The following is a 144,179-nucleotide window of genomic DNA, read 5'->3' as shown; positions in this document are numbered from 1 at the left end:
CCACCATTGACCAGATATTTACCCTGCGGCAAATCCTGGAGAAGACCCACCTACACCACCTACGTTAAAAAGTATTCCGAGTCATGTCTGAATTTGGTATCCACCCAAACCTCATTCGGCTTTGTAAAATGACCTTAACTGATACGAGATCCTCAGTTAAAATAGGAAAGAATCTCTCCGAAGAGTTTTGTACAAAAAGAGGTTTCAGGCAAGGAGACACCCTTTCGTGTGATCTCTTTAACATCCTGCTGGAAAAGGTTATACGAGAGGCAAACGTCAAAAGAAGTGGCACAATCTACACCAATAGCCACATTTTACTTGCTTTTGCTAATGATATAGACATCATGGGACGATCAGTAAAAGAAGTAACCGATACTTTGATGAAGTGGGTCTGTCGGCAAACGGCGAGAAGACCAAGTTGATGGTGTCGACGCGTCCATGCTCGGACCAACTGTTGAAGTTGGTTCCCATAATTTTGAGGTAGTAAAAGACTTCGTCTACCTCGGCACCGCCGTAAACACAACAAACGACATCAGTTGTGAAATAAAAAGAAGAATTGTATTGGCCAACAGATGCTATTTTGGATTAAGTAAGCACTTCAAAAACAAAGCCACAACTCGTCAAACAAAAATAACGCTTTACAAAACACTGATACTACCCGTGCTGATGTATGGTTCCGAAGCCTGAGTACTTGTGCAAGCAGATAAGGCAGTGCTTGGCGTGTTTGAGAGAAAAATTATTCGAAAGATCTACGGACCAATCTGAGTTGATGGTGAATATCGACGTCGCATGAACCACGAGCTGTATCTGCTATACAACGACATCAATATAGTTGAACGTATCGAGATGCAGCGATTGCGTTGGCTAGGCCATATAATAAGAATGAGCGATGATGAACCCGCTGAAAAGGCGTATAAATACGGGCCACTTGGTGGTGCACGCAGAATTGGTAAGCCAAGGAATATATGGCGCAAACAAGTGGATGAAGAGATGTAAAGGCGCGGTATTCCAGAAAGCGAAGCAATAAACAAAGAGAAATGAAGATATTTTTTTAGTTCGGCCTATGGGCCAGCTAAGTAAGTAAAGTAACTACATATTTTTTATAGGTGGAGAGAGGATTTTTGTCAAAGAGAGTAACGACAGGGCTCTCGCGGCTGCGGAATGCTGTTTTATAATAAAGAGCAGTATGTATGGTGTAATAGGAGACGCAGAAGCTTCGGTGGTGTGTATGCTGCCAAACACGTGCGTTTCGTGCTTTGTTGTTGCTAACCAACGTAGCAAGGAAAGAGGAAAAGAAAACAAGTAAGAACGGCGTTAGGTTCAGCCTGGCCGAACTTGTTATACCCTTAAGTTCCTTTCGTTTATGAAGAAGACTAATTACCAAATTTCAGCAAATTTCGTCGATCTATATCGACAAAATTCCGGGGAAAGTTTTGTACCCCCAGCGAAGACTAAATACCAAATTTTAGCAATTTCGGAGGAATATTGAGACCACAACCTTCAAAATACCGAAAATCGGGAGGTGCCGTTCCATGGGGGCTATATGAAGGCGTGGGCCTATACCGATAAAATTCTGGGGGAAAGTTTTATACCCCCAGCGAAGACTAAATACCAAATGTTAGCCATTTCAGAGGAATATTGAGGCCAAAACTTTCAAAATACCGAAAATCGGGAGGTACCGTTCTATGGGCGCTATATGAAGTCGTGGACCTATACCGACAAAATTCTGGGAGAAAGTTGTGTAGCCCCAGCGAAGACTAAATACCAAATTTTAGCCATTTCGGAGGAATATTGAGGCCACAACCTTAAAAATACCGAAAATCGGAAGGTACCGTTCTATGGGGTCTATATGAAGGCGTTGACCTATACCAACAAAATTCTGGGGGAAAGTTTTATACTCCTATACCGACAAAACTCTGGGGGAAAGTTGTATACCCCCAATGAAGACTAAGTACCAAATTTCAGTCATTTCGGTGTGATAATGAAGCTAAAATCTTAAAATAAAAAAATACCGAAAATCGGGTGGTACCGTTATATGGGGGCTATATCAAAACGTGGACCGATATAGCCCATTTGCAATACCAAACATCCTAGGAGTAATAGAAACTTCTATACCAAATTATAAAGCTCTATCTTAACAATTGCGAGCTGTCTCTTGATTTCAACAGACGGACGTACAGACGGACATGTTTATATCGACTTAGAATTTTACCCTTATCAAGAATATAAATACTTTATAGGGTCTCCGATGAATATTTCGATGTGTTACAAACGGAATGACAAATTTAATTATACCCTCCATATTATGGTGGAGGGTATAAAAATGGTATTAATTATGTTCTTTTTTCTTCAGTTTTCTAAATACAATCCTTGAGTAAAGACGGTAAAGTGAGTGAATACATAAGTGTTTTGTGTTTTCTTAATGAAATGGTGTTTTTTAGTAAATTAAATGTCCAATACATTTCATAATTGGAAATGTTATAACTGAAACAAACAGGTAAATGGAAATATCTCTAACTGATTTAAAACTCCGTCATGTTCCTTTTCCCGTATTTTTTTCAAATTTTTCTACGTTCTATTAATTTAACCCAACAGTGATGTCCACACTCAAATGAGTTCTGCTAACAGACTCCACGTTAATGGAATCTGCACAGAAAGACAATGAAAATAACTGTCATTGATTGAAAGATGAGTTCATGTTGAACATGGGAAAATTGTAACAATTTGAATGTTTGGGTGTTTGTGCGTTGAAAGACAACAAGCAAAGAAACATACATCTGATACAAAAAGATAATCTCCGTGTTTATAACCATTCAGGAAAATAAGCATTTATTGTGGCAACCTTTCATGTGGACTATATTTTTAACTGCACTGCAGCAGAATATCCTATCCCCTTGGCAACAATTGTAAATTAGCATTTAAATGTTGCCTTTGTGTTTTTGTTTCAATTTCGAAATTTTTATTTCTCCATTTAACAACCTCAGAGATCAGCATTGAAACAACTGCCGGTTTTTTTTCAGTCATGAATACCCTGATGAGTGGTGGATGCCTTTAAGAAGAATAATTTGCATTGCTGTTTTGCTGGTGTTTTCTTTTTGTTGTTGTTTTTGCTCATTAATTTCTATCATCTAAAGCGGGGTACACACGATCAGTTTTGACTGTCGATTTTTCGGAATTATCGATAATTGTCAAACAGTCCAACAACCACAAAATATTTTGTGGTTGCCTGATGACTGACAAAAGTGAACGGTCACACTGGCAAGCAACCGACTGTTTGAGCAAAACTGACAGTCAAAACTGATCGTGTGTACCCCGCTTAAACGAATATCAAGTGCAAAAAAGAGATACTAAAACCTGCATTCATCATAAAAATTGTTAGAAAATAAAATATTTTATTTCTTTATTCTTTGCTTTCAAAGTTAATATTCAGCTTGTAAATAACAGCTGAATACAGCACCGACGTGGGTATGTGGGGCATATTGGGGTATATAGTAAAAATTGCAATAAAGAAAATTCCATTCAGTCCGGGTGAATAGAGGTTTCTATGGAAACCATCAGTTCTGGTTGAGTGAATATAAATTTCCTTACGAAAAACCTTGTAGAAAACACTCTTCAGCCTATAGGAAATATATGAACTGCGATTATTTGTATAGTAACGAATGGGTTGTATTTATTATTATGTTTGTACGTTCGTTCTTCTGTTCAATCTTGCTCTGGGTCTATCTCCAGTTCCAGGAAAGTGTCTGCTTCGATGGGATGTAACCACAGATCCACTGTAGTTAGATGAGTAGGTTTGGCTCGTCGTGCGGACCCTTCTACATACTGGGCAGATGTCTTGCACGGCGCGGTCGATTTCCGCCCAATAAGAATTTAGGCGACTGCAATATCCCGAGCGTAATTGAGCCAAAACTACTCTAGTTTGTCGTGGAAGCTGACGCTCCTCAACTGCAATAGATGGGGGATGTATTTCGAGGACTTTATTCACAATATAATTGCTTAAGGCGTTGGCAACTGCATCCGTGTGAATACTATTTAAACCTGCTTGATATGCTTGTTAATCTAGGGGTTCTCTCCTGTATCGTTGGACCTCTCCCTGTAGAGCATGGATATCCTTCCTGATCTGCCTGAATGTGTCGGGCCTACCCACAAGATGGTGATTGGGATGGCTCACACGGTAACACCCAAGCAGGTATTGCAACGAAAGCATCTCATTGTGTTGCTTTACTGGAAGAATCTTTGCCTCCTCATGTAGATGGTCCACTGAAGATTTGAGGAGGTACCATGTTGCTGTTCTCAGGGCGGCATTCTGGCAAGTTTGAATCTTTTTCCAATTCGTATCACATAATCTCAGGGACCACACTGGCGCCGCATAGCTTACCATGGACCGACCTATCGCGTTATATGTGGTCAACAAGGTTTCTTTATCTGCACACCAAGTGCTGCCGGCTAGGGACTTGAGGACCTTGTTCCTACTCTTCAGTTTGTCGCAGATAGCTGTGGCTTGCGCGCACGCCGTGTAAGTAGTGTCGAATGTGACCCCTAAAATGTTGGGGCAGTTTGTGGTCGGAATTCTGCTACCGTCGACCACGACATTCAATTCTCTTCAAAACTGCGCTGTGTAGTGTGATGAACAGAGTGGCGGTTGATTTTGTGGCGGAAATCTGCATATTCCTCGAATGGAAAAAGGTGGTAAGGTCGGTTAAATAGTTGTTCAGTCTCTCACAGATGTCATCAGGAATACTTGAGGACCTTGTTCTTACTTTTCAGTTTGTCGCAGATAGCTGTGGCTTGCGCGCACGCCGTGTAAGTAGTGTCGAATGTGACCCCTAAAATTTTGGGGCAGTTTGTGGTCGGAATTCTGCTACCGTCGACCACGACATTCAATTCTCTTCCAAACTGCGCTGTCCATGTGGTGAACAGAGTGGCGGTTGATTTTGTGGCGGAAATCTGCATATTCCTCGAATGGAAAAAGGTGGTAAGATCGGTTAAATAGTTGTTCAGTCTCTCACAGATGTCATCAGGATAGGTACCCGACGCCAGGATCGAGCAATCATCCGCATACGTTACGATCTCGATGCCGTCTGGAGGGGGCGGAATACAGGAGAGGTAGAGGTTGAACAGTTCCGGAGATATCACACCACCTTGGGGAACTCCCTGTTTCACTCTACGCGGTTTGGTCTTCTTGTTCCTGAATTCCACGTACGACTGGCGTCCACACATATAATTGACTATCCAACGTTTCAAGCTAGGCCGGAGGGTTGTCTGCTCAATGTCCTCAAACAGCGTGGAGTGCCTGACTGTATCAAAGGTTTTTGATAAGTCAAGCGCCACCATCACTGTTCTATCGCACGGCCGTCTCAGGTTGAGTTCTTGACAAATATATGTGGTAATGGCGTGCAGCGCAGTTGTCGTGCTGTACTGCTTACGAAATCCATGCTGATGATCGGCAACTTCATAGCTAATTCTAATGCTTGGGAGGACTAAGGCCTCAAGGGTCTTTGCTACGGGCGACAAAAGCGAAATCGGCTTGTACGATTCCCTTTTGCTGGCATCCTTGCCGGGCTTTAGTAGTGGGACCACCCTGTTCATTTTCCATACTTCGGGAACAATGAGGGTGGATAGCGACAATTTGAGAACTTTAGTGAGATACTCCACTCCCGGCTCATCCAGCTGCTTCAGCATTGCCGTGGAGATTCCATCAGGGCCCAACGCTTTGGATGATTTAGGCTTCCTGATGGCATTGGCAACATCATCCATTGTAAACTGTGGTGGTTCCTCCTAGGCAGGAAGAGATCTGATGCGACGTAATACTCTTCTCTTCGCCCTGTCACTCTCGGGGTGCTCGACAAGCTGTCGATTGAATTCACTTGCGCACCTCTTCGGGTCAGTCAACGTAACGTCGCCAAACGTGACTGAGGTCCTATCTTCCCTTCTTTTAGGGTTCGAGAGTGACTTAACCGTTGCCCACAATTCACCTATACCGGCTCAAATGTTGCAACTCTTCAGATGATTTAACCACTTGTTCCACTTATGCTCGCCGACCAGCCTGTTAACTTCCAGTGTCAGCTCCCTGACTCTGGGGTCATTGGGGTTGGTTCAGCGAAGCTCATGACGCTCATTTGCTAATCCCGTCGCCTCTGGTGGGAAGTTTGTTCTTACTTCGTGTATTTGACCAGCAAGGATATGGCGAGCGGTTGCAGCAGTGATGATGTCTCGGAACGTCCTTTCTGCTACCCGAACATCAGAAAGATTGGGCAGTTCTCTGAAGCGGTCATTGGTGAACTCTCTGAAACCCGGCCAATCAGCTTTCTTATGATTGACGAATGTTCAGAGGTAATGAAATCGGGTGATCTGCTAATGGACAATTATGGGGAGATGGTCCGATCCAAGGGAAATGACGGGTTGCCAGGTAACGTCATTTGTCAGACCAGGTGACACGATGGTTATGTCTGACGAGCTGTGACACTCTCCTCTAATTCTGGTAGGGGCGTCCTCATTGACCGTGCAAAACGTAGAGCTGTCAATCTGCTCAGCCAGCGCTGTACCTTTCTGGTCGTTTCGAGGGTCGAATGCCACATCTCATGATGCGCATTAAAGTCCCCCAGGACCAGACGATTATGATCTTCCAAAGGCGGGCTAATGTTAGGCACGTAATCTGAGATACAGCTATTCCTCGGCGGGATGTATACGTTGAGCAACTCTATCTCGGCAGTTCCACACCTGACTGCTACCCCCATACATTCCATGTACGGGTCATTAGAGACAGGCTCAAGCGAGATAGGTCTGTATTGGACAGACTGGTGCAATAGGAAAGCTAATCCCCCACCTCCACTTCTGGTGTGATCTTTCCTTAGCACGTTGTAACCATCGCAACGTTTTAAGCTACAGTTGTTGTTGAGCTTGGTTTCTTGCACCGCAGCGACCTTGATATTCCTCCGACTCATGAAATCTAATATTTCCTCGATCTTACCTCGGAGTCCATTGCAATTAAATTGCAAAAAGGATGCATTTTCCGTGATTGGGTCAACAAAGGCTGGTGTTAAAGGCTGCATGTGCGGTTGTTGTCGAGGGGTCTCATAATCAGACGACGAGGGAGTTTCGTAATCCGATGACGACTCACTGGGGACTGTATTCACACAGCATTCAGCAACATGGTCCATGTCGTAGTCCCTGACATGGACAAGTCCAGAGCAACCCTTTAGATGCACCCACTCCTGACATCTATTGCATCTCACCGAAGGCTGGATGTGGGTGAAGATGCGGATGAGGTTTTCTCCGTCCAGGCACGGACCAAAAGGATTCGGAGCAGGCATTCCGGGATATGCTGCTACCAACACAGAAAAACGAAACAAATACAAACATATTAACACTGAGGTGGCAGCCGCTGGCCGGAACAATGATGTTTTGTAGTTCCGAGTCAATCCGGTAAAAAGAACCCGCTGCCGTGGGTTTGATTTGTATATGTATACATCTATAGCTTGCATTTATGTATGTATGCAAACATATGCGTTGTAGATTTGTTCATTCAGTCATTTATAAATAGCGAGAGAAACAGGTATACAGCGGGACAAAATCTGGCATCCACTCATTCATGCCATCGACGTTTTTTTGTTATTATTATTTTAAGTTTGCTTCAGTTTTATCGAGGAATTTGTTTACAGTTCTTTAGATGTAGTTGCGCTCGTTGCCTGGTGATGCTGCGTGGGCATTGAAACCAAATAATGCCACTAGAAGTGGCAACGGTTATGGATAGCGAAAACTGATTTCACTTTCAATTAAAGTGAAAAAAGAAATGCAATAAAACGCCACTAACCACCAGCATGGCAAACAAAAGCAAACGCTAACAAAGTTGCTACAATTTGGCCAATGCCTTAAGAAAGAAAAAAACCCGTTAACAAATGACGGATCATGGCAATTTTTAGTGGTTTCGTGGTATACTCCGGTAACCAATGATACCCCAAAAACATTCTCTATTCAACCAACCATCATTTATCATCCAATACTAAGGCCTTGCTAAGGCACACCAACGCTGTCATCAACCATCAAAACCAGCCACAACAGCATCCATCCATTCATGCAGCTACGATGATTTGTTAAGATTTTCGGCATATTCAAAGTTAGCTAGAATTGAAAACTGGAGAATAATAAACCAAAGAGGTAAGCGTGAATTTTGATAGGTTGATAGAAGAGAAGGAGGGATGTATGGTGGGACGTGAGAGCATAGCGTACATTTTGACTTTGAATATTTAAAAAAAGCTGTGATTTCAAAAAACGAATAGAAGTTGTTGCTTTTTTATTTTATCTTTGTTGAAATAAAATGCTTTTGATTGTTTCTGCAAAAGATTAAATTGGATCATACTCATGTTGATGTATGTAAATAAACAACACACACACATATATACATACATACAACTCTATGTACCAGCATATGCACGTATCGTTGATATTCTTGTAAAAGATATCCCCTTTTGTGTGTGGGTGTGCGATTTTCGGGGCTTTGAAGGTTAACAGTGTTTTAACGAAGCAAAAAAATTGAAAATAAAGGGGTTGAGGAAGAAAAAACCTAGGCGTAGGTATACACATTTGGATACCCCCACAACATGGCTTTAGAGAAGAAGAAGCCGCCACTTTTACACATGTTCTAGCTACACTCTTGAAGTATCGTCTTCAGTTAGCAGAAAGAGTAATTTTCACTTATTTGTATGTTATTCTCCTTTTGGTTGGTTCCTTCTTACAAATGGTCTATAGAAAAACCCTTTCTTTCAGAAAGTGTCTATAGAAAAACCCTTTCTTTCAGAAAGTGTCTATAGAAGCACCCTTCCTTTCAGAAAGTGTCTATAGAAGCACCCTTCTTTCAGAAAGTGTCTATAGAAGAACCCTTCCTTTCAGAAATGGTCTATAGTAGCACCCTTTCTTTCAGAAAGTGTCTATAGAAGCACCCTTTCTTTCAGAAAGTGTCTATAGAAGCACCCTTCCTTTCAGAAATGGTCTATAGAAGCACCCTTTCTTTCAGAAAGTGTCTATAGAAGCACCCTTTCTTTCAGAAAGTGGTCTATAGAAGCACCCTTTCTTTCAGAAAGTGTCTATAGAAGCACCCTTCCTTTCAGAAAGTGTCTATAGAAGCACCCTTCCTTTCAGAAAGTGTCTATAGAAGCACCCTTCCTTTCAGAAATGGTCTATAGAAGCACCCTTCCTTTCAGAAAGTGTCTATAGAAGCACCCTTCCTTTCAGAAAGTGTCTATAGAAGCACCCTTCCTTTCAGAAATGGTCTATAGAAGCACCCTTTCTTTCAGAAAGTGTCTATAGAAGCACCCTTTCTTCAGAAAGTGTCTATAGAAGCACCCTTTCTTTCAGAAAGTGTGTAGAGAAGCACCCTTTCTTTCAGAAAGTGTCTGTAGAAGCACCCTTTCTTTCAGAAAGTTTCTATAGAAGCACCCTTTCTTTCAGAAAGTGTCTATAGAAGCACCCTTTCTTTCAGAAAGTGTGTAGAGAAGCACCCTTTCTTTCAGAAAGTGTCTGTAGAAGCACCCTTTCTTTCAGAAAGTTTCTATAGAAGCACCCTTTCTTTCAGAAAGTGTCTATAGAAGCACCCTTTCTTTCAGAAAGTGTGTAGAGAAGCACCCTTTCTTTCAGAAAGTGTCTAGAGAAATACCCTTTCTTTCAGAAAGTGTCTATAGAAAAACCCTTTTTTTTTAGAAAGTGTCTATAGAAGCACCCTTTCTTTTAGAAAGTGTCTATAGAAAAACCCTTTCTTTTAGAAAGTGTCTATAGAAAAACCCTTTCTTTCAGAAAGTGTCTATAGAAAAACCCTTTCTTTCAGAAAGTGTCTATAGAAAAACCCTTTCTTTCAGAAAGTGTCTATAGAAAAACCCTTTCTTTCAGAAAGTGTCTATAGAAGCACCCTTCCTTTCAGAAAGTGTCTATAGAAGCACCCTTCCTTTCAGAAAGTGTCTATAGAAGCACCCTTCCTTTCAGAAATGGTCTATAGTAGCACCCTTTCTTTCAGAAAGTGTCTATAGAAGCACCCTTTCTTTCAGAAAGTGTCTATAGAAGCACCCTTCCTTTCAGAAATGGTCTATAGAAGCACCCTTTCTTTCAGAAAGTGTCTATAGAAGCACCCTTTCTTTCAGAAAGTGTCTATAGAAGCACCCTTCCTTTCAGAAAGTGTCTATAGAAGCACCCTTCCTTTCAGAAAGTGTCTATAGAAGCACCCTTCCTTTCAGAAATGGTCTATAGAAGCACCCTTTCTTTCAGAAAGTGTCTATAGAAGCACCCTTTCTTTCAGAAAGTGTCTATAGAAGCACCCTTCCTTTCAGAAAGTGTCTATAGAAGCACCCTTCCTTTCAGAAATGGTCTATAGTAGCACCCTTTCTTTCAGAAAGAATCTAAAGAAGCACACTTTCTTTCAGTAAGAGTCTAAAGAAGCACCCTTTCTTTCAGAAAGAGTCTAAAGAAGCAACCTTTCTTTCAGAAAGAGTCTAAAGAAGCACCCTATCTTTCAGAAAGAGTCTATAGAAGCACCCTTTCTTTCAGAAAGTGTCTATAGAAGCACCCTTTCTTTCAGAAAGAGTCTATAGAAGCACCCTTTCTTTCAGAAAGAGTCTATAGAAGCACCCTTTCTTTCAGAAAGTGTCTATAGAAGCACCCTTTCTTTCAGAAAGAATCTAAAGAAGCACACTTTCATTCAGTAAGAGTCTAAAGAAGCACCCTTTCTTTCAGAAAGAATCTAAAGAAGCACACTTTCTTTCAGTAAGAGTCTAAAGAAGCACCCTTTCTTTCAGAAAGAGTCTAAAGAAGCAACCTTTCTTTCAGAAAGAGTCTATAGAAGCACCCTTTCTTTCAGAAAGTGTCTATAGAAGCACCCTTTCTTTTAGAAAGTTTCTATATAAGCCCCCTTTCTTTCACAAAAGGTCTATAGAAGCACGCTTTCTTTCAGAAAATGTCTATAGAAGCACCCTTTCTTTCAGAAAGTGTCTTTAGAAGCACCCTTTCTTTCAGAAAGGGTCTATAGAAGCACCCTTTCTTTCAGAAAGGGTCCATTGAAGCCCTCTTTCATTCAGAAAAGGTCTACAGAAGCACCCTTTCTTTCAGAAAGTTTCTATAGAAGCACCCTTTCTTTCAGAAAGTGTCTATAGAAGCACCCTTTCTTTCAGAAAGTGTCTATAGAAGCACCATTTCTTTCAGAAAGTGTCTATAGAAGCACCCTTTCTTTCAGAAAGTGTCTATAGAAGCACCCTTTCTTTCAGAAAGTGTCTATAGAAGCACCCTTTCTTTCAGAAAGTGTCTATAGAAGCACCCTTTCTTTCAGAAAGTGTCTATAGAAGCACCCTTTCTTTCAGAAAGTGTCTATAGAAGCACCCTTTCTTTCAGAAAGTGTCTATAGAAGCACCCCTTCTTTCAGAAAGTGTCTATAGAAGCACCCCTTCTTTCAGAAAGTGTCTATAGAAGCACCCTTTCTTCCAGAAAGTGTCTATAGAAGCACCCTTTCTTCCAGAAAGTGTCTATAGAAGCACCCTTTCTTTCAGAAAGTGTCTATAGAAGCACCCTTTCTTTCAGAAAGTGTCTATAGAAGCACCCTTTCTTTCAGAAAGTGTCTATAGAAGCACCCCTTCTTTCAGAAAGTGTCTATAGAAGCACCCTTTCTTTCAGAAAGTGTCTATAGAAGCACCCCTTCTTTCAGAAAGTGTCTATAGAAGCACCCTTTCTTTCAGAAAGTGTCTATAGAAGCACCCTTTCTTTCAGAAAGTGTCTATAGAAGCACCCTTTCTTTCAGAAAGTGTCTATAGAAGCACCCTTTCTTTCAGAAAGTGTCTATAGAAGCACCCTTTCTTTCAGAAAGTGTCTATAGAAGCACCCTTTCTTTCAGAAAGTGTCTATAGAAGCACCCTTTCTTTCAGAAAGTGTCTATAGAAGCAGCCTTTCTTTCAGAAAGTGTCTATAGAAGCAGCCTTTCTTTCAGAAAGTGTCTATAGAAGCAGCCTTTCTTTCAGAAAGTGTCTATAGAAGCACCCTTTCTTTCAGAAAGTGTCTATAGAAGCACCCTTTCTTTCAGAAAGTGTCTATAGAAGCACCCTTTCTTTCAGAAAGTGTCTATAGAAGCACCCTTTCTTTCAGAAAGTGTCTATAGAAGCACCCTTTCTTTCAGAAAGTGTCTATAGAAGCACCCTTTCTTTCAGAAAGTGTCTATAGAAGCACCCTTTCTTTCAGAAAGTGTCTATAGAAGCACCCTTTCTTTAAGAAAGTGTCTATAGAAGCACCCTTTCTTTCAGAAAGTGTCTATAGAAGCACCCTTTCTTTCAGAAAGTGTCTATAGAAGCACCCTTTCTTTCAGAAAGTGTCTATAGAAGCACCCTTTCTTTCAGAAAGTGTCTATAGAAGCACCCTTTCTTTCAGAAAGTGTCTATAGAAGCACCCTTTCTTTCAGAAAGTGTCTATAGAAGCACCCTTTCTTTCAGAAAGTGTCTATAGAAGCACCCTTTCTTTCAGAAAGTGTCTATAGAAGCACCCTTTCTTTCAGAAAGTGTCTATAGAAGCACCCTTTCTTTCAGAAAGTGTCTATAGAAGCACCCTTTCTTTCAGAAAGTGTCTATAGAAGCACCCTTTCTTTCAGAAAGTGTCTATAGAAGCACCCTTTCTTTCAGAAAGTGTCTATAGAAGCACCCTTTCTTTCAGAAAGTGTCTATAGAAGCACCCTTTCTTTCAGAAAGTGTCTATAGAAGCACCCTTTCTTTCAGAAAGTGTCTATATAGGCACCCTTTCTTTCAGAAAGTGTCTATAGAAGCACCCTTTCTTTCAGAAAGTGTCTATAGAAGCACCCTTTCTTTCAGAAAGTGTCTATATAGGCACCCTTTCTTTCAGAAAGTGTCTATAGAAGCACCCTTTCTTTCAGAAAGTGTCTATAGAAGCACCCTTTCTTTCAGAAAGTGTCTATAGAAGCACCCTTTCTTTCAGAAAGTGTCTATAGAAGCACCCTTTCTTTCAGAAAGTGTCTATAGAAGCACCCTTTCTTTCAGAAAGTGTCTATAGAAGCACCCTTTCTTTCAGAAAGTGTCTATAGAAGCACCCTTTCTTTCAGAAAGTGTCTATAGAAGCACCCTTTCTTTCAGAAAGTGTCTATAGAAGCACCCTTTCTTTCAGAAAGTGTCTATAGAAGCACCCTTTCTTTCAGAAAGTGTCTATAGAAGCACCCTTTCTTTCAGAAAGTGTCTATAGAAGCACCCTTTCTTTCAGAAAGTGTCTATAGAAGCACCCTTTCTTTCAGAAAGTGTCTATAGAAGCACCCTTTCTTTCAGAAAGTGTCTATAGAAGCACCCTTTCTTTCAGAAAGTGTCTATAGAAGCACCCTTTCTTTCAGAAAGTGTCTATAGAAGCACCCTTTCTTTCAGAAAGTGTCTATAGAAGCACCCTTTCTTTCAGAAAGTGCCTATAGAAGCACCCTTTCTTTCAGAAAGTGTCTATAGAAGCACCCTTTCTTTCAGAAAGTGTCTATATAGGCACCCTTTCTTTCAGAAAGTGTCTATAGAAGCACCCTTTCTTTCAGAAAGTGTCTATAGAAGCACCCTTTCTTTCAGAAAGTGTCTATAGAAGCACCCTTTCTTTCAGAAAGTGTCTATAGAAGCACCCTTTCTTTCAGAAAGTGTCTATAGAAGCACCCTTTCTTTCAGAAAGTGTCTATAGAAGCACCCTTTCTTTCAGAAAGTGTCTATAGAAGCACCCTTTCTTTCAGAAAGTGTCTATAGAAGCACCCTTTCTTTCAGAAAGTGTCTATAGAAGCACCCCTTCTTTCAGAAAGTGTCTATAGAAGCACCCTTTCTTCCAGAAAGTGTCTATAGAAGCACCCTTTCTTCCAGAAAGTGTCTATAGAAGCACCCTTTCTTTCAGAAAGTGTCTATAGAAGCACCCTTTCTTTCAGAAAGCGTCTATAGAAGCACCCTTTGTTTCAGAAAATGTCTATAGAAGCACCCTTTCTTTCAGAAAGTGTCTATAGAAGCACCCTTTCTTTCAGAAAGTGTCTATAGAAGCACCCTTTCTTTCAGAAAATGTCTATAGAAGCACCCTTTCTTTCAGAAAGTGTCTATAGAAGCACCCTTTCTTTCAGAAAGTGTCTATAGAAGCACCCTTTCTTTCAGAAAGTGTCTATAGAAGCACCCTTTCTTTCAGAAAGTGTCTATAGAAGCACCCTTTCTTTCAGAAAGTGTCTATAGAAGCACCCTTTCTTTCAGAAAGTGTCTATAGAAGCACCCTTTCTTTCAGAAAGTGTCTATAGAAGCACCCTTTCTTTCAGAAAGTGTCTATAGAAGCACCCTTTCTTTCAGAAAGTGTCTATAGAAGCACCCTTTCTTTCAGAAAGTGTCTATAGAAGCACCCTTTCTTTCAGAAAGTGTCTATAGAAGCACCCTTTCTTTCAGAAAGTGTCTATAGAAGCACACTTTCTTCCAAAAAGTGTCTATAGAAGCACCCTTTCTTCCAAAAAGTGCCTATAGAAGCACCCTTTCTTTCAGAAAGTGTCTATAGAAGCACCCTTTCTTTCAGAAAGTGTCTATAGAAGCACCCTTTCTTTCAGAAAGTGTCTATAGAAGCACCCTTTCTTTCAGAAAGTGTCTATAGAAGCACCCTTTCTTTCAGAAAGTGTCTATAGAAGCACACTTTCTTTCAGAAAGTGTCTATAGAAGCACCCTTTCTTCCAAAAAGTGTCTATAGAAGCACCCTTTCTTCCAAAAAGTGTCTATAGAAGCACCCTTTCTTTCAGAAAGTGTCTATAGAAGCACCCTTTCTTTCAGAAAGTGTCTATAGAAGCACCCTTTCTTTCAGAAAGTGTCTATAGAAGCACCCTTTCTTTCAGAAAGTGTCTATAGAAGCACCCTTTCTTTCAGAAAGTGTCTATAGAAGCACCCTTTCTTTCAGAAAGTGTCTATAGAAGCACCCTTTCTTTCAGAAAGTGTCTATAGAAGCACCCTTTCTTTCAGAAAGTGTCTATAGAAGCACCCTTTCTTTCAGAAAGTGTCTATAGAAGCACCCTTTCTTTCAGAAAGTGTCTATAGAAGCACCCTTTCTTTCAGAAAGTGTCTATAGAAGCACCCTTTCTTTCAGAAAGTGTCTATAGAAGCACCCTTTCTTTCAGAAAGTGTCTATAGAAGCACCCTTTCTTTCAGAAAGTGTCTATAGAAGCACCCTTTCTTTCAGAAAGTGTCTATAGAAGCACCCTTTCTTTCAGAAAGTGTCTATAGAAGCACCCTTTCTTTCAGAAAGTGTCTATAGAAGCACCTTTCTTTCAGAAAGTGTCTATAGAAGCACCCTTTCTTTCAGAAAGTGTCTATAGAAGCACCCTTTCTTTCAGAAAGTGTCTATAGAAGCACCCTTTCTTTCAGAAAGTGTCTATAGAAGCACCCTTTCTTTCAGAAAGTGTCTATAGAAGCACCCTTTCTTTCAGAAAGTGTCTATAGAAGCACCCTTTCTTTCAGAAAGTGTCTATAGAAGCACCCTTTCTTTCAGAAAGTGTCTATAGAAGCACCCTTTCTTTCAGAAAGTGTCTATAGAAGCACCCTTTCTTTCAGAAAGTGTCTATAGAAGCACCCCTTTCTTTCAGAAAGTGTCTATAGAAGCACCCTTTCTTTCAGAAAGTGTCTATAGAAGCACCCTTTCTTTCAGAAAGTGTCTATAGAAGCACCCTTTCTTTCAGAAAGTGTCTATAGAAGCACCCTTTCTTTCAGAAAGTGTCTATAGAAGCACCCTTTCTTTCAGAAAGGTCTATAGAAGCACCCTTTCTTTCAGAAAGTGTCTATAGAAGCACCCTTTCTTTCAGAAAGTGTCTATAGAAGCACCCTTTCTTTCAGAAAGTGTCTATAGAAGCACCCTTTCTTTCAGAAAGTGTCTATAGAAGCACCCTTTCTTTCAGAAAGTGTCTATAGAAGCACCCTTTCTTTCAGAAAGTGTCTATAGAAGCACCTTTCTTTCAGAAAGTGTCTATAGAAGCACCCTTTCTTTCAGAAAGTATCTATAGAAGCACCCTTTCTTTCAGAAAGTGTCTATAGAAGCACCCTTTCTTTCAGAAAGTGTCTATAGAAGCACCCTTTCTTTCAGAAAGTGTCTATAGAAGCACCCTTTCTTTCAGAAAGTGTCTATAGAAGCACCCTTTCTTCAGAAAGTGTCTATAGAAGCACCCTTTCTTTCAGAAAGTGTCTATAGAAGCACCCTTTCTTTCAGAAAGTGTCTATAGAAGCACCCTTCTTTCAGAAAGTGTCTATAGAAGCACCCTTTCTTTCAGAAAGTGTCTATAGAAGCACCCTTTCTTTCAGAAAGTGTCTATAGAAGCACCCTTTCTTTCAGAAAGTGTCTATAGAAGCACCCTTTCTTTCAGAAAGTGTCTATAGAAGCACCCTTTCTTTCAGAAAGTGTCTATAGAAGCACCCTTTCTTTCAGAAAGTGTCTATAGAAGCACCCTTTCTTTCAGAAAGTGTCTATAGAAGCACCCTTTCTTTCAGAAAGTGTCTATAGAAGCACCCTTTCTTTCAGAAAGTGTCTATAGAAGCACCCTTTCTTTCAGAAAGTGTCTATAGAAGCACCCTTTCTTTCAGAAAGTGTCTATAGAAGCACCCTTTCTTTCAGAAAGTGTCTATAGAAGCACCCTTTCTTTCAGAAAGTGTCTATAGAAGCACCCTTTCTTTCAGAAAGTGTCTATAGAAGCACCCTTTCTTTCAGAAAGTGTCTATAGAAGCACCCTTTCTTTCAGAAAGTGTCTATAGAAGCACCCTTTCTTTCAGAAAGTGTCTATAGAAGCACCCTTTCTTTCAGAAAGTGTCTATAGAAGCACCCTTTCTTTCAGAAAGTGTCTATAGAAGCACCCTTTCTTTCAGAAAGTGTCTATAGAAGCACCCTTTCTTTCAGAAAGTGTCTATAGAAGCACCCTTTCTTTCAGAAAGTGTCTATAGAAGCACCCTTTCTTTCAGAAAGTGTCTATAGAAGCACCCTTTCTTTCAGAAAGTGTCTATAGAAGCACCCTTTCTTTCAGAAAGTGTCTATAGAAGCACCCTTTCTTTCAGAAAGTGTCTATAGAAGCACCCTTTCTTCAGAAAGTGTCTATAGAAGCACCCTTTCTTTCAGAAAGTGTCTATAGAAGCACCCTTTCTTTCAGAAAGTGTCTATAGAAGCACCCTTTCTTTCAGAAAGTGTCTATAGAAGCACCCTTTCTTTCAGAAAGTGTCTATAGAAGCACCCTTTCTTTCAGAAAGTGTCTATAGAAGCACCCTTTCTTTCAGAAAGTGTCTATAGAAGCACCCTTTCTTTCAGAAAGTGTCTATAGAAGCACCCTTTCTTTCAGAAAGTGTCTATAGAAGCACCCTTTCTTTCAGAAAGTGTCTATAGAAGCACCCTTTCTTTCAGAAAGTGTCTATAGAAGCACCCTTTCTTTCAGAAAGTGTCTATAGAAGCACCCTTTCTTTCAGAAAGTGTCTATAGAAGCACCCTTTCTTTCAGAAAGTGTCTATAGAAGCACCCTTTCTTTCAGAAAGTGTCTATAGAAGCACCCTTTTCTTTCAGAAAGTGTCTATAGAAGCACCCTTTCTTTCAGAAAGTGTCTATAGAAGCACCCTTTCTTTCAGAAAGTGTCTATAGAAGCACCCTTTCTTTCAGAAAGTGTCTATAGAAGCACCCTTTCTTTCAGAAAGTGTCTATAGAAGCACCCTTTCTTTCAGAAAGTGTCTATAGAAGCACCCTTTCTTTCAGAAAGTGTCTATAGAAGCACCCTTTCTTTCAGAAAGTGTCTATAGAAGCACCCTTTCTTTCAGAAAGTGTCTATAGAAGCACCCTTTCTTTCAGAAAGTGTCTATAGAAGCACCCTTTCTTTCAGAAAGTGTCTATAGAAGCACCCTTTCTTTCAGAAAGTGTCTATAGAAGCACCCTTTCTTTCAGAAAGTGTCTATAGAAGCACCCTTTCTTTCAGAAAGTGTCTATAGAAGCACCCTTTCTTTCAGAAAGTGTCTATAGAAGCACCCTTTCTTTCAGAAAGTGTCTATAGAAGCACCCTTTCTTTCAGAAAGTGTCTATAGAAGCACCCTTTCTTTCAGAAAGTGTCTATAGAAGCACCCTTTCTTTCAGAAAGTGTCTATAGAAGCACCCTTTCTTTCAGAAAGTGTCTATAGAAGCACCCTTTCTTTCAGAAAGTGTCTATAGAAGCACCCTTTCTTTCAGAAAGTGTCTATAGAAGCACCCTTTCTTTCAGAAAGTGTCTATAGAAGCACCCTTTCTTTCAGAAAGTGTCTATAGAAGCACCCTTTCTTTCAGAAAGTGTCTATAGAAGCACCCTTTCTTTCAGAAAGTGTCTATAGAAGCACCCTTTCTTTCAGAAAGTGTCTATAGAAGCACCCTTTCTTTCAGAAAGTGTCTATAGAAGCACCCTTTCTTTCAGAAAGTGTCTATAGAAGCACCCTTTCTTTCAGAAAGTGTCTATAGAAGCACCCTTTCTTTCAGAAAGTGTCTATAGAAGCACCCTTTCTTTCAGAAAGTGTCTATAGAAGCACCCTTTCTTTCAGAAAGTGTCTATAGAAGCACCCTTTCTTTCAGAAAGTGTCTATAGAAGCACCCTTTCTTTCAGAAAGTGTCTATAGAAGCACCCTTTCTTTCAGAAAGTGTCTATAGAAGCACCCTTTCTTTCAGAAAGTGTCTATAGAAGCACCCTTTCTTTCAGAAAGTGTCTATAGAAGCACCCTTTCTTTCAGAAAGTGTCTATAGAAGCACCCTTTCTTTCAAGTTCAGTTGTGACTATCAAAGCCAACAGAAGTGTTTCAAAATTCGCGCATCGCATCAATATTTTCCATTTTTGAAGTTAAATTTTTTTTGTTTTCATAATTTTTGACTGCAAAATCTAAAAAAACAAAAACAAAAATGGAGTTGTTACAAGTGCCTACGGTTGTTTGTAACAAATGTAACGCAGCAATATCGTCGACTTCTTGTGTATGGTGCCGCTGCTGCGACAAGAAATATCATTTTGCAGCTTGCAGTGGTCTCTCCGAACTCAGTTACAAGACTATGGGTGCAAGTAGAAAATTAGAGTGGAAGTGCGAAAACTGCAGAGCAAGGGCGAAATCTCCCAACAACACTACACACACGCTATCCAATACTAATGATATGCAAGACACAGCAAGTGAACAAGCACAACAAAACCAACGTGATGATGAAACTGCACAACAGCCTGACTGTCAACAACAATTTAAGAAGCAGAGAGAAGATGATGAAAACAACACCAACAGCAAACGTTTTAAAGATAGGCAGACAGCAAATATCACCAACAACAACTACACACCACTAACTGATTCTCAATATCACAACAACTACACCACTCAATACGTAGAGCTCAAATCAGACATGGCAGAGATTAAGGCTACCATGCAGCAAATGATGGTAAACATGAATGCATTTACTCTCGCAAACAACAACATGACAGAGAGTATCAACTCAAACCTCAGTAAGATAAATGAGACGCTGTCCAATATTTCGTCTCAGGTCATTGAACTTCAAAGAAAAGACCAAGAAAAAAGTATGCAGATCAGGGAGATGGAAAAGAGAATAAATATACTTGAGCAACAAAATATACGTAGAAATGTAGAAATAAACACCACTACCGCTGTCAACATGAATGCAGAGACTGTAATAACAAAAATTGCAGCTTCAGTGGGCGTCGAAGTTACCGGCGCTGATATGGAAAATGCATACCATGTGAAATCAAGGAATAAGATAATAGTGGAGTTCTCTACCCTGAGCAAAAAGAAGGAGATAATGGCTAAATTAAAGGGGCATAGGGTAGATGAAAACATTTTAAATGACAGTACCATACCCACAAATAAGTACATATACGTTAACGATGAACTAACATCGAATTATAGGAGACTATTATGGTTGGCCAAAACCAAGGCCAAGGAAAATGGCTGGAAATTTATATGGGTCAGGAATGGGCATATTTATGCTAGAAAAAACGAAACCTCCCAACAAATTATTATCAATAACGCTGCTGATATTGAGCTGATAACAAGATCACAATAAACAATATTATTTTATATTTGTGGTTCGAAGTCTAATACGAACATTTTCAATTACAAGTAACAAATCAACAAAGCCTATTTTTTCTTAACTTTTTTATGAAAAAGTTAAAAAGATAATTATCTACAATAGTCTCTAAACAACAATTATAAATATAAAAATGAATATTAAAAATATCATTTTGAACAATTTTGATGAAATTGATGAGCATGATATAAACCATCGAATCTCAATATTATGCATGAATATCAGGTCCATAAGAAAACATTTCACTGAATTTTTAACAAGAATAAAAAACTTAATTTATAAAATAAAAATTATAGTTCTCACTGAAACAAATATAGATGATAACGAAACAGAATTTTATCAAATAAATGGCTACAATTCCACTTTTTTAAACCGCGAAGGAAGAGGAGGAGGGATAGCAATATACATACATGAGAGTATATACTTTAAAACTGTAAGCTCAAGTACAAACTACTTTGAATCCATAAAAGTTGAACTACAAATTAATAAGGGTGAAGTTATCACATTAATGCCATGTTATAGACCACCCAATCTAAACATAAACAGCTTTATTAATGAACTTGATCAATCGCTGAATGCAATCAATAAGAAACACGGCATTATTCTTACCGGAGATATGAATCTCGACATAAGCATTGATAACACATCTGCTAAAAAATACTTGGATATGTGTGCGTCAAATGGATTAAATTGTCTTATTAATGGCGAAACTAGAGAGGATGAACGTAGTGGAAGTAGTACATGTATAGATCATATGTTCGTTAGGCATAATGTGAAATACATTTCTAAATCCGCTATAATCGCTACAACAATATCCGATCATTATACATTATTTGGTTGCATCGAAACAGATACCATGGCAAAGAGAACAGATAATGAAAATAAGATTAGATTCAACAATAATAAAGTAAATAGCTTTATAAAAAACATTGATTGGAGAAATTTTAACATATCTAATGGTGGTGCTGATGAGCTATTTAATAAGATTTACAAAACATTTTGCGATATTTATGAAAAATGCTCTGAGACAAGAAAAACAAAAACTAAAAGTAGAAATGGATTTCCATGGCTAACAAATGAATTGATAAACAGCTGCAACATAAGAGATATCCTGTATAAAAATTATCGCAAAAACAAAAATTCAGCTAACGAAAAAATATACAAAACATTTAACAATCAGCTAAACAAACGAATTATTTTTGCCAAAAACTGTTACTATTACCGAGAATTTGTGAATAATAGAAGTGATATGCGACAGACCTGGAAGACCATAAACCAAATCATCGGAAAAAAAACCCCCAACATCGACGAAACTATAAAAACAAACTTCGCTAACAAGAGCATAACAGATATCACTGAAAACTTTGCACAACAATTCCAAAGAAACGTTGAAACTATCGTACATACGTGTGAGAAAAAGACTCTACCAAGCATTCCAGCAAGCCTTCCAAACACAATGTTTCTTGAAGACACTAATATTGAGGAAGTGGAAAATATTATAAAAAACATAAACACGAGAAAGAGTGCTGGAAGTGATGGTATTAGAGCAATCGATCTTAAAAACAACGTTGAATATATTGCCCAAACTTTAACTGACCTTATAAATAGAAGCATGAAAGAGGGTATTATTCCTAATTTATTGAAAATGTCTATAATTCGCCCCATATACAAAAACGGCGTCAAGTCAGCATATGAAAATTATAGACCAATTTCCATATTGCCAATTATAGAAAAGGTGTTGGAAGAAGTTATTACGCGGAGATTAAACACTTTCATAACAAAATATAAAGTCATAAACAAAAACCAGTATGGCTTCCAAAAAGGTAAAAATATTAATCAACTCCTGGGACAGTTTGCAAACGTAATAAACCAAAATCTTAGCGAACAAAAGCATTGCATAGCTATGTTTATTGACTTCAGCAAAGCTTTTGATACGCTATCACATAAAAAATTATTGGATATACTCGAAAAAAATGGAATACGAGGACATAGCCTAAAATGGTTCGAAAACTACTTAAATTGCCGTAGTTTCAAAGTAAGGGTAGGTAACCATACAAGTAATGCCTACAGGTCTGAGTATGGAGTTCCACAGGGCTCAAAACTTGGACCCATACTGTTTATCATTTATGCCAACGACATGGTAAAATATCTGAAAGACAGCACAACATTTACATATGCCGACGATACAACGTTAATAGTGACTGATAAATCCATCCAATTGGCCGAATTAAGAATGCAAAGTGAGATAAATGTGGTGACTAAATGGTGTCATGATAATGGTTTGGTTATCAACGCCAACAAGACAAAATTAATGCACTTCAGACCTAAACATATTTCTCAAAAAAACCTATCCATAACTTTTCACAATTACAACTGTTTACACACAAATCCCAACTTCAACGAAGACATTGAAACGTGCACAACTAAGATAGAAGTGGTAAGCCAATATAAATATCTTGGAATCCTTCTTGATAGTCATTTCACATGGAAACCACACATTGAAAATGTTAGGAAGAAATTACGAAAGTCTTCATACGCAATCTACCATTTGAGTAATTGTGCCCCTTACCAGGTCGTAAGGCAAGCTTATTTCTCGCTTGTTGAATCGTACTTAAGACATGGTATAACCGCATGGGGTAATGCTTCAAATCGCAGAATATTGCAAACTGCACAAAACAGAGTGGTGAAAATCCTACACAAATTATTACGAAAACGAGACTTGTACCAACCCCAAATCGGAATTGACCAACCTGCAAATCAACTAACAATCACTCGAGATAATGACATACAATCGGCAATAACACAACAACACCAATCTGATAACGATAACGCACATTACAGGAACCTACACATTTTAAACATCACAAATCTTTACAAAACCACAATATTACACGAATTTTCTGACGATACTAATTTACTACAACACATTCACCACACCCAAAATACAAGAAGACGAGCTGAAGGAAGATACTATATCCCAAAATTTAGAAATGAATATGGCAGACGAACCCTAGCAGTGAGTCTGCCGACAACACTAAACGAGCTGCCACTAGAATTGCTTAATATAAGAAATAAAGTTAAAAGAAAGAAATTGTATAAAATCCACTTCATAAATTCGCAATAACTCTTGTTTTTTTAATTTTCCCTCAATTATAACATTACAACTGAACAATATTGTATAATAAAACGTATACACTTACATTGTAATAATCCTGCAGACAAGCGAAAAGCTTCGCGGGACATATGAATTTGTAACTTTTTATATGCACCAATAAAGAATTTGAATTATAAAAAAAAAAAAAAAAAAAAAAAAAAAAAAGAAAGTGTCTATAGAAGCACCCTTTCTTTCAGAAAGTGTCTATATAGGCACCCTTTCTTTCAGAAAGTGTCTATATAGGCACCCTTTCTTTCAGAAAGTGTCTATAGAAGCACCCTTTCTTTCAGAAAGTGTCTATAGAAGCACCCTTTCTTTCAGAAAGTGTCTATATAGGCACCCTTTCTTTCAGAAAGTGTCTATAGAAGCACCCTTTCTTTCAGAAAGTGTCTATAGAAGCACCCTTTCTTTCAGAAAGTGTCTATAGAAGCACCCTTTCTTTCAGAAAGTGTCTATAGAAGCACCCTTTCTTTCAGAAAGTGTCTATAGAAGCACCCTTTCTTTCAGAAAGTGTCTATAGAAGCACCCTTTCTTTCAGAAAGTGTCTATAGAAGCACCCTTTCTTTCAGAAAGTGTCTATAGAAGCACCCTTTCTTTCAGAAAGTGTCTATAGAAGCACCCTTTCTTTCAGAAAGTGTCTATAGAAGCACCCCTTCTTTCAGAAAGTCTCTATAGAAGCACCCTTTCTTTCAGAAAAGGTCTATCGATGCACCATTTCTTTCAGAAAAGGTCTATCGAAGCACCTTTTCTTTTAGAAAGTGTCTATAGAAGCACCCTTTCTTCCAGAAAAGGTCTATCGAAGCACCCTTTCTTTCAGAAAAGGTCTGTAGATGCGCCCTTTCTTTCAGAAAAGTTCTATAGAAGCACCCTTTCTTTAAGAATGGGTCTATAGAAGCACCCTTTCTTTAGAAGACCCATTCTTTCAGCAAGGGTTTAAAAAAGCACCCTTTCTTTCAGACCTTTCTTTATACCATATTAATTTGATCCTTTCCTTTAAAAAATAATTTCCATTGATTTTGTTTCCTTTTGCTTCGGAAACGGGAAAGAACAATAAAAATCTATTTTTCAAAGCCAATTTTTGGACTCCTCTTCAGCTTTTATCTTGATTCTGGTTCCCTATTCTTTGCACACAAAAGATTTGTAAACAACAGCAAAAAATGAAATGCTGCTGACAATAGTTGCATTCAACCATATGTCTTTGGCTTTGTGTGTGTGATGTATGATTGTGTGAGTTTGGCTTTCCTGTCACTTACTCTACTGAACATGTCATCTAAATGTTGGATGATTTTTGTATAGAATTGAACGGAAATAAAGATATATGAATTGCAAGTAAGGAAGTATATGTGTAACTACGTCTTTGAATGTCAGTTACTATGTGAAAACTGTTAACCAAGACATTTATTATTGTCAAGGCATTATGGTTTACACTTAGGAAATAAGTTCATGTGTAGAAAAGAAGAGATGAAAAGAAAAAGCTATAAGAGACCGCTAATAAAGTCATTTCTTCCCTTTTCGAATCATAGAGAGGAAAATAATTGACTTGTTTTCTTTATTTCCAATATACATAATAACTATTATTTTCCCTATTTCTTCCAGTGCCCTTAGACATTTACACTTTTTCGTTTGAAGCTTTGTGCCTGAAAATATGTTTAGCTCTCAAGTTTTACATAAATTTCTAAACGGAAATTACTTTACATCATTGCTGTTCTGAGGCTGCTGTTGCTAAGCCAACTACCTTGATGTATTTTTAATGATTTCTTAATTAAAGTTGTTTTATCCTTTGCTCCTCATCCTGTTCCGTCCCCCAAAACCCCATGAAAACATCTGACCATAGATGTTCAGTTTGATAGATGGATGTAAGGAAGTTGAGACGGATAAAACCATAAGGAAATTATAATAAAATAAAATTTCATATTTAATACACATTGCTCAAACTCTTTGGTGTCTCCTATACACTCTTCTCTCCCTCCACTCACTATAAGTGGGTCAATAAAAAATTAAATATGAGGGAATAGAAATGAAATTGTATGCAAATGATTGTTAATTTACATTTTTTAATGAAATTATTATTAAATTTTATTATTATTTTTAATAACCCGGGCAATAGCAGAGAACAAAGTAAAGTTGTCCAACACAGCTCTCAAACACACACATGTGTGCAATGAGTGTGTCAAACGCCACATAAAGAGCGGTATTAGGCTAAATATTCTAATGCAGTGTTCACCAGCGAGCCCGTACTGAGAGCAACTGAGCATACATTAGAACAGGAGGAGGCATTGTGACTCACAAGAGAGCCCATGTGCTCTAAGTGAGCGTAAATTTGTTATCGCTCACAGCCTGTGTAGATGCTAACACGTTGTGAACAACAACAAATTTACGCTCATTGAGAGCACAAGAGAGACCCAAAAATGTTCTCTGCCTCACTCTGCATTAGAATCTAATGTAATATTCTTCTCAAACAAACTCTATGATTAACCAACAAACCTCTCACACTCACTCCCAAACAAAACTCTCCCAACCAAAACCAACCACCCACTCACAGACTCTTTGTTTATCTCGGTAGGGTAATGAAATTTGCATAACTTTAACACACAACGACAACACATGTGTCAAAAAGCATAAACAATAACAACAGCAGGCCAACAACACTCAAAGACACTAAAAGTGTCTTTTCTCTCTTTATATGAAGGACTTGTTCCGATTATTTTCCTTTCATTTTATAAAATGAGAGACATGTCTACGTGTGAGAATGCTTAAATTAACTGTGGTGTTTTCAGATTTTGATGTGTTTAAAAATTGTTTTTAATTAAATTCAAGTTCATTTCAGCCTGGCTGAATAGAAAATTCCATAGGAAATTTCGTATTCAGCCTGGCTGAATAGAAAATTCCATAGGAAATTTCGTATTCAGCCTGGCTGAATAGAAAATTCCATAGGAAATTTCGTATTCAGCCTGGCTGAATAGAAAATTCCATAGGAAATTTCGTATTCAGCCTGGCTGAATAGAAAATTCCATAGGAAATTTCGTATTCAGCCTGGCTGAATAGACAATTCCATAGGAAATTTCGTATTCAGCCTGGCTGAATAGAAAATTCCATAGGAAATTTCGTATTCAGCCTGGCTGAATAGAAAATTCCATAGGAAATTTCGTATTCAGCCTGGCTGAATAGAAAATTCCATAGGAAATTTCGTATTCAGCCTGGCTGAATAGAAAATTCCATAGGAAATTTCGTATTCAGCCTGGCTGAATAGAAAATTCCAAAGGAAATTTCGTATTCAGCCTGGCTGAATAGAAAATTCCAATGGAAATTTCGTATTCAGCCTGGCTGAATAGAAAATTCCAAAGGAAATTTCGTATTCAGCCTGGCTGAATAGAAAATTCCAAAGGAAATTTCGTATTCAGTTTGGCTGAATAGAAAATTCCATAGGAAATTTCGTATTCAGCCTGGCTGAATAGAAAATTCCATAGGAAATTTCGTATTCAGCCTGGCTGAATAGAAAATTCCATAGGAAATTTCGTATTCAGCCTGGCTGAATAGAAAATTCCATAGGAAATTTCGTATTCAGCCTGGCTGAATAGAAAATTCCATAGGAAATTTCGTATTCAGCCTGGCTGAATAGAAAATTCCATAGGAAATTTCGTATTCAACCTGGCTAAATAGAAAATTCCATAGGAAATTTCGTATTCAGCCTGGCTGAATAGAAAATTCCATAGGAAATTTCGTATTCAGCCTGGCTGAATAGAAAATTCCATAGGAAATTTCGTATTCAGCCTGGCTGAATAGAAAATTCCATAGGAAATTTTCTCATTCAGCCTGGCTGAATAGAAAATTCCATAGGAAATTTTCTCATTCAGCCTGGCTGAATAGAAAATTCCATAGGAAATTTTCTCATTCAGCCTGGCTGAATAGAAAATTCCATAGGAAATTTTCTCATTCAGCCTGGCTGAATAGAAAATTCCATAGGAAATTTTCTCATTCAGCCTGGCTGAATAGAAAATTCCATAGGAAATTTTCTCATTCAGCCTGGCTGAATAGAAAATTCCATAGGAAATTTTCTCATTCAGCCTGGCTGAATAGAAAATTCCATAGGAAATTTTCTCATTCAGCCTGGCTGAATAGAAAATTCCATAGGAAATTTTCTCATTCAGCCTGGCTGAATAGAAAATTCCATAGGAAATTTTCTCATTCAGCCTGGCTGAATAGAAAATTCCATAGGAAATTTTCTCATTCAGCCTGGCTGAATAGAAAATTCCATAGGAAATTTTCTCATTCAGCCTGGCTGAATAGAAAATTCCATAGGAAATTTTCTCATTCAGCCTGGCTGAATAGAAAATTCCATAGGAAATTTTCTCATTCAGCCTGGCTGAATAGAAAATTCCATAGGAAATTTTCTCATTCAGCCTGGCTGAATAGAAAATTCCATAGGAAATTTTCTCATTCAGCCTGGCTGAATAGAAAATTCCATAGGAAATTTTCTCATTCAGCCTGGCTGAATAGAAAATTCCATAGGAAATTTTCTCATTCAGCGTGGCTGAATAGAAAATTCCATAGGAAATTTTCTCATTCAGCCTGGCTGAATAGAAGCTTCCATAGGAAATTTCGTATTCAGCCTTTTTATGGGAAATTTCCTATTCAGGCTGTTTGTTTTCTGTGTTTCTTTTTGGGAATCTTCATTCCACCCTATTATCAATGTTCTGCTGCCTGATTTTATTTGCCTTTGGTCCTTTTACGTTATTGGTGGAGAAATTATTCCCTCGGTTGGTTGCTTACTTGTTCGTGTTTTTAGTAAAATTGTGGTTTTATTAATGTTTTTTAGTGAAATTGCCCAGCAATGGTGTGCCCCGCCTGTCTTATCGTCATCATGAATATTAAAGCGTAGCACCCTCCACCCTACACATACTCCTAAGACGGATAAAAAACAGCCAACATCAAATCATCAAAAAGCTTTGTTTAAGAAGAAGTAATCCTTTTTTGTTTTGTTGTGCCAAGACTTATTAATCATCATCATCCGTGTTGTCGTCATTGTCCTCGTCATTGTGTGGTAGGCAATGCCTTGTTGGTGACGAGCTACTTGGCTGGTCTCGCTTAGCCATTATGTTGGGGAATTAGTAATGGTCCAGTGTATGTTGTTCTTCTATTAACTGAGTGGATGCGTGGGTGTGCGTGGCGTTTTGGAAGAATTAACATGAGAGAGTGAGTCTAATAATGAGTTCCTGAGTCTTGTCCATCCACTGTTTCTGTGTACATGAGCCTGATTGTTGTTCTGTTGTGCTTTATTTGGTTGTTTGTCGCTGTGTGCGTGTTGTCCATTGGTTTTTGTTTTTATTCTGAACTTGACTACATTGGGTATTTCCGAGTTTCAAGTATTTTGTAGACAATTCTTATAACAGGTCTAGGGCTAGGATCCGGGATTTTTTGCTTGTCATTTGTTGTCTTTTCCTCTCATTTTTTATTTTGATTTAAGTAATATTAAAGACCGGTTGTTTGATGTGTGTTTTCAACTTCCCTTCAAAATCTATTGGGATTTTTTTGTTTGTTTAGCTTGACTCGGCACTTTGAACTTAACCAAATCTCCCGGGGAAGCTGTTTTTTGTTTAAAACTATTTTCCAAACAAGTTTTCAGTTAGTTTTGAGTGCTGTTTCCTGTTTCAGCAGAATAAAAGTGATGGAGACCCTTAAAGGGAAGGGATATCCTTAAAGATTTTGATGGTGTGTCAAAAGGGGAGGAAGAAGGTCTAGGTGATGATTTTTAGTTTCAAATCATTAAATTGAATTAAAAAACAAAAATAAAACAAACGATTATGACCCAAGGGCAGTCCAGTTTATACAACATATGGCGAGCCCTTAATGGAGGCTAAAGGTCAGTTCATAGGATACATAGAAAGGAGGTCTGCCAAGGATAACTTTATTTTATTTATGCCATTCCATCCCCAAAAAAATACTTAAAACCTCTTCAATATTCATTCAGCAGCATCTTTAAAGTAATTCCCTTTAAGGTTTTAAATGAAACTTCTACTAAATACCTCATCCTCTGGTATATAAGTTCTTTGGAGGCTAAAACATTAAATTTCAACGAGATACAAAAAGTTTCCAAGCTCAAAAAATAGCTTAATATAATTTTCCTCTACAAAAAAGACCTTTTTAAATTTTTAATAATTTGAGCAGAAATTTCTAAACAATAGACCACGACATAACCTCGACCAGCAACAGGGGAAGATTCAGCATGTCCGGCCGTCATGACAAGGTTATGAAAACATTTTAAATATTCGAGTAGTTAAGAGAAAATGCCACAGGAAAACCAACAGCAACAATGGTGGGCAATACAATAGCCAACACACCTCCAACCCCAACGCTTACACACACAAACACCCACACCCCAAAAACAGCAACAATTTGTATTGAAAATCTAACCAATATTTTTCCACTCTACTTTTAATATCCATTAAATCGAATGGAATTCGGAAAGTAAGGAAAAAGTAGACAAAAAAACCGGACCATGACTCGACAAAAGTTAACCAACTTTTAGTTCAATTTCATTTTTGTTAGCATTGCTTGCTCCCACTAAACTTCCTACAGATAGTGAGCAGTGCTTTTTGCACAATCTTTAATTGTTTTCTATTTGGAGGAACTTGTAGATAAGGGTAACAAAATAGACACTAAGTAATGTAATGAGTTGGTAAAACAATAAGAAAACATAGGCGAATTGCAGGTAAAATTCCCTATTCAGGCAGACTGAATGGGACATTTTGTATGAAAACTTGTTAATGGCCAATTAAAAGTTCTATTCAATCTTCCATTTATTAAATCCGAGTCCGCGAGTGCAATTCAATCATTGCAGCGCGACGTAAATTCTTGTATTGCTGCGTTATCTCTGTACGATATCGACGTCAAAAGTTGGGATCCAATATTCGTTTTCCTTTGTTCAAATCGCCTTCCTGACTTAATTTTGACGCTGTGGGAACAAGGTCTGCCTGATAAGACCGTCATTCCCAAGTGGACTAACCTTGATTCTTTCTTTACGAATCGGCATCGTACGCTTGAATACGTTTCAGAGATGCGCAATCATCCGAGGTCAGATGGCCATAAACCTACTTCCAATTCTAAAAGATCGAAGTTCAGCTCCTTTCATACCAAAGTTACAGCTCCTAAATGTCCTTTATGTACGGATTCCGTTCATATAATTCGAAAATGTCCTAGATTCATTGCGATGGACGTTAAACAGCGTTTGGCTGAAATAACGAAGCAAGGCCTTTGTTTAAATTGCTTTTCAAAAACTCACCATATTAAAGCAACAATAATTGTTTCGAGTGTCAGAGGCGGCACAACACTATGCTTCATGATCGTTCATCAGTCAGTCATCTCTCCAATCCACCCGCGAACTCTGCGAATTTAAGTCCAGACTCCATTCCGTTTTCTACGAATCCTATACAGTCCACAAGTTCAGGGAGTGGAGCAATTCAAAGCTGTTTCGCTTCAAGTTCTCAGGGTGTTTTGTTGGGAACAGCGTTGGTGAATGTCTTGCGCTTAGAAGAATCGTATCACGCTCGTGTACTCCCAGATTCTGGTTCTCAAGATACATTCATATCTGAACGATTCTTCAACAAATTAAACATTCCTTATCAGCGTACAAATGTTCAGATTTCTGGCCTTAATAATTCTCCAGCTGCTTCCGTCCAAGAAGTATGTTCTGTTGTGTTGATCATTTGATGAGTTCAGCTTTCCGTGCAAGCCTTTGTTGTTCTGCATTTGTCTGGAAATCTGCCTTCTCATACATTACCGTCATCTTTATTCTCTCAACTCCCCCCGATTAAACTGGCTGATCAACACTTCAACAAATGTTCAAACATCGACATTCTGATAGGCGGTGACTTCTTGCCTAGCATTATGCGCGCTGGGGTAATGGGAGATATTTGCGGCACTTTAATGGGTCGAGAAACCATATTTGGATGGATCCTCACTGGCCCTATTCCTAATTCTTTTCCTTCATCTACTATAATTTCAAACTTTTGTTAAATTACTTTAGATAAAAAGATTTGTCCTTTCTATGGGGCAGAGAACCTTCCATGCAAAAAGTCTCCTTCAGCCTCTGATAAGTATTGTCAGGAGCTCTATGTTTCTAATACAGAGAGAATTGAAGGTGGTCGGCATGTTGTGGGCTTTCCTTGCAAACAAGGTTTCCCAGAGAAAATGGCCCTTGGACAATCCCGTTCAAGAGCTGTAACACAATTCCTTCGCAATGAAATTCGTCTACTCCGTAATCCAGATTTAGAAAAGGAGTATTATCAGGTATTCAATGAGTACGTTCAATTGAAACACATGGTTCCAGTTCCGTCTCCGTATCCACAAAATGATTCTCGCCATTCTTATTTACCGCATCACGCGGCCATTAAACCAAAACGTTCGACCACTAAGATTCGCGTGGTCTTTAATACTTCTTCGGATACGTCCAATGGTCAAAGTCTCAATGACGTTTTGCTCACAGGTTCAGTGTTACAATCTGATTTGACCACATTACTGCTCAAATGGCGTCTTTTCCGATATGTGTTCAACGAGGACATCGGGAAAATGTACCGCCAAATTCTTGTTCGTTCCGATCATACTCCATTTCAACTAATTCTATTCCGCAACCACCCAGGTGAGACCATTCATGATTTCAAGTTACAAACTGGCACCGTCGGTGTCATTTGTGCTCCGTACTTGGCTATTCGCATTCTTCTCCAACTTGCTGACGATGTTAAAGCTCGAATTCCGAGATGGCTCAAGTTTACCCCGTCGGCTGACATTCAGTTCCATGGCTTTTACGATGCATCCTACAAGGCATTCACAGCCACTTTTTACGTGCGAATAGCTAAAGGTACGTCCGTACTCTCTCACCTGGTGTATTCCATAGTAAGCGTTGCTGCAGTGGAAACACTGTCCATTCATAAAATCATTCGTTCATTAATTCCATCCAAATTTCTTTTCCGTTCATACGTTGTGTCATCTCCCGTCCAAGATACAACGAATTTACAACAACAAAATTCTATTTCAAGGGAATATTTTCTATATCATTGTGCTATTTCCGAAGTACAAATCCAACTGTTCTTTTCCGGCGATGACTTTATATATTGTAATATTTTTTCCAAAGTACAACTTCGAAATCTACTTCTATTTTCCTTTATCCAATACTTCGAAAGCACTATTGTTTCTTATTCTCCCCAAAAGCACAAACTCTCCTTTTCAGCAAGCTCAGTCTCCAGTCGCTACGGAACGGTTATGCAACTCCGAAGTTTCCATCCTCAAGGAAGATAACATCCTGGTACCGGTTCTAATATATGCTATGTACTTTTTAGTTTTCTACAAATCCTGTAAACAAGAGAGAGTGCAAGTGCTATTTTTTTATTATTTTTCTTTAGTTGCAGTTCCTGCAAGGGGCCCGGTAATGTTAACGTCAAAGTTAACTGTTCTGGTCACCCTATTCCAATGTCTAACTTTTATTTCATTCGTTCTAAATTTGCATCCCTCTCTTGGTACTAAATGCAAATGTTCTCTTTCCCTACTGGTATCTCTTTTTTTCTTGTAAATAAACTTCACTTGTCTTTTAACCTGCAATCATAATCGTTGTTCCTGGTAAGATTAGTTTCCAAAACCACCAAATTTCCTGAAATAAACTTCCACTATTTTTCAATTATTTCGCCTAAAAATCTTTGTTTTATTTCACTCTTTTCTTTTCATACCATCCTGAGGGGAAATTCTTTCTAATTCGAAGAAAGTTATTTCCATTTCACCGCAACATCTAACCATTCCAGCATTTCTAAGAAAATCCAGAGTTTGGCATTTTCAAATGCTAATCAGTCTGTCTGAATAGACCCTTCCTATAGGAAATTTCCTATTCAACCTGCCTGATTATGAATGAGAACAAGAAATTTCCTATGCAACGGTCTAATCAGCCAGACTGAATAGGAAATTTCCTATGGAAACTTCTATTCAGACAGGCTGATTAACAGGCATTAAGATAACACTACTCAGCCAGGCTAAACAGAAGGTATTAAGAATGTATCCCAGCCATAAAAGTCCTCCCAAAATAATGGTTTTTTTATTGTACTTTCTGGTAGTCGTAACTACTTACTAAACCCCCTACTAACCCATTATTTTAACAAGGGCATGTCGCACTGTATAACTAGTTATTCTATGACCAATATAACCACTAGAATAACTAGTTATTTTATGACCATTGGAAGTTGAAAAATAAGCTGTAAGGTGGAATTTGTTTTCAATTTCGATACACTTCATGTTTCTTATTTTATTTTTTTATTTCGTCCTCTGCTGGATTTGAACACACGAACTTCTGCCTTGTAGCCCAACACACTACCCACTCGGCCACGTACGAACATTAAGGGTTGTTTGAATGCGTACATGTTTTTACATGTGCACCACCAACTGTTCATTGTTTAAAAAAAAAAACAAAATTTACCCGGTCGATAGTGAGCGTTAAACACACAACCCTCAGATTTGTAGCCGGCAACACACGCTCTGTGTCACCGTACTCATAACTTAGTAAGGGTAATATAAGTAGTTATTTTTTATACATTACTTTGTAATGGGTGTAATGCTGGGATATAATTATATCGGTTTTCTCCCCATTCTCATTAACAATTCAAAAATTTAATTTTTCCATTACACCCTAATGTCTGGACCAGAACGAAATTATTTCATAGAAATATCGTCATCCGGTTAAAGTGGCAAAAAAACACTCAAATCTAAGAATAAACAAACAGTCATAGCAAACGATAAAGGTGCCTCAACTGATAGAAGGCTTTCACTTGCAGCTGGCTTTACAACACATTTACATTCATATCCATCCTGCCGCTCCCAAGTTCGTTCATAAACCCTAAATAAATAAACAATAAAAAGCTATAAACAATTTGATTTAAGCATAATTGATTGCCAATGCTTTATTCGACTTAACTTCAAGTGAAAGAGTGGCCTCGGCGCGGCATGGCATTCACTTTCCCTTTTCACGCTGCTCGGGTTTTCGGATTTTCATTTTCAGGAATTTATGTCAGGTCTCCGGTTCAATAATACTGTCGTCTACATCGTCTACGCTGCTGTTGTTGTTGCTGATGTTTTTATGTTTGTACAAAATGTTGTTGTTGTTTACAAGTTCAGCTCATATTTGTGAGAAATTTACTCATTGACGTCGTTGTAGACACTGGCGTCGACAACGACGAGATTGACTTCGTCAACCTCCTCATCATAACAATAACAATGACTAATAAAAATCATAACAACAATTACTCATCCACAAACGCAGGAAGCATCTCTGCATAGGAGATTTCTCTTTCGATTTGTTTTGATTTCATCACCTGCAAACAGGATGAACAGACGCTCACACACACACGCTCATTTTTTGTTTGAACGACAAGTGTTCCCAGTATTTCCTTCTCAATAGCGGCAACAGCAGCCGGAGGCAGCAACAGCATCCTTTGCAGTGCTCCATTGAAAATGTGTGTCAGTTAAGTCTGCAAAGGCGGGAGACAGAGAAACTGAGAGAAAAAAAATCTCTTGTTCCTTTAACTGCCAGAGAACGTTATGTTGGCAGTTTTGGCTGTATAAACAGAGACAGTGAGAAAGAAGCTTTACTAACAGTGTTGCTAATGTAACGGATACATAATCCACGTTGGTGGATAATTTATTTACATTGGTGGATAAACGTATCCACCTTGGAGATTAAAATATCCAAGTTGGTGGATAAAAGTATCCAGGTTGGAGGATAAAAATATTCAGGTTGGTGGATAAATTTATCCACGTTGGTGGATAGAATTATCCACGTTAGTAGACAGAATTATCCACGTAACTGGATAGAATTATCCACATTGTTGAATAAAAATTACCCATCTGGGTGGATAAAATTATACATGTTGGCGGATAAAATAATCCAAGTTGGTGAATTAAATTATCCACGTTGGTGGATAAAATTATCCAAGTTATTGGATAAATTTATCCAAGTTGGTGGATAAAATTATCCATGTTGGTGGATAAATAATTCAAGTTGGTGGATAAAATAACCCACGTTGGTGAATTAAATTATCCAAGTTAATGGATAATATTATGCACGATGGCGGATAATATGATCCACCTTGTTGGACAAAATTATCCACCTTGGAGGATAAATTCTAAGCATTGGTAAATAAAATTATCCACTTTGTTGGACAAAATTATCCACCTTGGAGGATAAAATTTAAGCATTAGTGGATAAAATTATCCACGTTGGTGGATAAAATTATCCAAGTTATTGGATAAATTTATCCAAGTTGGTGGATAAAATTATCCATGTTGGTGGATAAATAATTCAAGTTGGTGGATAAAATAACCCACGTTGGTGAATTAAATTATCCAAGTTAATGGATAATATTATGCACGATGGCGGATAATATGATCCACCTTGTTGGACAAAATTATCCACCTTGGAGGATAAATTCTGAGCATTGGTAAATAAAATTATCCTCGTTGGTGGATAAAATTATCCACGTTGGTGGATAAAATTATCCAAGTTATTGGATAAAATTATAGACTATAGCGGGTAATATAATCCACTTTGTTGGACAAAATTATCCACCATGGAGGATAAATTCTAAGCATTGGTGGATAAAATTATCCAAGTTATTGGATAAATTTATCCAAGTTGGTGGATAAAATTATCCATGTTGGTGGATAAATTATTCAGGTTGGTGGATAAAATAACCCACGTTGGTGAATAAATTATCCATGTTAATGGATAATATTATGCACGATGGCGGATAATATGATCCACCTTGTTGGACAAAATTATCCACCGTGGAGGATAAATTCTAAGCATTGGTGGATAAAATTATTCACGTTGGTGGATAAAATTATCCAAGTTATTGGATAAATTTATCCAAGTTGGTGGATAAAATTATCCAGGTTGATGGATAAAATTATCCACGTTGGGGATAAAATTATCCACGTTGGGGAACAAATTATCAATGTTGGTGGTTAAAATTATCAACGTTGGTGAATTAAATGATCCAAGTTAATGGATAAAATTATGCACGATGGCGGATAATAAGATCCACTTGGTTGGACAAAATTATCCACCTTGGAGGATAAATTCTAAGCATTGGTGGATAAAATTATCAAAGTTGGTGGATAAAATTATCCAAGTTGTTTAATAAAATTATCCACGTCGGTGAATAAAATTATCCACGTTGGTGGATAAAATTATCCATGTTGGTGGATAAATTATTCACGTTGGTGGATAAAATAATCCACGTTAATGGATAAAATTATCCACATTGGTGGATAAAGTTATGGATAAAAGTATGAAGGTTGGTGGATAAAAATATCCAAGTTGGTGGATAAAACTATCCACGTTGGTGGATAAAATTATCCATGTTGTTGGCTAAATTATTAACGTTGGTGGATAAAATAACCCACGTTGGTGAATTAAATTATCCAAGTTAATGGATAATATTACGCACGATGGCGGATAATATGATCCACCTTGTTGGACAAAATTATCCACCTTGGAGGATAAATTCTAAGCATTGGTGGATAAAATTATCCACGTTGGTGAATAAAATTATCCACGTTGGTGGATAAAATTACCTACGTTGGTGGATAAAATTATCCAAGTTATTGGATAACTTTATCCAAGTTGGTGGATAAAATTATCCGAGTTGCTGGATAAAATTATCCAAGTTGGTAGATAAAATAACCCACGTTGGTGAATTAAATTATCCACGTTAATGGATAATATTATGCACGATGGCGGATAACATGATCCACCTTGTTGGACAAAATTATCCACCTTGGAGGATAAAATCTAAGCATTAGTGGATAAAATTATCCACGTTGGTGGATAAAATTATCCACGTTGGTGGATAAAATTATCCAAGTTGCTGGATAAAATTATCCAAGTTGGTAGATAAAATTATCCACGTTGGTGGATAAAACTATCCACGTTGGTGGATAAAATTATCCATGTTGGTGGCTAAATTATTCACCTTGGTGGATAAATTTATCCACGTTGCTGGATAAATTTATCCACGTTGCTGGATAAAATTATCCACGTTGGTGGATAAAATTATCCACGTTGATGGATAAAATTATCCACGTTGCTGGATAAAATTATCCACGTTGGTGGATAAAACTATCCACGTTGGTGGATAAAATTATCCATGTTGGTGGCTAAATTATTAACGTTGGTGGATAAAATAACCCACGTTGGTGAATTAAATTATCCAAGTTAATGGATAATATTATGCACGATGGCGGATAATATGATCCACCTTGTTGGACAAAATTATCCACCTTGGAGGATAAATTCTACGCATTGGTGGATAAAATTATCCACGTTGGTGGATAAAATTATCCACGTTGGTGGATAAAATTATCCACGTGGCTGGATAAAATTATCCACGTTGGTGGATAAAACTATCCACGTTGGTGGATAAAATTATCCATGTTGTTGGCTAAATTATTAACGTTGGTGGAAAAAATAACCCACGTTGGTGAATTAAATTATCCAAGTTAATGGATAATATTACGCACGATGGCGGATAATATGATCCACCTTTTTGGACAAAATTATCCACCTTGGAGGATAAATTCTAAGCATTGGTGGATAAAATTATCCATGTTGGTGAATAAAATTATCCACGTTGGTGGATAAAATTATCTACGTTGGTGGATAAAATTATCCAAGTTATTGGATAAACGTAAGCAAAGAAAAAAGTTCAATGAGAAGTTTTTCCTTGGCAACCTCATACAACTCCGACGAAAGTGTCTGCGAAAACAATTCAAACCTCTTCCACTTGTATGTGTCGTCGAGTTTCGACGAACGCACACACCAAAATTTGGTTTTTCTGCTTTACAGCAAAAACAACACACGTCGTGCCAGTGTCTTCAATTTGAAGCATTGTGGCGTTTTTTTATTGGGATAGCGTTTGCAATTTTGTTTTTCAAAATAGTCTGGCTTAATCCCATTGTTGTTGTTTTAATATTTTAAAACAACTATTTTATTAGTGGAAAAGATTTGGCATTGCTCGCCAAGGGGTAAGGCAGGGAATACTATTTTTTGGATAACTTTATCCAAGTTGGTGGATAAAATTATCCAAGTTGCTGGATAAAATTATCCAAGTTGGTAGATAAAATAACCCACGTTGGTGAATTAAATTATCCAAGTTAATGGATAATATTATGCACGATGGCGGATAATATGATCCACCTTGTTGGACAAAATTATCCACCTTGGGGGATAAAATCTGAGCATTAGTGGTGGATAAAATTATCCACGTTGGTGGATAAAATTATCCAAGTTGCTGGATAAAATTATCCAAGTTGGTAGATAAAATTATCCACGTTGGTGGATAAAACTATCCACGTTGGTGGATAAAATTATCCATGTTGGTGGCTAAATTATTCACCTTGGTGGATAAATTTATCCACGTTGCTGGATAAATTTATCCACGTTGCTGGATAAAATTATCCACGTTGGTGGATAAAATTATCCACGTTGGTGGATAAAATTATCCACGTTGGTGGATAAAATTATCCACGTTGCTGGATAAAATTATCCACGTTGGTGGATAAAACTATCCACGTTGGTGGATAAAATTATCCATGTTGGTGGCTAAATTATTCACGTTGGTGGATGAAATAACCCACGTTGGTGAATTAAATTATCCAAGTTAATGGATAATATTATGCACGATGGCGGATAATATGATCCACCTTGTTGGACAAAATTATCCACCTTGGAGGATAAAATCTAAGCATTAGTGGATAAAATTATCCACGTTGGTGGATAAAATTATCCAAGTTGCTGGATAAAATTATCCAAGTTGGTGGATAAAATTATCCACGTTGGTGGATAAAACTATCCACGTTGGTGGATAAAATTATCCATGTTGGTGGCTAAATTATTCACGTTGGTGGATAAAATAACCCATGTTGGTGAATTAAATTATCCAAGTTAATGGATAATATTATGCACGATGGCGGATAATATGATCCACCTCGTTGGACAAAATTATCCACCTTGGTGGATAAATTTATCCACGTTGCTGGATAAATTTATCCACGTTGCTGGATAAAATTATCCACGTTGGTGGATAAAATTATCCAAGTTATTGGATAAATTTATCCAAGTTGGTGGATAAAATTATCCACGTTGGTGGATAAAATTATCCACGTTGGTGAACAAAATTATCCATGTTGGTGGATAAATTATTCACGTTGGTGGATAAAATAATCCACGTTGGTGAATTAAATTATCCAAGTTAATGGATAAAATTATGCACGATGGCGGATAATATGATCCACTTTATTGGACAAAATTATCCACATTGGAGGATAAATTCTAACCATTGGTGGATAAATTTATCCACGTTGGTGGATAAAATTTTTCAAGTTGGTGGATAATATTATCCACTTTGGTGAATAAAATTGTCCACGTTGTTGTATAAAATTATGCACGATGGTGGATACAATTATCCAAGTTGGTGAAAAAAATTATACACGTTGGTGAATAATATTTTCCATTTTAGTGGATAAACAATCCATGTTGGTAGATTAATTATCCTCGAATTATCGATGTTAGTGGATAAAATTATCCACGTTGATGGATAAAATTATCCACGATGTGTAGATCAAATTATCCACGCTGGTAGATTAAATTATTCGTGTTGGTGATTATCCAAGTTGGTGGATAAAATTAACCACGCTGGTGGACAAATTATCCAAGTTGGCGGATAATATTATCCACTTTGGTGGATAGAATGGTCCACGTTGGTGAATGAAATTATCCCAGTTGGTGGATAAAAATGGCCACGTTGGTGGATAAAATTATCCAAATTGTTGAATATAATTTTCCACGTTGGTGAATAAAATTATCCGCGTTGATGGACAAAAGTATCCTCATTGCAGAATAAAATTATCCATGTTGGTGAATAATATTATCCATGTTAGTGGATAAAATTATCCGATTTGGTGTATATATTATCCACGATTTCGGACAAAATTATCCACGATGGTGGATAAAATTATCCGCGATGGTGAATAAAATTATCCACGTTGATGGATAAATTTTCCAAGTTGGTAGAGAAATTATCCACGTAGGTAGATAAATTATCCACGATGGTGGATAAAATTAGGCACGTTGGTGAATAAAATTATTCACGTTTGATGGATTAAATTATTCACGTTGGTGGATAAAATTATTCACGTTGGTAAATAAAATTATCCAAGTTGGTGGATAAAATTATACACGTTGGTGGATAAAATGATCAACGTTGGTGGATAAAATTATCCACGTTGGTGGGTAATATTATCTACATTGTTGGATAAACTATCCAAGTTGGTGGATAAAATTGTTCACGTTGGAGGAGAAATTATCCACATTGTAGGAGAAATTATCAACGTTGGTGGATGAAATTATTCAGGTTGGTGGATACAATTATCCCGTTTGTGAAAAAATTATCCAAGATAAATTTATTCACGTTGGTGGATAAAAATATCCACGTTGGTGGATAATATTATTCCAAGTTAGTTGATAAAATTGTCCACTTTGATGAATAAATTATCCACGTTGGTAAATAATATTATCCACGATAGTGTTTAAAATTATTCATGTTGGTGGATAAAATTTCCCACGTTGGTGGATGAATTATCCTCGTTAGTGGAAAAAATTATCCACGCTAGTGGATAAAATTATCCGCATTGATCCGTAATTACATTGATAAATAATTATCAATGAGGTGGCGGAAAATTATCCACTTTGGTGGATAAAGTTGTGGTAGTTTGTGGATAAAAGTCAGTGAATAAAATTATGCACGTTGGTAAATAAATCATCCACTTTGTTGAATAAATTATTTACGTTGGTGGATAAAATTATCCGTGCTGTTGAACGAAATTATCCACGTTGGTGAATAAGATTATCCACATTGGTGGATAATTTTACCCATGTTGGCGAATAATATTATCCACGTTGATCGATAAAATTATCGACGTTGGTGGATAAAATTATCCCCATTGATGGATAAAATGATCAACTTTGGTGGACAAAATTATTCATTTTGGTGCATAAATTATGCAATTTGGTGGATAAAATTATCCATGTTGGTGGGGAAAATATCCACGTTGATGGATAGAACTATCCACATTGGTGGATAAAATTATCCACATTAGTGGATAAAATTATCCATATTAGTGGATAAAATTGTTCACCTTATTGTATAAAATTATCCACGTTGGTGGATAAAATTTCTTACGTTGTTGGATAAATTATCCACGAGGTGGCCAAAATTATCCACTTTGGTGGATAAAGTAATCCTAGTTTGCGGGTAAAATTATCCACGTTTGTGAAAAAATATCCACATGGTGGATAAAATTATCCATGCTGGTGGATAAAATTATACACTTTGGTGGATAAATTATCCACGTTGGTGGATAAAATTATCCATGCTGGTGAATAAAATTATACACTTTGGTGAATAAATTATCCACGTTGGTGGATAAAATTATCCGGGTTATTGAACAAAATTATCCACGTTGGTGGAAAAATTGCCCACGTTGATGGATAAATTATCCACATTGGTGGAAAATTTAACCACGTTGGTGAACAAAATTTTCCACGTTGGTGGATAAAATTATCCACTTTGGTGAAAAAATTATACAGGTTGAAGTATAAAATAATCCAGGCAGGTGAATAAACTTATCCACTTCGTGGTAAAAATTGTGCACGTTAGTGAATAAAATTATCCTCTTTGGTGGATAAATTATTCCACTTGGTGGAAAACTTAAGCATTGTGGAAAAGAAACTTGTCCACCAACGTTAATTGACATCATTTTTGTTTTATCTCACAAGACAACAACTTGTGGCTGAGCTTTAAAAGCATCCTTTTAGAATCCTCTCTCATCTCTCATGTTGCTCTCTCTCACATTGTCGGTGTGTTTCTTGAAAAAATCTCCTTGATATAAATACTCGTTTCTAACATCCCAAACAAATCAGTTGCTCTCGACTTTTAAACGTGTCAACATGTGGCGGCGCTTTTGACAGTACAAGTTAACGGGAATATAATCAAAGAAACACAACTTGTGAATTATACTGATATGTATCATTGTGTGTATGTGTGTGTGTTTATAAAGTATACTGGAGTGCATTCCTTTATTCTAAAAAAGATATATCCGTGTGTGCGTTTTTTTAATACTTTATTAATGTGAAACATACCTGGTTTACAATAACAAAAGATTACAAAGAAGAAGAAGAAATAGAAATATTAAAAAGAAGCAAAATAAAAAAATAAAAATAACAACAGCAATTGTAGGAAAAAAGTAAATCACAAGGCACAAGAAAGGATACAACTAACACAACTAGAGCAACAACAATGACAACGACAACGATGAACACAACAACGGCAGAGGAAAAGTAACGTAAAAAAACACCGTAACACCAACCATTTCAACCAGAATACATATAAAAACAACAACAACAGAAGAAGCAGTTATATCAACGTCTAAAATGTAAGATAAACGCTTTGAAATTGAATACCAATTTAGCTAAGTGTTCGTGTGTGTGTTTGGAAGTTTGAAATTGCTAGACAAGTCAAGTCTAACAAGCCATTGTTTTTGGTACTTGTCACTGACTGCCTGCTACTGGCGTGGGAGTGTGTAAATAACGTTTCATTTAATAAAAAACCAAGGCATACTTTTGGGAATACCAATAGGAGTAGTCGGAGCATTTCATTGACAAAAAAACGTTTGTCTAGGATTGTGTGTTTAATAGTCCCCAATGAATTGGAGTGTGTGCAACTGTGTTTGTGTGCGTGCCATTGTTTAACTCGTCGAGCAAGAGAAAATGTATGTAAAGTGAGTGATAGACGATTTTTTACGAGTTCCATTTTGTCGTCAGATAACAAAATCAAAACAATAAAATTGCTTTGACATGGAAATCAGTTTTAAAGGAAAGCAAAAAAACAACAACAAGTCTCAACCCAATAAAAATAAAGAGGAATGGTACTATGGCATCGCATGACGTAGATGATGGAAAACTAAGGATGTTATCCTTTATTTATGAGGAAATAAATTAACTTTTTCGGTGATAAATTTATGAGGAAACTTTACAAAACTATTTCTTACTAACTGTCACAAAACTTCGATCCAATTTAGCTACCTAACAAACAACCACCCCACCCATCCTATTAAAACAAAATATTCCAAAATAAATAACGAAACCATAAATTTGAAATGATAATGATGAGATGCTTTCGGTTTTGCTTCTTCTTCTTCTTGCCCAAGCATCTAAATGAGACAATTTCATGCCTGAATGACAATCATCTTGCTGCTTGTGTTTTGTGCCGTGGTGTGACTATTCGTTTTTGTTGGTTATTAAAGTAAGGCCATATTTTGCAAATTTTAGCACCGCCACCAACACCAGCGTGTCGTGTCGCATGGCTTTGTTTCGTGTTTCCCCTTAGGGGAATTTTTGTTTTTGGATGCTAAGGTCTTGTCATTTCTGTTCAGCTTTGTTTGGTGCTACGTTGTCATATTAGCAAAAGGTGGTTGGTGAGACTGTGTCATTGGTGTTGTTGTCGTTGCCAGTGGGAAGCATGTCAGGAAAATCTTTAATTACTTAAATCGCAAAAAAAGAAAATTCAATTAAATTCATTTATTGTGGCATACATAGGGAGAAGTTGTTGTTGATGGTAGTAGTGTAAAGGAATTTTTCTTAGGAAAGATTAAAATAGGTGGAAAAGACTGGGAATTTTTTGTTGACAAAGGATTTTATTATTAAAACCCTGGGATTTAAATTAAAAACAATTTTAATTTTCAATTAAGAAATTATAATTAAAATATTGATATCGAAATTGAAACACAGGATTTAGCAGCCCACTATAGAGCTTTCCCAACAATTAAACAAGTAAGAACGGCGTTAAGTTCAGTCGGGCCGAACTTGTTATACCCTCCACCACAAGTTGTATTGAAGTAAAATGGAATAATTAATTTCCTTTCGTGTATGAAGAAGACTTAATACTAAATTTCAGCAAATTCGGTAAAACAATGTGAGGCACCATTCTATGGGGGCTATTTCAAAACGTCGATCTACATCGACAAATTTCTGACGGATAGTTTTTAGGCTCAAAGAAGACTAAATACCAAATTTCCTATATTTCGGTAAGAGAATGTGGCTAAAACTTAAAAAATACCGAAAATCAAGAAGTACGCTACTATGGGGATATAGGAAGACGTGGACCTATGCTGATAATACTCTTCTGGAATATTTTATAACTCTTGGAAGACGAAATAACTAATTTCAGCCATTTCGGTTGGATATTGACGTCACAATCTTCAGTATTACGAAAATCGGGAGATACCGTTCTATGGGGGCTATATCGAAACGTGGACCTATACCGACGAATTTTAGTCAGAAATGGGGTAATATTAAAGCGTGGACCTGTACAGACATATTTCTGGCGAACAGTTTTATATCACATTGAAGACTAAATACCAAATTTCAGCCATTTTGGTGGAATATTGAAGACACAACCTTCAAAATACCAGAAATCCGGAGGAACCGTTCTATGGGGCCTATATGAAGGCGTGGACCTATACCGAGAAATTTAAAGTAGAAGTTTGAGTACCCACAACGAAGTCTAAATACCAAATTTCAGCCATTTTGGTGGAATATTGAGGCAACAACGTTCAAAATACCGAAAATCGGGAGCTAAAGTTCTATGGGGGCTATATGAAGGCATGGACCGATACCAACAAAATTCTGGGGGAATGTTTTATACCCCTAAGTAAGACTACGTACCAAATTTCAGCCATTTTGGTAGGATAATGAAGCTAAAACCTTCAAAATAGCGAAAATCGGGAGGTACCGTTCTGTGGGGGCTATATGAAGGTGTGGACCGATACCGACAAAATTCTGGGGGAAAGTTTTATACCCCTAAAGAAGACTACGTACCAAATTTCAGCCATTTTGGTAGGATAATGAAGCTTACTTACTTACTTAGCTGGCCCATTACAGAACATTTGTTCCATAGACCGAACTAAGAAAAGATCTCCAATTCTCTCTATTTGTTGCTTCGCACTCTTCGCGCCTTGTCATCTCATCATCCACTTGTTTGCGCCATCTATTCTTTGGCCTGCCAATTCTGCGTGCACCGCCAAGCGGTCCGTGTTTATACACCTTTTTAGCGGGGTCATCATCGCTCATTCTTATGATATGGCCTAGCCAACGCAATCGCTGCATCTCGATACGTTTAACAATATTGATGTCGTTGTACAGCAGATACAGCTCGTGGTTCATGCGACGTCGATATTCACCGTCAACGCAGATTGGTCCGTAGATCTTTCGAAGAATTTTTCTCTCAAACACACCAAGCACTGCCTTATCTGCTTGCGCAAGTACCCATGCTTCGGAACCATACATCAGCATCGCTAGTATCAGCGTTTTGTATAGTGTTATTTTTGTTTGACGTGATGTGGCTTTGTTTTTAAATTGCTTACTTAAACCATAGTAGCATCTGTTGGCAAATACAATTCTTCTTTTTATTTCACAACTGATGTTGTTTGTTGCGTTTATGGCAGTGCCGAGGTAGACGAAGTCTTTAACTACCTCAAAATTATAGGTACCAACTTCCACAGTCGGTCCGAGCTCTATGGACGTTTTGCGCGTCGACACCATCAATTCGGTCATTTCGCGGTTTACCGCCAGACCCACTTTCGCAGTTTCTGCTTCGACCTTCCTAAAGGTATCAGTTACTTCCTTTACTGATCGTCCCATGATGTCTATGTCATCAGCATAAGCAAGTAACATGTGGCTATTGGTGTAAATTGTGTCATTTCTTTTGACATTTGCATCTCGTATTACCTTTTCCAGCAAAATGTTGAAAAGATCACACGAAAGGCTGTCTCCTTGTCTGATACCTCTTTTGGTACAAAATTCTTCGGAGAGGTTCTTTCCAATTTTAACTGAGGACCTAGTATCAGTTAAAGTCATCTTACACAGCCGGATAAGCTTTGCGGGGATACCAAATTCAGACATTGCGTGGAATACCTTTGATCGGAGGGGACTGTCGAATGCTGCTTTATACTCGACAAAAAGGTGAAATGTGTCGATCTGCATCTCTTGGGTCTTCTCTAGGATTTGCCACAGGGTAAATATCTGGTCAATGGTTGACTTGCCATGTCTAAAGCCACATTGGTATGGTCCAATTATTTCGTTGACCATAGGCTTTAGTCGTTCGCACAATATCCCTGACAAGATCTTGTAGGCAATAGGGAGTAGACTTATGCCCATATAGTTAGAGCATACAGTCTTATCTCCCTTCTTGTGGACGGGGCACAGGATACTCAATCGTCCAATCGTCGGGTACTCGTTCTTCCTGCCAGATGGTGCTAACTAGCTGATGAATACACCTTATCAGCGCGTTGCCTCCGGTTTTAAACAGCTCGGCTGGTAAGCCATCGGCTCCTGCTGCTTTATCATTCTTCAGCCGGTTGATTGCTGTTTTTACCTCATCTTGGCCGGGTGGTGTGCATTCAATACCATCTTCTGGGATTGGATCTGTGGTATCTTCGTCGACTTCGCTACTATTGGATACCAACAGTTTGGAAAAATTTTCTTTCCATATCCTTAGCACATTATCTGTATCAGTTACCAAATTACCTTGCTGGTCTCTACAGGAGGATGTGCCTGTACCAAAGCCATTAGTTTGATGCTTGACTCTTTGGTAGAATTTCCGGACTTCATTCTGGCTCCTGTACATCTCGATTTTTTCACACTACCGCTTTTCCATTTCTCTCTTTTTCTTGCGGAAAAGACGTTTCTCTTCTCTCCTTTTCTCCCGATATCTCTCTCGTGCGCTACGCGTTGCTACTGATTGTAAAGTAGCTCTATATGCCGCATTTTTCTCATCGGTAGCAGCACGACATTCCTGGTCATACCATGAATTCGTTTGTGGAGTTCTCTGGAATCCAAGTATGGATTTTGCGGCTGTTTGCATGGAGTGGGCAATATGTTGCCATTGTGTTGTTATGTTATCGGGACAAGGAGTGCTCGCATTAAGCAATTGTGCTAGTTGAGTGGAATATGCTGTGGCTATCTGTTGTGTTTGCAGCCTATCGATGTCCAACTTCCGCGTTGTGTCTGTTCGTGCTTTATTTGCAACGTTTAAACGGGTACGTACCTTTGCTGCAACAAGGTAGTGGTCCGAATCAATGTTTGCGCCTCGGAACGATCGTACATCCAACACGCTCGATGAAGGTCTTCCATCTATCACAACATGATCAATTTGATTACTTTTGATTACTTTGATCTGGAGACAGCCAGGTGCCCTTATGAATATCGAGATGATTAAATCTGGTACTGCTAACTACCATGTTTTTTGCAGCTGCAAATCTATCAGCCTCCTACCATTGTCAGATGTTTCACTGTGGAGACTGAATTTCCCGACTGTTGGTCCAAAGATATTCTCCTTTCGAATTTTGGCATTAAAATCGCCTAGAATGATTTTAATGTCATGGGCAGGGCAACTGTCATATGTTTCTTCTAAGCGCTCGTAAAATATATCTTTGGCCTGTTCGTCCTTTTCTTCAGTGGGAGCATGAGCGCAAATAAAGCTGATGTTGAAGAATTTAGCTTTCATTCGAATTGCAGCGAGTCTTTCATTCACTGGAGTGAAGCTGATTTTATGATCATCTTAAATTTAAGTTAACGGGAACGCTATAAATCTGTTCGGAAATTCCAAACTTTAACAAAAGAAGACTTGTAATAATGAGGGTTTGAAGGTTTGGATATGGGCCATATCGGTCAACCCAACAATTTTAAAATTTAAATTTTGGCAAAAGTCCGATTTAGGAACATGTCCCGGATAGTTTTGAAAAATTTTCCGGAGCAAGTCCATTCTTTCTGAAGATACGGCCGACCAAGCACCACCAACTGATTCATAAGGCCGAATCGCCTTTAAATACCAGACCTGCTAAGAAGGAAAACCCATTTAAGAAGCCTTCTCTCTGTAGATGACAACCATAGGAGGTATTTCATTTGTCGAAGCCCCATTTAGGATGTATTTTGTCTTTAGAAGATAGTTGACCCCTCTAAAAAGTTCCCTCTATTTTATCTTTCCTCTGGAAAGAGTCTTACGAAACACCCTTTCCTATGGCAAGGGTTCTTAAGAAGCTGGTACTTAATTGCTGGTTACTGATGAGTACGATAACTGTCGACAGAAGTCGCTGACATTGGTCTACACTTTGCAAATCGTAAGATTTCTCTCAAGCCTACATGGCGTTTTAAGAAGCTTCATATCGGAAAAAATCTTCAGCTACCTCACTTACAACAAGTAAAAAAGTGTCAGTCGGCTTTGCCGACATATATATTCCCTCAGCCAATGCGAAGTGAAACTTTCACCTACGGACAGATCGAATGTATTTAAAGTCTCTTCAGAATTTTGTGACCCTTTTTGGACATTTGAACTGGCCGACAAACATGAGGATTAGGAATTAACTGCACTTAGACACAAATGTTGAACTTTTGTGGGGGAGATACCCTTAGGGAGGACCTATATGGGCCATTTTAGAAGATAAACTAAATTTTCACAAAATATTAAGAGATCCAAAGTTTGGACCAAATTGGTTGCCCAATTCAAGTGATATCGTCATAGCATTTTAGTGAAATTTTTTAAATATTGGGGAAAAGTACCGGAAGTTGTGGACCGGTATTGCCCCATGAAACTAAGTTTGGATATAATATGACGAAGACCAAATGTTGGACTAAATCGATTGAACAGTTCGAGAGTTATCGTGCTCTCCGACCGCCACATATGGTGACATAGGGGTTTTTTTACACTTTTCGGGCTGTTTTCCCAAGAAATTTCCGAACTTTTGTGGTGGATATACCGGAAGGAGTGGCCCGATATGGCTTATCTTCGAATTGAAACTATGTTCGAGAGTTATCTTGCGCTCCAACCACTACACACGGCGTCATAGAGGCTTTTTGCGTCTTTCATGCAATTTTCTCAGGAAGTATGGACTTGCCCCTGATGAAACTTGTAGCATCGTAGGAAGGGCAGTGAATACAAGTTGTTCCAAAAAAATCAAAGCGATTCGAGAGCAGGTCCTAATCTAAACTTATCCGAAATTTTGTGTGGGAGGTACCAGAAGGAGTGGACCAAACTGCGCACAAGTTTTCCTAACATTTCCGAACTTTTGTGGGGGAGGTACCGGAAAGAGTGGACCGATATAATCCAACTTCGAACTTAAACTAAGTTTGGACAAAATATTACGAAAGCCAAACTTTGGACCGAATCGGTTAATCCGTTCGAGAGTTATCGCGCGCACCAGCCAGACAGACGGACGGACATGGCTAAATCAACTTTAAATTGTCTGAAACACATTTCGTCCCAACATACTTGGGGTCTAAAACCATTATTTCGATGAGGCACATTTTGTCCGTATGAAAGTGTATATCACGAATGTTGTCAATTATTTCATATTCCATTTCAGAAAAAAAGGATATTTTTTTTTCGCGCTACATCAACGATTTTTGATATGTAGGTTAAGAAAAAAAATACCAGTACGAATCTGGTCGCGAGCCAATTTTTGTTTGTTGCGGACAAAATTTATGGCGCTTTTATTTCGCTTTTTAAGAAAGAAAATATTATAAAAACGCTAATTATTTTAATGAGCACAATTGTTACAAAAAAGTTCTCTCGAAGTGATTTCAGCGAGTAGATTGCATAATACCTGCAAAATGTTACACAGAATTCGCGGAATGTACATAAAATTGATAAATTATTGAATTTAAGTCAACTTTTTTCAAAATTAAGGCCAATTTAGTGGTCATAAAATTACATAAAAATTTGTTGTGGATCTAAACTTCACGGCGAATCAAATGAGACTACAATCGTACAGATTGGTGTTATAGTTTTGATGTTACAGCCAAAATAAGCACATATTTTGTTCAAAAAAGAATTTTTTATTTGACAAAATATTTTTTCACATGCATTATGTAGTAGAAAATATTGTAAAAATCTATAGGAATATTTCCTTCGTTTTGCTAAAATCTCCAAATAAAATAGACGGATTTTGCTTTATTGACATTCATATCAAAAGTTTCCCATTAGGGAAGGTAATTGGGTTGAGGAGGATATATCTGAAAGCTTCTGAAATGGAAACAGAGGTCAAATAACCCATTTTAATTTATATGCATTTTAAAATACGTGTAAATCGCGTAATTATTAAAATCATTTTGTCCGCATGTGATTTTCATGTACAGCAAGACCATATCTTTTAATTTATATATATTTTTCGAAATTTACATTGGAGGCTAAGATGTAGCATCGGCTGCATCCTAACATTAAAAACCCTATAAAATATTTCTAATTTGCGCAAAGTGCATACAATTTTTGTCCGCATCCGATTTCAGTGTTCACCATGAAAATCTATATCGATATATATCTATTTCAAGGCGATCAATCAAGAACCGTGGATGTAGCATCACACACTATTTTTTGAGATAAAATGAATGTAGCTCCCTTATAAGTGAAGTTTTCAAATCTCTGTTTCCGCTAAAACGAAGATACTGTACTAGTTGTTTCATTGCAGTTGAAATGAATCGCAGAAAACCGATAAAATACGCGATATTTCCAAAAACAATTTTAGACGATTTTTCTTCTTTGGAATTTCTTGTAACTCGCGTTTTAGTAGATGGATTTTCACGGGAAATGATTTATTGGATCAGGAACGTAAAAAACTAAAATGTGCAATCAAGTACGAAGAAATCGAATAACAATTGTTAAAATTAGGCCCGAAAAATATGATTTTTAGAAAAATGTTCGCACAAAACTTTCGCATTTGGATGCAGATTTCTATGAAGCTGTGCAGACTACATTCACAATACTCCTATGAAATAACTCAGAATCGCAAGTACTACAATCCTATATATGGTTTTTATAAAAACCTGTTTGCGGAATGAAATTAGAAGAAAATTTCAAAAAAACACTGTGAATCTGGCTTCAAAATGTCAGCATCATTTAATGGTAGAAGCAGACGAAATTTTGAAAAGTAATACATTAGTGAGATGATCCTTATTTAGTTTGCTTCTTCTTTTACTTTGACAGGAAACTCGAGAGAAGTGTGGTTTACTCACAAATAGAGAGATAACAAAAAAAGACATGGTGGCTTCAACCCATTTTCACCAATTTTTTAACATAAATATAGCCACAGCTTCCTCGTAAATTATCTTTTAAGGCCAATATTTTTTGCCACGTCCAAAAACATTTCATTTTATCCAAAAGTATTTAATTTGTATATTATACAATCACGAGTCGCGTGTTTTAAAAGGGTAAACCTTGGCTTCAGCTACGTTAAATTTTCAAAAATATTGGTGATATACCCTCGTTAGCATAAATGCTGAAGGTATAAAAATTCAAAATTTTTGCTTAGGTCCCGTTTCAAGACTGTTCGAGGATTTTTTTTTTTAATTTGTACCGAAAGTCCTGCCTGTGGTCCTGTTAAAAACTATATAAAGGTTTTCATTGGTAAGTCAATGTTTCCTGACCTAACGACAAAAAAGATCTAATAAATCCGACTGCAACTAAATAAAATTAGATCCAGTTCCAAAAAGTTTTCTTTTGTCTATGGAAGGCTTAACGCGTTATTTTTTGTTTTTAGAAGACCTAAAGAGATCTTCAGTTGTGTAGGAAAGGCCTTAAGAGGTATTTTCTCTCTATAAAAAATATCTAGAGGTTTTTCTTGTCCATAAAGATCTCAAGTGGTGTTATTTGGAATATAGAAGACCTCTAGCGGTCTTATATTGTCTACAGAAAACCTCAGGCGGTTTCCTATTGTCTATAGAGGACTTCTAGAGATTTTCTCTTGTCTAGAGAAGACCTCTCTATAGAAGACATCAACGGGTCTTATTTTGTCTTTAGACGACCTCAACAGTTTTCTCTTGTCTATAGAAGACCTCAGTAGTGCGATTCTCCAACTCATTTTTTGAGTTACCGAAAAAACCGACAAAATTAAAATGCTAAAAAATTTGCTAATTATTTTTCGGTAAGTTAGCGATCAAGAAAAAGTAGCCGTAAAGTTCTACCTTTAGCAAGAGTGCTATCAACTTTTATTTGAATTTTTCATTCATAATTTTAGGTTTTAATTTTACAGATTTTTATATCCTCAGCATTTATGCTAACGAGGGTATATACACTTTCATACGGACAAACTGTGCCTCAGCGAAATAATGGCTTTAGACCCCAAGTATGTTTGGACGAAATCCGTTTCAGACAATTTGGAGTTAATTTAGCAATTACCGTCCGTCTATCTATCTGTCTGGCTGGCTGGTGCGCACGATAACTCTCGAACGGATCAACCGATTCGGTCCAAAATTTGTCTTTCGTAATATTTTGTTCCACCGCTTCCGGTATATCCCACACAAAAGTTCGAAAATTTTCGGAAAATTTGTGCGCACGATAACTTTTGAAGGGATTAACCGATTTGGCCCATACTTTGCACATCGTGAAACTTTTATCAGACTTAGATGAGGTCCCAATATGGACTCATTCGGTCATCTTCTTCGGATACCTCCCACACAAAATTTCAAAAATGTTCAGTTTAGGACCTGCTCCCGAATCGCTTTGATTTTTGTTGTAACAACTTGTTTTCACTGTCCCCTATACGACGGTACAAGTTTAATCAGAGGCAAGTTCAACGTTCCAAAATTTGGACTTCGTAATATTTTTCCAAACTAAGTTTAAGTTCAAAAATAAGCTATATCGGTCCACTCCTTCAGGTACCTATCCAAGAAGCGTTAAAACATGTTCGAAAAAAATTGTTCACACGATAACTCCTGAAGAGAGTGACCGATTTGGTCCATACTTTACACATCCTAATATATCTACCAGATATAGATCAGATTCGAATATGGACCATATTTGTCCACTCCTTCCAATACACACCACACAAAATTTCGGATAAGTTCACTTTAAGTCCTGCTCTTAAATCACTTTGATTTTTATTGAAGCAACTTGCATTCGCTGCCTCAATTACGACGGTAAAAAATTTTCAGTGGCAAGTCCATACTTCTTGAGAAAACAGCCCGAAAGGTGAAAAAACCCCCTTACGGCACCATACGAAGTGGCTGGAGAGCATGATAAGTCTCGAACTGATCAACCGATTTGGTCTAAAATTTGGCCTTCTTCATTTTTTGTCCAAACATAGTTTCAGTTCGAATTAGCCCAACTTAGGATCTTTTAATATTTTATGCAAATTTAGTTTAATTTCTAAGATGGCCCATATCGGTCCTCTCCTTAGGGTACCTTCTGCAAAAAGGTTCAACATTTGTGCCAAAGTGCAGTTTAGGATCTATTCGAAGATCCTTCGGAAATGTATACCAATACCGTTCGTTGTGGTCCTGTTTAAAGCGATATTATGTTTTTCGTGGACAAGTCCATGCTTTCTGGTATACTGGTCCAAAAGATATACGAAGACGCACTGAAATGACTAGTGGGAGCGATATCTATCGAAATTATATGACTACTAAAATAAGATTCACTTCCATAATAGACTATGTTCGGCAAATTCAAATGTCACGCATGCTGAGGGTATATCTCTGTCGGCACAGCCGACTGATACTTTTTTACTTGTTAGCTAATTTTTTTTGGGCGAATGAGGTATAATTTGACATTTAGAGTTCCTAGAGGCCAATAAACTTCTCCACCAAAAATTGTGGACATAGGTCCATGTTTTAGTGTAGCTCCCATATAACGGCCTAATAAGCGTGAATACATTGAGTTGTCGACTTCTATATCGGTTGACTCCGTTCCGTAATGACCCGAGACCCAAAACCAAATAGGGATTGGTTTTAACGTCTTCAAGGCATTCTTGCTCTCCAAAACCAAGGACATGATGGTAAACTGGCAGCTTGACTATCCACGTAGATAATCACCGTACCAACAGATTTTTTGATTGCAAAGGTCTCGGCTTGGAAGACTCTAAAAATTTCATTTAGAGCTGTAAGTTAAGGGTATCGCTATAGACGCCTGCTGTTCCCATTTCCATCTTGGAGCCACCGGTATATAAGTCAATGTGGAGTAGAGATGAGGAGTTGTGGGTCCAGGTCTCCCTGTGGGTAATATGTACATTAATTTGGTCGAAGTGCAGTTTTAGTGATATATAATCACTGATTACCTCACATGCCAGTGGTCGTTCCGATCATCGTAAAATTGAAGCGTTCTCATATTCGGAGTTATGCCATGAACTTATCTCCTTAAGCCGGAGTGCACTCTTGGCTCCCTGTTCCTGCACTACAACACTCCGTGGATGAAGATCAATTTTACTTCGAGGGCCGCCTGTAGAGTGCTGCAGCTCTTTGGACGTATTCAAAGCATTCCATCATACCAAAGAACCATAAGCAACAATTGGGTGTATTATGGTCGTGAAAAAACCAATGGATGACTTGTGGTCTCAGTCCCCAGCTCTTGCCAATGGAATTATTGCATGAATATAGGGCTATTAGACCTGTCTTGGCACGCTTTTTAACATTCCTTCTCCACGTTAATTGGTTATTCAGAATAATGCCGAGGCATTTGGCTCTAGGGTGACCCCATAAAACATTGGTGTGGTGAATGGTTCGACTTTCATCTTGTTCGTAAATAGAACCAGCTTTGTCGTTGATGGGTCTACTTCAAGACCAACTAGTGCTCCTTGCATGAGCTCCGATAGTGTTTATTATGACTTTCTGCACAAGCGACCGTTTTTATTCGTAGTTTATATTTATAAAATTCCTTAAGTTTTCTAGAAGAAACAGCGGTGGCAATATAACGCCACCTTGTGGTGCATCCTGGTTAAATACTTCCCAATGGTACTCTCACCGATGTCTCTGTTGATTCTCCTGTTGCTGAGAATTCCGTCAATTCAATTGATCTGTGCAGCGGAAACACCTAAGTTAGAGAGTCAATTACAGATGGATTCAAGCTTAATGTTATTAAAGGCACATTCTATGTTAAGAAAGGCTGCTAGCGTGTAGTTTGTGCCTTCCATATTCCTCTCGAAAAAAAAAACATACGACATCATTAAATGCAATTTCCACCGATTTGCCTTAGATGTAGGCATGCAGGGCAGGACTTATAACAGTACTTGAAAAACTCGTCCTGATTCCAAGGTCCAGCAGCCGTACTAAAGTTTTCAAAAGAAACGAAGATAGGTCTGAATGACTGTGAGGTGTTGGACTATGTTCATCCTGCATCCTTTTAACTATGCACTTGTAGACGTCGTCATTTTTAAGGAAGAAAGAATCTGTGGCAGTATTCGTTGCGTTTAGAAGAAGGCAAAATTTTACCTTTTAACAACAAATGAGAAAACTTAAAAATCTAATTGAAAAAATCTTAAAAAACCGTCTAGCGAAAAAGCTAGAAAGCCTCGTTAACACAACATATCAATGAGAACTTCTAGCATAGCTCAACGAAGTTATGACGGGTTTTTATACCCTCCACCATAGTATGGAGGGTATATTAAGTTTGTCATTCCGTTTGTAACACATCGAACTAATCATTTGCGACCCTATAAAGTATATATATTCTTGATCAGGATAAAATTCTAAGACGATCTAGCCATGTCCGTCTGTCCGTCCATCTGTCCGTCTGTTGTAATCACTCTAGCGTCCGCAATAATTGAGATAGAGTGCTGAAATTTTGCACCCGAGGCTCTTTTTTCCATAGGCAGGTCAAGTTCGAAGATGGGCTATATCGGTCCACTCTTTGGTATAGCCCCCATATAACGGTACCTCCGGATTTGAGGTATTTTGACGTTATTCGCCACATTTGCAGACCGAATTAGCTAAAATTTGGCACTTAGGGTTCCTAGTGATCAACAAACTTATATTCCAAAAGATATGGACATAGGTCCATGTTTTGGTCTAGTCCCCATATAACGGTACCTCCCGATTTTCGGTATTTTGAGAATGTTAGCCACAATTTTTAACCGAATTAGATGTAATTTGCCATATGAGGTTCTCAATGGTCATGAAACATCTCCACTAAACATCGTCAACATAGGTCCATGTTTTGGTATAGCCCCCATATAACCGTACCTCCCGATTTTCGGTATTTTGAGCATTTTCGTTACAATTTTTAACCGAACTAGCTGTAATTTGACATTTGAGGTTCTCAGTGGTCATGAAACATCTCCACCACACATAGTCAACATAGGTCCATGTTTTGGTATAGCCCCTATATAGCGGTACCTCCCGATTTTCGGTATTTTGAGAATTTTAGCTAAAGTTTTTAACCGAAATAGCTGTAATTTGACATTTGAAGTTCTCAGTGGTCATAAAGCATCTCCAACGAAACATCGTCAACATAGTTGCATGTTTTGGTATAGCCCCCATATAACGGTATTTCCCGATTTTCGGTATTTTGAGAATTTTAGCTGCAATTTTTAACCGAACTAGCTGTAATGATCGGTAATTTGAGAATTTTGTCTATTCAAAAACAATCGTCAATATACAAAGGTCCATGTTTTGGTATATCCCCCATAAAACTGTACCTCCCGATTTTCGGGAATTTTCAGTGGTCACGAAATTTCTTCACTAAAATTCGTCAACATGGGTCCATTTTTGAGGGTCTACATTGTTTTGATGAAACTACCCTCAATTTGACTCTTGAAGTTCCCTGCAGCTATAAAACATTTCCGCCAAAAAATTTAAAGATCGGTTGACTCTTTGATATAGCCCCGTAGGTGGTACCTTTCACCTAGCTGAACACATTTTTTTATATAAGATTAGATAACACTGTGCAATAAAATGGAGGTGAAAGTCTGGGGCACGGAAAATTCCTCTTGGGGAAGAAAGGCCTTAGTGAGTATATTATGAACCCCGAAGGACAGATGCGCCGTGAGTCGAACTTCCGCGTTATGGCGTGATGAAATTTTTGTTAGAGACCCTGTGGGCCATCAGGAATTAGCGTTATATCTTTGTTCACTGTTGCTTAAGTGCTCTACAAAAACAACAAACAAAGATATAATGCTAATTCATGATGGCTTACAGAGTCTCTTGCAAAAATTTCATCACGCCAGAATGCGGAAGTTCGACTCACGGCGCATCTGTCCTTCGGGGTTTTTAATATACACACACCAAGGGCTTTCATCTCCAAAGGAATTATCTCTGCCCCAACATTTGTGTTCACAGTGTAATTTAAGCAATAGTGGGAGGCAGTAAGAGTCTATCCATTGTCGAAAAGTTGTTCCACCTAAAAATGTGAAAGGACCCTAATTATTTTTTTATTATTTATTTTAATTTAGACTATTTTATGGTGGAGGGTATAGAAGTTCGGCCCGGCCGAACTTAATTTTTTACTTGTTAAGATTTTTTCAACTGCAGTTTTGAGATTTCTCATTTGTTATTTCGAAAAATTGGAAAACTGTTGAATTTGCTGATTTCTAACTAATGGCAAAAAGCCTTCTTTAAAAGTCAACCATTACTATTGAAAGCCCACAGGCTCACTCTTTCTTTCAAATTGATATCTAGACTAATTCTATGGGGAAAAACTTTCTTTGATCCCCAAGTTCACAGCTTCTTTAATAACAAAGTTATTTATGTCATTAACAAATCACAAATAGTCATGTCAAATTTTATTACATTAGGGTAATATTGCGCTCAGGGAGCTTCTTTTTCCCCTCGATAACAAAACCCACAAAAAATATGTATGGTGTCTTTACTTCATTGACAATGACTTCATTAATTCAATTAAATGTGTAGGTATTTGTTAATCCAACGCATTCTCTCCCATATTTGGTATCTTCTGCTTCAGGACAGACTGTTGTGGTCATATATTAATACGAAAACCAAACATAAAAATACATACATATATTCAAATCACAACATTACTTCATTGATTACTCCTGAGACCATTCAGAATATATGTACATATGTACATCTCCAAGCAAACGATAAAGTTATGATACCAACAAAAAATAATTTCGTAAACGAAGAGTGAGCGTGAGTGGAAGATAGGAAAAAAGTATTAACTTTTGGATGTCTAGAACTCGCTTGGGTGTTAAGTTTTTGTGTTACTGTGGCATAAACGTTATTAATTCATCAAAAAAGAAAAAAACCGGGAAAACTTATATTATATATATTCACCTACCCCTTAAACTTCCCTTTTATGTTGTACAGGAAAGTCGTGGCATAGAAAAACTGTTGAAAAACAAACTTTTTTGGTTGTTGTCTGCAAAAGTTGGGGGGAAAAAGTTTTGTAATTGAATCACAAAACTCCATTTTCCAAACAGACCGCAAAATACAAACAAAAAAACCCGAACCCGAAAAAACCAACAAAAACAGACAACAGATATTCCCGCTTAAATGAAATATTTTAAAGAGAATTGTTGGGAAGGTGTTGATGAAAAAATTATGCCAACGGATTTGATGAGTGAAACCTTTAAGGTGTAATAGGTTTCTAAAATGTTAAAAAAGCATTAGCATTAAATCTCTAATATTTCATTAGGGCTTCATTCATACTGGCACAGGTAGCGTATGATTCATAAACAAAAAATCTTTTGTATGCGCCCCATGCACAGTGGATCCACTTGTATGGAGAAAGTGGCCAAAAATATTTAAGGTGTAAAAATCAAGCCAAAGCGCCGGTTACAGCTTTATGCTGCTGCGAGGAGTGTTTTAAGAAACCACAAGCGTAACATTCTCCCCCCTTTCTCCTCTGGAGGGCGTATACGGTAAGAATGGTTTTATGATGTTAATACAAAATGACATGAACAAAGGTTCCGATTATCTTAACAAAACAATCTCCAAAACAACACAATTTAGCGGATTGAAAAGTCAACATTTTTGTCCGAAAATTGGTAAAATTTTTAATATTGATGTTATAGCGTTCTTCCTGGAAGGCATGTACCGCCAACGTAAGAAAAATTTGGAAGAAGATTTCTTCATCTTGCCACTGATGCCAATTATGTTAATGTACGTGGTCAAATGAAACAAAAACTAATATATTTTTAAAAAGGTCCATGTCATAGCTGTCAGAGTTGCCAGATGTTGTACCAAAATTTTGACATTAATTTTTTATTTCTGGCCAATGGGTTGATCCACTGTGCCATGGTGATTTAGAATTGTTTTTTAAAGGCCAAAATTGTGAAACTTTTGAAAAAAATAGATAGATATATTTTAATTGAGTATCCGAATCTTTCTTCTAAACGTCCCATAAGTTCAAATCCCCCACAAAAGTTCCATTCCACATGTTGTGCCTAGGTGCAATTGAATAAGGGTATAAGGGTTCGAGTATAGCTTTAAAATTTTCAACGAAGTTTGACCTTACAACGATATATTTTTTTCGTCAGCAAATCCATACATCTATCCGAAAGCTTTCTTCCTACGAAGACCAACTAAACTGACTGGTGGGCATGATAGCTATCGAAGGGAGTTTCCAACGTTGGTCCAATTTATACACATCGAAATATTTCTCTCAAACTTAAATCAAGTGCGCAGATGTTTCGGACAATTTCTTCTCCCCCATAAAATTTTGAACATTTTTGATTAAGTGCTATTTAGAGCTGGTAGAATATCTTTGTGATATTTTTAACCGAAGGCGGTCCTTGCGGTAAAGCATGCTATGTCATGACAACAGTATAATTTTCATTCTAGCAGAAGCCATTACTTCTCGAGATCTGAGCCTGAAGGGCCCAATATTTACGGCCACTCGTTCATATTCCCCACAGTCCTTGTCGTCTCTACTACAACCCTATAATTTTGTTCTCCATGATGAAATGTGCCTTATCGAAATAATGGTTTTAGACCCCAAGTATGTTTGTACGATATCCGTTTCAGACAATTTTGAGTCGATCTAGCAATGTCCGTCCGTCTGTCTGTCTGTCCGTCTGTCTGGCTGGCTGGTGCGCACGATAACTCTAGAACGGATCAATCGATTCGGTTCAAATTTTGGGTATCGAAATATTTTGTCCAGATTTGATTTAAGTTCGAAGATGGGCCATATCGGTCCACTCCTTCAGGTACCTCCCCCACAAAAGTTCAAAAATGTTCGGAAAAATTGTCCGCACGATAACTCTTGAAGGGAGTAACCGAATTAGTCCATACTTTGCACATCGTGACATTTCTACCAGACATAGATGAGGTTCCAATATGGACCCTATTGGTTCACTCTTTCGGGTACCTCCCACACAAAATTTTGCTTAAGTGCAGTTTAAGGCATGCCCTCGAATCGCTTTGATTTTTGTTGCAGCCACTTGTATTCACTACCACCATTACGACGATATAATTTTTTTCAGGAGCAAGTCCATATATCCTCAGAAATCAGCACGAAAACTGCAAACAACCCATATAATACCATGTGTCGTAGTTGGAGTGCACGATAACTCTCGAACGGATCAACATATTTGGTTAAAATTTTGGGTCTTTCAATATTTTGTCCAAACTTAGTTTAAATTCGAAGATAGACCATATCGGTCCACTCCATCCGGTACCTCCCCCACAAAGGTTCAAAATTTTTCGCCAAGATTGTGGGCATGATAACTCTAGGAGGGAATAACCGAATTGAGCCAAACTTTGCTATTGGTAATATTACTTTCAGGCATAGATCGAGTTCTAATATGGACTATATCGGTCCACTCATTTGAGTACCTCCCACACAAAATTTGGAAAAAGTATAGTTTAACAACTCCTCTCTGATCTTATTAATTTGTGACGCAGCAGGTTACACTTGCGGCCCCTGTTACGACGTTGTAATTTTTTTCGTGGGAAAGTCCATACTTCCTGAGATAATGACCCAAAAAAGTCCAGAAGATCCTACCGGCACCACCTAAACTGGCTAATGTGTAAAATAACCCTTTAAGAGATAAATCGATTTAGCTCAAACTTTGTAAATTGAAAAGTAAAATTGTAATATATTTAAATTCAGAAAATTAAGTACAACATATTTAATTATATAGTCTGTAAGGAAAATATCCATAGACTAATAAAGAAAAAAAATATTTCCTACAGATTTGTATTAGGTCCGAATATGTACTACATCGGATCACTCCTATGGGTACACCCTACCCAAAGTTTGGATCATTCTGAATTTTGTTGCAACATGTAGTTTTTTGCGGCCCTTTCCATCCTGGAAAATTTTCCCAACAGCTAAAAAACCTACAGAAGTATTGTGTTAACTTTTTTTCTTCGGGTACGTGGCTGAGAGTATGTCTCTGTCGGCTCAGCTGACTGATACTTTCTTACTTGTTTTCTTAAGAAAATAGTGCAAATAGATATATGGTTTATTCTGAAACTGTTAGTGATATTTTGTGTAGAATTTTTCTTCTTTTGGTACTTTTCACCTAGAACCAAATTATATATTACTTTCATGTATCAACTCGAAAAAAGAAGGAAAAAATTTACATAAAAAAATTGGGAAATATTTTCATGTTTTTCAGCAAAACTGTTACTGATATTTTCATGATATATAATGTAAATAGAAATTTAATTTCTTTGGTGACCCATAGTGAAATTTTTTGTCTCTGACATCATCTCTCTAAAATTATGTTTTGTGGGACAATTTTGAATAGACTCAGATGAAGTCCGACTTTAACCCTAAAACGTGTTTTTCATTTTTAGAGATTCCTGTAAAATTTTATGACGAACAATCTTGTAGAGTATTTGGATTTGATACAATCACATTTTTAAGGAGTTTTTGAAAAAAGGACAAAAAAGACCCCTTTGATGAACGGCATGAGGATTAAAATTTTTAACAAAAATATTGCCCACATACTCCTCTGTAAAGTTTCCAAAGACACTATATACCTGAAATGCAAGGATTCAAAGATATCTTAACTCGAAAAAACTTGAAATGGGTGGAACTTGCCCCGCCTACTTTAGTTACTTTCCGATGTAAACATTAAAAACGTCGATACACGTGTCTCATATTTTTAGCTCTACTTTCATAATATACCCAGTTTTCTTTGTCATTTTTTTTTTTGTCGCACAGTGTTGTACAAGATCCCTTTTAATATAAGATCCCACAATATAAGATCGCTTTAACAAGTAAAATAGTATCAGTCGGCTTTGCCGACAGAGATATACCCTCAGCCTGTGCATATTGAAACACTTCTTTCACAAAAAACTTATGTATTTAGGGGGTTTCAAAATTTTGGTCGTATGAACCGACAAAATTTTTTTTTTCGGAAAACGTAATTAAAGGAATGGGCCGACATAGACCATGGGGGTGCCATAGGGGTTTTTTACGACCTTCGGGCTGTTTTCTCAAGAAGTATGGACTTGCCCCTGAAACAACGTATACCATCGTAACTGAGGCAGCGAATGTAAGTTGTTTCAACAAAAATCAAAGTGATTCAATAGCAGGTCTTAAAGTGAACTTATCCAAAATTTTGTGTGGGAGGTACGGGATGGAGTGGACAAATATAGTCCATATTCGAACATTATGTATATCTGGTAGATATTATGAGAACGTGTAAAGTGTGGACCAAATCGGTCACTCCCATCAAGAGTTATCGTGCGCACAATTTTTCCGAATATTTTTGAGCTTTTGTGGGGTAGGTACCAGAAGGGGTGGACCGATATGGCTTATCTACGAACTTAAAGTAAGGTTGGAAACAATATTACGAAGTCCAAATTTTGGCCGGAATCAGCATTTCCGTTCGAGAATTGTCTTGCTCTTCCATCCATAAACATGGTGTCATAGGGTTTGTTTTTCAACTTTCAGACTATTTTTTCAGGAAGTATTGACTTGCCCTTGAGGAAACTTGTACCTTCGTATAGGGGGCAGTGAATACAAGATGTTACAACAAAAACCAAGGCGATTCGAGAGCAGGTCCCAAACTGAACTTTTCCGAAATTCTGTGTGGGAGGTACTCGAAGGAGTTTACCCATTGAGTCCATATTGGAACCTCATATAAGTCTGGTAGAAATTTCATAATGTGCAAAGTATGGACCAAATCGGTTACTTCCTTCAAGAGTTATAGTGCGCACAAGTTTTGCGACAATTTTTGAACATTTGTGGGGGAGGTACCGGAAGGAGAGGACCGATATAATCCATCTTTGTACTTGAACTAAGTTTGGACAAAATATTACGAAAGCCAAATTTTGGACCGAATCGGCAGATCCGTTCGAGAGTTATCTTGCGCTCCAACCACCACACACGGTGTCATAGGGTTTTTTGTAACTTTCAGGCTATTTTCTCAGGAAGTATGGACTTGCCCTTAATGAAACTTACAGCCTCGTATAGAGGACAGCGAATACAACCTGCGTAAACAAAAATCAAAGCGATTCGAGACCAGGTCCTAAACTGAACTTTTCCGAAATTTTGAGTGGGAGGTACCCGAAGGAGTGGACCGATTGAGTCCATATTGGAACCTCATCTATGTTTGGTAGAAATTAAAGTATGGACCAAATCGGTTATTCCCTACAAGAGTTATAGTGCGCACAAGTTTTGCGACAATTTTTGAACATTTGTGGGGGAGGTACATGAAGGAGTGGACCTATATGGCCCATCTTCGAACTTAAATCGAATCTGGACAAAATATTTCGATACCCAAAATTTGAACCGATTCGATTGATCTGTTCGAGAGTTATCGTGCGCACCAGCCAGCCAGACAGACCGACAGACAGACAGACGGACGGACATTGCTAGATCTACTCAAAATTGTCTGAAACGGATATCGTACAAACATACTTGGGGTCTAAAACCATTATTTCGATGAGGCACATTTTTGGTCGTATCAAAGTGTAAATACCCTCTTTAGCCTAAAGGCTGAGGGTATAAAAAGGTCTTCTGAAAAAAGACAACCCTTAAGTATGTCTTCTGATAACAAAAGTTTATTTAAGAAGGTCTTCTGATTATATAAGACCCCTTCGATGGTGTTCTGACATTAGATGTTCCCTTTAATAGATCTTCTAATAAGAGAAGATTTACTTTGGAGGCCTTCTGATAACAGAAGACCTTTATAGGAGGTCTATCGATAACAGAAGACCTTTGTAGACTCCCTTAGGATGTCTGCGACAACATAAAATCCCTTTGGGAGGTCTTCTGACAATTGAATATCTCTTTAGGAGGTCTTTGGACAGGAGAATGTCCCTTAAGGAAGTCTTCTAACTTTAGAAGACGTCTTTAGTGGGCCTTCTGATAATAGAAGATCCGTATAGGAGGTTTTCTTATAATAGCAGACTCTTTTAGGAGGTCTGGTGGAATTAGAAGATTTCTGTAGGAAGTCTTCCGACAATAGAAGATCTCCTTTAGAGGTAGAAGTTTGAGGTCTTCTGACATTAGAAGACCCCTTATAGAGGTTGTCTGACAAAAAATGGCCCATTTAAAAGGACAATATAGGCTCTAGAGCTGGCAAACCATCGATATTCCCAACGTTAGATATCTTCGATATAATGTTTTAAAATATCGATTTCTATCGATATTATCGTTGGAAATGAAATGAAAATGGCGGAAATGTCAATGATTTTCTTGAAATTTTACACAAGTAGTTCACAGAAATGTAAAGGAGAATAAACAATTGCTTTTATTTTAGCGTGATGGGATTGATAAAACCAGCGTGATGGGATTGATAAAACCTGCGTGAAATTTACTTTACCGAAAAATGTGTACGTGTGACTACGGACTTACTATCTCACACACTCATAACCGAAAAGCAGCGAAATTTCTATTTATTTCAATGAATTTCAGGTTAGGGATTTTTATTCCGATAATATCGATAGGCAATATCTATCAATATTGAATTTTTAAATAATAATCGATATTATCGATAGTGACATCGATTTTTTGCCAGCTGTATTAGGCTCCCTTTAAGAGGTCTTCAGACAATAAAGGAGCCATTTAAAAGGTCTTCTGACAATAGAGGACCCCTTTAAGAGGTCTTCTGACAATAGAGGACCAATTCTAATCATAGAAGGCCATTTTAACATGTCTTCTAATCATAGAAGAACCCTCTAAGAGGTCTTCTGTCAATAGAAGACAATTTTAAGAGACCTTCTGACAATTGAAGATGCCTTTACTAGGTTTCCCAATAATAGAAAATTCCCCTAAGAGGCCTTCTTCATTCAGAAGGTCTTCTGACAGTAGAAAACCCCTTTTAAGAAGTATTATGGCAATATAAGACTCTTTAGAAATCTTCTGATAATAAAAGATCCCTTTACGAAATCTTCTGTCATTACAAGATCCTTATAGGAAGCCTTCTGGCAATTGAGGACCCCTTTACTAGGATTTCTGACAATGAAAGATCCTTAAGGAGGTATAATGATAGCAGAAACCCCCTTTTGCACATCTTCTGATAATAAAATAAAACTGTAGGAGGTCTTCTGACGTAAGAAAACCTGATAATAGAAGATCCCTTTATGAAGCCTTCTGCCAACTGAATACCCCTTTAGAATGTCAGTCGACAATATAAGTTCTCTTTAGGAGGTCCTCTGTCATTAGAAAACCATTTTAGGAGGTCTTCTAACAATATAAGACGCCTTTAAGTGAAGTCCTCTAGCAACAGAATACTGATAAAAAAAGTCTTCCGACAATAGAAAACCCGTAGGAGGTCTTCTGACATTAGAAGACCCTTCCAGGAGATGTTCTGACAACAGAAGGCTCCCTTAAGAGGTCTTCTAACAATAAAGTACCCCTTTTCAGAAGTCGTCTAACATTAGAAGACATCTTTAAGAAGCCTGTTGACAATAGAGGAGCCCATTGAAAGATCGGACAATACCGGAACCTTTTTAAATATCTTCTTACAATAGAAGACCCTTTAAGAGGCGTTCTGATAATAGATGACCCAATCAAGAGGTCTTCTGGCAAATGAAACCCTCTTATAAAGGTCTTCCGACATTAAAAGACCTATTAAGAAGTATTCTGAAAATGGAAGGCCCCTTACTGATGTATTCTGACAAAGAAAAGTCTTTATGGCGGCCTCCGAACAATAGCGGAAGACATACAGGAGGTCTTCTGGAAATGTAATATCCGTTTAGAAGAATACTTTAAAAGATCTTCTAACAATAAAACGCACTATTAAGGATTAAGGATTTTTGACAACAGAATATCCCTTTAAGAGGTCTTTTGACAATAGAGGGGCTCTTTTAGAGGTCTTCTAACAATAGAAGACACATTAAACAGAAGAGTCCTTTAACAGACCTTTAGAGTGATCCTCTAAAAATAAAGGACATCTTTAAGAGGTCTTTCGTTGCTAGAAGATCCATTTAAGAGGTCTTCTGAAAACATAAGATCGCTTTAGGTGGTCTTCTGGCAATAGAAGACATCTTAAAATTGTGTTCTGACATGAAGCCCCTTTAAAGAGGACTTCCAACCATAGAGAATGACATAGAAGACTTCATTTGGGTGACTTCTAAAAATAGCAGAAGCCACATAGGAGGTCTTTAGGCAATTAAAGAACTTTGATTTAAAGGTTTTTTTAGACCCAGAAATCGTGATTCTTTAATTTTCTTCTGTATGAGCTCAGAATTTCCTCTTCTATAAAATACCAGATGATGTTCCTCAGTAGAAGATAAAAATGTCTCATTATATAGAAGTCCATTAGATTTTCCTGAACAGAAAAAGAAGATGAAAAGGTCTTCTTCTATCGAAGACCAAAAGGTGTATTTCCATGGCCTCACAAGGAGGGGGGAGTCTTCTGACGATAAAAGTCCACCTTAGAAGGTCTTCTGGCAATAGAAGACCCCTCTAGTAAGTCTTCTAATAATAGAAGGCCAATTTACGTGGTCTTCTGACAACAGAGGACTTCTCCAGTAGGTCTTCTGACAATAGAAGTCGCCTTTAGAAAGTCTTCTGACAATAAAAGATCCCCTTAGGATGTTTTGTGGTAATCGAAAACCAAATGGTCCCCTTCTATAAAAGACAAAAATGTGTTTTTCCATAGAATACACCTATAGAAGCCTCCCAAGGGGATCCTATGCCAATTAAAGCCCCCTTTAGAAGTCGTCTGAATGGTTGGAAATTTATTTTTTGGTCGGCGTTATCGGCAACTAAAAAAATATTTTTAGTTTTTTTTTTCTTACAAAAAATATTTGTAGAATGTTAAGGAATCAGATTTGTTTTGTGGCCCACCGGGCGTATGGTTCTGAATACTACGTATAAGTTTATTTTGCCGGGCTTAAATTATGGCAAAACATTTTAGATTAACTGGTTGCCTGGTCATAGCTTAAATTATACCAAAACATTTTAGATTCGCTATATTCGCTGTCACTCAGATGAATAAATTCCTTATAGAATTCATATTTTCTTCTCTTTTGATTTGTCCCATTCCGTGAAAATAATGGAAATAATTTTTCCATCCCCAATATTTATTTGGAAACATCTTGACACTTATCAAAGTCTAATAAAAAATTTTTAAACAGCTTTTAATAAACGTTGTTATAAAAACATTTATGCAAATTACCAAAAAAAGAATTTCAACCCCAAATCCTTCGCTTTTTAAATTTTTAATTTGAAAGAAAGAAAAAACTCCACCCCCATCCAAACATCGAAACGAAAAAAAAAACCAGAAGGCATTGCACAAAAAAGGAACACAAATTAATTGAAATTCAATTAAATTCGGCATTTGTTGGAGTAGCACAGAACAGTTTTCTGTTGACATAACCGCACTTCAAACACACTGGAACTACCTATCCATACTTCAGCATTCTCTCCCTTCCTTCCTTCCTCATCTCTCCCTCTGCCACAGCAAGACAAAAGGTATTGCCATGAATTCTTTCTCAATTGCTGCTCTCACTTTGGACAAAATAAAATGATTTGGGTCAGTGAACCATAACAAAATTGTAACTACTACTCTACCTCTCCCGTTCTTGCTCTCTCTTGGTATCTGTGTCACTATTTTCCAGCTGTGAAAAGCTGCGTTTCTGTGTTTGCCTGCCTCACCACTACCTCACCTCACCGCACTCACTTCTACTTCCGCTTTAATAGAGCAATCCATTTATGTTTGTCAGCAAATTTTTGCTTTGTTTGAATTACCCGCCCAATGTGGCATCACTTAATTTAGGGTGAATCCTATTTTTTCGGTTCGTGTTGTTGCTCTTAGAGGTCGTTTTCCATTTTGGTGTTGTTCTTATTTTGCTGAAAAAAATGAAATGATTTTCTTTACAAACATTTGTGGAAATTGTGGTGCTCCTTCCTTAAATGTAAAGTTGAAAGAGTAATAATAATAATTTTACAAAAATATTTTCGGCTGTTTTGTGGTTTTCACTCATTTTGGGCAGAACCAAGCCGAGAGTCCATTTCCATTTAAAAGCACACTAAAAGCCACATTTAAATCAAAAGTTTTGTGCTGAGAATGGTAAATGGAAATGGGTAGTGGCGTAGAAGTAAGTTTTCTTTTTCCTTTAAATTAAAAGGAAAAAACCGAAAGGATATTTATATTTCAACTTATGTAGAAGGTGAGCAGGCTTTCTTAAATCGATGGTATTTGTTTTAAACAACGTCTAAAAGAGAATGTCAGTAGGTTTTGCAAAATATGAAACTTATATTCTTATAAAATAGACTAGAAGATCAATATAGCTTCTACATATCAGGGATCGGGGACGTTTTGTCTAAAAAAGGTTTCCTTCTATAGACGATTTTTAGGCTTTTTTCTTTAGAAAACCAGTGCGTCTTCAGCAGGTATTTTTTCACTGAAGACCTGTCAGTATTATTCTGTAGAAGACCATTGGAAAACTATATGGTTTACTGAATCCCAGTATGATGGGAATCAAAAATGTATGTGAAGACTTTATTTTTTACAGAAAAGTTTTCTAATCGTATAATCTTAGTGCATCAGATTTGCTTTGCAACCCACCTGGCGTATGGTGCTGAATACTATGTATACGTCTATGTGGCCTGCACAAATGTTTCATTCTAAAGAGTTCCTCTAAAGAAACCTACCACCTATAAAAAATAAAATAGAATTCCTCAACAGAAGAAGACCTTCTTCAATAAAATTTCACAAGTTCTCCTTTTATAAATACTGGAAGGTCTTCTCGTATAAAAGACCGACAAATCTTCCCTTAAATAATATTGGAAGATATTTTCCTAAAGATTACAGCAGAGGTCTTCTAGTACATAAGTCCTCAGAAGGTTATCTGATAATAGATGAAGCTCTTAGGTAGTCTTCTTACAATAGAACACCTATTTGAGGATGCCAACTTTCTATAGAAGACCCACTTAAGAGGTTTTCTGAAAATAGAAGATCCCTTAAGGAGCTCTTCGGACAATAGAAGATCTCTTTCGCAGGTCTTATGACAATAGAAGATCCCTTTAGGAGGTCTAATGACAATAAAATATCCATTAAGGATGTCTAATGACAATAGAGGATCCCTTTAAAAGGTCTTATGACAAGAGATGGTCTCTTTAGGAAGTCTTATGAAAAGAGGTGGTCTCTTTATGAGGCCTTTTGACAATAGAATATCCCTTTTGGAGGTCTTTTGACAATAGAAGATCCCCTTTAGACGTCTTTTGACAAAAAAGATCCCTTTACAAGATCACATTAGGATGTTCTGACAGAAGAATATGTCTTCATGAGGCCTCATGACAACAGAAAATCTCTTTCGGAGGACTTATGGCAATAGCACATCCCTTTAGGAGGCCTTATGACGAGAAAAGTCCCTCGGATAATTGTAGTCACCTGTAGTAGGTCTTCCTACAAAAGAAGGCCCCTTTATGAGGACTTCTGGCAATAGAAGACACTTTTAAGACGTCTTCTGATAATAGAAACCCCTTATAGGGGGTCTTCTGACAATAGAAGATCTCTTTAGGAGACCTTATGACAATAGAAGATCTTTTCAGATGTATTCTGACAGAAGAAAACCCTTATATTGGGTCTTCTGAGAATAAAAGACTTCTTCGAGAGGTCTTCTCACAATAGAAGATCCCTATAGGAGACCTTATGACAACAGAAGAACCCTTTAGGAGGTCTTATGACAATAGAAGATTCCTTTAGGGGGTGTTATGAGAATAAAAGACTTCTTCGAGAGGTCTTCTCACAATAGAAAATCCCTTTCGGAGCTATTCTGACCAGAGAAGACATAGAAGATCCCTTTAAGATGGCTTCTGACAATAGAAACCCATTTTAGGATCTCTTCTGACAATAGAAGACTTCTTCAAGAGGTCTTCTGACAATAGAAGATCCTCTGACAACAGAAGACCTTTTCGGACAATAGAAGACCCCTTTAGGAGTTCTTTTGACCAAAGCGGACCCTGTTATTGGGTCTTCTGACGACAGGGAACGACATTACGAGGTCTTCTGACAAAATAAGACTTCTTCAGGAGACCTTCTAACAGAAGTAAGCCCTCTTAAGAGGTATTCGGGCAATATAAAACCCTTTAAGGTGGTCTTCTGGAAATAGGAAATCTTCTGACAATAGAAGACCCCTTCTAGGACGTCTTCTGATAGTACAAGACCTCTTTAGGAGGTCTCATGGCAATAGAAGACATATTTAGGATTTTTTACGAAGATTTCTTTAGGAAGTATTCTGACAAGATGACAATACGTCTTCAGGAGGACTTCTAATAATAAAATACCCTTTTAGGAGGTATTCTGACAATAGAAGGGCATCTTCATGAGGTGTTCTGACAATAGAAGACCATTTAGGAGGTCTTCTGACAATAGAAGACCTCTCTAGGAGGTCTTCTGGCAATAGGAAATTCCTTTCGGAGGTATTCTAACTATAGAAGATCCCTTTCGGAGGTCTTCGGATAATAGAAAACTCCTTTAGAAGATCTTCTGACAATATAAGACCCCTTTAGGTAGCCTTTTAAAAATGGAAGATCTCTTTAGATAGTCATCCAACAATGGAAGAGGTATTCTGACAAGATGACAATACGTCTTCAAGAGGACTTCTGATAATAAAATACCCTTTTAGGAGGTATTCTGACAATAGAAGGGCATCTTCATGAGGTGTTCTGACAATAGAAGACCATTTAGGAGGTCTTCTGACAATAGAAGACCTCTCTAGGAGGTCTTCTGGCAATAGGAAATTCCTTTCGGAGGTATTCTAACTATAGAAGATCCCTTTCGGAGGTCTTCGGATAATAGAAAAATCCTTTAGAAGATCTTCTGACAATATAAGACCCCTTTTGGTAGCCTTTTAAAAATGGAAGATCTCTTTAGATAGTCATCTAACAATGGAAGAATCCTTTAGGGAGTCTTCTGATCATAGACATAGAAGATCCCTTTAAGATGACTTCTGACAATAGAAACCCATTTTAGGATCTCTTCTGACAATAGAAGACTTCTTCAAGAGGACTTCTGACAATAGAAGATCCCTTTAGGAGGTCCTCTGACAACAGAAGACCTTTTCGGACAATAAAAGACACCTTTAGGAGTTCTTTGACAATAGACGTCTTCTGACAAAATAAGACTTCTTCAGGAGACTTTCTAACAGAAGTAGACCCTCTTAAGAGGTCTTCGGACAATAGAAAACCCTTTAAGGTGGTCTTCTGGAAATAGGAAATCTTCTGACAATAGAAGACCCCTTCTAGGAGGTCTTCTGATAGTACAAGACCTCTTTAGGAGGTCTCCTGGCAATAGAAGACATATTTAGGATTTTTTACGAAGATTTCTTTAGGAGGTGTTCTGACAAGATGACAATACGTCTTCAGGGTACCTATTCAGTATCTTTTTATTTTACAACAATTGTTTATTTTATAACAATTTCATCTGTTTGTTTTGTAGTTGTTACAAAAACAAAAGAAATTTCAACAACTCTTCAATCGATAAAAGTTGCAGAATAGGTCAACAGGAGGACTTCTGATAATAAAATACCCTTTTAGGAGGTATTCTGACAATAGAAGGGCATCTTCATGAGGTGTTCTGACAATAGAAGACCATTTAGGAGGTCTTCTGACAATAGAAGACCTCTCTAGAAGGTCTTCTGGCAATAGGAAATTCCTTTCGGAGGTATTCTAACTATAGAAGATCCCTTTCGAGGTCTTCGGATAATAGAAAAATCCTTTAGAAGATCTTCTGACAATATAAGACCCCTTTAGGTAGCCTTTTAAAAATGGAAGATCTCTTTAGATAGTCATCTAACAATGGAAGAGGTATTCTGACAAGATGACAATACGTCTTCAAGAGGACTTCTGATAATAAAATACCCTTTTGGGAGATATTCTGACAATAGAAGGCATCTTCATGAGGTGTTCTGTTATTAGAAGACCATTTAGGAGGTCTTCTGACAATAGAAGACCTCTCTAGGAGGTCTTCTGGCAATAGGAAATTCCTTTCGGAGGTATTCTAACAATAGAAGATCCCTTTCGGAGGTCTTCGGATAATAGAAAACTCCTTTAGAAGATCTTCTGACAATATAAGACCCCTTTAGGTAGCCTTTTAAAAATGGAAGATCTCTTTAGATAGTCATCTAACAATGGAAGAGGTATTCTGACAAGATGACAATACGTCTTCAGGAGGACTTCTGATAATAAAATACCCTTTTGGGAGAAATTATTACAATAGAAGGCATCTTCATGAGGTGTTCTGTTAATAGAAGACCATTTAGGAGGTCTTCTGACAATAGAAGACCTATCTTCTGGCAATATGAAATTCCTTTCAGAGGTATTCTAACTATAGAAGATCCCTTTCGGAGGTCTCCGGATAATAGAAAACTCCTTTAGAAGATCTTCTGACAATATAAGACCCCTTTAGGTAGCCTCTTAAAAATGGAAGATCTCTTTAGATAGTCATCCAACAATGGAAGAACCCTTTAGGGAGTCTTCTGATCATAGAAGGCTCCTTTAGGAAGTGTTCTGACAATATAAAACCCTTTCAGGAGATTTACTGACAATACAATACGATTTAGGAAGTCTTTTGACAATAGAAGAGACCTTTAGAAAGTGTTCTGACCATAGAAAACCTCTTTAAAAGGCCTTTAGGAGAAGTTCTGACAACAGAAGACATATTTGGGGTGCTTTGTGACAACAGAAGACCTTGGAAGGTCTTCTGACAATACGAGACCACTTTAGTAGATTATGTGACAATAAAAACCGCTTGGGGTAGGCGGACGTCTCCGCTTGGAGTAAGCGGACGTCCTCTAATAAAAAAGACCACCTTAGAAGGTCATCTGTCAACAGAAAACCCATTTAGGTGGCCTTCTAAAATTCAATACCCTTTTAGGAGGTCTTCTGACAATTGAAGGCCCATATAGGAGGTCTTTAAAGAATACAAGACCCATTTATGAGGTATTCGGACAATAGAAGACTCCTTAAGGAACTCTCCTGCTAATAGAAGATCCATTTAGTTGGTTTTCTGAAAATAGAAGACACCTTTAGTAGGCCTTCTGATATTACAAGACCGATTTAGAAGGGTTTTCTGACAATAGAAGGCTCCGTTAGGAAGTCTTCTGGCAACAGAAGTTTTTGACTGCAGAGGACTTCTTTAAGAGCTGTTCTGAAAATATAAAACCACTTTAGGCGGTATTTTCAATATAGCACAATAGGAGATTCCTTTAGGAGCTCTTCCGACAATGGAAGAGCCATTTAGGGGGTCCAATGACAGTAAGAGCCCCCTTTAGGAAATTTTCTGCCAATAGAATACCCCTTTAGGAAGGTATTCTGACAATAAAAGCCCCCGGAAGTCTTCTGACAATGGAATATCCGTTTAGGGGACCCCCCGTAGGAGGTCCTCTGACAAACTTTGGAGGTCTTATGACATTGGAAGAACATAGGGGAGTTATCTCCTTTGACAGACTCTTTTAGAAGTCTTATGACTATAGAAGATTATTTATGAGATTTTCTGACAATAGAAAACCCCTTTAGAACTTTCTAACAATGGAAAATCCGCTTAGGATGTCTTCGAAAAGTCAAAAGACACCTCATTGGGGAAATTCTAACAATGTGGAACCCTTTTGGACGTTTTCTGGCAATGGACCTTGACATTCTAATAGGTTTCTATGCACAAAACACATTTATGATGCCTTCTGGAAGTGCGTGTAATCTCCCATCATTGCTGGAAAATCATTCAAACAAAATAGCATTGAGAATATTTTGGTGTGTAACATATCAATTTAAACCTTTTGATGTTAACAAATTTTCCAATTTTTTCCTCGTGACAGACCAAATCTCCATGGAATTTCAATTTGGAACAATGGAATGTTAAGCTATCAATAATCTCCTGTCCCCACAAAATACATTGAACAATGGCAGCAGCAGTGGCAACAACAACAATAACCACAATACACCTAGCTAGTTAACATGCTAATAGAACACATGTTTTTCAGTCACTCTTCTTTTTAATGACGATACCGATAAGAATGGTGATGATGACGATATGTTTCTATTTTATTTTTCTATTTCAGAGAATCATTCCCCTTGGCATTTTAAAACAACAATGGCAGTTACAAATTGAAAACAAACGTGACGGGTAAAACGCAATTTATAAAAAAACAAGTAAGAACAGACTATAGTCGGACGGGGCCGACCATGTGATACCCTATACCACTAAACGCGTCTTCTTGGGATAAAGTTATAAGATGTGCATTAGAAATTTTACCAATTTTCACACAAAAGTTTTGATCAATTTAACCCGCTAAATATTATCCGATCATACCGTTGACTTGCACGCTACTTCTTCATCTCAAACCAAAACTACGTTTAAAATTTCGCGCCGATCGGACTATTATTGCGACCTACAGAGCGGCTACAAAATCGAGCAAAAATTTTGTTTTTGGTCCATTTCATCCCTTTAACATTTCACGATCATCGCCAAAAACTAATCAGTTCTATTCTGGTCCAAACCCGACCTCCATACTAAATTTCGTGACAATCGGTCCATAATTGCGGCCTCTAGCTTGATTACAATTTTTAATGGACGGACAGACGGACGGACGGACGGACGGACACACATCGCTAAATCGCTTTATCTCGTCGAGATATGAAGTTTGGTATACCACATGAGGGGTCTACGACGAATATTTCGCGGCGTTACATGAATTTTTGGGAAAACAAACTTATTATACCCTTTTCCACATTGTGGTATAGGGTATAAAAATATAAAAAATTTTACAAACATAAAACGTGAAAACTAACAAGCAAACAGTTATTAAACAATAAACGAAAGAGAAAGTGAAAAAGGTGAAAGAGTGAAAAATGCAAAATAAAAGATAAGCCGTGAATTAAAAAAATATTTCCACACCATAAAGGTGTTGTAGCCACCGCCAAACAACAACAACAAACTACTAAGCCAAGTGCTACTCTAACTGGCTGAAGTTTTTGGTAAAACAACAAAAACATAAAAGCGTGAAAAAGTTCTTAAAAGTATTTAAAACGCATTAACGAGTTGCAAAACTTTTGTTGTTGTTTAAATACTCTCGCTCTTACATAAAAGGATTAAATTAACATTACCATTAAATGTATTGTTATTGTGTGCATGGTGTTGCCAATGTTGTTGGTGTTCGTGTTGCCTTTTGATGACAGTCGCTTACCATCGCCATCAAAAATAATCTCTCACAAACAAAACAAAAGAATTTCAGAATTTCAACACAAAAAGCCAAGAGGATTAATTTTAATTAAATAATAACAAAAGTCGTTACAATAACCATTTAAGTCAACAAAAGACCCGGCCGTGGAGTGTAGTAAAGGAGCGGGACACGAAGTAAAAGCGGGGCATTGCGTAACAACGTCTTTAAGCAACGACCCACAACGAGACTTGTAGCCACATCATCATCATCATCGATATCATCTAGACATCGACATCATTAAAAATATGGATGTGGTGGCAAAACCAAATCAAATGGACTCAAATAAAACTATAGCAAATGTTGGCAGTACTGGTGGCGGAGGTGGAGGTATGTATGAAAAAATAGCACACTTCACAATTATATTTATAAAATGTGTTAGGGAAATTTTTGTACGTATTGGGAACACAGATATTCTAACAATAGAAGGAGGTATTATGACGACAGAAGACACCTTAGAAAATATTCATTCAAAAAAGAGTCCGTTTAGTAAAACTTCTACCAAAAAATACCTTTCACGAGGTTGTATAGCATTAATAACCCCATTTATAGGATCGTTTTTCAATAGAAGATAACTTTGAGAGGACTTCCTTTAATAGAAGACCACTTTTTAATATACTATTTTAAAATAATGACCCTACTAACAATATAAGACCTCTGAGAAACCCCATTTACATGACCTTCTGTCAATAGCAGGCCTATATTTGATAGAAAAGGCTTTTCTAGCAATTCATAGCCCCTCCGGGGGATCTTCTAGCAAAAAGACCCAATGAGGAAAACTTTTATTAATAGAAAACGGCTTTAGAAGGTTTTTAGAATAGAAATAAGAGGTCTTCTCAAAATAGAAAACACCTTTAGAAGAAGAACAAGAAGTATAGAAGACCCATTTAGGAGATCTTCGGACAATATAACTCCACTTTAAGAGACTGCTTTAAATAGAAGATCTGTTAAGGATGACTTGTTGCAATTGAAGACCCCTTAGTGAGGTTTTCTGACAGGAGAAGACCCCTTTAGAAGGTTAGATTTAAAATACCTTCTGACAATATAAGATTGTTTTATGAGGCCTTCTAACTGTAGAACCCCCCTCCCCCCACTCCCTTCACGAACTCTTCTAACAATATAAGACACATTTAAGGCACAATTGTTTAATAGAAAACCCCTTTAGCAGTTCTTCTTATAATAAAAAACCCCATATCAATAGAACACCCCGCTAGGTGGCAATCTTATCCATCAATATCAAGAGAAGAATCCTTCACGATGTCTGCTTTCGTGAGTATATCCCTTTAGAAGAATGAATTGTTCCACAAACATCCCAAAAGGGACAAGGGAGACTTCTCTCATATCAGTGAGTGCACCCCGATTCATATTAACTCAATGATATGGGACCTACTGTTTATCGCCGAGTCCGAACGGCGTGACCTAAGACTCCACTTGTAGAGAAGTTTTACATGGATGAAATACTCAAGAAATGCCGCCAACATTACTGAGGGGTAATTTTTCCACCGTTGAAAAGTTTTGCAAGTCGGGTGAGCATACCATTGCACCACAGTGACACCCTTTATGAGAACTTTTAACAAAAAAAAAGATTCTTGTAGGGATCCATCTTCTGGTAATTAAATACACAATTAGGAGGTATTCTTATTCCTATAGAAAAGTTCACCGGAGATGACTTTTCGTATGAAAAAGTTCACAGGAGATAACTTGTCCTATATAAAAGTTTACCGGAGATGACTTTTCCTATACAAAAGTTCACCGGAGATGACTTTTCCTATACAAAAGTTTACCGGAGATTACTTTTCCTATACAAAAGTTCACCGGAGATGACTTTTCCTATAAAAAAGTTTACCGGAGATGACTTTTCGTATGAAAAAGTTCTCAGGAGATGACTTTTCCTATACAAAAGTTCACCGGAGATGACTTCTTGTATGAAAAAGTTCACCGGAGATAACTTTTCCTATACAAAAGTTCATCGGAGATGACTTTTCCTATACAAAAGTTCACCGGAGGTGACTTTTCCTATACAAAAGTTCACCGGAGATGACTTTTCCTATACAAAAGTTCACCGGAGATGAATTTTCCTTTACAAAAGTTTACCGGAGATGACTTTTCCTATACAAAAGTTCACCGGATATGACTTTTTCTATACAACAATTTCACCGGAGATGACTTTTCCTATACAAAAGTTCACCGGAGATGACTTTTCCTATACAAAAGTTCACCGGACATGACTTTTCCTATACAAAAGTTTACCGGAGATGACTTTTCGTATGAAAAACTTCACCGTAGATAACTTTTCCTATACAAAAGTTCACCGGAGATGACTTTTCCTATACAAAAGTTCATCGGAGATGACTTTTCCTATACAAAAGTTCACCGGAGATAACTTTTCCTATACAAAAATTCACCGGAGATGACTTTTCCTATACAAAAGTTCACCGGAGATGACTTTTCCTATACAAAAGTTCACCGGAGATGACTTTTCCTATGCAAAATTTCACCGGAGATGACTTTTCCTTTTACAAAAGTTCACCGGAGATGACTTTTCCTATACAAAAGTTTACCGGAGATGACTTTTCCTATACAAAAGTTCACCGGAGATTACTTTTCCTATACAAAATTTCACCGGGGATGACTTTTCCTATACAAAAGTTCTCCGGAGATGACTGTTTCTCTACAAAGACTCCTTTTAGGATAACTTCTATCAATAGGAGGCATCTTTAGCTGTTCTTCTCCCCTATAAAAGGTCATGTTTCGATAGAGATTTTTTAGCAGTTCTTCTGACAATTTACGACCACTTAAAAGGTCCCCTTGCAATAGAAATCTCCTTTAGAAGAACTGTTATCAAGAGAAGACCCTTTAAGAAGTCATATTTCAATATAAGTCAGTTCTCGGAGGTCATATTTAAATAAGAGGCCCCTTTGGACACCTAACAATACACCTTAAAATACAAATCCCCTTTATGAGTTCATATTTCAAAAGATACCTCTTTATCAGTTTTCCGACAACAGGAAAACTTATATCAAGAGAAGATTCTTTATGAGGTCTTCTTTCAATAGAATACCCCTTTAGGAGAACTTCTATCAATAAAGATGTCAATAGAAGCCCCTCTAGGTCGTATTCTGACAGCAGAAGACCCTTTAGAAGATCTACTGACAATGGAAGACCCTTCAGAAGGTTTATAGCAATAGATACCCTCTTCAGAAGGTCTTCTGGCAATGGATACATGGACACTAAGAACAAAAGAAACCACTCCCCACCACCAACTCGGGTTAGTAACCCTCCCCTAGAAAAAAACATCCTACTATGAAAAAACCAAAGAAAAGAAAAACAAACCCCTCTAAAGTTGACCAACCCCGCAAACGTTTTAAGGACCATGATCTGCGAATCTGCACCTGGAATGTTCGCACTCTTTATAGAGAAGGTGCAGTTTACGCATTGGCAGATGTACTTGAAAAGTACAAGGCCGACATTACTGCCATACAGGAAATGCGATGCAACGGGAAAGGCGTCACAACAACACCTAAAGGCGACGCACTGTATTATAGCTGCCATGACAAAAGCATGAGCTTTATTTGCGCTCATGCTCCCACTGAAGACAAGGACGATAAGACCAAAGATATGTATATTTTACGAGCGCTTAGAAGAAACTTATGACCGTTGCCCTGCCCATCACATTAAAATTATACTAGGCGATTTTAATGACACAATTGGAAAGGAGAATATCTTTGGCCCAACAGTCGGGAAATTCAGTCTCCACAGTGAAACATCTGACAATGGTAGTTAGCAGTACCAGATTTAAGCATCTCGATATTCATAATGCACCTGGCTGTCGCCAGATCAAAGAACAAAAAATCAAATTGATCATGTTGTGGTAGATGGAAGACATGAATCAAGTGTGTTGGATGTACGATCGTTCCGAGGTGCAAACATAGACTCGGACCACTACCTTGTTGCAGCAAAGGTACGTACCAGATTAAACGTAGCAAACAAAGCGTGAACAGACACAACACGGAAGTTGGACATCGGTAAGCTACAATCACAACAGATAGCCACAGCATATTCCCCTCAACTGGCCCAACTGCTTAATCAAAGCACTCCTCGTCCCGATAACATATCAGGACAATGGCAAAACATTGCCCACTCCATGCAAACAGCCGCAAAATCAGTACTTGGATACCAAAGACCTCCACCAAGGAATCCATGGTATGACCAGTAGTGTCGTGCTGCTACCGAAGAGAAAATATGGCATACAGGGCTAATTTACTATCAGTACCAACGCGTATCGCACGAGAGAGGTATCGGGAGAAAAGGAGAGAGAGGAGAAACGTCTTTTCCGTAGGAAAAAGAGAGAGATGGAAAAGCGGGAGTGTGAACACATCGAGATGTACAGGAGACAGAATGAAGTCCGAAAATTCTACCAAAGAGTAAAACATCAAACTGATGGCTTTGGAACTGGCACATCTTCCTGTAGAGACCAGCAAGGTAATCTGGTAACTGATACAGATAGTGTGCTAAGGAAGGAGCATTTTTCCAAACTGTTGGTATCCAATACTAGCGAAGTCGACGAAGATACCACAGATCCAATCCCAAAAGATGGTATTGAATGCATACCACCCGGTCAAGATGAGGTAATGACAGCAATAAACCGGCTGAAGAATAATAAGGCAGCAGAAGTTGATTGCCTACCAGCCGAACTGTTTAAAACCGGAGGCGACACGCTGATAAGTTGTATGCATCACCTAGTTAGCTCCATCTGGCAGGAAGAACAGGTACCCGACGATTGGAATCTGAGCATCCTGTGTCCCGTATATAAGAAAGGCGATAAGACTTTATGCTCCAACTATAGGCGCATAAGTTTTCTCCCTATCGCCTACAAGATAGTGTCAGGGATATTGTGCGAACGACTAAAGCCCATGGTCGTCAAACAAAAATAACGCTTTACAAAACACTGATACTACCCGTGCTGATGTATGGTCCCGAAGCCTGAGTACTTGCGCAAGCAGATAAGGCAGTTCTTGGCGTGTTTGAGAGAAAAAATTTTCGAAAGATCTACGGACCAATCTGCGTTGACGGTGAATATCGACGTCGTATGAACCACGAGCTATATCTGCTATACAACGACATCAATATAGTTAAACGTATCGAGATGCAGCGATTGCGTTGGCTAGGCCATATAATAAGAATGAGCGATGTTGAAACCGCTAAAAAGGCGTATAAATTCGGGCCACAGATGGCGCAAACAAGTGGATGAAGAGATGACAAGGAGCGGTATTCCAAAAAGCGAAGCACTAAACAGAGAGAATTGGAGATAGTTCGGTCTATGGAACAAATGTTTTGCAATGGGCCAGCTAAGTTAGTAAGTAAGTAGGAGACCAATGAGTCTTCATTTAAAATTACAATGTTTCTCTTATCCACCCGTTCCCTAGAAGCAGGTCTTTTGGTATTCAAGGAAGATCCGCATTTATTTTTTCGTCTATAAAAAGTGCAGTTTATTTTCTATTAGATGGCCTGTTATTATCATACCTCAACTCCTTTTAGCTACTCCTTAAATTTATTTACAAATTCCAGGATTATTGTCCTTTTTGGGACAATCCTCTTTTCATGTTTTCCTTGGGTTTATTTTGCTCCAAAAAATGTATTTATTTTAATGGGAACCCAATTGCGTGTACATTTAATATTAAACGCATAAATATGTTATTAAAAAAGCATTTAACTTTATAAATAAATTGAAAGAAACAATAAATGTAAGTCGAACAAGGAGGTGGAGAAGCGATGGAGGAAATAAACGTTTTCCAAATCCACCTATAAAACATGTACTCAACATTCATTATCCCAAGTTTTTACATCGAAAGAAAAGCGTTCAATGGCATTAAATATTAAACAGCATGTGAGTTACATACACATAAGCCCAAACATATATCCTGTCACAGACTTGAGTTTCTAAACCTAATCCTGCTAGCATGTAAAGAACAGATACACTCGCACTCACTGCTCTCCCACCACCACCATTTCTTCTTAATATTTAAATATTTGTATGTACTTTTGTTGTTGTTGTTAGCTCTTTTAAACGACTTATTTAGAGATTTCCACATCATAGATGGCTGATCTTTTTGACTTATAGAAAACAAAGGCAGCAGCAACAACAACAACGATGAGCATAACAACCATTTTGTTCACAAAATGAAACACAACAGCAATACCTACTTAAAAAGAAAATACAAATACTTAAAGATAAGCTTAACATGTTCTCTTCCGTTAACAAAAGAAACACTATACAAATACATATGCATGTATATAAGCGCATATTTAAACGCACACACACACCGAAGCACATAAACATATTTGGAAGGAAGGCCCATCCATGTACACTAGCAAAGGAAAGATACAAAACAATTGTAAATAGACTACTTACCCAGTCATAGATTCCAAAGGCATGGGGTTTGTGGAAACAAAGGATGGGAAGGAGGAGTGGCGAAATGTGAGGTGGCAATGTAGGCTAAAAATTTGAAGAAATAAGCAGAAGCGTAAAAGGGAACACTAGGACGGAAAGATTTTTAAAGGACTAGTGGATCTTCTCATAGAAAATAAAATGAACAATAATTTCTCTTATTAATGGTCAATACACATTTTCCTCGCAAATTAAGAGGTAAAAAACAACAAATGCATTTGAAAGAAGAAAAGTTCGATGACAGAGAAGCCGCTCCACCGCCGATATGTCTGAAGAGCCTCTGCCAAAGGCGAAACATGCATGTCACATAGAGGTGGCTGTGTGGGCTCGAATCGTCGGCTTTGCTTTTTTACTTGCATCATTGGTCATTAAGCTCAATTTCAACTAGAAGTTTATTAAAAATTAATATTAGAAATTATCTTCGCCCTAAAAAAGCAAAATTTTCAAACAAGAGGATGTTTCACTTTAGGAAACCAAGAGGACTTCTAATACAAGGTCTTCTATCAAACCCGATGCAACCATTGAGAGGGTTTCTACCTGTCGTAGCCTACTTATTTACTTACTTAGCTGGCCCATTACAGAACATTTGTTCTATAGGCCGAACTAAGAAAAGATCTCCAATTCTCTCTATTTGTTGCTTCGCTTTCTGGATTACCGCGCCTTTTCATCTCATCATCCACTTGTTTGCGCCATATATTCCTTGGCCTGCCAATTCTGCGTGCACCGCCAAGCGGTCCGTGTTTATACACCTTTTTAGCGGGGTCATCATCGCTCATTCTTATGATATGGCCTATCCAACGCAATCGCTGCATCTCGATACGTTTAACAATATTGATGTCGTTGTACAGCAGATACAGCTCGTGGTTCATGCGACGTCGATATTCACCGTCAACGCAGAATTTTTCTCGACAGCCCGCTGCGTTCAAAGGTATTCCAAGCCATGTCTAAATTTTGTATCCCCGCAAAGCTCATCCGTCTTTGCAAAATTACTTTAACTGACACGAGGTCGATATAGACACCTCGGCACCTCCTTAAACACAACAAACGACATCAGTTGTGAAATAACAAGTGGGAAAAGCGTTAAGTTCGGTCGGGCCGAACTTAACGGTATTTTGCTTTATAATCGACAAAAAGTTGGTAGGTGTCGATCTGCATCTCTTGGGTCTTCTCAAGGATTTGCCGCAGGGTAAATATCTGGTCAGTGGTGGACTTGCCAGGTCTAAAGCCGCATTGGTATGGTCCAATTATCTCGTTGACCATAGGCTTTAGTCGTTCGCACAATATCCCTGACACTATCTTGTAGGCAATAGAGAGTAGATTATGCCCCTATAGTTAGAGCATACAGTCTTATCTCCCTTCTTGTGGACGGGGCACAGGATACTCAGGTTCCAATCGTCGGGTACTCGTTCTCCCTGCCAGATGGTGTTAACTAGCTAATGAATACACCTTATCAGCGTGTCGCCTCCGGTTTTGAACAGCTCGGCTGGTAAGCCATCGGCTCCTGCTGCCTTATTATTCTTCAGCCGATTTATTGCTGTCTTTACCTCATCTTGGCTGGGCGGTATACATTCAATACCATCTTCTGGGATTGGGACTGGTGTATCTTCGTCGTTTTCGCTGCTAATGGATACCAACAGTTTTGAAAAATGTTCTTTCTATATCCTGAGTAGACTATCTGTATCAGTTACCAAATTACCTTGCTGGTCTCTACAGGAGGATGTGCCTGTACCAAAGCCATCAGTTTGATGCTTGACTCTTTGGTAGAATTTTCGGACTTCATTCTGGCTCCTGTACATCTCGATTTTTTCACACTCCCGCTTTTCCATCTCTCTCTTTTTCCTGCGGAAAAGACATTTCTCCTCTCTCCTTTTCTCCCTGTATCTCTCTCGTGCGCTACGCGTTGCTACGGATTGTAAAGTAGCCCTATATGCCGCATTTTTCTCTTCGGTGGCAGCACGACACTCCTGATCATACCATGGATTCCTTGGTGGAGGCCTCTGGTATCCATGTATGGATTTTGCGGCTGTTTGCATGGAGTGGGCAATGCTTTGCCATTGCGCTGATATGTTATCGGGATGAGGAGTGCTTTGATTAAGCAATTGGGCCAGTTGAGTGGAATATGCTGTAGCTATCTGTTGTGATTGCAGCTTACCGATGTCCAACTTCCGTGTTGTATCCGTTCGCAATTTATTTGCTACGTTTAATCTGGTACGTACCTTTGCTGCAACAAGGTAGTGGTGCGAGTCTATGTTTGCACTTCGGAACGATCGTACTTTAAACACGCTCGATGCATGTCTTCCATTTATCACAACGTGATCAATTTGATTTCTTGTTCTTTGATCTGGCAACAGCCAGGTGCCCTTATGAATATCGAGATGCTTAAATCTGGTACTGCTAACTACCATGTTTTTCGCAGCTGCAAAGTCTATCAGCCTCATACCATTGTCAGATGTTTCACTGTGGAGACTGAATTTCCCAACTGTTGGGCCAAGGATATTCTCTTTTCCAATTTTGGCATTAAAATCGCCTCGTATAATTTTAATGACATGGGCAGGGCAACGGTCACAAAATTCTTCTAGGCGCTCGTAAAATATATCTTTGGTCAGTTCGTCCTTGTCTTCAGTGGGAGCATGAGCGCAAATAAAGCTGATGTTGAAGAATTTAGCTTTTATTCGAATTGCATCAAGTCTTTCATTCACTGGAGTGAAGCTGGATACCAGATGTTTTAGTCTACGACTAACTACAAATCCGCAACCAAACTCATGCTTTACGTCATGGCAGCTATAATACAGTGCGTCACCTTTAGGTGTTGTTGTGACGCCTTTCCCAATCCATCGTATTTCCTGTTTGGCAGTAATGTCGGCCTTGTACTTTTCAAGTACATCTGCCAATGCGTAAACGGCACCTTCTCTATAAAGAGTGCGAACATTCCAGGTGCAGATTCGCAGATCATGGTCCTGGTCAACTGTAGAGGGATTTGTTTTTCTTTTCTTTCGTTTTTTCATAGTAGGCTGCTTTTTTCTAGGGGGGGTGACTAACCCGACGCCCAAACCCAAGTTTTTAACGTTCTTATGGGAGAACGCGCGGCACATGTTAGCTCACTACCTTTAACGGGTGTTAAAGGCAGTTCCCCAGGTGACACCACGGGAAGGTCAGTGTCCACTTGAGATGAAAGAGGGACCAAGATAAATCCTGGGCTTTGCCATGTAAAACCGGTCAGGACCGTTGCTTGGTATCTTCCATCCCCTACGTCACCCACCTGTCGTAGCCTACTGAAAAGATTTTCTTCCCCACTTAGGAGGTCTTTAGCATAGAATAAAATAGAAAATCTATAAGACTTCTCGGAGACAAGAGTTCTTCTCCTAGGAAATTCAGACGATTTCTCTTAGAATGCCAACAGGTCTTCTTTTGAGAAACCAAGGAAATTTCTTATAGACCACTTAACATAAAATCGTTATCCAGAACAATTCACATCATAAACCACAGTTTCATACTGTAAATAACCTCTTTAGAAGACCTGCTATCTCGCTTGAGCCTGTCTCTAATGACCCGTACATGGAATGTATGGGGGTAGCAGTCAGCTGTTGAACTGCCGAGATAGAGTTGCTGAACGTATACATCCCGCCGAGAAATAGCTGTATCTCAGATTACGAGCCAGACATTAGCCCGCTTTTGGAAGGTTATAATCGTCTGGTCCTGGGGGACTTCAATGCGCATCATGAGATGTGGCATTCGGCCCTCGGAAACGACCAGAGGGGTACAGCGCTGGCTGAGCAGATTGATAGCTCTACGTTTTGCGCGGTCAATGAGGGCGCCCCTACCAGAATTAGAGGAGATTGTCACAGTTCGCCAGACATAACCATCGTGTCACCTGGTCTGACAAATGACGTCACCTGGCAACCCGTCATTTCCCTTGGATCAGACCATCTCTCCATAATTGTCTCCATTAGCAGACCAACCGAATTCGTCAATCATAGGAAAGCTAATTGGGCGAGTTTCGGAGAGTTCACCAATCATCGCTTCAGAGAACTGCCCAATCCTTCTGATGTTCGGGTAGCGGGAAGGACGTTCCGAAAAATCATCACTGCTTCAGCCGCTCGACATATCCCTGCTGGTCGAATACTCTAAGTAAGACTAAACTTCCCAGCATAGGCGACGGGATCAACAAATGAGCGTGATGAGCTTCGTCGAGCCAACCCCAATGACCCCAGAGTAAGGGAGCTGACACTGGAAGTTAACAGGCTGGTCGGCGAACATATGCGGAACAAGTGGTTAAATCATCTGAAGAGTTGCAACGTTGGAGCCGGTATAAGTTAATTGTGGGCAACGGTTAAGTCACTCTCGCACACTGGAAGGATGGAAAATAGGGCTTCAGTCACATTTGGCGATGTTACGTTGACTGACCCAAAGAGTTGAGCAAATTATTTCAATCGACAGTTTGTCGAGCACCCCTAGAGTGACAGGGCGAAGAGGAGAGTATTACGTCTCATCAGATATCTTCCCGCCGAGAATGAACCACCACAGTTAACAATGGATGATGTTGCAAATGCCATCAGGAACGCTAAATCATCCAAAGCGTTGGGCCCTGATGGAATCTCCATGGTAATGCTGAAGCAGCTGGATGAGCTGGGAGTGAAGTATCTCACTAAAGTTCTCAACCTGTCGCTAGCCACCCTTACTGTTCCCGAAGTCTGGAAAATGGGCAGGATGGTCCCGCTACGGAAGCCAGGCAAGGATGCCAGCAAAAGTGAATCGTACAGGCCGATTTCGCTTTTGTCGTCCGTAGCAAAGACCCTTGAAGCCTTAGTCCTCTCCAGTATTAGGAATAGCTGTCAAGTTGCTGATCATCACCATGGATTCCGTAAGCAGCACAGCACGACAAAAGCGCTGCACGCCATCTCCTCATATATTTGCCAAGGACTCAACCAGAGACAGCCATGTGATAGAACAGTGATGGTGGCGCTTGATTTGTCAAAAGCCTTTGATACAGTCATGCACTCCACGCTGTTTGAGGCCAAGCTTGAAACGTTCGATAGTCAACTATATGTGTGGACGCCAGTTGTACGTGGAATTTAGGAACAAGAAGTCCAAACCCCGTAGAGTGAAACAGGGAGTTCCCCAAGGTGGAGTGATATCTGCGGAACAGTTTAACCTCAACCTCTCCTGTATTCCGCCCCCTCCAGACGACATCGAGATCGTAAGGTATGCAGCACTTAGGGTGCAGATAAAGAAACCTTGTTGACCACATATAACGCGATAGGTCGGTTTGTGGTAAGCTATGCAGCGCCAGTTTGGTCCCCGAGATTATGTGATACGAATTGGGAAAAGATTCAAACCTGCCAGAATGCCGCCCTGAAAACAGCAACAGGGTGCCTTCTCAAGTCTTCAGTGGACCATCTACATGAGGAGGTAAAGATTCTTCCAGTAAAGCAACACAATGAGATGCTTTCGTTGCAGTACTTGCTTGGGTGTTACCGTGAGCGCCTAGATCAACAGGCATATCAAGCAGGTTGAAATAGTATTCACACGGAACTCTGTTCCGTTAAAATGCTTCCCTGAATTAATCTCCGTTTTTTGGAATCTTTTCCCAATGTGCATCGAAGGCAGACTTCTTTTATTCTTTTCCAGCACCTAATAGAAAATAGATCTCCATAGCTATTCAGTTCATAAACCACGGCATCTTTCTGTAAATAACCCATTTAGGAGACCTTCTATCAATAAAATTGGCTTTAGGAGGTCTTCTGTCACAAAAGAAAACACTCTTGAGTGGTTTTCTTCGTAAAATCTTCACAAAATGGAGTTTTGCTTCAAATTCCACCATACGAAGCCTTTTATCGATGAAAAGCCCACTAAGAACATAATTTATGAGATAGCAATAATAGACTGCTTAAAAGGTTTCTGTTGATAGATAACCGCCTTAGGACATCATCCATCGATAGCAGCCTTTTTATCAACAGGTAAGGATGTATCAATAAAATACATCTTTATGAAATCTTTTAGCCCAAGAAGGCTCTTTAAGGCAGACTTCTAACAATAAAATTCTCCTTCAGAAAGTATCTTATCAATAGAAGACTTTAAGAAATATCCTTTTAGCAGGGTTTCTTTCCATAAGATGCCTTCTTGTAATAGACACCCCTTTAGAGGTTCATTTCTAATGGAAGACACCCTAAGGTGGCCTTCTGTCAATGGATGAGACCTTTAGGAAATCATCCATACCCAGAAGACCCCAATGTATTTTTTTCTGTGAATAGATACCTCATTGGAAGTTGTTCTATCAATAAAATGCATCATTAGGATGCATTCTACCAAGAAAAGACCCATCAGGATATATTTTTTCCATATAAAACTCGTTTAGAAGGTCTTCTATAAATTTATAGCCCATAAGGGAGTTCTTCTAAAGATCCCAGTAGGATGTATTTTGTTCATAGAAGACTCCTTTAGGAGGTCTTCTATCAATAGAAGTCCCGTTTAGGAGGATTTATATCAATAGAAGACCCGTTTAAGGAGTCTTCTATCAGTAGAAGGATCAGTTGAAGATCCTGGCGGAAGTATTTTGTTCATAGAAAACACCTTTAGGAGTCTTCTTTCAATAGAAGACCTGTTTAGGCGGATTTATATTAATAGAATATCCGTTTAAGGAGTCTTCTGTCTGTAGAAGGATCATTTATGAGTTCTTCTATCAGTTGTAGATCCCTGTCGGACGTTTATTGTTCACTCCTTCAAACTCCTTTGGGAGATCTATCAATAGAAGACTTCTTTAGGAGGTATTTTATCAATAGATGTCTTATTTGGGAGATCATCTATCAATTGAAGACCCGTTGAGGAGGTCTTCAAGTATCTGAAGATCCCTGCATTAGGTATTTTGTTCATAGAATACTCCTTTAGGAGGTCTTCTCCCCACTTTATGGGGCTCTTTTATCAAAAGAAGATCCATTTAAGCAGCCTACTATCAGTTGAAGATCCATCATGAGTTATTTTGTTCACAGACGTTTTCTTTAGGAGATCTTCCAGCAATAGAAGTCTCATTTGGCAGGCATTCTATCAATAGAAGACTTATTGAGGTGGTCATACATTTGAACCTTTAGGAGATCTTCTATTGATAGAAGACCCATTTAGGGGGTATTCTATCAATAGAATATCCATTCAGAGGGTCTACTATCAGTTGAAGATTCTGCAAAAGAACCCTTAAGGAGGTCTTCTATCAATAGAATAACCATTTAGGAGGTCTTCTATTAATTGAAGATCCCTGCAGAAGGTATTTTATTCACAGAATGCGCCCTTATGAGGTCTTCTATCAATAAAAGTCCAATGTCCCATGGCATTCATTTCATAGAAGACTCCTTTAGGAGTTCTTCTGTTGATAGAAGTCCCATTTATGGGGGTATTCTATTAATCGAATATCAATTTAGGGGGTCTACTATCAGTTGGAGATCCTGCAGGAGGTATGTTCTTCACAGAAGTCTCATTTGGGAGATCTTTTATCAATACAAGACCCATTAAAGAGGTCTTCTACCAGTGGAATACCCATTGAGCATGTCTTCTATTAGTTGAGGATCCCTCCAGTATGAGGTATTTTGTTCACAGAAGACTACCATAGGATGTCTTCTATCAATAGAAGTGTCATTTATGAGGCATTTTTTCCACAGAAGACTACATTAGGAGTTCTTCTGTTGATAGAAGTCCCATTTTGGGGATCTTCTAAACGGAGATTCATTTAGGGCGTCTAATATCAATTGAAGATCCTGCAGGAGGTATTTTCTTCACAGAAGTCTTATTTTGGAGGTCTATAGAAGACCCATTGAGGAGGTCTTCTATCAATAGAATATCCATTGAGGAAATCTTCTATTAGTTGAAGATCCATGCAGGCGGTATTTGAGGCATTCTATCCAAAGAAGACTCCTTTAGGAGGTATTATATCAATAGAAGTCCCATATAAGGGGGTTTCTATTAGTTTAAGATCCTTGCAGGAAGTATTTTTTTTAAAGAATACTCCTTAAGGAGGTCTTCTATCAATAGAAGTTCCATATCGGGGGGCATTCTTCAGGAGGGTTTTTCCCATTTAAGACCGCTTTAGGGAATTCGTCTATCAATAGAAGACCCATTTACGAGGTATTTTTCAATATAAGACTCCTTTAGCAGTTCTTCTATCAGTAGAAATTCCAGGTCTTCTATCAATAGAAGACCCAGAGATGAGGTCTTCTGTCACTTAACAATACATGCAGGAGGTGTGTTTCCAAAGAAGGCTCCTTCTTCTATCAATAGAAGACCCACTAAAGAGGTCTTCTACCAGTGGAATACCCATTGAGCAAGTCTTCTATTAGTTGAAGATCCCTCTAGGATGAGGTATTTTGTTCATAGAAGACTCCCTTAGGATCAATAGAAGTCTCATTTATGAGGCAGTCTTTCCACAGAAGACTACTTTAGGAGTTCTTCTGTTGATAGAAGTCCAATTTTGGGGGTCTTCTAAAAGCAGATTCATTTAGAGCGTCTAATATCAGTTGATGATCCTGCAGGACGTATTTTCTTCACAGAAGTCTTTTTTTGGAGGTCAATAGAAGACCCATTGAGGAGGTCTTCTACCAATAGAATATCCATTGAGGCGGTATTTGAGGCATTCTATCCATAGAAGACTCCTTTAGGAGGTATTATTTCAATCGTCCATATAAGGGGTTTTCTATTAGTTGAACATCTCGGCAGGAAGTATTTTGTTCAAAGAATACTCCTTAGAAGTTCCTTATAGGGGGCCTTCTATTAATAGAAGACCACTTCAGGAGTTGTTTTTTCCGACTTAAGACCGCTTTAGGTAGCTCTTCTATCAATAGAAAACCCATTTACGAGGTATTCTTTTGATATAAGACTCCTTTAGCAGTTCTTCTATCAGTAGAAATTCTATTTTAAAGGTCTTCTATCAATAGAAGACCCAGGGATGAGGTCTTCTATCACTTGACAATACATGCAGGAGGTGTGTTTCCAAAGGAGGCTCCTTCTTCTATCAATAGAAGGCCCTTTTACATAAAAGCTATATTTTCCATATAGGTCCCCTTCTAAGAGTAGAAGATCAATATGATTATCCAACGTTTCAACGTTTCAAACATGGCTGGAGGGAAGTGTTCTCCATATCATCGACCACCTTGGCAGGGTTGACGGTATCGAAAGCCTTCGAGAGGTGAAAAGCCAATATTAATGTTGCATCCTGCTGGCATCCTTGCCTGGCTTCAGTAGCGGGACAACCCAGCCAACTTTCCTTCTGGGAAAGGAGACTCTTTACAATAAGATACGCTCTTGGGCGGTATTTTCTAAATAGAAGGTCATTTAGAAAATCACCTTAAAAAATCCATTTAGAAAGTCTTCTATAAAGAGCCCTTAATGAAGGAGGGTTTGTATCAATAAGTGGTTCAGTAGTTATTAAGGAACTATATGTCTTTGGGATGCTTTCTAGCATAAGAAGACACTTTAAGGAGGCCTTTTCTAATTAGAATCACCCTTAGGATATTTTCTGTCAGTAGGAGTCTTTTCTGTCGCCTGTAAGTTTCGCCATTGCTGGCATCATTGCCTGGCTTCAGTAGCGGGACAATCCAGCCAAATTTCCCTCTGGGACAATATTGGTGGCTAACGATAAATTGAGGACACATGTCGAATACTTTGGTCATTTGTTCCGCTCGTGCTAACTAACCTATTGAATTCAAGATTAAGTTCGATAACTCTTTGGCATTCATGGTTTGTCGATGAAGTTCATCCCTCTCACTTGCTAGACCCGCCGCCTCTGAACCGGTGGTCTTCTACAAAAAGAAGACAACTTCAGAATTTAAATTTATCATAGAAGACTGCTTGAGGATGTCTTTTATCAATAGATAACCCTTTTAGGATTTGTCTATCAGTTTCCTGAAGGGGTAGTTTTTCCAATGAAGACTCTTTTAGGAGGTCATCTTACACTAATACTCGTCTTAAGGAGGTCGCTTATCAATAGAAAAGCTTTTCAAGGGATATTTTTTCATACAAGACCTCATTAGAGGAAGGAGAAGCATAAAATTCTCCTATAGGAGGATGAGATCCATTTCGGAAGTATTCTAACAATGGAAGGTAGGTAGAAGACTTCTTTAGGAAGAAGACCTCTTCAGGAGGTATTTTCCATGGAAGACTTTTTTAAGAAGGAGGAGTCCGATTTAGGTAGTCTTCTATCGATATAAATTCCTTCAATAAGCATTGTTAATGAAATAATCCTTTGGAGGAGCAGGAGACCCATACAGGAAAACTTCTATCAACAAAGGACCCCGTCAGGAAATACATATTTTTTCATAGGAGTCTCCAATTTAAGATGATTTTCTTTAGATGAAGTAGACTCTTTTTTAAGGAAGAAGACCTCTTCAGGAGGTATTTTCCAAGGAAGACTTTTTAAGAAGGAGGAGTCCCATTTAGGTAGTCTTCTATCGATATTAATTCCTTCAATAAACATTGTTAATGAAATAATCCTTTGGAGGAGTAGGAGACCCATATAGTAAAACTTCTATCAGCAAAGGACCCTGTCAGGAAAAATATACTTTTTCATAGGAGTCTCCAATTTAAGAAGATTTTCTTTAGATGGAGTAGACTCTTTTTGAAGGACATCTATCAATAGAAATTATTTTATGTAGAAGACCCTATCAGGCGCCGTTCTATAACATCCATTTAAGAGGCATCTGTCAATAGAATACCGTCTTAAGAAGTCTTCTATCAATACAATACCTCCATTGAAGGCCTTTTATCAATATACCCACCTTCTGGCAGAGTATTCTATTTTAAGCAGATCTACTAAGTAGAAGAACCCATTAGAAGACCGTCTATCAGCAGAAAATTCCTTTCGAAGGCTTTCTATCAATAATATTGTTCTAAACAAATCCTGTCGACCGATAGGTCTTCAATAAGACGACTTATAATTTCAGTTATAACCCTTTATGGTGCAATAACACATTTCCCCTAGTGTGCCTCTTATTTGCTCAAAAATCCTTTTGCACAGTTTTTGTGATTTTCAGCAGCTGATGTTAGCCGAGAGAAGAAGGAGAATAATAATGCAAAGCTTAAATACAAACACAAAAAACAGATTCATATTTTTCATGTGGTCGGCAACGGGAGGGGAAGGATGAGAAGGAATAGGGATAATGTTGTACAAGAGAGAATGGAAGGACAGATGGATGGCTTTGTGAGTGTGTACAGAGGACATAAGCAGGATTATTAGGCATTAACTTAACTACATTTGAAGTATTTGTTTAAACTCGTTAAGTTGTTAGCAGTCAAGCAAACAGCCAGGCATCCAGCCACCCCACCAACCACCCACTCAACCCAGCCACCAACCAACCCAATAGTCACTTATTGAGCACACAAAATACGGCAGCAACACAAAAAAGGCTAACATTTAAAATAAATGGCTATAAAATGAAAATGAAAAACAACAACAACAACAACAACGAAAACAAGAACAAGAACAAGAATGACAACTATTTATAAGTACCTCAATAACAATGACAATAATGATAATAATAATGAGCCATGGAGAAAGGAGGAATGGGGGAGGGAAAGGAATTTTAACTAAGATTTATGATGGCTGTGTTTTTTATGGTTGTTGTTCTTAAGCTTCACTTGGCCAAAATAGAAAACAATAAGGGCTGAATGATTGCAGGGTACTTAGCAGAGGAATTGAGAAAAACAAGCGAAACAATGAAATTAATTTTTGAACAAAAAAACAAAGCGTTCTAACTTAGGATAATTAGGTGTAAGGGAATTTGTGGCAATTTAGGAATGATTGATGGAAGGGAGGAGGGGATGATAAAGCTTTCGCTTGAGGGTGGCGTGTGTATTGGAAAATTAATTGAATTTTTTGGAAGCAAAAAGTTAAGGAATGGCATTTTAAGGAGACAACCCCAAGAAAGGTCTATGAAGTCCCTTTATATATAGAAGTTATTCCTTCATATAGAGACTAGGAGATTTCCTTTAATAGATGATCCTCCCAGAATGCCATCTATCAATAAAACCCCTACTTAGGAGGCCTACTATCAATGCAAGATCCCACAAAAAGAGGTCTTCTAATCATAAAATATCTTTTTAGGAGACCCATACTGGATGGAAGGGTGGATGAGATGATAAAGCTTTCGCTTGAGTGGAGTGTGCATTGGAAAATTAATTGAATTTTTTGGAAGCAAAAAGTTAAGGAATGGCATTTTAAGGAGACAACCCCAAGAAAGGTCTAAGAAGCCCCTTTATATATGGAGGTTATTCCCTCATATAGAGACTAGGAGATCTTCCTTCAATAGATGATCCTCCCAGGATGCCCTCTATCAATAAAAGACCTATTTAGGAGGCCTACTATCAATACAAGACCACCTAAAGAGGTCTTCTAAGCATAAAATATCTTTTTAGGAGGCTCTTTCCAATAAAATACCTCCTTGGGTGGTCTTTCATTGTAAAGAGTCTCCTAAAAAGATATTTTGTGATTAGAAGACCTCTTTGTTCATAGAAGCTAAAGGAGTATTATATCGTTTAGGAGGACTTATATCAATAGAAGTCTCATTTGGGAGATCATCTATCAAAAGAAGAAGGTCTTCAATTAGCTGAAGATCCCTGCAGCATGTATTTTGTTCATAGAATACTGCTTTAGGAGGTCCTAATTTATGGGGGTCTTTTATCGATAGAAAATATATTTAAGCCGCCTAATATCAGTTGAAGATCCAGCAGGAGGTATTTTGTTCACACAAGTTTTCTTTAGGAGGTCTATGAATAAAAGATTTCTTTGGGAGATATGCTATCAATAGAAGTCTTTTCTAATTAGGTCATTTAGAAAACCATCTTAGAAAATCCATTTAGGAAGCGTTCTATAAAGAGCCCTCAATGAAGGAGGGTTTGTATCAATAAGTAGTTCAGTAGTTATTAAGGAACTATGTGTCTTTGGGACACTTTAATGAGGCCTTTTCTAATTAGAATCACCCTTAGGATATTTTCTGTCATAAGATGACGTCACTAGGAGTCTGTTCTGTCAATAGAATACCGGCTTAGGAAGCCTTCTATCAATAGAAGATATCCTAAAAAGATCTTGCCTCAGTATAATACATATTTTGTAGGTCTTTCACAATTGAAGACCCGTTAGGAAGGCTTTATCAATTGAAGACGACTTATGAGGTCTTTCTTAAATATATGACCCTGTAGGAGGTCTCTTATTAAATAAAGAAACATTTAGGAAGCATTCCATCAATGGAAGACCCCTTAAGGAGGATTTTTATCAAAAAAAGTTAATCTGTCTAGAGAATACCGCTCAAAATTAAGAAAAACCTTTAAGAATGCCGTTTGTCAATGGTAGACTTGCGCCTATGGGCATGGATGAATCCTGAATGAATCAGGTATCAATATGAACCAACGCGGAAAACTGAGCGACTATATATCACCAGTCCTGAGATTTGACGATACAGATGTCGTTATACCTAGTAGAGACGACTGGAACCGCAGTAACCCCCCTCTGGACGGTCTGACTTTTTATACAGACGGTTCCAAGATGGAGGAAGGTACGGGGGCTGGCGTCTACTGTGAAAGGCTATCTCTTGAGTACGTTTACAGGCTAGATAGCAACTATAGTCTCTTCCAGGCTGAAATCTTCGCGATTTGGAAGGCAGCGGAATTGATAAAAAGTTTGGATGTAGAAATCTTTGAACGCTAACTAACGGCTATCGGCTACGCTGGGTACCAGGACACCGCGACTATATGGGTAATGAAAGAGCAGACGAATTAGCTAGATGAGGATCGCAGTCTACAGATCTAGCAATCGCTGACTCCATCAAACCACCCATTTGTCACTTTTTCCAAAGAATTTAAACGTTCTCTGACGAAAGACCCAGTGAATTATGGCATAACGAACCTAGGTGCATTGTGTCAAGATCCATTTGGCCGTCTCTGTCAGTCAAAAGAACGAAATCTCTGTTGAACCTGAGTAAAGCTGAAGTTAGAGAAATGACGAGAGTCATCACTGGACACTGCTACATCAGGTCCTTTACCATAAAATGGGATGAGGATGTTACTGACTATTGCAGACTCTGTGAGGATTAGGAGGAGGTGGAGACGATCGAGTTCCTCCTCTGTCGATGTCCTGCCCTGGCTCGTAGGCGGCATAGATTAGTGGGTGTTCACTTTCCACCGTGTCTAACCTTCTATTCAACTGTGGAACCTGCTGTAATCTGCAACATCATCAGAAATCTGAAATGGTTGGGACAGCGCAACCTGAACACGTGAACCGTATTTCAAATATTCTACCAACCATCACCATCACCACCCAAACTTTTTCTTCATTAAAACTAGTTTTTCCCTTCTACAATTTTCTACTTAATTACTTCTTCTTCTTACTTATTTCATATTTTCATAGTTTCTTCCCGGATGATCACAATGGACCGAAAGGTCTCCGAGTGACGCAGTCCCAAATTAGTGGCTGCACATCCCCAAACCCAACCTAACCAATGATACACTTAAGGAGGTCTTTTCTAAATAGAAACCCCTTTAGGAGTCCTTTTCTTAATAGAAGATCCTCTTGGGAGGTATTATATCAATAGGAAAAGAGACATATTTTTTCAAAAAAGGACACCGCTCAAAATTAAACAAAACTTTAAGAATGCCGTTTGCCAATGGTAGGCTTAAGGAGGTTTTTTTCTAAATAGAACTCCCTTTAGGAGGCCTTCTCTTAACAGAAGACCCTCTCGGGAGGTATTATATCAATAAGAGAGGAGACCTCATGATATATATTTTTTCCAAAAAGGACCCCCTAAGAACCCTCCAAGGAATTCCATAAAATGAAGAGCCCTTAAAAAGGTCTTCTACCAATAAGAAGGTAATCTGTCAAATTAAAAACCTCTAAGCAGGTGGTCTCTGAATATAGTACCGATTAAGAAGGTCTTTAACAATAAACAAGTCATGTGTGAGACATTTTATCCATAGAAGACCCTTTAGAAAGATCTTTCTATACAGAAGGCCTTCTTTCTGTAGAAGACCACTTTAGAAAGCCTTTCCCAATAAGCCACACTTATAACAGGTCTTTTCTAAATAAAAGCCCCTGTTATAAGGTCTTCTCTCAATAGAATGATAGGCTTAAGATTTTTTTCTGCCAACAGAAATACTCCTTGGGAGACATTTTATCAATAGAAGACCCCATAATTAGGAGGTCTCGTATGCATATACGATCCCTATAAGAGGTATTCTATAAATAAGAAGTAGTTCTGTCAAGAGAAAACCATATAAGGAGGTCTTCCTTCTATAGAACACATCTTTGGGAGGTCTTTTATAATAAAAGTCACCTTTAGGAAGGCTTTTGTTAATAGAAGACACCTCTTGGCGGTCTTTTCTAAAGAAAAATACCGTTAGGAGACGTTTTCTCAATTGAATATCGGCTTAAGAGGCATTCTGTCAATAAAAGAAATCACAGGAAGGCCCCTTATAGAGGTTTATTATCAATAAAAGAGAAGACTTCCGCGTTGTGGAAAAATTCTGAAGAATTCTTTAAGAAATCCACGTTATGAAGTCTTCATGAATCCCTGAAGAATTCTTTAAGAAATCCACGTTATAAAGTCTTCATGAATCCCTGAAGAATTCTTTAAGAAATCCACGTTATGAAGTCTTCATGAATCCCTGAAGAATTCTTTAAGAAATCCACGTTATGAAGTCTTCATGAATCCCTGAAGAATTCTTTAAGAAATCCACGTTATGAAGTCTTCATGAATCCCTGAAGAATTCTTTAAGAAATCCACGTTATGAAGTCTTCATTAATCCCTGAAGAATTCTTTAAGAAATCCACGTTATGAAGTCTTCATGAATCACTGAAGTATTCTTTAAGAAATCCACGTTATAAAGTCTTGATGAATCCCTGAAGAATTCTTTAAGAAATCCACGTTATGAAGTCTTGATGAATCCCTGAAGAATTCTTTAAGAAATCCACGTTATAAAGTCTTGATGAATCCCTGAAGAATTCTTTAAGAAATCCACGTTATAAAGTCTTCATGAATCCCTGAAGAATTCTTTAAGAAATCCACGTTATAAAGTCTTGATGAATCCCTGAAGAATTCTTTAAGAAATCCACGTTATGAAGTCTTGATGAATCCCTGAAGAATTCTTTAAGAAATCCACGTTATGAAGTCTTGATGAATCCCTGAAGAATTCTTTAAGAAATCCACGTTATGAAGTCTTGATGAATCCCTGAAGAATTCTTTAAGAGATCCACGTTATGAAGTCTTGATGAATCAATCCCTGAAGAATTCTTTAAGAATTGTTGTGTTTTTTTCGACCTTTTTGATATCAATAAAATAATAAATGTTGTTTGAGCTTGAGGTCTTAATGTTGTTTATTTATTCATAATTTCCAATATTTCGCAATTTTCTTGAATTGCATCCTCATCATCCTCAACATGATCTACAACCAAATTAAGAAAAAAGGAAAAAAAGACAACATTCGTCACAGCATAAACAAACACAAAAACTTAAAGGTAAAAATTACGAAACTAAAATGTTCCCTAACATTTCTAATTCGATGCAGAAATAATGGTATAATTCCAAATTTCATAAAGAATACATTTAAAAATATTTATACAATTTTCCGAACACCGCATATACATCACATTCAAAATATTTTGAAAGGGTACATTGAAACTTTCCAAAACAAACTTCTTAACCTAACAAAAACATCACGAAATAAACAACAACAATGCAGAAATACAAAAAATAGAAAAAGTACTGGATGAACACCTAACTCCGACGGAAAAAGAAAATATCGTTTCTAATGAGAACAACATAACAACAACTATACAGAACAAAACTACAAACACACAAAAGCAGAAATTTGACAAACTAAAACTAAAACAAATGGAAGAACTACGAATAAAACACAACGAGAAATGGTTCGTCAACAAAACCAATAAGCAAATTCCACAAGAAATAAAGTGGCTTCTCTCGTTAGGAGATAAATTTGGGATACCAACAAAAAAGGAAGATTTCCCGTTATTTAAGTTTATCGCCGACGGAGATGATATTATTCAAACCAACAACGACAAGGAAACACAAGAAGTAATGAGAACGAAATTTACAACAATGATCGACACACACTTGAACAAATTGAGAGAGAATGGGAGAGATAAATTTATTAACAGCACAGTGGAACGCACACGGACTTTTTTAAAAAAGAATAAAGATATATATATTCTGAATGCAGATAAGGGTAATGTTACAGTGGCAATAAATAAAGATGATTACAAATTAAGAATGATGGACATTTTATCGGACATGATGACATACCAACGGTTAAATAAAGATCCAACGAACAACCTGATGAAAAAGAACAATGAACTAGTAGACGAATTATTTAAGAACAACATAATTTCGGCAATAGAAAGGAAATATTTAAAAACTGACGTGGCAACAGCACCTAGACTATATGGACTTCCGAAAATTCATAAAGAAAATTATCCCCTCCGTCCGATGTGTTCCTCTGTGAATTCTCCATCAACACAACTATGCAAGTACGTCGTAAATATATTGAAGCAACTGACAAAAAACTCAAAATACAACGTAAAGGACTCAATGGCGTTTAGAGATAAACTTTCAAACATACCAATCGAGAGTAACGAGAAGATGATATCATTTGACGTCGTAAACTTATTTCCCAGTATACCAGTTGACTTAGGAATACAAATAATTGAAGAAAGATGGGAGGAGATAAAAGAATACACAAATATGACGAAGAGCATATTTTTCCGTATTCTTACCTTTTGCATAAAAGAAAACCGATATTTTAAATATGACGATAAGATTTACAAGCAGAAAAAAGGACTACCAATGGGTTCACCAGCTTCTCCCATAGTAGTTGATATAGTTATGGAGAAACTACTTGACACCTCTTTGGAAAGACTAAACACAAAACCAACAATAATAACTAAATATGTTGACGACCTTTTTGTGATCCTTAGAAACGTTACAATAACTAATACTTTGAATATATTAAACAACTTCCACAGCAGTATAAAGTTCACTTTAGAAGAAGAAAATGATGGCCACATTCCGTACTTGGACACTATGATATACCGGAATAATGGAAAATTAGAAATTGACTGGTACCAAAAACCTTCAGCATCAGGACGAATTATTAACTACTATTCGAAACATCCGAAGCAAATTATCATAAATACGGCAAGAAACCTAGTGAATAGGATTCTTAACACAAGCGATCAACAATTTCATGGAAAAAACAAAATTAAAATCAGAGACATCTTAATAAATAACAATTTTCCAATTGGAATAATTAATAACTTATTAAAACAATATGACCAGCCGAGAAATAAGAAAAACAAAGAAGAACGAACATACAAATCTATGATATACTTACCTCAAATATCAGAAAGATTTCAAAATTCAGACTTATATAATAAAAATATATATAATATAGCCCAAAAAACAGGCAATACCCTAAAACGACTTTTTACAAATACAAAGAACAAGATTGACGACATGGATAAACACAATTTAATATACAAGATTGAATGTAATGGAAATGAGAAAGAAACATGTGGGCAAATGTACGTTGGTACCACAAAAAACAAATTAAAAAAGCGAATTTCAGGGCATAAATCTGACATCAAAATGCGTAATCAAAATGCAGTACAAAAAACGGCATTAGCAGAACACTGCAAAAGAAACAACCACCAACCTAACTTTGAACAAGTAAAAATACTCCAAACTGAAAACACCTACAACAGGAGAATGACTTTAGAAATGCTGCACATAAATAATCTTCCAACAACAAAGAGAATAAACTTTAAGAGCGACACAGACAATGCTGCATACTGCTATAGACATTTAACACATAAGAGAACGTGCAAGAAGTAAATTAAATCAGTGCAATATTTACAAGCGACGATGATGGTGAAGCCTATCATAGTTTTAATTTAACTTGACACTTTATTTGATTTTACTTGTAAGCTAATTTGTGTTTATTTTGTGTTTGTTTAATAATATAATAATTTATATTAAAATGCTGTGATATTAATAAGTACACACTTTGTATTGTAGATTTTCCCTGAGGATGCAATTCAAGAAAATTGCGAAATATTGGAAATCATGAATAAATAAACAACATTAAGACCTCAAGCTCAAACAACATTTATTATTTTATTCTTTAAGAAATCCACGTTGTGAGGACACGAATAAGCCTGGAAAAAATTCTTTAAGAAATCGACGTTGTAAGGCCTTAATAAATTCCTCAAGATTTTTTTTAAGAAATCCAAGTTGTCGGGCCTTCATGAAACCCTGAAGAATTCTTTAAGAAATCCACGTTGTCGGGCCTTCATGAAGCCCTGAACATTCTTTAAGAAATCCACGTTTTATGGCCTTCATGAAACCCAAAAAAGATAATTCTTTAAGAAATCCACGTTTTATGGCCTTCATGAAACCCGAAAAAGATAATTCTTTAAAAAATCCACATTGTAAGACCTTCATGAATTCCATGTTGTAAAGCCATGCGAAAGGCCTGAAGTATTCTTTAAGAAATCCATGTTGTAAAGTCTTCTTAAAGCCCTGAAAAATTCCTTAAGAAATCCAAGTTGTAAGGCCTTCAGGAAGCTCTGAAAATTCTTTAAGAAACCCAGAGCCTGTATTAAGCTCCTGAATAATTATTTTCGAAATCCAAGAATATAAAGAAGAATACAAAATGCACGCTATGAGCCTTTAAATGGTATTTAAGACATCTACGTTGCAAATGAAACCTAAGGTTGCAAGACCCAAAGTTGAGATTTGTTGTATGCTCCATAATAATTTGTAATAAATTCAATAGTAGGTAGAAGATGAGGGAACATGTAAATGGCCATTAAATTAGTGATGGCACTCACACAGAGGTTTCTGTCAAGGGTATAGCGAATATTTTTATAAACCTATGGTTCGTAGCTATGACAATATGACTATACATACTGACATATAGTATAGTGAAAACCTTTACCAAGATAAGGTTCGAATCTGTGGTGTACGCAGAAAGAAAAAACTCCATTAAAAATAATGAAATCAGTAGCAGTTGTTGTTGAACTATTGTAGTGATAAAAGCGACCTCTATCGACTATGGGATTAATCACAGATAGAAAGTTCGTGCCTAGAGTATTGTGAATATTCCTATCGACATGTGTATCGCGTCACCAGTTATGACAACATACAATGTAAGGGTCATGTCTAAGGTGTGCGAAATACCATTAACGAACATAAGGTTCTTGTCTGTGGTATCGACAGAGGCTAGCTCTAGCTAATATTCCAGGAATTAATTTAATGAATTCATTTCTACTCTCTCATATTCTATTTACCTCTTTATTGAATTATACAATTTTACAACCGTCATGGTATGGTCAAGATGCTTGTCTGGCCTTAAAGAAGACTTTAAGTGAGCACAATTCAAGGCCGTCAAAAATCCATGATGGAAAGCACATTGTAAGCCCTTAAGGTGCTTAGGAAAAGTCTTTAAAATCCTACACTATAAGACCATAAAGAAGGCTTGGGGGAACTCTTTCAGAGAACCGCTTTACATGTCCTTATCGTTCTGTCGTAAATAAGAAGACCTTTCTGGTCTTCCATAAGAGAACGTTTGCGATTTTCTATGACAAGACTTCTTCTATGAGAGGATCTCCCTATAAAGCTGAGTTATTTCCCTTTATTGGTTGCCTATCTAATCTCCCTTTTCTCCATTCCCACATGTGTTCCCTTAAATTCTGCTCTATTCTGTAATATCGCAAGAAAATGTTCCTCGAAATAACTTGCCATCATATCTGCACTGGAAGCATATGCCACGTCTTGTTCCCTTTGCTATAGAATTATTGTCATTACAGTAAGTCATCATTGATGTGACTTCTTTTACAAATGTGTGTGTATGTGTTTCACATGGCTATGGGGTTTAGTTCCTTTTGAGGAAGCTATTCAAATGTTTGCCAACATAACAAACAGCAACAGCACGTGCTACAACATTTCCGCAGGAAAATATCACTTCTCTGTAGTTATTCGTTTGGAAAAACAGAAAAGGTAGGCGTTTATTTTTTATTTTTCCAACATTTGTTCGTGTTAAGGAAGTTAAAGTTTAAGTTGAAGGTGAAAACGCTGTTACTACCGGTCAGGAAATATTTATAGAATGTTAGAAGGAAATATAAGTGAGCATTTAAATGAAACGATATAGAAATGTATAATGGGGTGGTACGAGCAATTGATATAAAAATTTTACAAAGTCCTTCCAAAAGAGCCTTCGAAAAATAAAATAAGTTTCAAATAAGGTGAAATTCTAGCTTTTCATATCGTGATGATAAACAACAAATGTAAATATAATTGAGATGAATAAATACTTATACTGATACTACCCCTGCCAGTGCGCGCAGTAAAGGCAGGTGTTTTCTAAACATCTAATTATCAAAGACACTAACCTCCAATTTTCTGTTGATTAGAATGTCAGCGTTACATTTCGCTTCTATTTGTTCACGATACAGAATCTCAGGAATAGATGTCGCTATCGTCTGATATATTAAAACATCGACTGAAATGTGAAAGGTTCTTTCAATATTTAATTAATGGCTTATTGAGATGTCAAAAGTTGGGATATCTTAATTACTTTTTTGGAAACTTAAATGCTTATTTAAGGCCACTCAATGTGGATTTCTTAAAGACTGTTTAAGGCCTTTCGACGTGGATATTTTCAAGACTTTTTAAAAGGCTTTCAACTTAGATATTTTTACCAACATCTTTAAGAAGCCATTAAAGGCTTCTTTGATACATCATCATTGATACAGCTCATCCAAGGCTATTCTTTAAGAAAGTAGTATTCTTAAAGAATTGTTTAACTACTTTTTCGGGGCCTTTAAAAGTAGATTTATTTGTACTCAGGTTTTGTAATCAGCAAAATAGAATGTGAAGTCGCATTCTGATGCCTTATAGAGTCTACATTCTTTTTCAAATTTATGTGGAATCCCAATATATGGAGCTACTTCTGACAGTCAATATTTGACATCATCAACAACAGAAAGCGACCTCTAACTGTGAACATGATAATCAACAGCCAGATGGTTAGTATCCATGATAATAATGTCCAATCCACCTACAGAGCCTTGAAGAAGTCTTGAAAAAGTCAAAAAAGAAAGAATTGCAATCCCCGAGTGAGAAGCATCAAAAGAATGAATTGAAGATGAATTTCTTAAAGTCTTCTCGAAAGCTTTCCCAACGTGTTACAATATGTTAAAGAATTTTTCAAGAATTATGCGCGGTCTTTAAAATTCGATTTATTTGTAGCCATGGCTTATAATCAGTAAAGGAAAGGGTCTTTGACTGTCTATGTTTTATGCTTTTCCACATCTCCTTTAAGACTCTGCAACATTAATCTCTTGCACCTTTTTCAGACCTTCAAACGAGGATATCTTATAGACTCTTCAACAGATTCTTCAATTCCTTACAAAGTGATTTCTTAAATAACTTTTCAAGTTTCTTTCCACTTTCCAAAAACTTCCAATATATGGAGCGACTTCTGACAGTCAATATTTGACATCATCAACAACAGAAAGCGACCTCTAACTATGAACATGATCATCAACAGCCAACAAATGGTTAGTATCCATGATAATATTAATGTCCAATCCACCTACAGAGCCTCGAAGAAGTCTTGAAAATGTCAAAAAAAAAGAAAGAATTGCAACTTCAGGAAGTCTGTAAGAAAAATCCCCGAAAAAGTCTTGAGGAATTCCACGATCTGATTCCTTAAAGTAGTATCTAAAAAGTGATTTAGTAATCCACGTTATTGGGTTTGAAAGATGCAATGAATATTTCTGATAGCTTAAAGAGTATTTGTTATTCTTTCAAATTCATTTGGAATCTCAAAAGATGAAACGATTGCCACCACTATGATTCAATAGTTTGCAACAACACAAGCGACTTCTTACTATGAACATTATAATCAGCAGCCGTCAGATGGTTGGTGTCCATGGTACATTAATGTTATCCATCCACCGTCAGATGGTTAGTATCCATGATACATTAATGTTATCCATCCACCAACTAATAGAAAGTTGAAGTCTTGGTTGTGATGATAGGAGGTTCGTGTCTATAGTAACGATAAATAAATGGATTTTTATATGGTCTCTTAAATCCAACCCACCAACGTCTCTTTGGCGTTCTTAAAAATCCACGTTATAAGACTTATAAAACCAAAAATACGTCTTTAAAGTCTTGAGGACTTTGAGGAGCCTTATTGTAAAAAATCCTTGTCTTTAAAAATCCAAGTGTTAAGTTTCAAAAGCTTTCAAACATTCTTTAAAAAACCTGAGGCATAAAATAAACTATCTGCTTCTTTCAAATTCGCTTGAAATCTCAACAAATGGAACAATTGCGATCTCTAACATTCAATATTTGGCATCATTAACAACAAAAGCGACATCCAACCGTGAGCATCATAATCATCAACCGACATATGGTTAGCGCCCGTGATAATATTAATGCACAAACCACCAAACGGTGTAAAGGTCAAGTCTTGGGTATGCTGCTTATACCTACCAAGAGAAGGTTTGTGTCTAACGAAAGATTAATGGGTTTTTGTATGATCTTTTATATCCAACCTACTAATCTTTCTTTGGCGGATCTGAAAAAGCGGTGTTCATATGATTAGGTTAGGTTAAGTGTTACTGCGTCACTCGGAAACCTTAAGGTCCATTGTGATCATATGATAAAATTATACCATTGAAAAGGCAATTTAAAAATCAGAGTGATCTCAAGAGGGAAACATCCAAAGAAAGAATTAAAGATGAATTTCCTAAAGTCTTCTCGGAAGCTTTTCCAAGGTGTTACAATGTGTTAAAAATTTGTCAAGAATTATGCGCGGTATTTAAAAGTCGATTTATTTGTACCCATGGTTTATAATCAGTAAAGGAAAGGGTCTTTGTCTGTCTATGCTTTATACTTTATGCTCCTTCAAGACCCTGCAACGTGAATCTCTTGTAACTTTTTCAGACCTTCAAACGAGGATTTCTTATAGATCCTTCAACAGCTTCTTTAAGGCCTTACAAAGCGATTTCTTAAATAACTTTTCAAGTTTCTTTCCACTTTCCTAAAACTTCCAATCAAATTACCATTGACAAAATTGAGTACAAACCTCAGTCAATTATTTCTATGGACTTTTTAAATTTAATTTCCCTAAAACTTTTTCTTCTTCAGAACAAATAATTTTCTTCTTCAAATCATAGTCTCTAAATTATGTGCATTAATTTGATAGCACTTTGAAATTGTGTATGTGGCTTAGATGTGAGTAAGAAGAGTCTCTGTGACTGCTGTAATTCGATTTGTATTTTTACATGTTAGAAAAACAACAACAACCACACAATATTTAAAAAACAAACATTTGTATTAAAGGCGCTGGAAACCAGACAATGTGCTAACAAATAAAGCATGAGAGTGCCAGCAAGAACAACCTCTGAGACAACTGCAAACAAAAGACCAACAAAACTTTGATTTATTTCATCAACAAACACTTGGCTTACAGAAAAAAAACTGTCAAAGTTTTTTCTTTCTTCCCAACAAAAGAAACGAAAACTTTGTCATTTAGCCAGAAATATGCTGGTCTTTTTGTCACAGAGACTCCCTGCTATACTGTCTTGACTGTCTGTCCGTCCGTCTGCCTTGTCATCCATTCATGAATTCATTTCATGTTCACAGATGGCCCACATATCACTCATTGCAAAATCTTTTAAGGAAGAGATATGAAGAAAACTCAGATTACATGAGAGTGTGCGAGTGTATGTGTGTCTACTCAAGTGTGTAAAGATAACATCTCCCGAATTGTCTGTCAAAAGATATAGTTAAGACACAAGAAACAAAGTGTAAACTTTATTTACATCCAGTTTACTGCCTCCATGCCCATCTCTTCATTTCTCTCTGTTATACATGGCCCATGGAGAGAAAATTATAATGAAATTATGCATACGACACCATAGCCGCTAACACCTACACGACCACAACACTTATTAAAGTTTGTTGCTTGGCTTTTTTTGTTCACTTCTCCTCTCGTTCTTCACAGATGGGCCCACTGATATGTTTAGCTGTTGATGTTGACAGGCGACAACACCTACCAAAGCCATCAACTAATGTTTATTCCCTCACATGCATGCCACCACCTCAAGCGCATGCATAAATCCACCTAAATATACATACAAACTTTATTATCATAATAAGAATTATGTGCTGCTGATGCTCCTGCTTTAACAGTTTGCCATTTTCATTATTGTTGTAGTTGCTTTTTGTCACTTAGTAGTAGTTTTAGCACTCTACTTCCAACCCTCCTTTTATCTTGGAGATTTCCCAAACTCTCCAAACCATGATTTTTTATTGCTTTAGAAGCAGTATTCATTTCATTTCTAGAGGTGTCATATATTCACAATGGCCTGCGAACGCTCGGAGGGAGTTTGACACAATCTTAAGCTATTAATAAAAATTAAATTGTTTTTAGGGTGGATGGAGGGAGACAATGATGATGGTGATGATGCTGACAATTTCTTCAAAAGTAATGAAGAACGACAACAAAAGCAAAAAATGTTATTAATGACAAATGAAATGAGGTGACATAAATAACAAATCGTGTGAGAGAAACGAAGGAAATTGTCTGTTCCATCTGTTGTAAAAACTAGGGGGAAGAGAGATAATTCACTTTCAGTTTTTAAAGATTTCTATTAAAAATGAAATATTGTTTATTCAAAAGCTAAGTAATAATATGACCTAAATATCTTTCCAATTCTATTGTTTTTTTTACCTTTACAGAGAAAACAAAAATGTTGGACATAACTCGTGATCGACCCGTAAAGGTGGCAGTTAAGGTAGCAGTACCTGTGAGGGATCATCCTAAGGTGAGTAAAGTTCAAACTAAAGAAGAAGCTTTATAGAAATTTTTAGAAAAAAAAACACTTTATAAGACTTTAAAGAACTTCTCAGGACATCCATTTTAGAAAATTTTGAAGCAGCCCCTAAGACTTTGATTTGGCAAGACCTTGAAAAAACTATGAAGTAGTCATTATAAGTATGCTTGGTAAGGCCTTAAAGAAGTCTTTAATAATTCTACACTGTTGGGTCTTAAAAAAACCTTCAAGAAATTCCCCTTGTAAAACCACAAGGATCTCTTTAAAAAAGTTTAAAAAAGTGATAATATTAATGTCCAAAACTCCAAGCGGCTAAAGTTCGTGTCTGCGGTAACAAGAGATTAATGGGTTTTGGTATGATCTCCTACATCCAACCTACCAATCTTTCTTTGGCGGTTTTGCCAGGTCTTTAACGGTATTCAGTTGATCAAATTATAGCCTCGAAAAAATCTTGAAGAAATTTTGAAATTTTAAGAAATCTACGTTGTTCTTGAAGAAGTCTTGAGGACGTCTTAAAGAATTCATGTCTTTAAAAATCCAAGCGTTAAGGTTTAAAGCCTTCAAACAGTCTTTAAAACCCTGGGACATTAAAGAATATATCTCCTTCTTTCAAATTCGCTTGAAATCTCAACAAATGGAACAATTGCGACATCGAACATTCAATATTTGGCATCATCAAAAAGAGAAGCTGCCTCTAACTATGAACATAATAATCCACATTCGGCAGAAGGTTGTGTCCGTGATAATATTAATCTCCAAAACTTCCTTAAAGGCTTTTCGAAAGCCTTTTAACTTTATTTATTTTTATTATTATTTTTAAGAATGTTTCACACATTCTGATGCCTTAAAGAGTGTCAAATTTTCCTTAAAATTCATTTGGAATCTCAACAGATGAAACGATTGCGGCACCTAACATTCAATATTCGGTATCATAAACAACAGAAGCGACCTCTTAATATGACTATCATAATCAACAGCCGATGGGAGGTTAGTGTCCGGGATAATATTAATGTCCAAAACTCCAAGCGACTAAAGTTCGTCTCTGCGGTAACAAGAGATTAATGGGTTTTGGCATGGTCTCTTACATCCAACCTACCAATCTTTCTTTGGCGGATTTACCAGGTCTTAAACGGTATTCAGTTAAGGTCTGGAAGAAGTCTTGAGGACGCCTTAAAGAATTCCGCAACCTGAAGCTTTAATGTCGTATTGTGCCTTAGTGTCTTTGTGAGCTTTTATAGAAGCCTTGGAAAAGCCCTTAATAACCCTACGGTGTAAGGCCGTAAGGAAACATTGGGGAAATCTTTATGAAATCAACTTTTCAACGTCTTACAGAAACCTTAAGAAAGTCTCTGTGAAATTCACATTGTTCATGACCTTAAAGAAACCTGAAAGAATCTCGGATTAATTAAAGTGAAGAGGCTCTCAAAAAGTCCTTAGAAGATGTCTTTCGAACATTCACTTTATAAAACCTAAAATACGTCTTTAAAGTCTTGAGGTCTTTGAAGAGCCTTATTGTAACAAATCTATGTCTTTAAAATCCAAGTGTTAAGGTTCAAAGCCTTCAAACAGTCTTTAAAAACCTGAGGCATCAAAGAATCTATGTTCTTCTTTCAAATTCGCTTGAAATCTCAACAAATGGAACGATTGCGACATCGAGCATTCAATATTTGGCATCGTCAAAAACAGAAGCGGCCTCTAACTATGAACATAATAATCAACGTTCGACAGAAGGTTGTGTCCGTGATAATATCCAAATCTTCCTTAAAGACTTTTCGAAAGCCTTTTAACTTAATTTATTTAAAGAATGTTTCACACATTACCTTAAAGAGTCTCAAATTTTCCTTCACATTCATTTGGAATCTCAACAGATGGAACGATTGCGGCACCTAACATTCAATATTCGGCATCATCAACAACAGAAGCGACCTCTTACTATGACTATCATAATCAACAGCCGATGGGTGGTTAGTGTCCGTGATAATATTAATGTCCAAAACTCCAAACGATATAAAGTTCCAAGCGACTAAAGTTCGTGCCTGCGGTAACAAGAGATTAATGGGTTTTGGTATGATCTCTTACATCCAACCTTGCCAATCGCTCTTTGGCGTATTTGCCAGGTCTTAAACGGTATTCAGTTGATCAAATTATAGCCTCGAAAAAATCTTAAGAAATCTACGTTGTTCTTGAAAAAGTCTTAAGGACGTCTTAAAGAATTCCGCAATCTGAAGCGTTAATGTAGTATTGTGCCTTAGTGCCTTTGTCAGCCTTTAAAGAAGCATTGGAAAAGCTCTTAATAACCCCACGGTGTAAGGCGGTAAGGAAACATTGGGGAAATCTTTATGAAATCCACTTTTCAACGTCTTACAGAATCCTTAAGGAAGTCTCTGTGAAATTCGCATTGTTCAAGATCTTCAAGAAACCTGAAAGAATCTCGGATGAATTAAAGTGAAGAGGCCCTCAAAAAGTCCCTAGAAGATGTCTTTTGAAAAATCCACTTTATAAAACCTAAAATATGTCTTTAAAGTCTTGAAGTCTTTGAAGAGCCTTATTGTAAATAAAACACTGTAAAAATCCATGTCTTTAAAAATCCAAATGTTAAGGTTCAAAGCCTTCAAACAGTCTTTAAAAACCTGAGGCATTAAAGAATCTATCTTCTTCTTTCAAATTCGCTTGAAATCTCAACAAATGGAACGATTGAAAATCCACTTTATAAAACCTAAAATACGTCTTTAAAGTCTTGTGGTCTTTGAAGAGCCTTATTGTAAAAAATCCATGTCTTTAAAAATCCAAGTGTCAAGGTTCAAAGCCTTCAAACAGTCTTTAAAAACCTGAGGCATTAAAGAACTGGGTTGCCCTTTTCTTTTTTATTCTTTTATCAGAAGCAAGCAAGGTAAGCAGGCAAGGCGACTTATGTACTCACCCCTTAAAGGCCTGCGTACATAAGCTGCCTCGCCTGGTTGCCTTGCTTGCTTCTGATAAAAGAATAAAAAAGAAAAGGGCAGCCCAGGTCGAAATTTGCTCGGCCTCCTTTATTCTTTTATTTTTATTATGTCAAAAATGAAGCAGGAAAGCAAGGCAACCAGGCAATGTAGCTTATGTACGCAGGCCTTAAGGTCTTTGAAGAGCCTTCAAACAGTCTTTAAAGAATCTATCTTCTTCTTTCAAACTCGCTTTAAATCTCAACAATATTTGGCATCCTAAACAACAGAGTCGGCCTCTAACTATGAACATTATAATGAATAGTCGACAGAAGGTTAGTGTCCATGATAATATTAATCTCCAAACCTTTATTCTTCTCGAAGGCCTTACAATGTGCCGGTTTTAATGTTTGTAATCAACGTGGAAGAGGTGTATGTTTAACACTTTTTCACATTTTCTTTAAGACTCTGTAGCATTGATTTCTTGGAATTTTTTTCAGACCTTTGGAACGAGTTTTTAAAGAAGTTTGGAATAATTCTTTAATAAATCCCTTCCTTAAAGAGTCTACATATTTTCCTTCAAAATAATTTGGAGTGTTAACAAATGCATAGATTGCAAAATCTAACATTTAATATTCGGTATCAACAGAGGTGACCTCTAACCATGAATATTACAATAAACAACTTACACATGGTTCGTGTCTACGGTAATGACAGATTAATGGGTTTTTGTATGATCTCTTAAATCCAACCTACCAAACTTTCCTTTGTAGATTTGCCAAGTCTCAGGCTCACTTTTAAACATAAACTAAGTTTGGAGAAAATATTTTGGACCAAATCGATTGCTCCGCTTCGAGATATCGCGCGTACCATTTTAGCAAATATTTTCGAACTTTTGTGTGGGAAGTATCGGAAGAAGTGGATCTATAACCTTCTCTTAAAATATCCTCATGTTGAGGCCTTCTAGAAGTCTTTTAAAAGTCTTTTGATACCTTTGAAGAGCCTTCAGGAAGTCTTGAAAAAAGTTCATAAAGAATCTTTCAAATTCATCATCAATAAAAGAAGCGACCTCTAACTATGAACAAGATAATCAGCAGCCAAAAAAAGTTTAGTGCCCGTGATGATTACGAAGTCTTATGAAATTCTGCATGTTGAGCTCTTTAAAGACACTTCAGGAAATCCTTAAAAAATCCACGTGTTAAGGAACTTAAAGTGACTTCAAAAAGTCTTTAACAAATTCAAGTGTTAAGGAACTTAAAGAGTTCTGAAGAAGTTTTTGAAAAATTCAAGTGTTAAAAAACTTGAAGAGTCCTCAAGACGTCTTTAAAAATCCACATGTTTATTAACTTGAAAAGTCCTCAAGAAGTCTTTTAAAAATCCACAAGTTGAGGCATTTGCAAAGCCTTCAATAAGTCCGTAGAGTCTTCAAGAAGTCTCTTAAAAATTTACGAGTTGAAACCTTTGAAGAGCCTTCAAGAAGTCCTTAAAACATCCACGTGCTGAGGCCCTTGTAAAACCTTCACAAAGTCTTTTAAAAATCTAAGAGTTGAGGCCTTTAAAGAGCTTTCCAGAATTTCTAAATAATCCACGTGTAGAAATCTTCGAAGAAACTTCAAGAAATCTTTAAAAACTCCAAGAGTTGATGCTTTTGAAGACCTTTCAAGAAATTTTAAAGCAAACAACGTCGTAATGCCTTCGAAATGCCTTAAAAAGTCCTTAATAAGTCTAAGAGGCAAGGCCTTCATAAAACCTTGGCAAAATTTTTAATAAATCCGCATTCCAAGTTCGTAAAGAAGCCTTTAAGATGTCCCAAAAAAAACTCATTTTAAAAGGGGTTAAAGAAGTCTTTTAAAAATCTTTATTGCAGTCACTAACGAAGCATTAAGGAAGTCTTAAAGAGGGAAATTCACAAGGAAATGTCATTAAGAAACCCTAAATAAATCTTTAAGGTCCTAATGAAACCTCTAAGAAAATTTTAAGAAATTCTCTTTGTAAAGCCTTAAAGAAGTTTTTGAGAATTCTACGATCTGATCATTTAAATTAGTCTGAAAGAAGTGTTTTAGGAATCCACTTTGTGAGCCTTTAAAGAAGCCGTGAAGAAGTCTTTAATAAAATTACAGGGTAGTTTTATTTTACGGAGACTTTGAGGAAGCGTAGTTTAAAAGTCTTGAAGAAGGCTTTCAACAATAAACATGTGAAATCCTTAAAATTGTCTTGAAGAAGTATCTAGGAAATTCAAATTGTATGACCTTCAGGAAGTCTTAAGGAAACTTTGAATGATTCATGGCTCTCCTAAGAAATTTCGAAAAATATTTACTTCGTTTGACCTACATAAATTCTTGTTGAAATCTATAAAAAGTCCAAGTTCGTGAGACCTTAAAAAAGTCTTTAAGAAATCCACGTTGGGAGGCCTCAAAGAAGTCTTCAAGAAATCCACGTTGGGAGGCCTCAAAGAAGTTGTTAAAAGTTCAAGAATCCACGTTGAAAGGTCTAATGGAAGCCTTGAGGCAAAGGCCTTGAGAAAATCTCTTGGATATTCCCAATGTAAAGCCTTCAACAACTCTTGGAGATGTCTTGAAGAAATCCACATCGCAATGGTTTCGAAAAAGTCTTAACAATGTACGACTATCAACGGGCCTTGAAAATGGTATAACCTTAAAGAAACCCTTAAGCGAATCACATAACAAGGTTTGATATGACATAGTCGAATATACCAATGTGTGGCAAATTTACCATTGAAGTAGGTGAAATATGAGAAAGCAGACAAAAATCCATTAACGTTTTCTGTGTGGATATCTCATGTGAATTTTAATTATCACACCTTTGACACGAAACTTCTTACATTGGTAGATAATGATGTTCATAAGTCCGAAGCATTTTGCGATACTCATATTCACCAAACTCTATTCACAAATCTTTTATACGAAGTAGATGAAATATGAGAAAGCTGACAAAAATCCATAACAACTTACATTGTGGAGATATACACCATACCCTAGACACGAACCTTCCAGCGTTCGTAGATAAGGATGTGCATATATACGAACCATCTATAAAAAATATCATATTCACCTAAGTCTAGACACAAACCTTTTAGAGCCTTTTGATAACCATACGTGACAATGGAGGTCGCATTTGTTGAGAGATGTTGTCCATACTTAAAGTTACAGGTCCTCAATATGTTAACCATCAAATGGCGTATAAAAAGAATTAACATCTCTGAAACCCTTTTTAAAATAGCCATGTGACCGGAGGCAAATGAGTTGGAAGTTCTCTAAAAATCTATATTGCTTTACACTATAGACCTGGTATGCTGGTAAACGTAGGGGATGGAAGATACCAAAGCAACGGTCCTGACCGGCTTTAACATGGCAAAGCCCAGGATTTATCTTGGTCCCTCTTTCATCTCAAGTGGACACTGACCTCCCCGTGGTGTCACCTGCGGAACTGCCTTTAACGCCCGTTAAAAGTAGTGAGCTAACATGTGCCGCGCGTTCACCCATAAGAACTTTAAAAACTTGGGTTTGGGCGTCGGGTTAGCAACCCTCCCCTAGAAAAACAGCCTACTATGAAAAAAACGAAAGAAAAGAAAAACAAATCCCTCAAAAGTTGACGACCCCCGCAAACGTTTTAAGGACCATGATCTGCGAATCTGCACCTGGAATGTTCGCACTCTTTATAGAGAAGGTGCAGTTTACGCATTGGCAGATGTACTTGAAAAGTACAAGGCCGACATTACTGCCATACAGGAAATACGATGAAACGGGAAAGGCGTCACAACAACACCTAAAGGTGACGCACTGTATTATAGCTGCCATGACACAAAGCATGAGTTTGGTTGCGGATTTGTAGTTTATCAGAGGTTAAAACATCTGGTCTCCAGCTTCACCCCAGCTGTCGCCAGATCAAAGAACAAGAACTCAAATTGATCACGTTGTGATAGATGGTAGACATGCATCAAGCGTGTTGGATGTACGATCGTTCCGAGGGGCAAACATAGGCTCGGACCGCTACCTTGTTGCAGCAAAGGTACGTACCAGGTTAAACGTAGCAAACAAAGTGCGAACAGACACAAAAAGGAAGTTGGACATCGGTAAGCTGCAATCACAACAGATAGCCACAGCATATTCCACTCAACTGACCCAACTGCTTAATCACAGCACTCCTCGTCCCGACACCATATCAGGACAATGGCAAAACATTGCCCACTCCATGCAAACAGCCGCAAAATCAGTACTTGGATACCAGAGACCTCCACCAAGGAATCCATGGTATGACCAGGAGTGTCGTGCTGCTACCGAAGAGAAAAATGCGGCGTATAAGGCTACTTTACAATCAGTAGCAACGCGTAGCGCACGAGAGAGGTATCGTCTTTTCCGCAGGAAAAATAGAGAGATGGAAAATGGATGGATGGATGGAGACAGAATGAAGTCCGAAAATTCTACCAAAGAGTGAAACATCAAACTGATGGCTTTGGAACTGGCACATCCTCCTGTAGAGATCAGCAAGGTAATCTGGTAACTGATACAGATAGTGTGCTAAAGATATGGAAAGAGCATTTTTCCAGACTGTTGGTATCCAATTGTAGCGAAGTCGACGAAGATACCACAGATCCAATCCCAAAAGATGGTATTGAATGTATACCACCCGGCCAAGATGAGGTAAAGACAGGAATAAACCGGCTGAAGAATAATAAGGCAGCAGGAGCTGATGGCCTACCAGCCGAGCTGTTTAAAACCGGAGGCGACACGCTGATAAGCTGTATGCATAAGCTGTAGCTCCATCGGGCAGGAAGAACGCGTACCCGACGATTGGAACCTAAGCATCATGTGTCCCGTCCATAAGAAAGGAGATAAGACTTTATGCTCCAACTATAGGGGCATAAGTCTTCTCCCTATCGCATACAAGATAGTGTCAGGGATATTGTGCGAACGACTAAAGCCCATGGTCAACGAAATAATTGGACCATACCAATGCGGCTTTAGACCTGGCAAGTCCACCATTGTCCAGATATTTACCCTGCGCCAAATCCTGGAGAAGACCCAAGAGATGCAGATCGACACCTACCGCCTTTTTGTCGATTATAAAGCAGCCTTCGACAGCCCGCTACGTTCAAAGGTATTCCAAGCAATGTCTGAATTTGGCATCCCCGCAAAGCTCATTCGGCTTTGTAAAATGACTCTAACTGACACAAGATCTTCAGTTAAAATAGAAAAGAACCTCTCCGAAGAGTTTTTACCAAAAGAGGTTTCAGGCAAGGAGACAGCCATTCGTGTGATCTTTTCAACATCCTGTTAGAAAAGGTTATACGGCCACATGTTACTTGCTTATGCTGATGATATAGACATCATGGGACGATCAGTAAAAGAAGTAACCGACACCTTTATGAAGATCGACGGAGAATCTGCTAAAGTGGGTCTGGCGGTAAACGGCGAGAAGACCAAGCTAATGGTGTCGACGCGCAATGCGACCATTGAGATCGGACCAACTGTTAAAGTTGGTTCCTATAATTTTGAGGTAGTAAAAGACTTTGTAAACCTCGGCACCGCCGTAAACACAACAAACGACATCAGTTGTGAAATAAAAAGAAGAATTGTATTGGCCAACAGATGCTACTTTGGCTTAAGTAAGCAGTTTAAAAACAAAGCCACAACTCGTCAAACAAAAATAACGCTTTACAAAACACTGATACTACCCGTGCTGATGTATTGTTCCGAAGCCTGGGTACTTGCGCAAGCAGATAAGGCAGTGCTTGGCGTGTTTGAGAGAAAATTTCTTCGAAAGATCTACGGACCGACCTGCGTTGACGGTGAATATCGACGTCGTATGAACCACGAGCTGTATCTGCTATACAACGACATCAATATATGTAGTTAAACGTATCGAGATGCAGCGATTGCATTGGCTAGGCTATATAATAAGAATGAGCGATGATGAACTCGCTAAAAAGGCGTATAAATTCGAGGCGGTGCACGCAGAATTGGCAGGCCAAAGAATAGATGGCGCAAATAAGTGGATGATGAGATGACAAGGCGCGGTATTCCAAAAAGCGAAGCACGAAACAGAGAGAATTGGAGATCTTTTCTTAGTTCGGTCTATGGAACAAATGTTCTGTAATGGGCCAGCTAAGTAAGTAAGTATGCAGGTAAATCTTTAAAAAATCCACGCCTGTGGCATTTAAGAAGCTTATAAAAAGTCTTTGTTATTGTAGCAGCATAGAAACCTACGTAGAAGCATAGGTTTGATACTGGGTTGGCAGCCGCTGGCCGAAACACTATGGTTTCGCGTCAATCCGGTACGAAAGAACCCGCTGCCGTGGGAATGTAAAAAAAATTAAAAAAAAAGCTTTAGGAAATCCATATTGTAAGACTATACAGAATCTTCTAAGAAATTCAAGTTGTGAGGCTTAAAGGGTTTTTAGACGAAGTCTTTAAGAAAACCATCTTTAGGAAATCTACGTTATGAGGCCTTAAAATCAACTTCGAAGAATTCCTTAGAGAGCTTTAACAATATTCACAAATTCGGACTTAAATAGTTTCAAAGGGAAATTTATGAAGTAACTTTATAGGACCTTATGAAGTCTTGGAGAAGACATTAAGGAGGTCACCTTAAAAGATCTGATAGAAAAAGTTAAAGTCTAAAGTCGAACCGTTGTATATCCTTAAAAATTAAAGTTTTTCAAAAAGTTGTATGTCCTTAAGGCTGCCTTGAAGAACTATTAATGGTTTCCATATAGTAGGCTCCAAAGTAATCTTTGAATGCCTTTTCAACAATCTATGAAGTGAATTTCTCATAAAATAAAACCTACCTCCGTTACCATCGTAATATTCCGCAAATTTGTTTCTATATTTGTTTATCTATCAATTTGTATCACATGCTATATTTTTAAACATTAACATTTGTTTCTTTCCTTTCTCTCTCTCTCCCTCTTTGCAATTTTGACAGTTCAATTTTGTTGGCAAATTGTTGGGACCCAAAGGAAACTCCATGAAACGTTTACAGGAAGAGACCATGTGTAAAATGGCTGTACTAGGTCGCGGTTCAATGAGAGATCGTAAAAAGGAGGAAGAGCTACGCGGCAGCGGTGACAGTCGTTATGCACACCTATTCGAAGATTTACATGTGGAAATATCAACATTTGCTGCACCGGCGGAAGCACATGCTCGCATAGCATATGCATTGGCGGAAGTACGAAGATTTCTGGTGCCGGTAAGTTCAAACAAACATAAAACACACACACACACCAATATACATACATATATTCATGCATAACTTGTGATAAAAGTTTGTGGTTACCAGGATGCCATGTTTGTGTAATATAACAATTTATGTAACAAAAGCTTGTGACTTTTCCGTAGTAGGAACATGTGGGGGCAGAAGACCTGCTGGCAAATCACTTAAAACAAAATAATTTGCGTAATTACTTTGTTGTTGCTGTTTGTGTTGTTATAGAACAAAAAATGATGGAGTAGGTTATTAATGCAGACACATACCACACAAAACTTATTTTACTGGCAATATATGTGTGTGCCAGCCTCCATGGCTGTTTGTAGTTCGTTGGGAGTTTGTGTCATCCATCTGTGGTCGCACAAAACAGCAGCAACAACCAATGCAACTAATTGCAGTTGTTTACATTTAATTTTGTTGGGCTCCCACATACATACATGCTTGGCTAAGTACTCGTAGTTGCCAGGTCTGATGTGAAATACCAGTATCACATTGAAAGAAATATCATATTAAAGGGAAAGAATCAGGGCCCTTGTTGCTTAATATTTTATAGGATTTCCAAAGGAGTTGCCGCCTGAATGATCTTTTCAAAAAACTAATTAAAGGGGTCACATGATAAAATTACATCTTGCCTGAAAACCCTTTGGACACTTCCAAATGGTTTCATAGACGTTCTTTCCTATTTTTTCTGGCTGTTTTGTTTTAGGCCTGAGAACATAGGCTGCCTCGCCTACTATCCTGCTTCATTTCTGACATAATAAATATAAAAGAATAAAGAAGGCCGAGCAAATTTCGAACTAGGTTGCCCTTTTCTTTTTTATTCTTTTATCAGAAGCAAGGCAAGCAGCCGAGGCAGCTTATGTACCCAGGCCTTTAGTTCCTAGTAGGTAGGATATGTGAGTGTACGCAAAACCCCATATAATTCAATAAATGGCGTAGACGTTATGAACTCCGTACCTTGGATATGGTAAATAAAATTAATAATTAATTAATAGTTTTTTGTCTGCTCTCTCATATTCCACCTACCAGCATGGTAGAATTTGCCGCAGGAATGACCTTTTCAAAAAAGAAATTACCTGACACTCCTTTGGATATTTTAAAAAAGGATCCATATAAGTTCGTTTTTATTTTATCTGGTAGACTTGTATTAATTTATATTAGGTGGGATATAAGAGTGCTCGCAAAACTCCATATAATTTAATAACGCCTGTGCTTGGTGGTTTACACGTGGGATCTGTAACGTTTCGTATAGACACCATTCCACAAGAGAAGGACCTCTAACGTTTATTTTGAGTATCACCAGTCTATTGATGGATTTGATGAATGTGGATATGGGCAGATGGTTCGTGTCTATGAAAAGCCTTACCTACGAATGATATAAGGTTCGTGTCTAGGGTATGATGAATAAAATTGGCTGGAAATATCTACAAAGTATGGTTTCGTGTACTTTTACCTCCTCTCTAATATTCTACCTACTTTCAACGTGATTTTTTTTTAAAGGTGGCTTTTGTTAATAGGTTCTTTCTAGTTCCGATGAAAGTCTAACAATGTCCATAAGTTTAAAGCCTTCTCTAGAAAAATTACACACCAATTCCAACCTCATTTAAGGCATCACAAAGGTAAATTCATGGAGAGCTCTTCTGGGGTTTCTTTAACACTTCTACAAGGCTTTTGTGGGGCGTTACAAAATAGATTTTTGGCAAAGACCTTACAGACAGTTTTGGGGCCTCACAACGTAGAATTCTTTAAGATTTCTTGGGGCCCCTCAACAGGGATTTCAGGACTGTTCTGAGGCCTCACAACGTAGAATTCTTAAAGACATATTCAAGGCCCTACAAGTGGGATTCTTAAGGCGTCTTCCTGACTGATTTGAGTCCTCACAACGTGTATTTACAAAAAACTTTTCCAGGACTGATTTGAGACCTCACGACGTTGACTTCTTAAAGGCTTCTTCAGGCCGGAATCAGTAATCCCCAAGGTAGCAGAAAAGGAGGGCCTAAAAACTCCTGGAAAAGAAGTCCTCTTTTATCTGGAAGACTTTATTAATTTATAATAGATGGGATATGAGAGTGCGGGCAAAACTCCTTACTTACTTACTTAGCTGGCCCCTTACAGAACATTTGTTCCATAGACCGAACTAAGAAAAGATCTCTCCGCGCAAAACTCCATATAATTTAATAAAACCTGTGCTTGGTGGTGAACATGTGGGATCTGTAACGTTTCGTATAGACACCATTCCCCAAGAGAAGGACCTCTAACGTTTATTTTGAGTATCACAAATCTATTGAAGGATTATGTCTAGGATGAATGTGGATATGGGCAGATGATTCTTGTCTATGAAAAGCCTTATCTACGAATGATATAAGGTTCGTGTCTAGGGTATGATGAATAAGATTCATTGGAAATATCTACAAAGTATGGTTTCGTGGACTTTTACCTGCTCTCTCATATTCTACCTACTTTCAACGTGATTTTCTTAAAGGTGGCTTTTGTTAATAGGCTCTATCAAGTTCCGATAAAGTCTAACAATGTCCACAAGTTTAAAGCCTTCTTAAGAGAAATTACACACCAATTCCAACCTCATTTAAGGCATCACAAAGGTAAATTCATGGAGAGTCCTTCTGCAAGACTTTTTGGGACGTTACAAAATAGGTTTTTTACAAAGACCTTAAAAACAGTTTTGGGGCCGCACAACGTAGAATTCTTTAAGTTTTTGAATGGGCCTCTCAACAGGGATTTATTCAAGACACCTTCAGGACTGTTCTGAGGCCTCATAACGTAGAATTCTTAAAGACATATTCAAGGACCTACACGTGTGATTCTTAAGGCGTCTTCCTGACTAATTTGAGGCCTCACAAAGTGTATTTACGAAAAACTTTTCCAGGACTGATTTGAGGCCTCACGACGTTGACTTCTTAAAGGCTTATTCAGGCCGGAATCAGTAATCTCCAAGGTAGCAGAAAAGGAGGGCCTAAAAACTCCTGGAAAAGAAGTCCTATTTTATCTGGAAGACTTGTATTAATTTATAGTAGGTGGAATATGAGAGTGCGCGCAAAACTCCATAAAATTTAATAAAGGCTGTGCTAATGGTGATCACGTGGGATCTGTAACGTTTCGTATAGACGCCATTCCCCAAGAGAAGGACATCTAACGTGTATTTTGAGTATCACAAATCTATTGATGGATTGTGTCTAGGATTTGATGAATGTGGATATGAACAGATGGTTCGTGTCTATGAAAAGCCTTATCTACGAATGATATAAGGTTTGTGTCTAGGGTATGATGAATAAGATTGGCTGGAAATATCTACAATGTATGGTTTCATGGACTTTTACCTGCTCTCTCATATTCCAACTACTTTCATCGTGGATTCGCTACATTGTTCCATTCGTATATTCAACCATCGAAACGTGATTTTCTTAAAGGCGGTTTATGTTAATAGGCTCTTTCAAGTTCCGATGAAATTCTAACAATGTCCAAAAGTTTAAAGCCTTCTCAAGAGAAATTACACATCAATTCCAACCTCATTTAAGGCATCACAAAGGTAAATTCATGGAGAGTCTTTCTGGGGTTTCTTTAACACTTCTACAAGGCTTTTGTGGGGCGTTACGAAATAGGTTTTTGACAAAGACCTTAGAGACAGTTTTTAGCCTTCACAACGTAGAGTACTTTAAGATTTCTTGGGGCCTCTGAACAGGGATTTCAGGACTGTTCTGAGGCCTCAAAACGTAGAATTATTAAAGACAGATTCAAGGACCTACACGTGTGATTCTTAAGATGTCTTCCTAACTGATTTGAGTCCCACAACGTGTATTTACGAAAAACTTTTGCAGGACTGATTTGAGGCCTCACGACGTTGACTTATTAAAGGCTTCACGACTTCTTCAGGCCGGAATCAGTAATCCCCAAGGTAGCAGAAAAGGAGGGCCTAAAAACTCGTGGAAAAGAAGTCTTGTGAAGCAGTTATAATCCACTTGAAAATCATGGAGCGAAATAAAAGCAATAGCAAATGACAGATCATCCTGGCCCTATGCTCCTCAAGAGGAAAAGAAGAAGAGACATAGGTTTCTTAAAGACTTCCTTTGGGCTGGTTTCAAACCTATTTACGTGGGTGTCTTAAAGACTTCTTCTGGATTAATTAGAGGCCTCTTAATATCGATTTCTTAAAGGACTGATTTAATGTTCCACAACATCGACTTCTTAAATACCACTTTAGGGGTGATTTGAGGTTTCACAGCGTGAATTTCTTTAAGACTTATTAGAGGTTTTCCTTAAAGACTTCGTTTAGGCTCTCCTTAACGACTTCTTAGAGGCTTTTTTAAGGCCTCACAACATGGATTTCTTAAAGGCTTATTTAAGGCCTCACAACGTGGTTTTTTTAAAGTCTCCTTAGAGGCTAATTTAAGACCTCACAACGTGGATTTCTTAAGTACTTCTTAAAGTTACTTTACTTTAAGGACTCACAACATAGAGGCTAATTTAAGACCACACCGCGTTGATTTCTTATAGACGTGGGATTCTTAAGGCTTCGTAGATTTCCTAAAGACTTCCTTAAAGACTCTTTAGAGGCAGCTTTAAGTCTTCACAACGTGGATTTTCTAAATGCTTCTTGGAGGCATTTTTAATGTCTCACAATGTGGATTTCTTAAAGACTTGTTCGAGGCATCTTTAATGTCTAACAACGTATAGTTCTTAATGACTTTTAGAAGCTACTTCAAGGCCCGCAATGTGAATTTCTTTCTAAAGACTTCTTAGAGCCCTCCTAACTTGGATTTCCTTAAGGCTTCTTAGACTTGGATTTCCTAAATACTTCTCAGAGGCCTCATAACTCGGATTTCCTAAAAACTTCTCAGAGGCTTCATAACTTGGATTTCTTAAAGACTTCTCAGAGGCATCATAACTTGGATTTCCTAAAAACTTATCAGAGGCCTCATAAATTGAATTTCCTAAAGACATCTGGGAGGCTTCTTCAAGGGCTCAGAACGTGGGTTTCTTAAATATTTCTTAGAGACTTTATCACGTCCTCTGTTCACGGAAGAACATATTAATTTTCTAATAAAGATAGTGAATGTCTTGGTGAGGGTTGCGTGTGTAGAGTAAAGAGATCATTTTGTTAAATAGGGATCTACTTTTAATACAGTCCACTTGAAAAGGGTAAACATGTGGTATGCAGACCGCCTTATCATAGGAGGTCGTTAGAAGAAAATAAGATTAGAATATCCATTTCCACATGTAGTATGTCTGAGTTAGATTGCTGGAGGTAATCTGGCTGAAGGAAGATAATCATGTGTATTATGAACTCTCCATAAGAATGTATGGCAGATGTGTTCGTACACATACATATATGCACTCTCTCTCTCTCTCTCTCTTCTACACACTAGTATAAGATAGGTTAAGACATATTTTACTATTCAGTTCTTAAGAATATTTTTAGATTAAACAAATCAGTGCATGTATAGCATTTAAAAAGGAAAGAAGTGTTTTCTTTCCACGGTACTAGATCCTTGTTTACATCCTCACTACCCAGATTCTTTAGAAATATGGTTAAGGACTTAAAGAGTCATCTTATAGGCGTATTAGAGACATCTTAAAGGTCTCAAATTTTTAGAGACTTCTTCAAGGTCTCCCAGGTCTCGATTTTTAAAGACTTATTTAGGACTCACAACATGGATTTTTGGAGAGAACTTAAATATGTCTCACATAGTGGATTTCTATAAAAATTCTTAGACGCTTCCTCATGATCTCTCAGTATGGACTTCTTGATGCCCTCGCAACGTGGATTTTTAAAGACATCTTTATGGTTTCACATCGTGGATTTCTATAAAACTTCTTAGAGGTTTCCTCATGACCACTCAGTATGGACTTTTTGATGACCTCGCAACGTGGATCTTTAAGGCCTTACAAAGACACTTTAGAGGTTCATTAAAGCCTTACAAAAAGCCTTAGATTCCATAAAGTCTTCGCCAAAGATTCACGACGTGGATTTTTTACGAATTTTCGGGGCTTTTTTGATGCTTCAAGAAGACTTTCAGAAGTCTTCTTCAGATAGAAGTCGTTTCAGGGACCCTCTGTATATAAAATATCATTCACAGTTCTCTTATGGATGATTCTTACTCAAAACCATGGAACGTATAGTCGATACCATGATTAAGAGCAAGATCCCAAACGATATGCTTAAATATAAACAACATGCATACGTTAAAGGCAGATCAGTGGAAACCGCTTTACACGAGGTAGTACACCACATCGAAAACACCTTCGACAAGAAGATGTATACACTGGCAGTATGCATTGACATCGAGGGTGCTTTCAATAACGTCAGCACTGAAACCCTTATCCAATCCTTAGATAATTTTTATGTGGACCGGGCCCTTAGGAACTGGGTAAGCAATATGCTAAGGAATAGATGGATAAGTTGCGGGCTACACGACGTAACGAAACGGGATAAAGTTGGTCAGGGAACGCCACAAGGGGGGATTTTGTAACCTCTCCTGTGGGTTACTACCATAAATAGCCTACTGAGGACTTTAAACAAAGAGGGATTTGAACCAGTCTGTTATGCAGACGACGTTATAATACTTCTGAGGGGAAAGAACCCTAATTTGTTATGCAGAAGGGCCGAATCGGCCCTAAAACTTGCGTATAACTGGGCTAGACCAAGAGGTCTAAACGTAAACCCGGAAAAACAGAAATATGTCTTTTCACTAGGAAAACAAAACTAGGTCACATCGAGGAACCTGTTTTCCTTAACAAGACTATTAAGATTTCCAATAAGGTCAAATATCTGTGAGTAATCCTGGATAGGAAACTTAAATGGAAGGATCATATCCAAAAACGAGCCAACAAAGCATACAGATGTTGGTCAACCTGTAGAAGGGTCATACGCTCTAAATGGGGTCTCAATCCAAAGATGACACACTGGCTATACAAAAGCGTAGTGAGACCCATCCTAACATACGCGTCAGTAGTCTGGTGGACAGCGATGTATAAAAAATGTAATATAAAAATTTTACAAAAAGTCCAAAGAATGCCCTGCCTAGGAGTAAGTGGTGCTATGAGCACAACACCAACGAGGGCACTAGAAACTATTCTATACGTACACCCAATAGAAATTCAGATAAGGTATGAAGCTGCCGTCGCAGCCATAAGGCTGAAGGCGACAGACGAGTGGATCGAACAGGACCACGTAATTCGGACCATATACCTGAAACAATTGTAGTTGCCTCGTGTGAAACATTAATACCTGACAGAGACTCGTGGATCGGCGGGACCATAGCTGGAAAGCCTCCTGGAAACTGCTGTTATACAGACGGCTCGATGTTAGGGGGGAGGACGGGACTGGGACTTTTTATTGAAGAACCAGAGACTGAAATCTCTCTTCGGTTGCCGGATCACAATACGGTCCTTCAAGCGGAGATCAGGGCGATCACAGAGTGTCTGAACTGGTTTAATGCTAAGTCGAGACCAACTACCGTTAACGTCCTTACGGACAGTAAAATGGCAATCAATGCAATAACATCCAAGGCAGTAAAATCGAAAACTGTACTGGATGGCATAAGTACGATAAACAATTATTCCCAGCAAGGAATAGTGCGCATAATATGGGCACCAGGCCATGCGGGGATTAAAGGTAAAGCCTCTAAATGCGTAACGTCTAGAGTTAACAAATTGGGCAAAACAGGCCCATACATCCCTATGGAATAGAGAGGAGATAGGGAAAACCACTAAGATTCTCTGGGGGACCCAAACGAGGATAAAACTAAAAACTTACTATTAGGTAAGGCAGACATTAGTAGGCTAACAGGTATCCTTACTGGTCACTTGGGCCTACAAGCTCATCTGCATAAAATTAAATGCGCAGATAACAGCTTATGCAGTGCATGCGGAGAGGACGACGAAACGTTAGAACACTTTCTTTGCCAATGCCCAGCTTTCGCAAATATCAGGTCCCAGTTTTTAGGGACCGACACTATACCGGGACTTAATCAGATAACGGTAAATGATGTTAAACAATTAAGGGATTTTGTTAAGGGCACAGAATTCCTAAAATAATAAAGAGACCAAATACGACCCTTTCTTCAATTAGTCTAGAGCGCACAACAGGCCTATTCCGGCTTAAGTGTATGTCCATTGGATATGTGGCGACTTGCGCCCCTCTTTTCAACCTAACCTAACCTAACTCTTATGGATGGGTGACCCCTCAGAGGTCCCCTATAGATAGAATACCTTTCAAAGTTCTTCTATGGGTAAGAGGCCCTGCAGAGGGTTTGTCTGTATAAAATACTTTTCAGAAGTCTTCTATAGAAAAAACTTTTCAGAGTAATTCTGTGGATCGAAGAAATTTCAGAGGTTATGTATTGCAAAGGAGATCTATTAGAGGTTCTCTGTATACAGAATATGTAAATATAAGATGCAAGAAGTAGAATGCCTTCGATAGAGCTTCCTTAAACCCTTGAGAAGACCTTTTAGACGTCTTCAATAGATAGAAGACCCTTCAGGTGTCTTTTTCAGATTGACTACCCCTCAGAGATCGTTTATACATAGAAAATCTTTCTCCTCCAGAGTTCTATTATAAATAGAAGATGCCTCAGAGGTTCCCTACTGATAAAAAAAAATCCTAAAAGGTCTTCTGTAAATAGAAGATCTTTCAGAGATCTTTTATTGCTATGAGGTCCCTCAAAGGTCTTCTCTGAATCGAAGATCTTTTGAAGGTAGATGGAACACCTTTCAGAGACTTCTGTAGATAAAGACTGTTCCGCGGTAATTTTATGTGGAAGGCTTTTAACACGTCTTCTATAGTTAGAAGACCTTTCAGAAGTATTCTATATATAGAAAAAATATCCAAAGGTCTTCTTTATATAGTAAATCTTTCAAAGGTATTCTATGGTTGGAAGACCTTTTACAGTTGTGCTGTGAATATGTCTTTTGGAGGTCTTCTGTGGACAGAAGACATTACGCAGGCATTCTATATATGGAAGACCATTTAAACGGTTTCCTTAAAGCCTTAAGAAAACTTTGGAGGTCTTCTTCAGATAGATACTCTTCAGAGATCTCCGGTGAACTTTTGTATGGGAAAAGTCATCTCCGGTGAACTTTTGTATAGGAAAATTCATCTCCGGTGAACTTTTGTATGGGAAAAGTTATCTCCGGTGAACTTTTGTATGGGAAAAGTCATCTCCGGTGAACTTTTGCATTGGAAAAGTCATCTCCGGTGAACTTTTGTATGGGAAAAGTCATCTCCGGTGAACTTTTGTATTGGAAAATTCATCTCCGGTGAACTTTTGTATTGGAAAAGTCATCTCCGGTAAACTTTTGTATGGGAAAAGTCATCTCCGGTGAACTTTTGTATAGGAAAAGTCATCTCCGGTGAACTTTTGTATTGGAAAAATCATCTCCGGTGAACTTTTGTATGGGAAAAGTCATCTCCGGTGAACTTTTGTATAGGAAAAGTCATCTCCGGTGAACTTTTGTATTGGAAAAGTCATCGCCTGTGAACTTTTGTATTGGAAAAGTCATCTCCGGTGAACTTTTGTATAGGAAAAGTCATCACTGGTGAACTTTTGTATTGGAAAAGTCATCTCCGGTGAACTTTTGTATAGGGAAAGTCATCTCCGGTGAACTTTTGTATAGGGAAAGTCATCTCCGGTGAACTTTTGTATTGGAAAGTCATCTCCGGTGAACTTTTGTATTGGAAAAGACATCTCCGGTGAACTTTTGTATGGCAAAAGTCATGTCCGGTGAACTTTTGTATAGGAAAAGTCATCTCCGGTGAACTTTTGTATTGGAAAAGTCATCTCCGGTGAACTTTTGTATAGGAAAAGTCATCTCCGGTGAACTTTTGTATGGGAAAAGTCATCTCCGGTGAACTTTTGTATTGGAAAAGTCATCTCCGGTGAACTTTTGTATGGGAAAAGTCATCTCCGGTGAACTTTTGCATTGGAAAAGTCATCTCCGGTGAACTTTTGTATGGGAAAAGTCATCTCCGGTGAACTTTTGCATTGGAAAAGTCATCTCCGGGAAACTTTTGTATAGGAAAAGTCATCCTCGGTGAACTTTTGTATTGGAAAAGTCATCTCCGGTGAACTTTTGTATGGGAAAAGTCATCTCCGGTGAACTTTTGTATTGGAAAAGTCATCTCCGGTGAACTTTTGTATAGGAAAAGTCATCTCCGGTGAACTTTTGTATTGGAAAAGTCATTTCCGGTGAACTTTTGTATAGGAAAAGTCATCTCCGGTGAACTTTTGTATGGGAAAAGTCATCTCCGGTGAACTTTTGTATTGGAAAAGTCATCTCCTGTGAACTTTTGTATTGGAAAAGTCATCTCCGGTGAACTTTTGTATAGGAAAAGTCCTCACTGGTGAACTTTTGTATTGGAAAAGTCATCTCCTGTGAACTTTTGTATAGGAAAAGTCATCTTTGGTGAACTTTTGTATTGGAAAAGTCATCTCCGGTGAACTTTTGTAAGGGAAAAGTCATCTCCGGTGAACTTTTGTATAGGGAAAGTCATCTCCGGTGAACTTTAGTATTGGAAAAGTCATCTCCGGTGAACTTTTGTATGGAAAAATCAGTTTTTGTGAGCTTTTGTATAGGAAAAGTCATCTCCGGTGAACTTTTGTATTGGAAAAGTCATCTCCGGTGAACTATGCTTACATGACACTCCTCCACCAGAGGTCTCTTATGATTAGAATAAGCCTTAAAGATCTCCTATCGATATAAAAACCCCTTAAACGTATGCTGACCTCAAAATTCTGCTCTAGATGGAAGATCTTTCAGAGGTCATCTTTAGACTGAAGACCTTTCACACTACTTCTTTCAGCGGTATTCTGTAGATAGAAGGTCCTTCCGAAGTCTTCTATTGATGGAAGACGTTTCCGAGCCCTTCTTTAGATTAAAGACCTTTCACACTACTTATACAGGTTGAAGATTTTACAAATCCCTAAAAGGTCTTCTGTAAATAGAAGATATTTTAGAGATCTTCTATTGATATGAGGTCCCTCAAAGGTCTTCTCTGAATCGAAGACCTTTTGAAGGTAGATGGAACACCTTTCAGAGCCTTCTGTAGATAAAGACTGTTCGGGGGTCATTTTAGGTGGAAGGCTTTCAACACGTCTTCTATAGTTAGAAGACCTTTCTATGTATAGAAAAATATCCAAAGGTCTTCTTTATATAGTAAAACTTTCAAAGGTCTTCTATGGTTCAAAGATTGTAGGATGTGGTCTTCTGTAGACAGAAGACCTTTCGCAGGCATTCTATATATGGGAGACCTCTTAAACGCTTTCCTTAAAGCCTTAAGAAAACTTTGGAGGTCTTCTTCAGATAGACTACTCTTCAGAGATCCTCTGTACATAGAAGACACTCCTCCACCAGGGGTCTCTTATGATTAGAAGAAGCCTCAGCGATCTCCTATAGATATAAAACCCCCTTAAGCGTATGCTGTAGGTAGAAGATCTTTCTGACCTCAAAAGTCTACTCTAGATGGAAGACATTTAAGAGGTATTCTTTATACTGAAGACCTTTCACGCTACTTCTTTCAGAGGTATTCTGTAGATAGAAGGAACTTCCGAAGTCGTCTATAGATGGGAGACGTTTCCGAGGCCTTCTTTAGATGAAAGACCTTTCACACTACTTATACAGGTTGAAGATCTTACAGTGGACTTCCATTCATAGAAGACCTTTCAGACCATAAATAGGGGCCTTTCATAGGTCTTTCATGGATAGAGGACCTTTCACGGGACTTCTTTCCGAGCTCTGCTGTGGGTAGAATATATCTGCTGAAAACCTTTCACAGGGCTTCCATTAATAGCCGAGTCTTCAGAGGTCTTCTATGGATAGGAAAACTTTCAGATCTCTTCCCTAGATAGAATACCTTTCAAAGACCTTTTATGGAGAGAAAACCTTTCTGAGATATTCTATGAATAGAAACCCGTTAAGGCCCCATCTCACAGGCCCCGTATTTTTCTCTCCGTGGCCTTTGATCAACCACATAACACAGGTATCTGTGTTGTTGGTTGCCTGTGGAAAAGTTTGCCTGTTATTTACTAGCCAGCAGCCAATGATGCTGAGGATGTTGATGATGATTATGTGGGGTTGGCCTTAGCCTGGCTTTATTCATATTGTACAACAGAATAAATGTACATGTTCAAGTGTCCATTTGATAAAGTAGACTCACCACACATATACGTACAAATGTACATACATTTATAACCATTTAAACAAATAGTATATTTATTTGTTTGTGTATTCGCAGAATGGTTTATGTGAAGTATTGCAACTTTGGTCATTAAATATGGTTATTCAGAACACTTGTGACAGTTGGCAATGGCTTGCATGTTGTCGTCATCATTGCCATACTGTTGCTGCTAGGACAATTCCAACAGTCATTGTAACTGTTATTATGGGTTAAAGAGAAGGACTAGGTATATGAATATTAGGGATAGATGGTATATTTATAATACTTTATAAATATATTTTTAAAAATATTTTTTAATTTTACTTGTCAGCTGCACCACCCTAATGTTCATATGTGTATATAACCATAAGCACACATAGTTTGTATGTGGTTATTTGGTAGTTTGTTCAATTTGTCAACCAATGAAATTTTAATAATGTTGAACAATAACAAACAGCAACAACACATATCAACCTGTTAATTGTTAAAACTCTCTTTGACAATAACAAGTGTACTGTTGCAAGCTAACAAGGACAATAAATTACCACTCATATGTCAAAACAATAACAATGTTGTTACGAGAAAGAGATTATATCAGGTGGCAAGAATAACAACAACAACAACTGAACATTTAATATTTGCAATTTTCATTAGGAAAAACCTTGAATCTGTCTTGAAGATGGTCATTAAATAAATTTAAAAGTTATAATACACTAAAGCCTTATTTATACTGGTACGTAAAATAAAGATTTTGGGCAAATATGTACATAATAAATTTGACAGATATTCAATGGAGTTGAGAATTTAAACGAATGATTATTAAACCCCTTTTGGTGTAAAGTTGGTTTAAGAAACCGTATTAGGGACGTAATTGTTAATTTTTCTGGCATACTTTTAGGCTGTTTGAACAAAATTGTAGAAAATTTGGCCTTTTAAACAATATTTTGGCAAATTCTTTAAACTTTTTTCACACATTTTCATCCACCCCTTTTGCACCTACCACCACTTTCCACACAAATTTTGTGCATTAAAATATTTCAACAGTTCCAAAGATTAAGGTGTCGGTTTGCATGACTGCTTGCCTTGTTGACTTTGTTGAGTGCAACAACTAAAGCTGTGAAGTAGCATTTTGAGCAACAAAATTATAATTTCATATTTTCTGACCTAGTACCTCAGCCTGCTGCTGTTACGGCTTCTGTTCCTTTGAGTAAGTTCTCCTTGTACAAAGTGAGCACTTGACAAGTTGCTAAGTATGACCTGTAACCGAAACCAAGGACTAACTGTACCGCCGCCCGCCCGCCTTCTTCTGCTTACCTGTTGGCATTTTTATATAAATATTTTTTGTAAATCTTCTCTTCTTATTCTTCTTCTAGGATTATCACGATGACATACGACAAGAACAAATGTGGGAAATGCAGGCACTGACCACATCCTCCAATCCCAACGGCAATGGTAGCATAAACAACATCAACAGCGGCAATTCCAGTGATCAGGAGCTGGCATCGAGTCCCAATCATCTGATCGAGGGTGGCATAACCGATATGGATACATCGAATGATGAAAAATCTGATGAATCAACGGGTATGGATTGTTTGGCCAATGAAAAATTGGATAGAATACGAGGAGGAGTGCCCGCCACCAATGGCCTGGGTAGTGTGATGGCAACAAATATTGCAACAGATCCCTTGAAATTGACACAAAATGCGGCACCAAGTAAGTAGGAAGTTTTGAGAAGAAAGAGGTTATGATTTTGGACTAATTGTATTTTCGTCTTCCCATGCAGTTCACCATCCCTGTGCCATGACCGTAACCTTGCAGCAACAATTATCTGCCGTGGCTGCAGCAGCAGCTGGCATGGGTGGCATCTTAAAACCCACACCGACAGCAATGACCGGCCTGGCACCCACCCAACCCACAACTGGCTTGACATTACCTCCCACTGAGACAGATCCTACAGCCGCTTCGGCCCTGACTTTTTTAGAAACATCGGGAACACTGCTACATCCTGCCCTGAGAAATGTGAAGGCAATTAATATAGGTAAGGAATTTCCAAGAGATTCAGATATTTCTAGGTTCTATAGAGGTCTACTATAGATAGAAGAATCTCACAGGTCTTCTCTAAGTAGCAGATACCTAATAGATCTTCTACGGCTAGAGGATCCCTCATAGGTCTTCTATGAATACAGAACTCTTAAGGGGTCTTCTAGGGATAGAAGACCCCATCGAGATTTTCCATAGATAAAGGACACCTCACAGAAATAGAGAACCCTTCAGGGGTCTTCTATTGATAGAAGAGGTATTCTAGCCAGAAGACACCGCAGAGGACTTCTATAAATAGAAGAGGTCTTCTATAATTAGAAGAGCCCTCAGAGGCCTTCTATGGAGAGAGACACATTAGATCCTTCAGAGCTCTTCTATACCCAGAGTAACCTTCTGAGGTATTGTATGTTTCAGAGGTACTCTAAGGATAGAAGACACCTCATTGATCTTCTATAGGCAGAAGAGCATTCAGAGATGGAGACACCTTAGATCTTTCAGAGATCTTCAATGGATAGAAAATCCCTCATAGGTCTTCAACGGATAGAGGACACCACAGAGGTTTTCTATAGATTGAAGACCTCTCCAAGGTCTACAATAGATAAAAGACCCCTCTATAAATGGAAGACGTCTCCAAGGTCTACTATAGATAACGGACCCCTCAAATGTCTTCTACAGGTAGAAGACCCCTCAAAGGTCTTCTATAAATAGAGTAACCCACAGAGACCTTTTATAAATACAAAACGCCTCAGAGTCTATCGAAGCACCGTTCCCATCAGAAAGGGTCTATCGAAGCACCCTTTCTTTGAAAAAGGGTGTATCGAAGCACCCTTTCTTTGAAAAAGGGTGTATCGATGCACCCTTTCTTTGAGAAAGGGTCTATAGAAACACCCTCTCTTTAAGAAAGGGTCTATCGAAGCACTCTTTCTTTCAGAAAGGGTCTATCTAAGCATCCTCTTTTTGAAAAAGGGTCTACGGAAGCGCCCTTGCTTTGAGTAAGGGTCTATCGAGACACCCTTTCTTTGAAAAAGGGTCTATCGAAACACCCTCTCTCTGAGAAAGGGTCTACGGAAGCACCCTCTCTCTGAGAAAGGGTCTACGGAAGCACCCTTACTTTGAGAAAGGGTCTATCGAAGCATCCTTTCTTTGAGAAAGGGTCTATCGAAGCACCGTTACTTTGAGAAAGAGTCTATCGAAGTACCCTCTCTTTAAGAAAGGGTCTATCCAAGCACCCTCTCTTTGAGAAAGGGTCTACAGAAGCACCATTGCTTTGAGAAAGGGTCTATCGAAGCAACCTTCCTTTGAGAAAGGGGCTATCGAAGCAACCTTCCTTTGAGAAAGAGTCTATCGAAGAACCCTTTCTTTCAGAAATGGTCTATCGAAGCACCCTTTCTTTCAGAAATGGTCTATCGAAGCACCCTTTCTTTCAGAAATGCTCTATCGAAGCACCCTTTCTTTGAGGAAGGGCTATCGAAACACACTTTCTTTAAGGGTCTATCGAGACACCCTTTCTTTGAAAAAGGGTCTATCGAAACACCCTCTCTCTGAGAAAGGGTCTACGGAAGCACCCTCTCTCTGAGAAAGGGTCTACGGAAGGACCCTAGCTTTGAGAAAGGATATACGGAAGGACCCTAGCTTTGAGACAGGGTCTATCGAAGCACCGTTACTTTGAGAAAGGGTCTATCGAAGCACCGTTACTTTGAGAAAGAGTCTATCGAAGTACCCTCTCTTTAAGAAAGGGTCTATCCAAGCACCCTCTCTTTGAGAAAGGGTCTACAGAAGCACCATTGCTTTGAGAAAGGGTCTATCGAAGCAACCTTCCTTTGAGAAAGGGGCTATCGAAGCAACCTTCCTTTGAGAAAGGGTCTATCGAAGAACCCTTTCTTTCAGAAATGGTCTATCGAAGCACCCTTTCTTTCAGAAATGCTCTATCGAAGCACCCTTTCTTTGAGGAAGGGCTATCGAAACACACTTTCTTTCAGAAAGGGTCTATCGAAACACCCTTTCTTTCAGAAAGGGTCTATAGAAACACCCTTTCTGTAGGAAATGGTCTTTCGAAGCACCCTTTCCTTTAGAAAGGGTCTATCGAAGCACCCTTTCTTTTAGAAAGGGTCTATCGAAGCACCCTTTCTTTTAGAAAGGGCTATCGAAGCACCCTTTCTTTTAGAAAGGGTCCATCGAAGCACCCTTTCTTTTAGAAAGGGCTATCGAAACACACTTTCTTTGAGAAAGGGTCTATCGAAGCACCCTTTCTATTAGAAAGGGCTATCTAATCACACTTTCTTTGAGAAAGGGTCTATCGAAGCGCCCTATCTATGAGAAACGGTCTATCGAAGCACTCTTTCTTTCAGAAAGGGTCTATCGAAGCACCCTTTCTTTCAGAAATGGTCTATCGAAGCACTCTTTCTTTCAGAAATGGTCTATCGATGCACCCTTTCTTTCAGAAATGGTCTATTGAAGCACCTTTTCTTACAGAAATGGTCTATCGAAGCACTCTTTCTTTCAGAAATGGTCTATCGATGCACCCTTTCTTTCAGAAATGGTCTATTGAAGCACCTTTTCTTACAGAAATGGTCTATCCAAGCACCCTTTCTTTCAGAAATGGTCTATCCAAGCACCCTTTCTTTCAGAAATGGTCTATCGAAGCACCCTTTCTTTCAGAAATGGTCTATTGAAGCACCTTTTCTTACAGAAATGGTCTATCGAAGCACAATTTCTTTCAAAAATGGCCTATCGAAGAACCCTATCTTTCAGAAATGATCTATCGAAGCACCCATTCTTTCAGGAAGGGTCTATCGAAGCACACTTTTTATCAGAAAGGGTCTATTGAAACACCCTTTCTTTGAGAAAGGGTCTATCGAAGCACTCTTTCTTTCAGAAAGGGTCTATCAAAGGACCCTTTCTTTCATATAGGGTCTACCCAAGCACCCTTCCTTTCAGAAATGGCCTATCGAAGCACCCTTTCTTTCAGAAATGGTCTATCGAAGCACTCTTTCTTTCAGAAAGGGTCTATCGAAACACCCTTTCTTTTAGACAGGGTCTATCAAAGCGCCCTTTCTTTCAGAAAGGGTTTATAAAAGCATACTTACTTTCAGAAAGGGTCTAACGAAGCACCCTCTCTTTGAAAAATGGTCTTTCTTCTAGAAAGGGTCTATGGAAGCACCCTTTCTTCTAGAAAGGGTTTATGGAAGCACCCTTTCTTCTAGAAAGGGTCTATCGAGGCAACCTTTCTTTGAAAAAGGGTTTATCGATGCACTCTTACTTTGAGAAAGGGTCTATTGAAACACCCTTTCTTTGAGAAAGAGTCTATCGATGCACATTTCTTTAAGAAAGGGTCTATCGAGGCACCCTTTCTTTGAAAAGGGTCTATCGAAGCACCCTTTCTTTGAGAAAGAGTCTATCGATGCACCCTTTCTTTGAGAAAGGGTCTATCGAGGCACACTTTCTTTGAAAAAGGGTCTATCGAAGCACCCTTTCATTGAGAAAGGATCTATCGAAGCACCCATTCTTTCAGGAAGGGTCTATCGAAGCACACTTTTTATCAGAAAGGGTCTATTGAAACACCCTTTCTTTGAGAAAGGGTCTATCGAAGTACCCCTTCTTTGAGGAAGGGCTATCGAAACACACTTTCTTTCCGAAAGGGTTTATCGAAACACCCTTTCTTTTAGAAAGGGTCTATAGAAACACCCTCTATCGAAGCACCCTTTCTTTTAAGAAAGGGTCTATCGAAGCACTCTTTCTTTTAAGAAAGGGTCCATCGAAGCACCCTTTCTTTTAAGAAAGGGTCTATCGAAGCACCCTTTTTTCAGAAATGGTCTATCGAAGCTCGCTTTCTTTCAGAAATGGTCTATCGGAGCACTCTTTCTTTCAGAAATGGTCTATCGGATCACCGTTTCTTTAATAAATGGTCTATCGAAGCACCCTTTCTTTCAGAAATGGTCTATACAAGTACCCTTTCTTTAATAAATGGTCTATCGAAGCATCCTTTCTTTCAGAAATGGTCTATCGAAGCTCCCTTTCTTTCAGAAATGGTCTATCGGAGCACCCTTTCTTTTCAGGGTCTACGAAGCCCCTTCATTATTTCAAAAATGTGTATTAAATTTCCAAATCCTTTTTTGCTTTTCTCCCCTCTCTTCTTCACAGCTGGCAATTTAACACGCAAACGCCCCCTGCTGGGTGTACCACGTTCCAGTATGAATCCGACCAAACGCACGGTTATGACACTATTAGCTAGAACCAAAAATGCTCAGGCCCTGCATGCGGTACGTAATCCCGTAACAACACCCACACCAACACATTTTCCGGAGTAAGTTAAACAATGGCATACATGTCAATTTCAAAATATTCCCCCCCTTTTGTTTGTGTTCAAAAAAGTTACAGTTTAAAGTTTTAGTTATTCCGCTTTTAGTCCATTGCAAATGTTGACGACAGCATCACCGTTTATAATACCACATCATCATCAGGCCATGGACCATCATCATCATCATCACCAGACGATGTTACCTTTGTCTAAGGAAAGTTTGAGTCAAGGGGTTTAAGCACACACAACGATGGATGTGTATAACCTCAAGGTATATAACTCCAAACAACAACCAACAACTGCGATCCTATTGAATGAAGAGAAAGATGAAAATAAAGAAAACTCCCCCGCCTCCTTATAGCTACAAAGTAGATATAACTAAAACACACACATACATTTATACATAAAAACTTACATATTTACAAAATAAATATGTGTTAACATTCAAATGCAGCAATCGCATACAAATAACATACATACATACAAATCCTCTCTATCGTTGAGCAAAAGCAATGTCTCTTATAAGAAAAATTAAACAAAAACAACAACCCATATTTATTAAAACTTATTTTATACATTCTTTTTATGTTTTAAGTTAACATTGATAAGGACAACAACAACAAAAACAAACAAATAAAAATATTAAAATCAATAAGAAAATATTTACATATTTACAACAACAACAACAAAAATAACGAAATAAAATGAAATTTAAGAAATTGATTTACTTTATGAGTGGTAATTTAAAAAAAAATTGGAAAGCAAAATGGATGTGTTTAATGACAGCAAAAGTCAAAACCGAAACGTGTAATGATTAAAAATATAACAAATTTAGGGACTAAACTTAATTTTAAGATTTAAAAACAAATATATAAATATTTCCAAGAAAACAAAAAATAAACCAAACAAATATTTAATAATAATCCATAAGTATAATTAATCCAATAAATATAATGGAAGAACACCAAAAACAATACAGAGCAAAAATAAATCCTTAAATCCATCTTTTTTATTCCCCAACATCAGTGAAATATTCAAAATTCCTTTTAAAATAAACAATAACAAGGTTAAAGTGCAGGTTACGAGAGATGACGTACGTTACGTGCGAGTTCACTAATCAGCCTACTATTTGTGTGAGAAATTGAGGTTATACAATGTTCACACAGATAGCATTTTGATGGTTTCCTAAGCGGAAAATAGATTAATCGTTTGATTTAGGTTTTGCGTCATCATTTGGCAAAAATTATAATAAGCATAAATTTTAAAATAATTGACATTTTTGAAACAGCATCCAAATGTTTATTCTGTTTTCGTTTTTAAGTCGAAGGTCACACTAGAGCGGTTTCATTGAAACTTTTAGGGATTCTTAAATCGATTTCCCTACTACAGCAACTTCATGTGACCAAGGACTAAGGAGTTTTTGTGAACTTTCTAAAGATTTTCCGACGTAAATAGATGTATAAAAGCTTTTACCCGCTTCTTTAAGACCTTATAACGTGGGCTCTCAACGTAAATTTTTTTAGCGATTTTTTCAGAATTTAATAAGGCTTCACCAATAGGATTTGAAGAACTTCAAGACCATACGGACACGATTTTTCCAAGAGTTTGTAAGGACTAGTTAAAGTTTCTATAACCTGGCTTTAATGGACCTTTAGGGACTTATTTTAGGCTATAAAAGGTGGGCTTTTAAAAAGAAATTTATGGAACTTTTTAATAATTCTACAACATGGGTTTTTAATACAAGACTTTTTCAATATCAGACATTGAGAACTTTCTTGGGGTCTTCTTAAAGGCACGCAACGCGAATATTTCAACGAATTTGGGACTTCAACCGATAAGTTAGTTGGGTAGCCTATTCTGTCGCCTACAAAATACTTTAAGAGGTCTTCCGTCTATAGAAGACATCGACACGACTTCTATTGCTTATGAAGGTATTTTGTAGCCTATATAAGACCCCAAAAAATCCTTTGCTGCCAGTAGAATACCTCAAGAGGTCTTTTTTCACGTAGAATACCTCAAGATGTCTTATATTGCTAATAGGAAACCTCAAGAGACCTCTGTATGCAAAAACAAGAGGTCTTCTTTTTATAGTCCTTTTGTTCGCCATAGATGCCCTCAAGAGGTCTTCTGTCATTAAAAGACCACAAGAGGTCTACTGTCGCCTATATATTACCTTTAATGGCATTTTCTTGCCTATATAATACCACAAGACGTTTTCTGTTGCCTACAGAAGAACTCGACGGGGGCTACATAGGTCGTGCATCTATTGAAGACCTCAAGAGGTCTTCTATGGAGGTATTCTGTTGCCTATAAAATACCTAAATGAGTTTTCTATTGTCTATAGAATACCTCAATTGGTCTTCTGCCTGTATAAGGCCACAAGAGGTCCTCTGTTGCCTACAGAAGACTTCAAGAGGTTTTATGTTGCTTATAGAAGAGGTCCTCTGCCTATAAAAAACCTCAAGAGTTATTCGGTTCCCCATAGAAGACCTCAACTGGAGTCCTATACCCTCTAGAAGACCTTGAGAGCTCTTCTGATGTCTACAGAAGACCTAAACAGGTCCTCTGTATACTGAAGACCTCAACATGTGTTCTGTTGCCCTTAGAACACCCCAGGTCTTCTGTATACTGAAGACCTCAACATGTGTTCTGTTGCCCTTAGAACACCCCAAGGGGCCGTTTGTCGCCTAAAGCCCTCAAGTGGTATTTTGTTGCCCATAGAAGACCTCAAGAGGTCTTCTTTTGCCTATCGAAGACGTCTATAGGTCTTCTTTTGCCTTTGGAAGTGGTCTTCTGTTTTCTATAGAAGACTGCAAGTGGTCTTCTCTTGCTTATATGAGACCTCAAGAGGTCTTCTGTTCCCTGTAGAAGACCTCACGATGTCTTCTGTTGCTTATAGAAGACCTCACGAGGTCTTCTGTTGCCTGTAGAAGACCTCAAGAGGTCTTCTTTTGCCTATCGAAGGCCTCATTAAGTGTTCTTTTGCCTTTGGAAGACCTTAAGTGGTCTTCTGTTTTCTATAGAAGACTGCAAGTGGTCTTCTCTTGCTTATATAAGACCTCAAAAGGTCTTCTGTTCCCTGTAGAAGACCTCACGAGGTCTTCTGTTGCCTATAGAAGACCTCAAGAGGTCTTCTATTGCCTATCGAAGACCTCAATAGGTTTTCTTTTGCCTTTGGAAGACCTTAAGTGGTCTTCTGTTTTCTATAGAAGACTCCAAATGGTTTTTTGTCGCCTATAAAAGACCTCAAGAGGTCTGTTGTTCCCTGTAGAAGATCTCACGAGGTCTTCTGTTGCCTATAGAAGACATCAGGAGGAGAGGTCTTCTTTTGCCTATCGAAGACCTCAATAGGTCTTCTTTTGCCTTTGGAAGACCTTAAGTTCCCTGTAGAAGACCTCAAGAGGTCTTCTTTTGCCTATAGAAGACCTCAAGTGGTCTTCTTTTGCCTTTAGAAGACCTCAATAGGTTTTCTTTTGCCTTTGGAAGACCTTAAGTGGTCTTCTGTTTTCTATAGAAGACTCCAACTGTTTTTTGTCGCCTATAAATGGCCTCATGAGGTCTTCTGTTCCCTGTAGAAGACCTCAAGAGGTCTTCTGTTGCCTATAGAATACCTCACGAGGTCTTCTGTTGCCTATAGAAGACCTCAAGAGGTCTCCTTTTGCCTATCGAATACCTTAACAGGTTTTCTTTTGCCTTTGGAAAATCTTAAGTGGTCCTCTATTTTGTATAGAAGACTCCAAGTGGTTTTTTGTCGCCTATAAAAGACCTCAAGAGGTCTTCTGTTTCCTGTAGAATACCTCATGAGGTCTTCTGTTGCCTATAGAAGACGTCAAGAGGTCTTCTTTTTCCTTTGGAAGACCTTAAGTGGTCTTCTGTTTTCTATAGAAGAATCCAAGTGGTTTTTTGTCGCCTATAAAAGACCTCAAGATGTCTTCTGTTGCCTGTAGAAGACCTCAAGAGGTCTTCTGTTGCCTATCGAAGACCTCAATATGTTTTCTTTTGCCTTTGGAAGACCTTAATTGGCCTTCTGTTTTCTGTACGAGACTACAAGTGGTTTTTTGTCGCCTATAAAAGGCCTTACGAGGTCTTCTGTTGCCTATAGAAGACCTCAAGAGGTCTTATGTTGCCTATAGAAAACCTAAAGGGGTCTGCAGTTGCCTATAGCAGACCTCAAGTGGTATTTTGTTGACATTTCGAATACCTCAAAATGCATTCCGCTACCTATTAAAAACCCCGAGAGGTCTTTCATTGCCTATAGAAGACCTCGAGACGTCTTCTGTTGTCTATAGAAGACCTCGAGAGGTCTTCCGTTGCCTGTAGAAGATCTCAAGAAGTCTTCTGTTGCCTATAGAAGACTTCAAGAGGTTTTATGTTGCCTTTAGAAGACTTCAAAAGGTCGTCTGTTGCATATAAAAGACCTCAAGAGCTCTGCTGTTGCCTATTGGAGTTCTCAAAGAATTTCTGTTTTCTAAAGAAGACCTCGAGAGGTCTGTTGTTGTCTATAGATGACCTCAAGAGGTCTTCTGTTGCCTATAAATGACCTCAAGTCTTCCGTTGCCTAAAGATGACCTCAAGGGGAATTTTGTTGCCTATAGAAGACCACAAGAGATATTATGTTGTCCATAGAAGACCTTAAGGATACTTCTTTTACCTATAGAAAACTTTAAGAGGTTTACTGTTCCCTATAGTAGACCTTAAGAGAGGTTTTTTGCTTACAGAAGACCACGAAAGAGCTTCTGTTGTCTGTAGAAAACCTCGAGAAGCTTTCTGTTGCGTATAGATGAGTCTCCAATTGCCCCCACAAGACTTCAAGAGGTTTTCTGTTGTTGACCTCATAAGGACTTTTGTGCCTATAGAAGACCTCAAGAGGTCTTCTGATGCCTATTAAAGATCTCAAGAAGTCTTCTGTTGCCTATAGATGACCTGAAGAGATCTTCAGTTGCCTATAGAAGACCTCAAGAGGACTTATATTGCCTATAGAGACCTCAAGAGGAATTCTGTTACCTATAGAAGACCACAAGAGGTCTTCTGTGGCTTATAGAAGACCTCAAAAGGTTTTCTGTAGCCTATAGAAGACCTTAAGACTTTGTCTGTTGTCAATAGAACACATCAAGACGCTGCCTATAGAAAATCTCAAGGGGTCTTTTATTACCCAAGGAATACCTCAAGAGGTCTCATATTGCCTTAAGAGGTAATCAGGCGATAAAAAACGTCAAGAAATCTTCTGTTGCCTATAGAATACCTTAAGAGGTCTTTTGACATCTACAGACATCGAGAGGTCTTCGGTTGTCTCTCTTTCCACAGAAGACCTCCAGGAGCCTACTATATATGTTGAAGGCTTCCAGAGGTCTTCTGTCTATAGAAGACCCCATGAATACCTCAAGACCCATAGAATACTTCAAGTAGTCGTATGTTTCATATAGAAAATCCCAGGAGGTTTTCTGTTGTCAATGGAAAACCTCATGGGGTATTTTGTTGCTAAGTCCATATTTACATAAGGCAATTTTCCTTGCGGCAATTGTCAGTTTGAAGGAGAGAGGGGTGAGGCATATAGTAACCCTTTGCCTCTCAACACCCTCTCTCACCGACAAACTGACAATTGCCGCAAGGAAAATTGCCTAATGTAAATATGGCCTTATAGAAGGACGTTGTCTGTTGTTAGTAGGAGACCTCAAGAGGTCTTCTGTCTATAGAAGACCCCATAGAATACTTCAAAAGGTCTTATGTTCCCTATAACAGATCTCAGGATTTTCTGTTGCCAATGGAAGACCTCATGGGGTATTTTGTTGCTTATAGAAGGCCTCAAGAGGTTGTCTGTTGTTAGTAGGAGACCTATGTCTTTAAAAGACCGCAGCGAGTCTTTTTTTCGCTCCTTAACAGTCACAAATAAAAACCGGTCACCCTAGTTGCAGGAGTATCAAGTCACCGATAAAGTTAGATGAACTTAGGTGTATACTTAGGGATAATGTACTTGATTAATTTGCTATCTCGGCAACATGGATGTGTGTTGATGTCAAAGCGGTTCTAGTTCTCTAGTGTCCCATGCTTAGAAGAAGTGGTGCTTAAAGTACATGTGCGTCGATAAATAACTGGCTGTAATCCGATTTATATGCTTCACATTTAATCATGTTTACCTTTACTAAATCCAAGGGATTTCAACTATCAATTCATTGCGTATACGTCAAAATAAATATCAAATGGATCCCGACAAGTATGTATTTTACCTCAGCTTATGCAAATGACTTTTAAGGTCTGCTCTCTTTTTATATGAAAGGTTTCTTTTTGCAGAACCATTTGGGACCATCGCCTATCTCCTTTCTAAAATCCTTTCCTTGGAAGCCGAGGATGCTTTTTTGTTCGTATGAAGAACTTAAGATATTAGCTTTGTTCCAGAACTAAAAAGTTTTTACACTTTTTACAACTTTTACACATTTTACCCGAAAACCCGGTCCCGTACACAAAAAAGTTGTAAAATGTTGATTTCTCTTTAAACAAAAATGGCGCTGAATGACGCTCTCTTTTAAAACTTTTTACTCGACAAAATTGAGCGTGTAGAAAATAGTAACATGTTTGCAGGCGTCTGATTGGCTGGTACGTTGACTTTGACATTTGTTCCAGCTTTTTTGACGTTTTTTTTTCCATTTTTGCGTTCCCGAACTTTTCGAAAAAAAAAAAAATTGTGTGAAAACAATTTTTCTCTCTTTTACGAGTTTTACTATTAAAAAGTACGGGAACAAAGCTATTTTTAAATGTTTTTGATATTGGGGATACTTTCACACACACCCACAAAGAAATGTTAAAAACCTAACCTATACCATTAAAAAAAACTTTAACCACATAAAAAATCTGGTAACGAAATTACTTTAAACTTACTTTAACAATGAGAATAAAAATTTGTAAAAAGCACCTACAAATCTAAACACTTACACACAATAAAATACAAATTTTGAAAATGAAAGAAAAAATAATAATAAAAATGCAAAACGAATTTAATTGCGCATTACAAAAAAACTTAACCACGATTAACATTGAAGATGATAAGACAACAAAGAAGAAAAAGAGTCATTTAAATTAAAAAAAGGGTTCGATAAAAAATAAGAGGTTTCAAGCAGATCTAAACATGACATAAAATCAAAACATTAATAAAATAAAAATTCATATTTAAACAAAAATACCTATATTTATTTAACAAAAGATTATTTAAACAGAAGTGTTTACACACCCAACATTAAAAAACTATTGTTGTTGAATCTTGTACTGAAATGAAAATAAAACAAAAATAAATTAAACAAAATATAAAACCTCTTTGGATCTCTTGAATAACTACTGATGACGGTGAGAATTGTGTGAAAGGAAAGTTTTGATTTTGTTTTGCAACCTTTTTCACAAAATTTTTCTTTCCAAAAGGACTATAAAAGGTATTTATAAATAAAATTTGAAAATAAATATTTATTTTTTGTTCTTTGTTTATTTTTTTTCTACTAAGTATATTAAATAATTTAGTCTTAAAGAATAACACCAATATTTTGTAATTTAAAAATT

At 37.9% G+C, this 144,179-nt stretch overlaps 2 protein-coding genes across 8 annotated transcripts; both read left to right on the top strand.

Annotated features, from left to right (window-relative positions):
• The first annotated feature begins 31,399 nt into the window (after window positions 1–31,399).
• Window positions 31,400–32,503, top strand: LOC141386879 (uncharacterized). The gene is made up of 2 exons (XM_073955781.1): window positions 31,400–32,066; window positions 32,436–32,503. Exons 1-2 carry the CDS (start codon window positions 31,400–31,402, stop codon window positions 32,501–32,503), a joined length of 735 nt encoding a protein of 244 aa, XP_073811882.1.
• A 9,714-nt stretch (window positions 32,504–42,217) lies between these two features.
• Window positions 42,218–137,277, top strand: LOC141405789 (uncharacterized). 7 transcript variants are annotated; one of them, XM_073990492.1, is made up of 9 exons: window positions 42,218–42,736; window positions 74,490–74,580; window positions 75,172–75,977; window positions 107,892–107,977; window positions 117,850–118,113; window positions 131,674–132,013; window positions 132,084–132,338; window positions 136,481–136,643; window positions 136,746–137,277. In XM_073990492.1, exons 3-9 carry the CDS (start codon window positions 75,896–75,898, stop codon window positions 136,873–136,875), a joined length of 1,320 nt encoding a protein of 439 aa, XP_073846593.1. In that variant the 5' UTR covers window positions 42,218–42,736; window positions 74,490–74,580; window positions 75,172–75,895; the 3' UTR covers window positions 136,876–137,277. The 7 variants fall into 7 exon arrangements, with proteins under 7 accessions (XP_073846593.1, XP_073846590.1, XP_073846596.1 ...); XM_073990493.1 differs by having other exon boundaries at window positions 42,223–42,736; window positions 74,490–74,554; window positions 75,223–75,977; XM_073990490.1 differs by having other exon boundaries at window positions 42,223–42,736; window positions 74,490–74,554; window positions 75,223–75,977; window positions 136,731–137,277.
• Window positions 137,278–144,179: the final 6,902 nt, after the last annotated feature.

This window comes from Musca autumnalis, unplaced genomic scaffold (assembly GCF_047663935.1).
Source record: "Musca autumnalis isolate F117 unplaced genomic scaffold, ASM4766393v1 scaffold_5, whole genome shotgun sequence".
Classification (NCBI taxonomy): domain Eukaryota; kingdom Metazoa; phylum Arthropoda; class Insecta; order Diptera; family Muscidae; genus Musca; species Musca autumnalis.
This window is presented reverse-complemented; position numbering and strand designations above follow the sequence as displayed.

What these genes read in the sequence shown, in the direction of transcription:
- LOC141405789 (XM_073990489.1), top strand. Translation starts at nt 75,896, where the DNA reads ATGGATGTGGTGGCAAAACCAAATCAAATGGACTCAAATAAAACTATA. An exon ending in TACTGGTGGCGGAGGTGGAG is followed by an intron (nt 75,978 to 107,891) that starts GTATGTATGAAA and finishes TTACCTTTACAG; the next exon opens with AGAAAACAAAAATGTTGGAC. An exon ending in ACACCAACACATTTTCCGGA is followed by an intron (nt 136,644 to 136,730) that starts GTAAGTTAAACA and finishes TTAAAGTTTTAG; the next exon opens with TTATTCCGCTTTTAGTCCAT.
- LOC141386879 (XM_073955781.1), top strand. Translation starts at nt 31,400, where the DNA reads ATGGCCCTTGGACAATCCCGTTCAAGAGCTGTAACACAATTCCTTCGC. An exon ending in TTACGTGCGAATAGCTAAAG is followed by an intron (nt 32,067 to 32,435) that starts GTACGTCCGTAC and finishes TCTCCTTTTCAG; the next exon opens with CAAGCTCAGTCTCCAGTCGC.